At 45.6% G+C, this 143,163-nt stretch overlaps 4 protein-coding genes across 5 annotated transcripts; 3 read left to right on the top strand and 1 right to left on the bottom strand.

Annotated features, from left to right (window-relative positions):
* The first annotated feature begins 61,124 nt into the window (after positions 1-61,124).
* Positions 61,125-94,849, top strand: LOC129519843 (ectonucleotide pyrophosphatase/phosphodiesterase family member 7-like). Its single transcript, XM_055340678.1, has 5 exons — positions 61,125-61,371; positions 79,702-79,847; positions 87,121-87,747; positions 89,804-90,041; positions 94,767-94,849. The coding sequence occupies exons 1-5, from the start codon at positions 61,125-61,127 to the stop codon at positions 94,847-94,849; spliced, it is 1,341 nt and encodes a 446-aa protein (XP_055196653.1).
* An 807-nt stretch (positions 94,850-95,656) lies between these two features.
* On the top strand, positions 95,657-111,147 carry EEF2KMT (eukaryotic elongation factor 2 lysine methyltransferase). 2 transcript variants are annotated; one of them, XM_055340235.1, is made up of 9 exons: positions 95,657-95,765; positions 97,407-97,467; positions 98,227-98,289; positions 100,181-100,261; positions 101,512-101,613; positions 106,588-106,721; positions 106,804-107,099; positions 108,847-108,996; positions 110,873-111,147. In XM_055340235.1, exons 2-9 carry the CDS (start codon positions 97,444-97,446, stop codon positions 110,971-110,973), a joined length of 951 nt encoding a protein of 316 aa, XP_055196210.1. In that variant the 5' UTR covers positions 95,657-95,765; positions 97,407-97,443; the 3' UTR covers positions 110,974-111,147. The 2 variants fall into 2 exon arrangements, with proteins under 2 accessions (XP_055196210.1, XP_055196209.1); XM_055340234.1 differs by lacking the exon at positions 97,407-97,467 and having other exon boundaries at positions 95,659-95,765.
* ALG1 (ALG1 chitobiosyldiphosphodolichol beta-mannosyltransferase) lies at positions 110,010-123,009 on the bottom strand. Its single transcript, XM_055340233.1, has 13 exons — positions 122,763-123,009; positions 121,593-121,670; positions 121,325-121,428; positions 120,248-120,396; positions 118,532-118,621; positions 118,072-118,182; positions 117,527-117,648; positions 117,297-117,335; positions 116,919-116,978; positions 115,585-115,695; positions 114,071-114,185; positions 113,115-113,190; positions 110,010-112,031 (listed from the first exon to the last, which is right to left on the bottom strand). The coding sequence occupies exons 1-13, from the start codon at positions 122,995-122,997 to the stop codon at positions 111,900-111,902; spliced, it is 1,422 nt and encodes a 473-aa protein (XP_055196208.1). The 5' UTR covers positions 122,998-123,009; the 3' UTR covers positions 110,010-111,899.
* Positions 123,010-128,672: 5,663 nt separating this feature from the next.
* Positions 128,673-142,638, top strand: CUNH16orf89 (chromosome unknown C16orf89 homolog). The gene is made up of 8 exons (XM_055340677.1): positions 128,673-128,883; positions 132,979-133,128; positions 134,168-134,318; positions 135,393-135,510; positions 137,433-137,568; positions 138,200-138,304; positions 140,025-140,111; positions 142,475-142,638. Exons 1-8 carry the CDS (start codon positions 128,673-128,675, stop codon positions 142,636-142,638), a joined length of 1,122 nt encoding a protein of 373 aa, XP_055196652.1.
* The last annotated feature ends 525 nt before the right edge of the window (positions 142,639-143,163 follow it).

Here is a 143,163-nt window from a genome sequence, read left to right as displayed (position 1 = left end):
TGGGTGAGGGAAGAGAGGTGTGGTAGATAGAGAGGTAGCCAGGGACTAGGCATGCAAGGCTGGACCAAGTAGAGAACCACTGCAGGGACTCAGCACGGCAATAGTGCTGATGGGCAAAGGGAGGAGACTTGGAGAAATATTTTGCAATGATGGATTGACAAATCTAAGTGAGCACAACACGCCCTTAGCATCAATGTGGGACTCCTTTCTCAGGAGTGTTAGTTGAACCAGGAGGTTCTGGACATTTAAGTGTTAACACTATCCAGGGAAGGGTGAGTGAGCACCCTAAGTTCCCTGAGCTTCCTCAACCAAGCATTGAGACCATGCTGCAATTTGCTTGTACAATTTTTCCCCCACTAAGCTCCTTTAGGCAGTCACTGCCCCTGCCTTATTCATGATTTTATTCTGAAAAGCTATTGAGTTGGGCAGCCCATGGGACGCCTGAGTCGCTCAGTGGTTAAGCATCTGCCTTCGGCCCAGGGTGTGATCCCAGGGTCCTGGGATCGAGTCCTGCATCAGGCTCTCTGTGGGGACCCTGCTTCTTCCTCTGCCTGTGTCTCTGCCTCTCTGTGTGTGTCTCTCATGAATGAATGAATAAAATCTTAAAAAAAAAAAAGAGGTGAGTGGCCCATAGTAGGTGCTCAAGAAACATTTGTTCCATGAGTAAATGGATCTACTCCTACCCAGCTGCATCCTACAGCTTCCCCTTCTTGCTCCAGCCCCTTTCTCTCTCCTCCATCTCTTCTCTCCTCATCAGCACAAATAATTCTAATAAACATGGGTGAGCTTTGACGCCCTCATATTACTTTCCATCTAAATCTCACAACAACCCTGTTATAATCCTCAATGTACAGAGGTGGAGACTAATGTATAAAGAGGGTAAGCAACATGTCCAAGGTACTCTATAGTGGGAAGTGCTGCCACAGAACTGGGAAACCTAAATACAATGGGGTCATTGGATCCCAGGATGGCAGAAGCCAAGTGGCAGCACTCAGTAGCCAAAGGCATAGTTACTATGGACAGTACAGTCAAAGCAAAAATCAGGATAGTCTGATGAGCACAGAACTATGGCATTGGCAAGCTGGTCCCTAGAAATGAAATAGATGGGCAGCCTACTGAATTTGTACTGATCTGAATGAGCAGAAGAATTCTAGGTCAAGTAAACAAAAGTCTAACTCGAATTATCAAAGCAGAGTCATGGCCCCTCAATAAGTTCCATGACTGGAGCCAGTATACAGACCCAAGGAGGCTGGGTCCCCTTGAAAAAGGATCTTGGTACATTGCCAAAAATTGTATAATGTTCCTCTTCTTCCCAGCCTTCCCCAAAGGTCCCTGTGGCCTTTTCTCAGAGTGACTGCACAGAGGAAAATGGAAAAAAAAAAAAAAAAAACAGATATTTCCAGGATCAATGGACATGGGCTATAAACCAACACTAATTCCAGGAGACCCAAAACATCAGTGGGATCCACCAGAGTAAGGGTTATGTAGATCAGATAGCCAATAGGGTTTTAGCTCCACTGTCTCACAGTGGGCCCAGTGGGACTCCAAACCCATCCTGTGGTTATTATGCAGCGATAGAGCCAGGATTCAAATTTAGGGTGTCCAACTGAGAGACTGTGCTCTTAACCACAAAACAGTCTGACATTTTTAGGAAGAAAGTCTAACTCATGATCCTGGTCTCCCCACTTCCAGCGTGGCCCAAGGTCATAGTGTAAACCTTGTTTTCTGCAGCATTTGAAACTAGGCAGAAAAATGAGAGCTAATCAAAAGGTTACACGGCCTGACATCAAAAGAAAGGACATGAGTTTACCAAACCGGTAGGGCTAGATCCCCCAGGGGCCACTCTTCAACTCTCCAGCAACTTGACTAGATCTGATAATGATCAAGGTGAGGGAAAGGCCAGAGCAAAGGTAGGTCCATTGACCCTGGCCTGGGAAAGTGGCCTCAGGCAAAGGTAAGTCAGCATGTGCAGGAGTGGAGAGAGCAAGAGATGCAGGCAAGGGCACCAATAGCATCGGCTATCGAACTGAAGCCTGCTGTGGTCAGCCAGATCGGGCCAGACAGAGGTAAACAGGGTGGTGATGGGGAAGCTCCTCTTGTGAGTCTCAAAGATGTCCAGATTCTCACCCATCCACAGTAGGGTTTAGAGGGCAGGTTTGCTCAGCTGGGGCTCTTGGGATAGAGTCCGATTGGAGCTCTGGCTTCATTCTTAACTGCATAACCTTATGCAGGGAAACTGACCTTTGGGAGGTGCAGGGAAACTGACCTTTTGGAAGGTGCAGGGAAACTGACCTTTTGGAAGCTTCAGTTTTCTCATCTGTAAAATAGGTATAACAGTACCTCATGGGGATTATTGTGAATTCAACAAAATTGTGTAAAGCTCTTAGCAGGACACATAATAAGGACTAACAAAGAAAGTGTATCATCTGAAACTAATGTGACATTATGTGTCAATTATACTCAAAAATTTAAAGGAAAGGAAGTGTATCTACTATAATTATCATTAACTCATGTGATTTTCTTACAGGGACCGCAAGTCTGGCCCTGTAGCTGGAGGGTCCTAAGGCTTCAGATGTGCTAGCTGAGAAGAGGGAGACTGAATAAAGGATGAGACTGATGAGCCACAATCAGGAAGTCAAGGCAAGAGTCAGGGGGCAGGGGGACAGCCACGTCCCACACTTGAGCCAAGATGGCCAAAGAAGCTCAGAGGCTGACATCTTAAGAAGCTGGTCATGAGGGCAGCCCCGGTGGTGCAGTGGTTTAGCGCTGCCTGCAGCCCAGGGCGTGATCCTGGACACCCGGGATCAAGTCCCACGTCGGGCTCCCTGCATGGAGCCTGCTTCTCCCTCTGCCTGTGTCTCTGCCTCTCTCTCTCTCTCTCTCTCTCTCTGTCTCTATGAATAAATAAAATAAAAAATCTTTAAAAAAAAAAAAAAGAAGCTGGTCATGAATTAGAGCAAGAAGAATGTAAACCCCATAGCTATCCTGCTGAAATCCCTCTTGTAAACCTCTAACCATTTAGGAGATATAGGGAGGAATTCAGTGGTTAGGACCACCATTTCCCCACTAATGCCCACCTTGGGTTATTAGCTGAGGGCCAGGATTCTATCAAGATGAGACAGTGTCTCTTGAAGCTTTCACCCACCCGAGCTATCCAGGCACTGACCCCTATAAGGGCAGACCTCTGGTTCCAAAGTATTGCTGCTTCCTCTCCGATGAGAAACCCCAACAGGGTGTACTGACCCCTCCAAACCTGTAACTTTTTCAGGCATTTTCCCCACAAGCCATGTAACTCCTTATGCCATCTACTTATCACTTACAATGTAACCTATAACCTCGTATATAAGCCAGTATAACCTATAGCTTGTAACCTTGGTTATCAGCCATGACCTCCAGCATCAGTCATTACCCTCAATGTCAGCTGTGACCCCCCCCCATGACAGCCATGACCCCCAGTGTCAACCATGACTCCCAGTGTCAGCCATGATTCCCAAGGTACTGAACTGAAGAGTCAGGATTTGTGCTGTTCTGCACCACTGCTGAGAATCCCACAGATGCTATTTTACCTGCCATCAGGATCACAAGGGACAGGGTGGCTTTTTCCTCGCAGACTGTACTCTCAGGTGGCCATGTATCCTTGTTTATAATCTCTCAGGCCTCTACTCATTTGGAATGTATGTATATCTCTGTGTCTTGCACCTGTAAGTTACACAGGGACCCATAGTTACAAGGGCCATTAACAAGCTTTCTTTTTTTTTTTTTAAGATTTTATTTGTATTTATTCATGAGAATACACAGAGAAGAGGGAGAGAGAGAGAGGCGGAGAAGCAGGCTCCATGCAGGGAGCCCGACACGGGACTCGATCCTGGGTCTCCAGGATCACATCCTGGGCCGAAGGCAGCGCTAAACCGCTGAGCCACCCGGGCTGCCCCCATTAACAAGCTTTCCATTAACAATCTCACTATGAGGAAATAATAATCACTATGAGGAATATTATTACTTTTAAATTTTCTTTTTAGGGGCACCTGAGTGGCTCAGTAGTTAAGCATCTGCCTTTGACTCAGGTCATGATCCCAGGGTCCTGGGATTAAGTTCCACATCCAGCTCCCCACGAAGAGCCTACTTCTCCCTTTGCCTAGGTCTCTGCCTTTCTCTGTGTCTCTCATGAATAAATAAATTCTTTAAAGTTTTTTTTTCTTTTAATATTAACAAGATGCAAGTGACATTCCAACAAGTCACCAGATTCCAGGTTCAAAAACATGACTTCTTGCCCATCTCTTACAGGGGTTTTTCTCCTTCTCTCAAGGATCATTGCAATACAAATCTTCATCTACTTAAACAATTCATACACAAGGATTCTGAGGGTGTCTCCCACACTCCCCAGCACCCAAATTTTTCCCTCCTCAGTTCTGAACCAAACTGGCAAGCAGGCATCTGCCAGGACAAGAGTGTAAACATCAGACATCAGTGTTTATCTAAACCATTCCTGCTAGCCCTTCCTTGAGGCATCTTGGGCATATGAATATTTGTCTTGATTATCCAAATCTCCCCTCCTCTTGTTCTTACTAAGTAGGTGTGCACTGTGTCCCATTGTTTCTGCCACGAAGTGCTGATTGTTGCAAGAGCCTTTTAATATACACACAACACTTACAACAAAGACAAATCCTTGCCTTCTTCTTGGCACAACTGTACCATAAATTGCAGAGTTTAGAGAAGACAGCATTAAAGGCAGCGCCCACACAGCCTGTGTGCATGAAAGACAGCACTGGGAGAGGAGGAAGGCAAGATCCTCCCCTCCCCATGCCTAACACCATCATCTTGAGCCACAAGACTGCCCCCAGACAGGGCTATGGGACAGTGATGGGACTGAGTACAATGAGTCCTGAAGTAGGCAGGGGTCCCAAGCTCAGAAGTTTCTGGACAGACCCCCAGCCAAGCCTTACAGGGCCCTCAGGCTCTCAACATCTCACACTCACCAGAGCTTGATGCTTAAGGGCTCATTTTTGTGTGTCACATTTTTTTTCCAGAAAACTCTATGAAATTCATTGTGTAAAGGGGAGATTAAAAGGAGTTTTTGTGGGCAATGGGATAAAAACCCATAATAGCTCATGAACTATTGAACCCGCTAAAATTACATGTGCATTATTTCCATTTTTCTCAAAGGAAGATATAATTCTGCATTCAAATTTAAAAAGGGTTCCATGATCCCCAAAAGAGGCAAGAACCACCAAATTGTGTATTTGCTTTAATATTTAAGATAGTTTGATCTTACATATGACCAAGAAAAGGAGAAAAGGGGATTTGTCATTATTTGGATACTTCTATCATGTGAGGCACTTTATGTAAACTATCTCATTTCTTTCTCATACTAACTGTATAAAGTAATTATTAGTAGCAGTCCCATTTTTCAGACTGAGGACAGAGAGCACAAGTTACTTCCACATGCCATCCAGTTGATAAGAGCCATATAATATTAGCAAAATAACAATAGCTGATATTTTTGAGTGCTTACTAGGTATCAGTCACTGTTCCAAACACATTATGTGGGGATCCCTGGGTGGCTCAGCAGTTTAGTGCCTGCCTTCAGCCTGGGGTGTGATCCTGGAGTCCCGGGATGGAGTCCCACATTGGGCTCCCTGCATGGAGCCTGCTTCTCCCTCTGCCTGTGTCTCTGCTTCTCTCTCTCTCTCTCTTTCTCTCTCTCTCTATCTCTATCTCTCTCTCATGAATAAATAAAAATATTTTTAAAAATAAAATAAACACGTTATGTATGTTAGCTAATTACATCTGCATTGTAAGCCATTGAGATAGATATGATCATCCTTATCATCACTCTCCCCATTTTACAGATGAGGAAGCTGAAGGTCTGAGAAGTTACACAACTGATCCACAGTCACCCAACTAGTAAGTAATGGGACTTGCACTTCAATTGTCTGCCTCAAGCCCATGCTCTTAACCTCTCAGTGACATCACCTCCTAGAACTTTCTGGTGATCATTATAAGATTAGGCTGATTCAACTGTTTATGACCAGAAAAGACCACAGTGTGTCCTGTAGTAATTCCAGGGTTAACATTAGCAAGAGCCTCACCTTTAATTTTTCTCTTATGCTCAAACACCACTTACCATCCAGGAGCCTCCACATCTATATTCAAAACAACAAAGAGTGCGGAAAGCTCACCCAAGACCACACTAACTGAAGGAAATAAGGTTTGAACCCAGGTATGTCTGTCTCCTGAGCCTGAGCTCTAAGCCACGATGCAACTGACTGACCAACATCTTATCTTCCTGTATGGAAAGTCCTGGGCTTGGTGGAGAGCTGTGAGGTTCTTGGAAAGTCCCTGCAAGGCACAGAAGATAAACAGCAAGTCCCTGGTTACCTCCAGAAGATTATACCAGAGAAAACCAATTAGTAACCACATGGATTTGGAGACGCCCTTGACTATCCAAATAGAGTAGGAAATTCCCCCATCCTTTGGGCTAAGAGTCAAAGACTCCTGAGACAGAACAGAAGTGTCTCTCATCTTTCCTTCTTCAGAGCTGCCAACCGTCAGGAAAATTCCCAGTGAGCAAGGCGAACTGTGTTTCTGCCTCAACTATACTGCCCTGCTATTCTATGAAAATGAGTAAGACTATTTTCTAACCAATGCCTCCAATGCTAAGTAGAATCCCTCTGAAATAATCACCTGTGTTCTTACATACATGTACACAGAAAGAGAGAGAGATTTAAGGATCCTGGAGAAGTGAATGGAAATGCTCGCTTGCTAGGTGTTGTCTTCCCATCACAGACCTATGGCATTTGACCCCTCAGCTAGTGGTATAGAATCATTCCACTGCTAGTGGTATGCAAACAACTTTTTCCTCTCTATATACTATTCTCTCTCTCTCTCTCTCTCTCTCTCTCTCTCTCACACACACACACACACACACACACACACACTACTATTTCCTCTCTTCCTCCTAGGTTTCCCCCTATTTTTATCAATACATAATCCCCAATGACCAGAGCCACATACTCCTGTCCTCACTGGGTAGGTCACTGACGTCCCAACCTTCACAACAGGACTTGTGCTTCAGCCCCTGGCCAGAGCACAGCTCTCTTTCCATCAAACCAGTGGATGATTGGATTTCTGACTCACCCTCTCTACCCATCCATCCCTCTCCCTTCCTCTTGTTCCTCTTTTCTCTACTCTTCCTGCCCTCTATCTCCTTCTCCTTCTCTACCCTTTTACCTAGCATTGTTTGAGTACACCTGTGATGATATCAAAGCTGTGCCCAAGGAGGAAAGTTTCTATGACAGATACAGGGACACAATCCAGCTGGCTGAGAAAACACAGCTTGTCCAGGTCCCAGGCACAAGCACCACCTGGAGATACCTTGTCTCAGCACTGACATCTGACTGATTTGGGCACTGAGCCCTCTGAAAGGAATAGGTGTTAGATACTGAGGTCCATAACACTTACCCATCCCAGGATGCACTAACTCCAAACATGACATTTTCCATCCTAGTCCAGAACAGGGAAAATATTGGGGGAATAAAAGAGCTAAGAAGTAAAGACTCAGATTCTTTCTCACCACCCACACGTGCTACCATCTCTTAACTTGCTACTAAGAAAGGAGAGGCTGTGTTATGTATATCCAACTGTGTTGTAACAGGCTTCGTATGTACATATATGGAGAAGTGGGGGGCAGTGAGGATTAGGAAATCCCTAGCAATAGGATGGGATGCAGGCCAGATCAGTCTGAGAGGGGAAAAAAAAAGACACCAGGTGTTATCCACCTGGGAAGAGGCTCATTACCCTGTGCAAATAATTTTAAAAGAGTCGACATTTTTTAGCAATTGATATAGCCAGGCACTGCCAATTGCTCTGTATGCATCGTGCCATCCATTCACATTCTATGAGGTAGGCACCATTCCCATTATGCAGATGAGAACACTGAGCCTCAGAGACATTGAATAACTTCATCAGAATCACACAGGGAATAACTGACAGACACAAGCATGAGCATAAAAAAGGAAAGAGCAGCCAGGTTTAAAAGGTAGAAAGTAGTCCTATGCAGAGAAATTCAATGAGTTAGCAAGCTTAGAGATTATCTTTTCCCCTATCTTCCAATCTCAACAAAACATTTTCATAAGGACAATGCTGATGAGTTCTTCTCCGTATATATATGGAACACCAAGAAAAAGGAAAGTGACTTAAATCAAAGCATGAGTTTTTTTAGTTGGATAAATGATAGACTCACCGTCAATGTGCATAGTTTAAAGCAGGTCATTGATGCTGTGATGCAAACAGCCCTGGACAAGGGAGTCTGGGAGACTTAAATTTGAAATCTTGATAACTTGCTTGGGTTCTTTGGCTTTTAGTATCCTCCACTCCACCCACCCTCCAGCTGTCAAAAAGGAGGGGCTCTGACCATGTTATCTGATGATTTGATGATTCTTCCAACAATAGCAGTTGATGTTCCCAAAAGCTGCTTCATAACAAAGCCCCCTTCCTTCCAAGAGGAAGGGGGGAAAAAAAAGCATTGGACCTTCTCTCCCTACTCAGGAGCTTAAGAGGCAGGGCATCCCCAGCAACCAGTGGGGGTCATGTGTGGCTTCAGTCTCCCAGGAAAATACTCACTGAGTCTGTCCAAAGTGTCAAATGCTGCCCCCCAACCCCCTCTGAAGCCAGTCACGCATCTGCCCCCTTTCAGGTGTTAATCCATCAACTGGGTTTCCTGGGGAAACAGAACTCATTCTTAAGCTCTCTTTTATGGCTTTTACCCAGAATTGATTTGAATAAATCAGTCTAATGCTTTTTCTACAATGGAACCAATTGTAAAAGAGCTTTATTTGCTCAGCTTTGAAAGCAGGTTGGAGCTGACTTTTTCCCATTCCAGAGCTGATGAAAAAAAAAGAAAGAAAGAAACATGCACAGTGAATTTGACAAAAGGGGATTCCTCAAAAGGTGTAGATTTAAAAGCCATCCCAGGATTCCCCAGCAAAGGGGTCCCCTTGCACCACCCACCATTGGAAAAGGAGGCCAGAGTGACTAAATGAGATTTATCTGCTCCTAATGCTAATGCCTTGAGATGCTACCTGCTGTGTTCACCTAGAGGCTTGAGGAGCAAGTCTTCTCTGAAACCCATTTCCCTGGTTCCTCTGAATTCTCGTCTCTCAAAAAGGACACAGCAGGAGCTAATATATATTGAGTTCTGCCAATGTGTCAGGCACTGTACTGAGTCTCAAAGGCACCTCCGATTCAACAATTCCCAGTGACCAGGCTTTCTTTCTATTCTGCAAATGCCCCCAAAGTCTTGCCTACCTCAAGACCTTTGCATGTGCTATTCCCGCTACCCTTTTCCAATTCCCCCTACACACACCCAGTTTTGCAAATTTGACTCCTTTTCTTCTTCCATATCTCTATCCAATGCACTTCCTCCTAGGGGTCTCCCCCAAACACCCCAGTATAAATTAGATCTTCACTATTATTCTCTTATGGACCATTCTGTTCTTTTTTTTCTCCATATAATAACATCTCCATAGCATAGCAGCAAGACAGTGTCTTCTTTAGGGATGCAGGTTTGGGATCTGTGAATTAATCTGACTTCTCTCATTATATGTTGGCTTTTGATAAGTTACTTAATCACTCTATGCCTCAGTTTCCTCACCTTTAATTTGAGGGTCATAAAAGTGCTCACCTCCTAGAGCTGCTATAAGGATTAACTGAGTAGCATCTGTAAGGTGCTTAGAAATGTGCTTGGCATGTAGTAAGTACTCCATAAACATCTGCTACTATTTGCACTATGACTGGTTGATTCATGTCTGTCTCCCCCCACCCACACCCCCACGCCTGTGTACTCCAAGAACACAGAGCATGGTCATCCTGTTCATGACAGCCCAGGACCAAGTTCAGTGCCTGGCACATTTGGATACTAAAAGAATACTTGCTGAATGAATAGAAACATTTGCTTATTTGTTATACACATTCACTACATAGTTTTAAAAGACAAAGCATAAATGGCACTGATTTTTATGATTTTACAGGTGGAAAAACTAAGGCGAGAAATCTTGATTTATCCAACCTGGTCAATCAAGTGTCCAAGCAAGTGAGAGCTCACGTGGCCTGCACTGTTTCTACTAGAAGACAGAACACAGAAACCTGAGGGTGCCTGGATGGCACAGCTGGTTTAGCATCTGACTCTTGGTTTTAGCTCAGGTCATGGTCCCAGGGTCATGAGATCGAGCCCTGTCTCAAGCTCCACACTCAGTGTGGAGTCTACTTGAGATTCTTTCCCTCTTCCTTTGCCCCTCTTGCTCTCTCTAAAATGAATAAATAAATCCTTAAAACACATACACAGAAAAACCTGGGGGTGTCCTCTCTCTCGCTGGAAACTGGGGCCACCACACCTCAGCAATAATGATGTAATACCTCTATTCAGGGCTCAGGGAATAAGGTTTACAGGGCTGCCTGCAAATTTGCCCCCATTCCCTCACCGATTCCCTTCCAGGGGATCCTAATGAACTACAAAATCAGACCAAGGGATCAAGCTGATGGTGCAAGAAGGGGACCAAGGCAGTGATACTGAGGCTGAAGACGTAGGGTTCTGAGGGTCCTTCCTCACTCTGGAATGAATGTGCTGATCAGAATGCCTCTCAGGAAGCAGTTTGACCTTTATAACCAAGCTGAGGTAGGAACCACATATTCTTTTGTTCACTGTTATGCTCAGCATTCTTGCCAAAGAACTGCCTTTGGTAATTATTTGTTGAATGAGGGAATGAATAAACTGATGTTTGGATGAATGAATCGCAGCAGTAATGAAAACTCTTATTTGTCCAGATTCCTCCTTCCTCTAACTCCTAATTTGAGGAGTTAAGGCAGCATTATGGCCAAGAGGGCAGACTTTGCAGACAAACTGCCTGAGTTCAAACCCCAGCTCCACCATTTACTGTGTGCCACTGAACAAGGTATCTAGCCCCCCTGCACCTCAGCTTCCCCATCTGTAAAATGAGAGTGTTAATAATCCCCTCCTAATTAGACCGTGAGGTTTCAATGAGTTCATACACATAAAGCACTTGGAACAGTGCCTGCCATGCAGGAAGTACTCAAAATAAGTCTTAAATGTTACTGTTGCCACACTGGCTTTTCTCTCTAAGTTTATTATTTCAGCCTTATTTGATTTGCCTCTTTCTATAAGCTTCCTTGAGCTCTTTTGGGGAAGAGACAGAACACAAATCAATTTAATAAATGAACTACTCAAATATAACATTTACAGGGTGGACTTAATCTAACAGATTTTCTCCTAATAAGACACAGTTGCAAATTAAACTGTCTAATTTAGTAATATCTTTCAAAATGTTAAATGCTCACACCCTCTGCCCCAGAAATCTCACTTCTAGGGATTGATCCTAGAGATATGCTCACACGAGTGAGTCAAGATGGCGTGCAAGGAAATTCATTGCAACATCATTTGGAAAAGCAAACAACTGGAAACAACCTACATGTCCATGCATGGAAGATTGCTTAAATGAATTTATGGCATAGCCATAAAGCAGAATATATGCAGCCACTAAAATATGGAGCAAAGTTTTATGCATTGATGCGGAAATATCTCCAAGACATATTGTTTATGAAAAATGTTGCAGAATGTTAGAAAAAGTATGGCTTCGTTTGTGCTTCTAAACACACACACACACACACACCGCTCATTATCTACATTTTATGGATGATAAAACAGACTGAGAACCCTAAGGTCCCATGGCTAGGAAATAATAACCTACACTCTTATCCATTCTGTCTCATAACAGGGTCTCAGCACAGAGAGACACACTGGAGATCAGAGCACCTTCAAGGAGCAATTCTGATAACAGATAAGAAGAAACCAAAACAGCTAAAAGTGCTGACATCAGGCAGAAGCTAGAGGTTGGACTGGCTCTTTTTTCTAGGCACATTCTAATGTCATTGTGGCTCTTTCTGAACTCAGCATTCAGATAAACACTTCCTAAGAATGTGCCATTTTCCAAAAATTAATAAGTAAAATAAAAAGATTTTAAAAAAGAAAATGGAGCATATGCATACAATGTAGCACTTTTTCAGTCTTAAAAAAGGAAGTTCTGATGCATGCTACAACATGGATGAACCTTGAAGACTATGCTTAGTGAAATAAGCCAGTTACAAGAAAACAAATAGTGCTTAAATCCACTCATGTGAGGTACCTATCATCATCAAATTCAGAGACAGAAAGGAGAATAGTGGCTGAGACAGGAGAGGATGGAAGTTAGCATTTAATGGGCAAGGAGTTTCAGTTCGAGAATGTAAAAAAAAAGTCCTGGAGATGGGTGGTAGTGATGATTGCACAATAACGTGAATATATTTAATGCCGCTGAACTGTACACTTTAAAATGGCTTTTTAAAAAGGTTTTTAAAATGTTCTAGTCTCCTAAACCCCAAGGAAAATCCATGGAAATCCATGAGGAACGAACCTGAGGGAGATGGGTGGGATCAGTGTTGGAGACAAAAGAGACTTGGCATGGGGACCACTCTCTCACCCCTTACCCTACCCGCTGTCTTCAACCTAAAGCAGTTGATCAAAACTCTTTTTTTTAAAGATTATTTATTTATTTATTTACTTACTTATTTATTTATTATCAGAGAAAGCACAAGCAGGGGGAGCAGCAGGCAGAGGGATAAGCAGGCTCTCCACTGAGCAGGGAGCCCAACACAGGACCCAGAACACTGAGATCATACCCTGAGCCAAAGGCAAATGCTTAACTGACTGAGCCACCCAGATGTCCCTGGCTGAAACTCTTTTATTTTCTTTGAGAAAACAAATTTCATCCTAAATCAATGGTTCCATGACCATCATAAATTACTTTCAAAGCTATGCAAAAGACCAGACAGTGGCCTTGTGACAACATTCATGTGTTCCAAATTCACATTTTCCTGCTCCAAGCACATTTTCCACATAGTAGGCATTTCCACTGTGGTTTACAGCCCTGGTTTGGGGTGGTTTTTAAGGCTGGGTCCCCCAAACCACTTGGGTTGATTCAGTGATTGATGATTCATAGATTCATCCAACTTCTATTTGAGTCTTGTATTGGTTTGGACACCGTTGGAGTCAAGTAACAGAAAATTTGGTCTCAAACTGCCTCATCCAAAAATGAAATGCATTCCCTTCCACCTTATGCTTCTGGGTAATTCCATCAATACCACAGGCTCTTTCCATCTCTCTCCTCTACCAACCTCAATCTGCACTGCATCCTGAGGCTGGTTCCTCTGCTGATCACAGGATGGCTGTGATAGCATTAGGGGCTCCACACTCCACTTTCACATCCAGGAATATTGAGAAAAACATCTTTCTCCCATGCATGAAATGTAAATTCCCTTCTGTACAACCAGGTAAGCTTTAGGACACACTGATCAGACAGATAGTAGCCACCAGAGCAAAAATATGTACCAATTAGCTTAACTCAAGAGCCAACAAACTATAGACCACAGGTCAAATCTGGCCCACCATCTAGTTTTGTAAATAACGTTTTATTGGAGCACAGATATGCCCATTCATTCATATATTGCTCATAGCTACTTTCTCCCTACAATGGCACAACTGAGTATTTTCTAGAGACCATTTAACACACAAAGACTAAAATAGTTACTGTCTGGCCCTTTACAGAAAAAGTTCACTGGCCCCTGGCTTAACTGGTCAGATGGGGCATAAGGAATGTTGGGCAGTCAAGCCTAATGCCCACCACAGACTTATTTATTATTCCTAGCCAATATTACCTCTTAGATGAACAAAATTCTATTAATTTATCACCCAATGAGTAAAAAAAAAAAATCACTTCCTTTTGTTTGCTCTAGTTTCTCCTTTTTTTTAATTTTTTTTTTAGTTTCTCCTTTTTTAAACTAAAAATCATATCATTTAGTTCTCTCAATCTCAGATTGGGCGAGTAAGTGTGTGTATAAGCAACCTAATATAGTGGAACAAACACAGGCAGTGGAGTGAGTAGCCAAGTCGATAACCAAGTGGTAGCATTGTGATGGGCATCTGATGCTACTGCCCACCAAGCATCCATTCCTCTTTCTCCTGGTATGATCACCCCACTTTTCCTTTAGGGCCTGTATCCATTGCCTATAATTATATATCAGATCACCTCAACACTTAGTGACTTAAAACAACAACAACAAATTATTTTGCTCACAAATCTGTGGTTTTGGCAAGGCTCAGCAGAGCTACTAATCTCTGCTCCATAAACCTCATAAACCTCAACTTGGTTAATGGAAAATTTACTTTCAAGAGGGTTCATTCACATGGACAACAAATCAGTGCTAGCTGTTGGCTGGGAGCTCAGCAAAGCTATAAACACTGGACTTCAGTTCCTTTCCATGTTGTCCTCTCCATGAGCTGCCTGGGCTTCTTCATGACATGGAGGCTATGTTCCATGATGAAGGATCCCAATAGCAAGGAGGAAGGAGAAAGCTGTATCACTTTTTATGACCTAGCCTCAGAAGTCACAAAGCGCCATTTCCAGCATACTTATGTGCCCATGTTCAAGGGAGGGAACATAGACCCCATCTCTCAGTGAGAGGGGAGGAGGTATGAGAAACATTCTAACTGGAGCTATTGAATATTCTTGTTCTAATAAAAACAATTCAGCATCATGTTTTTGCCTTACCTATTGGAACAATCCCCCTTCTCTGGATGGAATAGCATAGGTAATACTTTCCAGACTCAGCCAATATATTCATCAAGACTCTTTGACTAGCAAATAACAGAAATGCAATTCAAACTAGTTTATATTAAAATGCTATTGACTTATGTACTCAGAAAGTTTGAAAGATGGCCTTAGTTTCAGGCTCAGCTGAATCCAGGTTCAAATAATGTCACCAGGGCTCTGTGTATGCCTCTTTTTACCCCTCAGATCAGCTCAGTTTTATTATCAGACAAGCTTGACCTAAGCTTGGACACAAGATGGCAGTTCACAGCCCCAAGCCTATGTCCTATACACAGGTCTCAGTGCCAGCTTACCAAAAAAAGCATCTTTTCCCCAAACCTCTAAGAGAAGACTTGTAGAAAACCATGATTGGCCCCATTTTTACAATATGCCCACTCAGAACTAATCAATAGCCAGCAGGATCAAGCCCTCTGATTGGACCAGCTTGAGTCACAAGAATACCCTGAATTACATGAACTAAAGAATATTGCTCTGAAAGTGGGAAGGAATGATTCACCAGAAGAAGAGGTACAGATCTATCCTTTATACATAGTGGTCAACAAGCACATCTGAAGAATCCAGGAAATCACAAAAGATTCTAAAAAGATGACAAACACTGATGCTCTAGGACCCCAATACTTCGAAGGGAATGGCAAAGAAAAGAGTATTTGATATCTTGAGTTTCCTCCCCTTAGCTTTTCTTTACCCAGGCTTGAAGAACTATAATGCTCCCCAAATTCCAAAAAGACAGCTAGGTGAGCTGCTTGTTTGTTAGTTGGTTTTGATTTAATAAAGAAAGATGTGAGCTCCAGGATCTCTTGGGAGGTTGCCAGATAAAGAACCATGCAGTTAAAATTCACTCTTGGATCCCACAGTCACGACAAATACAATCATGGCTTTATACATCTTTGGCATCAAGAAACAATCTTTCAGTAAGTTTGAAATTCTGCTTGGTGTATTTTTCTCATCCTTGTCACTGGACCTTCAAAATTAACCTGAAGATCTTCCTGAGTTAGTAGGAAGCTCAACAATATTTTTTCCCTGACAAATCCATGTACTTCAGCTCCAACTATCTCTGGGAATACAGTGTGACTCTTTGTTGGGAAAATACTGCATTTGTTCCTTCCATACAAGGGGCTGTTGCTCACCATATGTAGTGAGGTTTATCCAAACACAAGAAAGAGAAATATGTCCCCTTTGCTCCATAATCCAAGAAGAAAATAAAACACAGATTCTCACAAATAGAAGAAGGTTGAATTGTGTTTGTTATTCTCAGCTTCGAGGCTGCATTGATTACTTTTAGACAAAAAAAAAAGAGTTCCATTTCTAATATACAGTCACCCCACATCAGATTTATATACTTGAGTTTAAAGGAAGCCAAGTAAAGTTATCTGTTCTTGTTGTACCTGATTAACCTCAATACACAAATCCTACAAATCAATAGTTAATTAAAAATGTGGCACTGCCTCTGTAGTTACCTCATCTCTCTGCAAACACTACCCACCTTGTATATTATTAAGCTAAAAGCCATGGAGGCCACCCTCTAGGGCAGTGTAGAATTACATAGGTAAGAAAAGAAATGTATTTTCAATATATTTCTACACAGGAACCTCAAATGTAGTATTTTGACTGTGCTCGGGGCATCTCATAGAAGCTGCCTCATTTGGTCTGCTTCCTCAATCTTGGAATCTTGAAGCTAGCTTCCTGAATCTTGGAATCATTTCCTCATCTGGCCATGCAGCCCATATCCTCTGCATATTCACAGTTTGTGAAGATGTTCCCATGGTAATTTGAAGTACTGGGTTTCCATTTTCAAGCTGTCTCCAGACTGAGAAGCTAAGAACTCACCCTCACCCTGATCTCATCATCACTCACACCTTCAAAACCACAAATAATCAAGAAAAATAAGGCAGAACTGATTTATTTAGTTCCTGGTTCCTGGTAACTTTTTGTGGGTTTCTTTGTTTTAACTTCACATTCATTTCTGCCATAACAAAATCATATATTTTATTGATAAATGTATCAGCTCTGCCTTATTCCAAGGAGGAGTTGAAGTGGCAAAGAAAACAGTGCATTGAAAATAGCTCTGTCAGAGTCATCCATTGTGATAGACGCAATTCACAGTGATTTCTCCTATGGCCTTCTCTGTGCCTCCCCAAACTTTCTTCTGCTAACAGGTACACCAGCCCTATCCCCAGACTCAAGTTGGACCAATCATAGTATCACAAACCCCTGTTCTACAGGTTGACAAGTGGCCAAAGTGGGGTCTATTACAACCCTTCCCTGGGAGTTTTCACATTGGAGCTAAGAAAGGGAAGTCAATTTTCTTCCTGGCAACAAAGGCATAGGATGAATGGCCAAGACACTTCTGCCACGATCCCCACCATATACAAAAATTCCACCTACAGTAGGAGCAAAGAAAGCAAGATACAGAGGTGAGAGAGGGGGAGAAAATGGGCAACAGAGAGCTGTTCCATGGTCTGGTTATGTCAACCAATACTTTCCCTTTTATACCTCAATGAGCTAGTTGCAGAACCCTGCAAGAATACCCCATGAAGTGATGAAGACAAATACTCATACCTCTAGCCTTTACTGAAGTCACTGTTCACATATTTTATCTGACCCTTGACACCCAACTTAGCTGACAGAAACCAAAAGCCAAAAAATCTCACCAGCCAAAAGCAAAGGCTGTTGGTTCCTGCCCCTCCATCCTCCTCGGTGCAAGCATTGCAGAAGACCCCACTCCTCCTACCTGTAAACCAACCGCTACCCAGGAAACCAAGCAATCAGAAGCACCTGATCACTCCTCTTGGGCTTCCTGGAGTTAGGGCCCTGGGAACATGGATGTGGCACTCGAGTACCATCAGATAATGAGCTACCTAAAAAGAAGCAGCATCCTGGGAAGCAAGGAAACAATGCAGGTATCCAAAGAGTCTAGGCAGAAAGAAAGGATCTGAGGATCCTCATCTGAGATGAGGTCATGGCTGCAGCCATCTTAGAGGATGCCTGGCAGCCTCAGGCACAGGCTTTGAAGATGTCAACCCCATTTGGGTAAGCAAGCTCATGTGCATCAGCTGTTCCTAAAAGCCACCTTGTTGTTGCTGTAGAATGATTTGTAGGATCCTGAGATAAGCCTAGTAGATCCACCTACATGCTCAACAAGCCATAGCCTCCCCAGTCTTTATTAACAATAGCTGACATGTTGGGAGTGCCTGTGTGGCTCAGTCAGTTGAGTGTCTGTCTTCAGCTCAGGTGGTGATCTCAGGTCCTGAGATCAAGCCCCATGTCAGGCTCCCTGCTCAATGGGGAGTCTGTTTCTCCCTCTGCCCTCCCCACTATTTGTTCTCTCTCTCTCTCTCTCTCTCTCTCTCTCTCTCTCTCATAAATAAATGTAGTCTTTAAAAAAAAATAGCTGACATGTTTTGAGCACTTTGACAAGAGCTTACCAAGCATTATATTAATTAATTCTTGCAGTAACCCTATGAGATAGAGATTATATTTTTATTTCCATTTTATTTCCATAGTACAGATGAGACTATAGGATTCAGAGAATTAAGTCACCTTCACCAACTCAGCAGCACAGCCAGTCCAAATGCGTTCTTTCCAACTCCAAAGCCACAATGCCAGAAAGTTCTGCTGCACAGACTCTCACATCTCCTCCCAGAAGACTGGACTCTATTGCCGACGTCCATACCTTCAGGAACTGGATAGCATCCTTTCCCCAATTTTCACACTACCAAAATTGGATCAAGCATTAGCACTTGTTCAAAATTGTGTCAGCTGGCCTCACCCCCATGGTTTGACAGCCTTGGACAGTATCACCAGCCCAAAGCCTTCTTACATTCTCCATGCCTCTCTGCACACAGTAATGGAGAATGCTGGGGTTCACCATCCCCTCATTAAAGCCAACTTGGTTTTCCTAACTCCAATTTCTCAGTCTCCCTACCCTTTCCCACCAGCCCACCCCAGGGAGGTCCAGAATACCTTATGGTCAAACCCACTCACATATTGACAAAGGGTCACAATTCTGCATCTGAAGTTCAGAGTAAAGGTCTGTGTGCTGGGCACAAAGGAGAGAATTCTTTGGCTTATATGCAATAAAATGAAAGTACAGAACAGAGGAAAAATAAGGAAGACCAGCGCCGAGACTGCCCCAAGTCTCATAAATGACAAATGCTGTATATTCATGTCAGGAACCAAGGCTATAAAAGCCACAAGTGAATTAGGAAGGAGTCCAAAGCAGTGATGTAATGTGAGAACATCTCTGTGTAGCATCACCATCTTGCAACAAGGCTGCTGCTTACCTCCTGGTCAAAGTTCTTAGACCCTGATGGTGGCACCCATCAGGAGAAGAAGGTGGAGAAAACACAGAAATGAATTCTGGAGTCACTACTTCTCTCAAGGAAGCGAGGGTGGTCAGGGAGTACAGCTACCCTCTTATTCTCTATGAAAGGCATCCCAAGAGAGATGTGATAGTGGACATTTGTCAGTCTATGGCTGATGCCCCCATTAGCATCCTAATCTCTCTTTATTTTTTTTTTGTTTTATTTATTTATGATAGGCACACAGTGAGAGAGAGAGAGGCAGAGACACAGGCAGAGGGAGAAGCAGGCTCCATGCACCGGGAGCCTGACGTGGGATTCGATCCCGGGTCTCCAGGATCACGCCCTGGGCCAAAGGCAGGCGCCAAACCGCTGCGCCACCCAGGGATCCCCCTAATCTCTCTTTAAAGAGTAATCCTCATTATATACAACTTTGGCAGGGGTTAAAATCCAAACCTGGGATCCCTGGGTGGCGCAGCGGTCTGGCGCCTGCCTTTGGCCCAGGGCACGATCCTGGAGACCAAGGATCGAATCCCACGTCGGGCTCCCTGCATGGAGCCTGCTTCTCCCTCTGTCTGTGTCTCTGCCTCTCTGTCTCTCTGTGACTATCATGAATAAAAAAAAAATTAAAAAAAATCCAAACCTATTTCCCACTGCCAATCCCCTACCCAAATACAAGACTTGGAAATACAGGAGTCAGTTCTATCCCAATAGATAGCTCCAGCTGGCTGGCTCCAACTGCTGGCCCCTTCCAGCCCTCCTAAACACACACACACACACACATACACACACACACACACACACACACACACACTTTTGCCTATTCCCGGAGCCTGGTCCTGCAGCTGCCCGTGGATTCTTTAAGCTCCCAAGAACCTTGCAGTGAACTCCCTTTTTGCTTCATAAACAGGGTTATTTGCTGTTACTTGCAGCCAAGAATCCTAACTGATATACTGTGTTCACTGTGTTTTGTTTTCAGAGCCAACAGCCCTGAGGATATTCCAAACTGTGGGCATAGCTACAATTCTATAAAAAGAAGCCAGAAACTATTTAGATGATTGTCAGAAAGAAGCACACAGATGTTTGGAAGAAAGGTATACCATAATGATATATTGAGTGAGGCCCAAATATTAGGGTCCCTCTTTTTTCTACCTCAGGACCTTTGCACATGCTTTTTCTTGGGCTTCCCTTCTGGCTAATGCCCACCAGTCATCCAAATATCAGCCTAAACGTCATTTCCTCAAGAAAACTATTGTAACTGGTCATTATACATTGACTTTATTTAACATCCACGTGCCCCAAATAGACTGTAAGCTCCAGAGGGGAGGGACCAGGGCTATTTTTCTCAGGGCAACTCTCTCCCAGTGTCTATCATAGCTTGTCATCTAATGGGCATTCCAAAAATATTTGTGAAGGAATTCACATTCAAGGAATAGAATCACCCACTCGAGTTGTTGTTGTTGTCGTAATGATGTTCCTGACACCCATGAGGTAGATGCTATCATCATCCCTATTTTACAGGTGAGGAATCTGAGAAACAAGGAGAATAAGGAATTTGCTGTAAATCACCAAGAGGATACAAGATAAAACGTGGATTTTGAACCCAGGCATTTTGACTCAAGAGTCCTCTTAATTGCCTAGAGCAGGGACTTTATGCAAAGTAGATGTTCTGATTATCTCTTGTTGCATAACAAACCACTCCAAAATTTAATGGCTTAAAAAAATACATCATTTGTTCTGCTAACAAATCTGTGACTTGGGTAGGGCTCCACAGGAAAGGCTCATTTCTGCTCTTCACACGATCAGCTGGGGCTTCTTGAGTGAGGTAAGAAGGACCACTCTCAAAGAGCTCAGCCCATGACTAGAGAGCTGATAGTGTCCTCCGAGAGCTCAGTCAGGGCTGTGGGCCCGAGCCGTCAGTTCCTCCCATGGGCTCCTTGGGCTTCCTTGCAGCATGGTGGCTGGGTTCCAGGAGTGAGCATGTGAACAAAACCAGAAAGAAGTTAGACAGCCTTTTTTTAACTCAACCTCCAAAGTCAGAGCGCCACTGCCACCACAACCTATTTGTGGAAACAGACTCAAAGGGAGGGGAATTGTACTCCCCTCTCTGTAGGGGTAAGACAAGCTTCTAGAAGAATCCATAATATGGGAGAGATTATCATGGCCATCTTCAGAGAATACAATCTGCCACAGCAAACAACATATTGCATGACTTCACCGGGCTGTCCTAACTTATAAATGTTAAAATAACTCCCTACCCCCAACAACCCACTCCAGGGGAACCCCGACTAAGAGTTCAGAAAATGACTACACTCAGAAAAGAAGCTAGGAAAAGTAAAAACTACTCATGGGGCAGGCGCGCGGGGGGGGGGGGGGGGGGGAGTCTTCCCCCAAAATATTTACATATTTTCACTTCATTTCCTTACAATGCCTGAAGCTCTACTAATTAGAAACTCATTTGAGATAACTAGTAACCAATTTAAAAATGCAAACACCTCAGGGGCTAGCTAGAGTCCTCCACAGTCCTGTAAATTGGTTTCATCAAGGATTTCCTCCTACCCGCTGCTGAGATGCCTTTTGGAAGGAGAGACTGGGGGAGGGCAATGGGTAACTCTACTGCTTAAAGTACTTCTGGATTGAGAGGTGGGGTAAAGAGACAAATGGAATTCACCAGAGGAGTCTGAACAAGTGTCCTGGTTTGGGGTTCTGCAAATATAGCCCCAATCAGGCTATAAGATGTTGTGGCAGCAGTGTTTACACTCAATCACTCCTAGCAGGCCCTGCCACTTTTCAAAACACCCTTGCACAGCCGTGCAGAGCGGCTGGCTCCACTGGCAGCCGGCAGAGCCATAACTCACACTGTCACCACTCCCCTCAAACCTCTTCTGTAAGCACTTTTAATCAATGTAACAGGAATAAACATTTGCTGCAGAGTGGCAATATGCAGTGAGGAACATGGTTCCACTTAGCTCAGAAAGAAAAACCTTCCAGCTATTTGTACCTATGAGAGCCCACAGGAAAAACCCTCCACTCCTTGGGGCAGCCTGGGTGGCTCAGTGGTTTAGTGCCACCTTTGGCCCAGGGCATGATCCTGGGGACCCAGGATCGAGTCCTGCATCGGGCTCCCTGCATGGAGCCTGCTTCTCCCTCTGCCTGTCTCTCTCTCTCTCTCTCTCTCTCTCTCTCTCTCTCTCTCTGAGTAAATAAATAAAATCTAAAAAAAAAAAAAAAAAAAAAAAAACTCCATCCCAATGTTGCTACTAAGCTAGGCACATTGTCCCCAATGAGGTGAGCTTCTCTCTCTGAGTTAATTTGTGCTCTGAGGTGCCATCTGTCAATGACATTGTTATCCAGTTGACTTTTCAAAGCAGTATTTCTCTCTAGATGGTCACCAGCCCTACCACACAAGCCTCCAGGTGATGTTAAACTTCAGTGAGAAAGCAGGTTTCAGGGTGGATTTCAATGAGTAGCCTAGAGTCTCTGCTTGGGAATGAAATTTTTTTTCCCAAACTGTAAGCCAAACCCTCATCTATAACCTGCTTTGGTTGTTGGAAACTTGGAAACTGATTTCTCATTAGCAAGAGTGATGCTGTGGACTTGGGTCTAGTAATGAGGTTTACGGCTAACATTACTAAGGGTTGAAACCTAAACTAGGCACCAGCTCATTTCATCTTCCTGGTAGATACCTTTGCAATGCCCACTTTACAGAAGCAAAAACAGATCTCAGAAAGGTAGAGTATAATCCAAAGTCACATAGCTAGTGAGCCAGGATTCGAAATCATTCTGCTCTTGGGGACATCTGGGTGGCTCAGTAGTTTGGCTCCTGACTTCGGCCCAGGGCATGGTCCCAGGGTTCTGGGATTGAGTCCCACACCGGGCTTCCTGTTTGGAGCCTGCTTCTCCCTCTGCCTGTGTGTCTGCCTCTCTCTCTGTATCTCTCATGAATCAATAAATAAAATATTTTTTAAAAAAATCATTCTGCTCCTGGAATGCACAGAGAAGTCACTCACTCCATATTGGGAGGGAAGAGAAGAAATGGAAGTTGATGGCCTTCAAAGAGAAATAAAGCAGGTAAGAGCATAAAAACAGGTGAGGGAGTTGGGAGGAATCACAGCCTGCCCATGAGAAGCAGCATGGCCTTTCCTCCAAAGACAAACCATGTAAATAGAAACCCAAGGACTCAGATCAAGGCAATTTGAGGGAGCCACAGTATGAAAGCAGAGGGGAATTATGGTATGCCTAGGGCGGCAGTCTTGTTCCCAGGGCACCTGCAAGGCATGGGCTGGGGAGACAGGGAGGAGACGAGGTGCTCAGACTATTTACATCAGAATCTCTAGGAGGGGGCAGCCCCGGTGGCACAGCAGTTTAGCACCGCCTGCAGCCCAGGGCGTGATCTGGAGACCCTGAATTGAGTCCCACATCGGGCTCTCTGCATGGAGCCTGCTTCTCCCTCTGCCTGTGTCTCTGCCCCTCTCTCTCTCTCTCTCTCTCTCTCTCTCTCTCCATCTCTATGAATAAATAAATAAAATCTTAAAAAAAAATCTCTAGGAGGGAGGCTTCTTAAAAATGCAGGTCCCGGAGTGCCTGGGTGGCTCAGTCAGTTAAGCATCTGCCTTCAGCTCAGGTCATGATCCCAGAGGCCTGGGATCCAGCCCCAACTCAGGCTCCCTGCTCAATGAGGAGTCTGCTTCTCCTTCTGTCCCCCCCCCCCCCGCTCATGCTCTCTCTCTCTCTCTCTCTCTCTCTCTCAAATAAATAAATAAAATCTGTTTTTAAAATGCAGGTTTTTATGTATGAGTGAACCTTGAAAACATTTTGCTAAGTGAAAGAAATCAAACACAAAAGGCCACATGTTGTTTGATTCCATTAATATGAAGTGTCCAGAACAGGCAAATCCATAGGGACAAAAGCAGATTAGCAGGCGCCAGGGACTGAGAGAGGAGGTGGAGAATGCCAACAAATGAGTGTGGGGTTCCCCTTAAGGGGGACGGAGACGCTCTGGAGCCAGATACTGGTGATGATTGCACAATGTTAGGAATGTATTAAATACCACTGAATTGTACACTTTCAAATGGTTATGTGCATTTTACCACAATTAAAAATGCAGCTTTCTAGATTTCATGATGTATTTAACAAATACTAATGGAGGCTCACTACATGCCAAGCACTGTTCTGGGTGCTGGAGACATAGCAGTGAACAAAAAAGACAAAAATTCTGCTCTCGTAGTGTTGACATTCTAGTGGGAAGAAAGAAAAGTAAGTAAGATAAATGCTTTAAATGTTTATGCATTAGAAATGAAAGTGAGGGGGAAACAAAGTAGGGAGGAGGATAGGAGGCATTGGAGGAAGGGTAGGTATCATGATTTTAGACAGGGAGACTAGGAAAGGCTCACTGAGAGGTGACATTTGAGCAGAGAACTGAAGGGCAAGACAGAGTGAGTCATGTAGAAGTCTGGGGAACGGCATTCCAAGCAGAGCACAGCAAGTGCAAAGGCTCTGAGGCAGGAGCAGGCCCAACATAATCATGGAACAGAGAAGAGCACATTGTGGCTGGAGCAGAGGGAGTGATGGGTAGAGTGGTAGCAGACAAGAATGGAGAAGAGGCAACCAGGGGCCAAGTCATAAAGGGCCTTGTAGGTTTATAGTCAGGGCTTCAGCTTCAACCCTGAGTGAGATGGGAGGCACCAGAGTGTATGAAACAGAGAACTAATATGACCTGACTTCTGTTTTAAAAGGATCATTCCAGCTACTCTGTGGAGAATAGACTCTGGGAGGGAAAAGGCAGAAGCAGGGAGACCAGCAAGGACATAGAGCAGTGATCCAGGTAGGAGTCAGTGATGGCACAGTCCAGGCTGGTGCTGAAGAGGGGGCCAGATCCTGGATATATCTTGAGGATGGAGCAATTCATTGACTCTTTAAAAGTGAGCCCCAGAAGTCAACATTTGTAACAAGCTTCCTAGAGGATTCTAATTCAGCCTGAAGTTGAAGAGCTTCAAGTTTAAGCTAAACTTCTGTTTCAGATTTTGGGAAAAACATTCTGGATTTTCTCCAAGCCAACTCAGAATAGATTCTAGAATGACATTCTACAACATCTGAACTTCTGTGTACAGCCCTGGAGCAGACCTCATGGTATATGAGAAATAACACAAACTTTTAGTAGAAAGAATGTCAGGTGCTGAGAGTACAACAGTGAACAATCATGCGTCCTTTCCTCCATGAGCCTTGCTTATGATGAGGGAAATAAACAATAAAAAAAATAATTAGCAACTCAGAGTATAAAATGCTATTATAAGAGTTCACATGGGGAAGTGGGAGCACATGGAAGGGGCACCTAATCTAGTATCAGGTGGTCAGAAATATTTCTCCCATCAGATGACCTAAGCTGAAGACTAGAAGGTCATAAAGAGTTATTCAGGTAAATAAGAAGGCCAGTGGAAAATTGTTCCAAGCAGAGGGACAAGCACATGCAAAAATTGAGAAGTGAAAGAAATTCATATAATTTTAAGAGTAAAAGATGAGAATATAGAAGGTGGAGCCAAATCATAACAGCTCTTGCCAGTCATGTTTATCCTGTGGACAAAGGGAGCCAAGAGATGTCTTTAAACAGAGGGTAACGATCTTCTTTGTGCTATGAAAAAAGTCTGGCTGGAAAATGGATGGAAGGGAAGGAGACCAAGTGAGTGGCTGCAAGAACCAAGGGAAACAAGGTATTGCCTGAAACAACCCTGTGGTGATGCAGTTGGGAGAGGAGAGGATGGACTAACTTGATAGACTGGAAAGGAATGCAGGATGGCATTTAAGTTTTCCTGGAAGCTTCATGGATGGTGGAGTGAGTTAGACCAGCTGAACCCAGGCAGAAGACGAAATCAGGAGAGGAGAGGTAAACTGAGGTCAGTGTAGGAAGGACATCCAAGGAGAGGTGAATACCCAGTGCACAGCTAGATATGCCAGAGCAGAGCCATGCATAGAGTTCTGGAATGTAAATAAAGATTGAAGGGACTTCAGAGTAGGTGATTCCCGAAAAGAAGGTACAGAGGAATAAGCTTATAACCTAGGGGGGGCAGATGAAGGAGAGAGATTCACGATTAAGACCAACCAACCAGGGGCATCTGGCTGGCTCAGTCAGTGGAGCCTGTGGCTCTTGATCTTGGAGCTATAAGTTTGAACCCCATGTTGGATGTAGAGATTACTTAAAAAATTAAAAAATTGTAAATTAAAAAAACCATCAAACATCTTTCCAGAAAACACAGATTGGAGGTTTCCTCATTATGAGTTATTCAGGGCCATATTTAAGATCATATTCAAAATAACTGCTGGGAAGGTCTCAAAACATGTAATGCTGGTTAAAAAAATTTTTAATAAAAAAAAAAGAATTCAGCTATTGCACAGACCTTGAAGCAATTTTCCAGCTAGTGTCTATCAAACAAGAATCTGATCTGACTCAAGAGGGTGTCACATCAAGTGTAAGAATCCAATTCCATTGTCTGTACAAGCCTTTCTGCCAGGTACAAGACCCTAATCCAGTTGAAGTGATTTTCTATTGATTAACAGGCTGGGAATACACAGGTTGTTGGTTTTTGAGATTCCCTTCCCTGAGTCTTGATGCCAGCTGTGAATAATTTTCACAGAGCCAAAAAGCTCCCGACCATCAAAATAAAAATGACACTTGGTCACGAAGGAGGCAGATTATAGGTCAATCACCTTGATTATTTTTTAGCTGTGAGGCACCATTAATGTTACTGAATAAGCAAATCTGTTTGCATAACCAGATTTTTATAGGCTACTGGGAATAAAGGTTTTCCTAAGTGGATGATTTGTACAACGATAGCCTTTGGGTCTCTGATGGAACAGCTCTGATGAGGAAATGTTCCTTTAATTATGTGGAAGGCCAATTACCACGTTATAGCCACATTGTTTTGCAGATTGCATATAATTTCGCCATTTCCATAGCTTCAGCACTATAATTCTGAAGAAAACGCAGGCACCAAGAAGACACTTGAGGCACATTATGCTGGAGATGAAGATGTTTTAGCGAATTCAATTTAAGCTACAACATTAAAGTTATTTTGTTGAATAAAACATAACGCAATAATGAGCTTGTGTATGTCAACTCTATAGTGGAGGTAATAATAGCTAGAGAGAGAGTGTCCCCTCTCCCCTCTCCCATGCTCATTAGAATAATAGATAATGCTATGGAGAGAACCTATCTCTAATATGTGCTTCATCTCAGGTTAAGTGTGTTTCCTGCAACTGTGCTTCATAGAAAAAAAAAAAAAAAAAGCAAAGGGACTAATTTGGGAACCATTCACAGAAGTGCTACTACTTGATGTTTTTCATCCACCGAGATTTCTTGTTCCCAATGCCAGCCAGGAAAGGACTTTCTTGAGAAGCACAAATTAATCACTATCTTTATGAACTTAACAATGGGAGGTTCGTAGAGAGAAACTGAAGAAATCAGTAGAGCAAAAACAGAAGAAAAACAACAAGATGGCGGAAAGGCAAAACTATTGCCGTGTTGGTCTCAATTCTTCCACTAATTAGTAAGACCAGTGACTTCCCTCTCCAGAACTCAGTTGTTCTTATCTGCAAAGTGGAAAAGTAGGAGGGTCTTCAAAGGCCCCCTGGAAGTACTACCATTCCATGACCCCATCTATCTACAAAATACTTTTCATTCACACTAGTAGGGATCTTGACTACTTTGCCAAGAAGATACAATAATCACCAAGCTGAATACACCAAACAACATAGCCTGGAACTACGCAAGCAAAAACTGTGAAAGTTATATGGAAAAACAGACAAATCCCCAATAAGAGTGAGAAATGTTGGGGCACCTGGGTGGCTCAGTGGTTGATCATGCCTTCAGCTCAGGTCATGATCCCGGGATCCTGGGATTGAGTCCGGCATCAAGCTCCCCACAGGGAGCCTGCTTCTCCCTCTGCCTGTGTGTCTGCCTCTCTGTGTGTCTCTCATAAATAAACAAATAAAATCTTTTAAAAAAATTAAAACTTTCTCCTAAAAAGACAGATCATCCACATGCCTTTGAAGTATACATGACACGTTTGTGAAAAGTTGACCACATATGAGGCCATAAGAGAAGTCACAACAGAATCCACTACATAACTGGTATTTTTTTAAGATTTTATTTATTTATTTATTTATGAGAGACACAGAGAGAGAGGCAGAGACACAAGCAGAGGGAGAAGCAGGCTCCATGCAGGGAGTTCGATGTGGGACTCAATCCCGGGTCTCCAGGATCACGCCCTGGGCTGAAGGCAGACGCTCAACCGCTGAGCCACCCAGGCGTCCCCATAACTAGTATTTTACAGGCCACATTTTCTGACCATAATGAAGCAAAATTAGAAATCGACAGCAAAAAGATAGCTAAACATAAGCATACATTTGGAAAAATAAATTAAAAATAGCCCTCTGTATAATCCATCAGTTAAAGGGAAAATCATAATAAAAATGTATATATATATAATAATTATATATATATATGCTTCTTTTCATATGAATTCATTCAGCTACTTGACTTCTGTTTTCATCATGTTATTCTTGGGGCAGTGGTTGTTCATTCCACACCTATTTTTATTGCAACCTGCAATTGATAAGAACATACATACCTCTTCCAGAGAGCTAAACACTGAGCTGAATTATGCTACCACAGCACAACCATGAAAAAAACAATTATGTGTTATGAGGGAGGGGTGTGAGTGTGTACATGCTTGTAAACTTGTGTGCTGATGGGAACAAACAATTGCTTGGGCAGCTCTTTTGCTACGCCAAGCATCCAGACAGAAACTAAAAGTCAATCACTGAGCATCTCAATATTTTCATTTTATTGTTAACTTTTGGCAACAGGTTGCAATGTAGAGGAAGAAAATACAGTGATGAGAGTGTAAGGTAACATACACACGCTTGTAAAAGAAACTAGTGAGACCAGACTGTATATTTATCTCTCTTTAGCTCCTCAGACCATTCGTCTTATAATACACCAAGACACAAAGTACAACTTGGTCCTGTGTCTATTCCTTGGTCCTTGTCTGTGTGTCCCAGACGGACAAGGCTCCTTCTAAAATCCACCATGCAGGTCAGTCCTATGGGACAAGCATGTGCTTGGGAAGCATGTGCAGGGAAGAATTTTGGACGGTGGTTTCTTCTGGGAAGGAGAGAAATTAGACAGGGTGGGGTGGCTTCGCTATATCTGTGATGTCATTTCTTAGGAAACAAAAAAGGTCTAAAGCAAATACTGCAAAGTTATGGTGTTAATGAGGGTCTGTTGTATTATATTTCCTTATCTTCTTTTCTGTATGTTTGAAATATTGCACAATTTTAAAGGAATTAATAAATTACAAGAAAAATGAACTTAGAGAAATACCTAAAGCTCTTTTGGAGCAATATCTGCAGTGACTTTTAAGCAACCCAGCTGGGAACATGACTGAGAATTTGTCTGAGAACACCTTCAAGGAGGGGTTCCAGGGAACACATCTAATGTGGCCCCGCCCATCCTGCTGCAGGGGCACACACCACCCAGAAGTCCTACAGCTGGCCAAGAGTTTAATTCGAAAATGGAGTTTAATTCTAGAGTATCTGGTTTGAAATGTATTTGTGAACTCCACGGTTGATGTTATCACCACAGATGTAACAGAGGATAGGAGGGAGATAAAACATGGCTCTGGATGGAGCAGGTCAGCAGCCCTGCTTCGCTCACTCAGGGATGCCAGGGCACACCCACAGGGCTTTAAATGCCAGCACCCCAAGGAAGGCCCCTTACACTCCTCAACCTACTCCTGCCCCATCCTGATTTGGGGAGATGTCTGTAGTCCTATCAAATCCTGCAGGGCTCTGAAAACGAACCTGGAACAATTTTGGATTCATCTTGGGCACCAGAAAAGCCCAGGTGGTAGAGCATTCTCCCTTCCCACATCTGAAACACCAAACTTCATCACAAATTTCAACCTAAATTGGAATAGCTCTATGCAGGTTTTATAATTCTAGCTTAAAATTGGTCATTCTCTCCCTCACAACTTTTTTTTTTTTTCCTGTCTTTGGAACCAATTGGATTTCTGATAGAGCTTCCTTACAATCATGGTGCCTGGTTCAGGGCCAGGCAGGAGGTAGTCAAGCCCTCCTCATACCACTTAAGGCTGAAGGAGTGGGAGTAAAAACAAAAGCTTAAGGCTGAGGCCACTGATAGTGCCCTGGATGCAATAACCAGGAAAATCATGTTACTCAAGGAAACAAAAATTCCTCTAAACTCTGTGATACTCTTTTTTTTAAAAGGATCAAATGATCAAAAATAAGTTGCCTAAGCTACTACTCTCAGGATAATGGTTGGCCTGGCCACTCCATTATAGCACCATATGTAGGTGCTATAATCAGAGTTCCTTGATCCAGTTGTCACTCAAAAAGTGGTTACTGAGCACCTACTATGTGCCAGCTATTCACGTTAGGCACTGAGGGTATAGCAGTGAGCAAGAGAGACAAAAATCATGGGTTCATGGCTCAGCAGTTTAGTGCCGCCTTTAGCCCAGGGCGTGATCCTGGAGACCCAGGATCGAGTCCCACGTCAGGCTCCCTGCATGAAGCCTACTTCTCCCTCTGCCTGTGTCTCTGTCTCTCTCCCTCCCTCTCTCTCTCTCTCTTTCTCTCTCTCTCTCCTTCATGAATAAATAAAATATTTTTAAAAATCATGGGTTTATGGGGCCTACAGTCTAGTTAAGGCAGATAGAGAGTAAACAAGTTAATATAGTAACATGTTATTAACTTATCATGTATGGAATACATTACTATACAAAGCTAATTAATATATAGTAATATAATAATATGTACATATAACTATATATTGACATTACATATATGTAGTATATACACATATAGTTCGTTAGTTAGCTAGTTAGTTATAAGTGCTAAAGGGGAAGGTAAAGCAAGAAAAAGAATAAAAAGTGCCAAGGGTACATTGCAGCCTCAGCTGCATGGCCATGGAAAGCTTCCATTAAGTTAAAGATGACCCTGAAGAGCAGGGTCAAACCCTGAAGTTCTCCTACAAGAAGAGCATTCCAGGTAGAAGGAACAGCAAAACTGAGTGCCCTGAGGTTTGGTTTGTTGCAGCAGGAGCCGCACCAGGAGCAGGTTTGTTCCTGCACCAGGAGCAAGGAAGGGGGTGTAGAGCAGCAGCAGATGGGAGACTTTGCTTTGGTCCAGCGAGATGGAACCAATGAATGCCTGTGAGCACGGGAGTGACACATCCTGCCTGCTGCATATGGGGGAGGACAGAGGCAGAAGGGCCAGTCAGAAGGAGCTATAACAATGGGGAGGAGGAATGAGGTAGGCCTGGAGAGACAGCTTTCGAGGTAAAGGCAGGGAGAAGCACTTGGGAATGACTGGTTCACTGCTAGGATGGGCATGGTGACTTAAATCTAGGGAGTGGCTTTTTATCTATGCCCTTTCAGATTTCTGTGCCTTCTTTTTCTTGATCTTGAAACTGGGCAAATATCACCTTGCCTGCTCCTTTGGGATGTCCCATTAGATTCAGTGACCTAAAAGACTGTCGAAACTCAGAGGAGGAGCTTGCTCATCATCCTGGTCACACTGTCATAAACACCATGCCATCTAATTTGCTAAGAGAGAATCCATCCTCTGTTAAGATATCAATGGTGGAGAAAACCACTCGCTCCCCACAGAAAGCCAATGTCCTCAAAAGCCTGTCCTCACTTGAATCCTTTTTTATTATTCTTGGGAAAGTGGTGTGAAAATTTGATAAGGCAAGATATCAAAGTTCTGGTATTGCTACAGAAAGGGCTTTCACTTGCTGATAATGTGCAGATATGGCAGGTCAAAAAGTACTGTTTTATTGCTTCAGGGCACTCGCTCAGTATCGGAGTTCCAAAGCAGCTGGCTGAGTCAGCTCTTCCCAGCCACTCAACCTTCCAGAACATCATCTGCACAAATCTGCAGTGCAATGCTGATTTTCTGAGATCATCCTCTGGGTGAAACTGAACCATCTCAGAGGGTGGGATGGGTCAGCCACTGTCTCCACAACAGCAGCGATAATGATGGCAAATGGCAGACACCCAAGCTCTCCCAGGTAGAGGGTCACTGTCCTAGGGACACAGGTGTTCTGAATGTAACATCTGGAAAGGATGGTTGGTTCAGTCCTGACACAACAATCTCATTAACACGTGCTACTGTATTTCAGACTTTTAAATCTTTCCTTTGGAATATGTGATGTCTGGGTTTTACTCTAAATAAACAAGGCATTGGCGGGGAAGAAGCATATGGGAGGTATAGGTTAAACAAGATTGGCCATGAGTTGATAACTGTTATGTTTAATTGGATGAAGGGTACATAGTAGGCATTAAACTATTCTTCTTTTAGATATTTGAATTTTTCTATAATGAATTTTTAACCACCCTTAGAGCACTCTGGCAATCTTTAATAAAATTAGAGAGGTTCATATCTTTGACTCAGCAATTCCCCTTCTTGATATTCATCAGCTATACTAGCAAATATGCCAGATAAAGGTGTTATTCCTTGTAACACTAGTTGGAATAACAAGAGGCTAGAAACAAGCTAAGTGTTCATCAAGAGGGAATTGGTCAAATAAGTTATGACATATCCAAACAACGGAACAGTATCTGTGAGGCTGACAAAAGAGAAAGAACACTCTATGCCCTAACATGGGACAATCTCCAAGATATATTGTGATGGGTAGAATAATGGTCTCCAAAGAATTCCACATTCTTATCCCCAGAAACTAATATATTACCTCACATAGCAAAAGGGATTTTGCAGATGTATTAAGATAAAGATTTTGAGATAGGGAGACTATTCTGGATTATCCAGGTGAGTTAGATATGCAATCACCAGAGTCCTTATAATACAGAAGGAGGGTCAGAGTCAGAGAGGGATTTGAAGATGTTATGCTGCTGGCTTTAAAGATGGAAGAAGGGGATCCCTGGGTGGCGCAGCGGTTTGGCTCCTGCCTTTGGCCCAGGGCGCGATCCTGGAGACCCGGGATCAAATCCCACGTCAGGCTCCGGGTGCATGGAGCCTGCTTCTCCCTCTGCCTGTGTCTCTGCCTCTCTCTCTCACTGTGTGCCTATCATAAATAAATAAAAATTAAAAAAAAAAATAAAAATAAAGATGGAAGAAGGGGCCATGAGCCAAGGAATGCAGGCAGGTTCTAGAAACTAGAAAAGGCAAGGGAACACTTGATTTTAGCCCTTTGAAACCACCTATTTGGAATTTCTGGCCTCCAGATTATACAAAAATAAATTAGTGTTGTTTTAAGCACTACATTTGTGGTAATTTGTTACAGCAACAATAGGAAACCAATACACATTTAAAGGGAAAAAGGTGCAAAATAGTATTTATAGCAAGCTATCATTTATAGGAGATGAGTAGGTATAGGTACAGCTGTAGATGTAGATGATAGACATGTGGAAGGAGACTAGAAAATGATAACACTGGTCGCCTATAGGGAGGAGAACTAGTAGCGGGGGAGAGGGATGGAAGGCTGACTTTTCAATGTGTACCCTGTCTTAGACCATTCAGGCAGTTATAACACAATACGATAGATAGGGTGGCTTATAAACAACAGAAATTTATTTCTCACAGTTCAGTCAGCTGGGAAGTCCAAGATCAAGGTGCGGGCAGATTTAGTGTGTCTTGGTTCATAAATGGCCATCTTCTCCCTGTGTCCATGAAAGAAAGGGTGAGGGAGCTTTCTGGGGTTTCTCTCATAAAAGCACTAATCCCATTCATGAGGGCTCCACCTTTATAACCTAATCACCACCCAAAGGCCCCCACCTCCTAAAACCATCACTTTGGCAGTTGGGATTTCAACATATGAATTTGGGGGAGGGGAACACAAATATTCAGTCTATAGCAACCCCTTTGTAACTTTTGAATTTTGTACCATTTGAATGTATTGGATAGCAAAACAATAAAATTTCAATTAAAGCAAACCTCCCTTCATTACTATGACACATAAATTTTCAAGATTCATACTTAAAATGTACAAACTTGAGGCCCCTGGGTGGCTCAGTGGTTGAACGTCTGTCTTTGGCTCAGGTTGGGATCCCGTGATCCCAGGGTCCTGGGATCGAGTCCCACATCAGGCTCCCCACAGGGAGACTGCTTCTCCCTCTGCCTGTGTCTCTGCCTCTCTGTGTGTATGTCTCGTGAACAAATAAAATCTTTAAATAAATAAATAAACAAACAAATAAATAAATAAAATGTACAAACTCAAGAAGCATGGAAACAGTAATCACTACCCAGTATTGGGGTTCCTGGGAGACCTGGAATACCTGAGAAAGAGAGACAAAATGGGAGGAAAATCTTAATTTCACTAGCTTCATGGCATTTACCAACTCACAAGGAGTCAGCTAGTGGCCTCTTTCAAGACTGACTTAAAAGAAGAAATTTCTACCAAATAATATATAAGCCCCTATTAAAGACCTTCTCCCATCTCCTCTGGATCCTACCTCTCCTGCAACATGCCCCAAAATGGCAGGAAAAACAAACTCTGATGCCACTCATCCTGGAGCCTGGTCTGTCCTTCCATGCTCCAAGGAGGCCACAGCTAGACTCTGCAACATCCCTTGCTCCACCGAAAAATCCTCAGTTCCTCTGATTTTATATGTCAGCTAGGGAAACAGTGGAAGACTATAATAGCCTGAGGCAAAAATGCTTCCCGACCTAAAGTGATTAGCTTTATGGAAGCCATTATGCAAATTTATGGCCATTTCAAAGCTATTCAGCCTTGAGGAGACCTAGTAGAGAATGGGAAGTAGATTTCAAAAGTTTTTGGTTATCCACGTATACCCAAATTCTAATATGAATATTAAAACCTACTATGATTTCTATGTGGCCCCTGTACCACCAGATATTTTTAAGCTTTACTGGTATCACGTTCAAAATCAGGGCTGTGGAGAACTGAAAATAGTAATGACTCAAAGAACAAAGGTTGGTCTAGTATTATCATATTCCTGGGGGTTTTCTCTCCTGTCTCTCACCTTTGTACCTAGACCACAGCATCAGCCTAATCTTACCACTTAACTCTTGGACAACCAAGATGAAGCAGATACAGACACACCCAAGCTCAAAGACCTTGAGCTAAGGTCCAGCTTGAGGTCCCCAACAACTCAAAAAGAGACAGGAGAAGTTTACTGAGCACTTGCTACCAACCAGACGTGCTTCAAAATAGATCACTTATATGAACTCATGGGCCCCTCCCAGCAATCCTATGAGATCCATACTGGTACTACCAACCACATTTGACAGATAAGGAAACTGGATGAGTGTCAAGAGAAGCAATTTCATCCAGCAATTCAACCATTGCTGCCACACTCTCTCCTGGATCAATGCATGTTTCCCCTCTAAAGCATACAAAACTAGTAATTTGGTATTTCTTAGGTAAGACATAGACATATCCTACTTGGATGGACAAGGGTCTGGACAGAATGGGAACCAGGCATGGGCCTGGAAGGAGACAACCTAAGTTAAACCCTTGGCCCTGACAAAACTCCTTCCTTGTGTCATCGCAGATGAGGTCTTTCTTGTTCTTGTTGTTATTAAGATATAACTCACACATCTTAAAGTGCTCAGTTCAATAGTCTTCAGTATACTCACAAAGTTATGCAATCATCACCATTATTAGCAGTGGTGTTCTTCACCCCAAACAGAAACCCCATACTTATTAGCACTCAAGCCCCAGTCCCCTTCCCTTCAGGCAACTGCTAATCTACTTTCTATCTCTATGGATTTGCCTACTCTGGACATTTCATATAAATAAAATCATACAACATGTGGCCTTTTGTTTCTGGCTTCTTTCACTTAACATCATGTTTTTGAGATTCACACATATTGCAGTATGTGTCCTTTTTACAGCAGAATAATATTCCATTGTGTAAATGGACCACATTTTATTTATGCGATCATCAGCTGATGGACATTTTGGGGTGTTTCTACTTTTTGGCTCTCATGAACAAATTTGCTATGAACATTTGCATACAAGTTTTTGTGTGGACAATTCTCTTAGGTATATACCTAGAAATAGAATTGCTGGGTCATGTGGTAACTCTATGTTAACACTTTGAGAACCTGTCAGACTGTTTTCCACAGCAGCTGCACTGTTTTACTTTCCCACCAGCAAAGCATGAGTGTTCCAATTTCTCCACATCCTTGCCAACCCCTGTTATTATAGGTCTTTTTTACTATAGCCATCCTCATGAGTGTAAAGTGGTATCCCATTGAGATATAATTCATATATCATAAAATTTACCCTTTTAAAGTGTACAATTCATCCTTCTGGGAAATATTCACAAAATTGTGTAACTATCACCATGAACTAATACCAGAACATTTGCTTCACCCCCAAAAGAAACCCCATACCTGTTAGCAGTCAATCTTCATTTCCCTCTCCCTGTAGGCCCTAAAACTGTTAGTCTACCTTCAAAGGGACAAGGATCATCCTCTCCATCTGTACAGGAGGGCAGATAATAGCACCTGCCTCTTGGATACTATTGAGGATAAGAGGAGATCATATGTAGAAACCTGTAGTGCAGAGACTGGCACATGTATGCTCAGATTTAAATCTAGGTATGGGGCTGATAGACTACCATCCTCTCTACTCACCAGTCTTAAGGCTATGTCAAGAGAGACCTCCAACTCTAAGGCGTAACCCAGCAATGCAGGATATTGGTCATCAATTTTCCATTCCTAAATGAATAATCCTCCTGAGAAAAAATTTGTGGATGAGTGCAAACCCAGCTTGATGAGCCCTAGATCCCACACCCAGCAAAGCACTTGGATGTGATGATTTTAAACTGGCCTGATCATCCTCTTCCCTTTCTTCTTAAGAACCTTCAGTGTCTCCCCATTGCCCAAAGATAAAAATGCATGAGTGATTCTCTACAATCTGGCCTCAAGCTATTTCCTACAATGACTGCTAATTGTTGAAGAGATTCCAGTTACTCTAGAGAAGCTCCTTTGAACTCAAACAGGTCTAGTTCTTCCTCTTGCTTGCTGTGACCCTGAAAAATCACTTTACCACTCTGAGCCTCAAGATCCCCATCTTTAAAGTAGGGGCAATAGTGGCTCCTTTGCAGCGTCACTGTAGTTATTAAACAGAAATATAACTAAAGAGTGCTTAAGTCCAGCTCCTGGCATAACACTAGACCAGTTATCACCTATTTTTTTTTTTTTTGTAGAGGCCCAGATAGTAAATATTTTAGGTTTTGTGTGCCATACGGCCTCTATCATGATTACTCAAGGCTGCAGTCATAATGCCAAAGCAACCATACATCATATTTAAAGGAATGGGAGTGACTGTGTTCCAAAAAACTTTATTTACAAAAGCAGGTGGTGAGCAAGTTTTGGCCCCAGGGCTGTAGTTGGCCAATTCCTGAACTAAATAAATATCTCTCACTCGTCTACAATGTCTTATTTCTGAGCCACACCAGACTCTTCACAGTTCCCTGCCCACATCCCCCTTCATTCCCCTCCATGCCTCCACTCAGACTAGTCTACCACCCCAAAATGTCCCACATGAACCTTCACCTCTTTTGTGGAGACTGTCCTGGATTCCCCATGCTCTGTAGGTTCCCAAAGTCTAAACCCTTATCAACACATGTCCATATCATCTCATAGTGAGTGGTTTATAATTCTCTCTTCCAAATTAGACCCCAAAAAAACCTGTAGTCCTCATAACCTCAAGGGCATAGCATAAAACATCACAGGTAATCATTAAATATTTATGAGAAAAAAATCAGCAGTAATCTTCACACACAACACAATGAAGAAATCTCACAGACATGATGCTGAGTGAAAGCAGTCAGACACAGAAGAGTTCCTGCTGCATGATTTCAGTTACACAAAGTTCAAGAACCCACAAAATACACCAATGGTGATAGAAATCAGAACAGATGGTTAGCTCAGGTGGAAAGAGGTTATAATCTGGGAAGGGGCCCAAGGGAAACTTCTGGGTACTAAATAAGTTCTATATCTGGGTCTCAATGGTGGTCTCATGGGTACATCAGTTTGGTACCCTTCCATAACAAAGGACCACAAAGTGTGTGGCTTAACACAACAGGAATTTGTTGTTTCACAGCTCTGGAGGCCAGAAGTCTAAGATAAGGATATGTTGGCATGGCCATGCTCTCTGTCTGATGGCTCTAGGAGAGAAATCCTTCTCAGCCTCTTCCAGCTTCTGGTGGCTGCCAGCAATCCCTGCCTTCCTTAGCATCATTTCAATCTGTGCCTTCCTCTTCACATGGCCTTCTCCCCTGTGTGTGTGCCTGTGTCCAAATTTGTTTCTTCTTATAAAGATACCTGTTAGGGGTGCCTGGGTGACTCAGTCAGTGAAGTGTCCAGCTTTGGCTCAGGTCATGATCCCAGGGTCCTGGAATTGAGCCCCACATCGGGCTCCCGGCTTGGTGAGGAGTCTGCTTCTACCTCTCCCCCTGCTTATGTGCTCACTCTATTTCTCTCTCTCTTGCTCACTCTCTCTCTCTCAAATAAATAAGTTTTTAATTAAAAAAATAAAATAGATGTGTGTCATATTGGACTAAGAGCCCACCCCAATACAGCATGATCTCATCTTAACTAGTTATGTCTACAACAACCCTGTTTCCAAATCAAGTCACATTCTAAGGTCCTGGGGGTTAAAACCTTCCACATATCTTTTGTGAGGACATAATTGAAATGCAATAACAGGTGTATATACATGTAAAACAATCATCAAGTTGCAAATTTAAGGTGGGTACACTTTCTTGTATAAATACTGTGCCTCAATAAAACAAAATGGAAGGAAAACAATAAATAAGCAATAACCAACAAATTCTACCTCTCTGTCAGCATCTGAGAGATAAAGCCGGTAATAATACCCCCCTTCTGGAGAAGATATGTTTTACTTTTCCCCCTCGCTTGTGGCATTGGATATGTGCTCCCTCCCCATAAAATCTGCTCAAGCCCCTGGGATCTGCCTCTTCCAGAGGTCAGGGAGAGACTGATATTGAAGCAACCATCATTTTCAGCTTAGAGCCGCCTCAAAATTAGCAGGACCAGCCAGCTGCTCACTTTCCACCCTCACGTGCCGCCCTTGGCAGACAAGAAGGAATTTTTAAAGACTGATTACACATTCTTTTTTATTGGTGCCATGTTTGTAGTATTTGCTGTCCCCAGCTGGTGCCACAGTAGGTGATATAAAAAGATGTATGAATAATGTATACAACAGCTCCAGAGTCATCAGAGAACCTCACTGCCAAAACAGGCAAAGGATGGCAGGTCGAGATAATGGATTCGAAGGGGAAGCAAAAGAAATGCATATTCCTGCTCAGTTGTCCCTGAAAACTGTGGGCTATGGTCGGCTTGAAGATGGACAAGCAAGATCCACATCCAAGCCTGGAAAAACTCCCAACAGGGGCTTTTGTGTGTGTGTGTGTGTGTGTGTGTGTGTGTGTGTGTGTGAGAGAGAGAGAGAGAGAGAGAGAGAGAGAGAGAGAGAGATGGGCAAGCAATATGGGACACTCAAACACAACAATCCCACATCCCAAAATACAATCATGGATGTACAAATATTTATGAACAAGCATGTTTGTTTCAGCATTGTCCTACTTGTAAGGAAAATAACTAAAGTTACTGATTTAAGGTTTCTCTAGAAGGTCCCCACCTTGGAGCATGAGCCCTCCAAACAAAAGGTGCCCCATAATGAGACTGTCCCTGAGATGAGTGACACACACAAGCCTTAAGTGATCAACAAGATAACAAGATATAACTTCTTGCAGTGGGAAGAGCATGGAAGAGCATAATGGATTAATTGGTGATTTATTTGGAAGAGTTGGAGGGTTGTCTGTCCATGAGTAGAGACCCCTCCACAGTTCTTTCTCTTTTGCCTCTGTCTACAGAGGCTGAACAAGAGATGCTTGCTTTCCAGCCTCCTTTGCATCCAGGGTAATGCAGTCTTGACCAATAAGATGTAAAAGGAAGGTCTCCTGGAAAAAATATCTCCTCCCTCATAAGAAAATCTCTCCCTCTCCCTCTCTCTCTCTCTCTCTCTCTCTCTGTCTCTCTCTGTCTCTCTCTCACACACACACACACACACACACACACACACACACACACACACCCGACAACCTTGGCCATCCCCAGCACTCTCTCACTCATATTTCACACCTTTGGATAGAACCATGTAAAGATTTCCTGCTTGGTTCACAGAGGCCATCTTGCAACCAAAAGGGAAAATCCAAGAGAATTGCAGAATCCCCAGCCCAGAGCCCTGATATCATGAACCTGCTGAACCATCCCCAAAAACACCAACCCCCAAGCTCCTTATGGATCTTCTCTCTCACCTGCTGGGGGTTGGTTCTTAGTTTTTTGCAGGTGAATACTCCTAACTGCTCTGTGCCTAGCCTGTGAATGCCTGGCTGCCACAGTAATACCCTGTCAGCCTCAGAAAAGCCCTAGCCTTTTGCCTAGGGCAACTGCAAGTATACCAGAACACTCCCTATGGTAATAGTATCCCCCACCCCCCACCCCGACATCCTGTCTACCCCAAGCCTCAGAATACAACCTTATTTGGAAACAGGGTTTTGCAGATGTAATTAAGGTAAGAATTAAGAAGAGATCATTAGGGCAGGCCCTAAATCTGATGAGAGTGTCTTTATAAGAGACAGAAAAGGACACACAGAGATATGCAGGAAAGAAGGCCATGTGAAGACAGAGGCAGAGACTGGGGGGACGCAGCCACAAACCAAAGAACACAAGAAACTGGAAGAGGCAAGGAAGGATCCTCCCCTGGAGCCTTAGAAGGAAGAGGCAAGGAAGGACCCTCCCCTGGGAGCCTTAGAAGGAAGTGTGCCACTGCCAGCCCCTTGATTTCAGACTTCTGGCTGCCAGAACTGTGAAAGAAGTTTCTGTTACTCTAAACCACCAAGTTTGTGGTGATTTGTTGTGGAAGCCCTAGTAAACTACAGCATTCACTTGAGTCTGTTCTATGTTCTGCAGGGACCCACTGGTGAACCCACTGTGTCTCCTTGACTAGATGGTCTGACTCACACCCTTCCTGGGGCCTTTCAGGCTATGAGGATAACCACTTGATCCCCAGCCCAACAAATGAAATTCCTTACTACCTGGCCCAGAGACCCTTCCCTGCCTCCTCACCAAGTGTGGAAGTGGTAAGAGGCATCCATGAAGCACATTTTCGTTTTACTCAAGTCTAAAAAATCTATACTCTCAGTATAAGGGGCCCCCTCAGAAGAAGAGTGGAAAAAACCTTTCTTTTAATTTCACATTTACAACTAGAAAACATGTCTTTACCTAGATTAAACAGAGCTGAATGCCCATCAATAGGAGGCAGAATAAATAAGTTGTGAAATATTATACAGTAATTAAAAAGACTGAGGTCTACTGAGAAATTTATAAATTCAATGATATGATGTTTGGGATTTTCTTCAAAATAATGTGGGAAGTGGGGAATTGGGTGGGGTAAGTAATAAATATGTTGGCTAGGAGTTGGTAACTGTTAAGGTTAGGTGAGGGGGATTCAGTTTATTATTCTCACAACTTCTGTAAATGTTTAAAAGTTTCTATCATAAAGAATTTTTTATTTTTTTTCATAAAGAATTTTTTAAATGAGTCAGTCTTCAACAATTCTAATCTAACATTGTATGTCAATTATACCTCAATAAAATTTTTTTAATTATTTTGTAAAGATTTTATTTATTTATTCATGAGAGACATAGAGAGAGAGGCAGAGACACAGGCAGAGGGAGAAGCAGGCTCCCTGCAGGGAGCCTGATGCAGCACTCGATCCCAGTACCCTGGAATCATGACCTGAGTCAAAGGCAGGTGCTCAACCACTGAGCCACCCTGGTGCCCCAATAAGAAATTTTTTTTTAAATGAAGCAGTCCTTATGTACACTCTTGGAAAGGGGTCTGTGATATATTTAAAGTAAAAAAACAAGCTAGTTGGTGAATAATCCCACTTATGTGTCTGTGTGTGCATGTACACATGTGCATGTGCACACTTTATATGAATGTAAGTATGGAGAATAATCTAGAATTATTACTATCAATTATAATTATAAGATCTATAATGATTTAATTATAAAATCCATAAATTCAATAATAATGCAACAAATGCAATAATGGTCTTAAAATTTGGTCCATTGTTATTCTCTCTCAAATCACTATTTCTTTTCCATAATATGTCTTCTTGTGTTTGTGATTACACAGTCACAGGCCTGCATATATTAATCACTCCATGGATATTTGTTGGGTGGGTGTTTGACTTTACTTCCTCACATCTGTGGAGTCTGAGAATTCACTGGATTCACCAAGTGAGAGGCTGGACCTAAGGACCTCTAGAAATTATTACCATTCCAGAGCAGTTTATTATTTATTCTCTTAAAAATAGAAATTCTACTCTTGACAGAAAAGCCTGTGGGCTTCAAGTGCAAAATTATAACACTAAGGCAGACCTTGGGAACAACCCGGGCAGCAGCAAACAAGATCATAGGCTTGAAATTGATCAACACAAAAACCCTGGAAGGGCTTCCCACCAAGAAAAGTAGGTTTTGAAAGAAGCATTTCACTGGGACCCAGAGGTTGGCTCACAGAGGGGAGAGGGGGTCTGCTTAGGCCAGGGGCAGTGACGATTGGGGGCCACTCCACACGAAAGGATCTGTCTTCTCTGGAGTTCACTCTGCAGAGTCCAGTTCAAGTCACTATCAAAAAGCTGGTACATAAGTTCGCCAGAACTGAGGTGGGCACACTGGCTCAACAGGGAATATGTCAGCCACACCTAAGGTCAGGTTCTCATCTTCTCAACCCATACTGATAGGCACCATGATGCCCCCCCTCTCAGCTAGGTGTGGGAAGCATGGTAAGAACAAATCAGAAGCTCAATCCAACGCATGCCACAAGCTACCTACCAATTACCCATAAACTCCACAGTACAAGTGCAGACTCAGAACTGAACATTGGTGCCAAAAGACCCAGGCTCTAGTCCTGGTTCAGCTCCTAAGCTTGGCTGAGTGGCTTCTATTCTCCAAGCCTCATTTTCTTCACCTGTAAAATGGGGCTGATCATGGTTCCTATTGGGCAAGGATGATGCAAAGATTAAATAAGATGATAGGCTTAAGGCAGTTTAAGCACATGATATCCCTGAAGCAGACCCCTTGAGATAAGGGTTTGGGAATAAGTAGTTGATTTGGGAGATGATCCTAAGAGAAGCACTGATAAGGGAGTGGGGACATGAGACAGTGACAGGAAGAAACCAATATGAGAAGTATGATGAGCAGGCCCTGCTGTGGCAACTCAAGGAGACCATATACAGCATGTCTCTGAACCCTGTCTCCTGAAGGGGAAGGAAGCTTGAGGGTTGACAACAAACCCCTGCCTGTGGTTGGTTGAGGACTGCTCCTGGCACAGTAACTTCCTGGTACATCTGCTCTACCCCAAGCACTGGCTGAGCAAGCAGGACATGGGTGCCGAAAGAAGCTCTGCATACAAAGGAGTGTGCACGCTGAACAATGAAGCAGAGCCCCCACCAGTGTCTGCTATAGCTACATGCCACAGTGAATAAGAGAGCAAGACGAAGCCAGGCTGCCTGGGCTTGCATTCTCACTCTTCCACCTAGCAGCTGTAGGACTTTGGGAGAGGAGAGGAGGCAAGAGTCCCCAGATGAGGAAATGAAGGTGAGCAGCAAATGTCACTCGCTGGGCCACAGTGATCATTTAAAAAGTCAGCCCAGTGATCCGTGTGAAACAAGTTCTTTGTAATATAAAATATAAGTGTATCACAAAAGCAAGACAACCACCCAAAGATAAGTAGAATGACCCAGCTGACACGAAAAAAGAACCTTCTGAGCCTCCTCTATGGCAGTGATTCTTCATATTCTTGTGCATCATGATCACCAGGGTGGGTTGACAAAAAGGTTGATTCCTAGGCTCCAGTGCCAGGGATTCTAATACAGTAGGCCCCTGGAAGGGCCCAGGAATCTGCATGTTAGTGAGCTCTCCAGGTGATTTGACTCAGATAGGCTAAGGACCACATTTTGAGAAACATGGTGTTCAGAAAACCCAGAGCATTAGTTTTTCAGATCTCCTGTCAATACCAGCTGGGTAAGAGACACCTCCAGGGAGAGGTCACTATTCAGCATTTAAAATGAGTGCACGCACACCAACACTCACAATACACATGTAGGCATACATCAACAATACCAACAAATAGGGATTGGAATACCAACTATGTTTATTCAACAAAATATATGACTCTGCTCCCCAACATACTGCAGAAATTATCAAAGAATAATTCATAAGCTCTACAACCATCACCACCACCACCTCCCCCCACCCCAAAAAAACCTCTTGAGAATGAGCCAAGGTTAATGAGGCTGGTGGTTATCTGCTGAGTAAGTGCTAGCCATGCAAGTTAAACTGCCTGAAGGTGGATTCAATTTATGGGCCCAGTTTTTCCAAGAGTACAAAGAAAAATGTTTGCATGGGAAGAGAGGCCAGATGCCACAGGCTTGGGTGAGATAGAGATGACAGTGTTCCATGAGGCCGAACTTGAAATTTGGTCCAGGGAGGGCAGCTGGCTCTCCAAATACCTTTGTTTCCCCACTTTCAGACTTGCTCTTTTCCCACTCTGTCCACCGACCCAAAGGCAGCAAGAAGAACCTCCCCAAAACCTTTCTGTCACCCTGAGCAATGCACCTTATTCCCTGCTTCTAAAGGTGAAGTACCTGTGGTTCCCATGTCTCCTGCTTAGCTCCCCATCCATCGTCAGATGGTGGGCAGACAGGCTAGTTTCAGTGAGTGTCACAGCTGGGGAATTTCTCTTCTGATGTGCCCAGTGGTAGCACAAATCCTTGAAAACCTAATTACTCCAAGTGAGGTTCTTTTTTTTTTTTTAGGATTTTATTTATTTATTCATGAGAGAGGCAGAGACTGAGGCAGAGGGAGAAGCAGGCTCCCTGCAGGGAGCCTAATGGGGGACTCGATCCTGGGACCATGAGATCACACCCTGAGCCAGAGGCAGATGCTCAACCACTGAGCCACCCAGGCATCCCTCAAAGTGAGGTTCTTAAACTAGCCAGCTTTGGTATTGGCACCCACTCAGTAGCTCATCAGAGATGCAGGCCCCACTCCAGACCTGCTGTATCAGCTTCTGCATTTTATTAAGATCCCTACAGGTGCCTGGGTGGCATAGCTGGTTAGGCATCCAACTCTTGATTTCAACTCAGGTCATGATCTCACAGGCTGTGGGATCTAGTCCTGTGTCAGGCTCCCCACTCAGTGGGGAGTCTCCTTGAAGATTCTCTCCCTTTGCCCTCCCCACCTCTAATAAATAAATAAATCTTTTAAAAAAAAATCCCTATGTGATTTGTATGTACACATTAAAGCCTGAGGTCTCAAGTGTCCTTGGAACAGGACCTTAAGTCCTCTATCGTATAAAGTTACCTACCTTAGAAAATTTGGGAGGGAGACAATTACAGACCTCGGCTATCTCTGAGACAATTATTCTAGGTCTCCCTAGACAGCAGAGTCTTTCTTCAGTGGGTTTTTTTTTCTTTCAGTATTAATGGGAAATTGGTCATTTTTATACTGTCCCTAAAAAAAATTTTTTTTTTGCTATGTAGATGATTTCACATACTTTTAAACTTCTCTCATGAGGTCTCAGACAGTTAGGCCACCATCCAAATCAGGGATGCAGACTTGTTTGGGTTTGCCTGCACAGTGGTTTTAAGTTTTTGTTAATTGGGATCCCTGGGTGGTGCAGCAGTTTGGCGCCTGCCTTTGGCTCAGGGCGCGATCCTGGAGACCCGGGATTGAATCCCATATCGGGCTCCCGGTGCATGGAGCCTGCTTCTCCCTCTGCCTGTGTCTCTGCCTCTCTCTCTCTCTCTCTCTCTGTGACTATCATAAATAAATAAATTTTAAAAATTTAAAAAAAAGTTTTTGTTAATTAATTGTCAATATTCAAAGGTGAGAATTTTCTGCATTTTTAGTGGCACAGTGGTTAAGCATCCACTTTTGGGGGCAGCCCCAGTGGCCCAGGGGTTTAGCACCTACCTTTGGCCTGGGGTGTGATCCTGGAGTCCCCAGATCTAGTCCCACGTTGGGCTCCCTGCATGGAGCCTGCTCCTCCCTCTGCCTGTGTCTCTGCCTCTCTCTCTATGTCTGTCATGAATTAATAAAATCTTTTTTTTTTTTTTAAAAAAGCATCCACTTTTGGGTTTGGCTCAGGTTGTGATCCCAGGGTTGTGAGATTGAGCCCTGCATCAGGTTCTGTGCTCAGGGTGGAGTCTGCTGGAGATTCTCTCCCTCTGCCTCTGGCCCTCCCCACCCCCTCATCTCTCTCTTACTATCTCTCGTTCTCTGTCTCAAATAAATAAAGTAAATCCTTCGGGGCACCTGGGTGGCTCAGTGGTTGAGCATCTGCCTTGGGCTCAAGTTGTGATCCCGGGGTTCTGGGATCAAGTCCCGCATCAAGATCCCCACAGGGAGCCTGCTTCTCCCTCTGCCTGTGTCTCTGCCTCTGTGTATCTCTCGTGAATAAATAAATAGAATCTCTTTTAAAAATAAATAAATAAAATAAATCTTTAAAAGGCAGTTTTAAGGAATGGGGTATAATTTGGGAGGAAACAAAGGCCCTTTATGGGTGGTCAGGGGGTAGGATAAGGCTTGGGTTGAGACTGAAGGAGTAGGAATGGGGCAGAGTCAGGAAGAGTGCTAAAAAAAAGCATCCAGTGAAGGCAAAGGGGTGAGGGGACAGAGCAGAATTTCCGGAGGTAGGGTATGGGCAGTTGGGATAGGCAGGGAAAGGAAAGGAAGCTAGATGTGAGTGGAGTTAACAGTGCAGTGTCCCTTAAAAAAGATACCCCCCAGCCTAACCCCTGGTAGCTGTGAATGTGACATTATTTTGATCAGGTCTTTGCAGATGCCTTAAATTTAGATGAGGTCATACTGGATTGGTTGGGGGAGAGGGCTAATCCAATGTCTTCACAAGAAAAAGAAGAGAGAGAGTCAGACACAGAGACACGGAAGAGGCAGAGGGGAAGGCTGCGTGTGATGGACGCAGCCACAAGCTGAGGGGGCCGCCAGAAGCTGGGGGAGGCGGCTTCTCTAGTGCCTTCAGAAGCAAGGCACCTTGATTTTGGACTTCCAACTCCAGAACTATGAAAGAATAAATTTCTGTAGTCTTAAGCCACCTGGTTTGTGGTACTTCATTACAGCAGCCATGGGGAAAAGGTAGCACAGAGGGTGGAAAATGTGAGAGGGGCACACCTGCTCCTTCAGTTTTCCCCAAGGAAGAAAGCTGCATAAACACAAAAATTATGGTGCTAACTGGGGTTGCTGAGTCAGTCCGGTGGCTGGATGGGGTCAAGTGCAGAGTCCCCATCTAGAGGACAGTCACCTCTCAGCTTTGGCTGACTGTGCCACATATTCTGAGTTTCTAGTGTAAGTTAGAAATCATATTTTTTAAAGACTTATTATTTATTTTAGATAGAGATAGAAATGGGGGGCGGGGTAGAGGGAGAAGGGGAGAGAGACAGAGAGAGAGAATCCTCAAACACACTTCTCACTAAGCATAGAGCCCAACACAGGGCTCCACATCCTGACCCTGAAAATCATAATCTTTTTTTTAAGATTATTTATTTATTTATTCATAGAGCACAGAGAGAGAGAGAGAGAGAGGCAGAGACACAGGCAGAGGCAGAAGCAGGCACCATGCGAGAGCCTGACGTGGGACTCGGTCCAGGGTCTCCAGGATCGCACCCTAGGCTGCAGGCGGCACCAAACCACTGCGCCACCGAGGCTGCCCTGAAAATCATAATCTAAGCCAAAATCAGCTTAACAGACTGAGCCACCCAGGCACCAACCTCCCTTGAAACTGCCTTAAAAAAAAAAGACTTATTTATTTATTCATGAGAGATAGAGAGGCAGAGACACGGGCAGAGGGAGAAGTAGACACCATGCAGGGAGCCTGGGATCACAACCCGAGCCAAAGGCAGACGCTCAGCCACTAAGCCACGCAGGTGCCCCTCGAAACTGCTTTTTTTTTAAATTTTTATTTATTTATGAGAGAGAGAGAGAGAGAGAGAGGCAGAGACATAGGCAGAGGGAGAAGCAGGCTCCATGCACCGGGAGCCCGACGTGGGATTCGATCCCGGGTCTCCAGGATCGCGCCCTGGGCCAAAGGCAGGCGCTAAACTGCTGCGCCACCCAGGGATCCCTTGAAACTGCTTTTTAATGCATCTCTACTACCACTGTAGGTAAACTCCAAGGGAAACTACTGTGTCTATTTACCCACCTTTGTAAGTCTAGTACCTGGTGCTGTGTGGATAGGTGGTAGGAGCTCAAATATTTGTTGAATGAATGAATGAGCAACAATGAATGAAATGGAGGGACTGGGGAAGAAAGGGAGGAGACAAGAGCATATATCACACCCCAGATATACAAGGATGTATACTGTGGCAAGAGATACTTTAAACAAAATGCAGTCATTGCCTGAGATTGTCAAGAACCACTCGGCACATTTTATTTCCTCTCTTAATCAATACTGCCCAATCTCAGTGCTTGCTCCTGTCTCATTAACATTTATCAACAACGCTCAATGATATGTGGTCTTTTGCAATTGTTTTCCAACTCTGAATTTTAGTTCATCTTACAGGCAGCCCATTTAGCATCGGGCGAGGACAAAGGCTTCTTCTAATCTGTATCCCATTGAACACCACCAGCTTTATCAATGTCATTCCAAACCCTGGCTGGCTGAGGCTCTCCCTCCCCCTTTGGAATTATATCAATTCTAAGAATCCTTCATAATCCAAACTGACGCTCCATCTTACTCTATCATGCCACCTTTTTTGTTGACAGAGGAGGGTCCTTTTCCATCTTGCCTGGCAGTGATGTACAAGCACGCAATTTTCGTCCGTTCCGTAGGGCAGATGTTGACAAGTACTAAGAGCGATTTCAGAGTGCAGAACGGAGCTGGATTTGCAGAGGGAGTGAAGGGGGCTCTTGGGCCAGCTCAAGACCTCCCTCGGTATTTATTTGCTCCACTGCAGTCCCATTAGGGAAGCTGTGGGCATCTGTCATAGGGCCTCTCAAAGAGGTCTCAGTGACCCTTTCAGCTCACTCCCTGGGAGTGATCCTGTCATACTCAAGGCTTTACTGAGGGGAACTTAGAGACCTCAGGGTTAGTGGCTTTTTGTTTCTAGCTGACCTTGACTTTTGTCTTGCTTGTTGTCAAGTGTGCCTTGTGGCCCCATGAGCAAGAAGAGACTATTTTCCTGCACAGGTGGTTGGCAGTTTGGTTCTCGGCACATCACACCAGCTTCTGCAGGCCTTCTTCTGTGGAACTGAGACAGCATTTGTTTTGTTTCAAAGAGCCTCTGACATCTGGCAGATTCCGAAAAAACATCGCCACTTAAAATGCGTTTTCTCTCTGGGGTTTTTTTTTTTTCACTTGAGGCTTATTTTCCTTTGCCTTCAATCTGCAGAGCCATTGGGAAGAAGTATTGTGGGTATTTCTCTGTCCCTGTGATTCCACCTATTGCTCACCTGCATCTCTGATCACAGCACCTGGTGATCCTAACTCACAGCTGAAAGCTCTCAGGTTGGGAGGGGGAGGTCTGGGAGAGTACAGGCAGTGCCTGGGGAGGGAGGAAGAAAAGAATCTAAACCACCTTAACCTTCATCTTGGCTTGGGAAGGCACAGCCCCCGACAGAAACACAAAATGAACAAAGTTTTATACACTTACCTCCCAGCCTCCTCTATCTGAGCCCAACATCAGGCTCTCTCGACCTCTGGGATGTGCTCATCTGTGATAACTCCCCCTCTAACATCTGTTCTTCATATGGAAAGCACAGTAGGCAAAACTCTAAGATGGCCCCAAGATCCCCACTCCCTGGTGTCCAATGCCCTCGATAACCCCCTGTCCTTGAGTGTGGGCAAAATCTGTGATTAAGTTAAATAGAAAGGGGAAAGAGGTTTTCAAATGTGATTAAGGTCCTTAATCAGTTGACTTGGAGTTAATGAAAAGGGACATCATCCTGGGTGGGCCTGACCTAATCAGGTTATCCCTTTTAAAGAAGGTGAAGTTTCAGGGAGATTCGCTTCTTGGCCTTCAAGAAGCAGACAACCATGCTATGAGCTGCCTGTGGAGAGGGGCACCCTCTATCAGCTGAGGTCCTCAGCCCAACACCCACAAGAAACTGAATTTAGCCAACAAATTGAATAAGCTTGAATGAAGACCCCCAAGTTTCAGATGAGACCCCAGCCTCAGCTGACACCTTGATTGAAGCCTTGAAATCCAGGTAAGCCCTGATCAGACTCATGACCCATGAAAAACAAGGGATAATAAACTGGTGTTGTTTTAAGCCACTAATATTTTGTTATATGGCAATAGAAAATTCATACAGAAGTAACCTACCATTTTTGATCATTGAGGTAAGTTTCCATTCTCTCTTACAAAATAATCTTTATCTCAGCCCTGAAAAATGGTATTAACTCCATTTTATTACAGATGAGGTTGGGGCCCAGGGAAGTGACAGAACTTAGCAAAGTCTACCTTATCTGGCGTGCAAGCTAGGACTCAGCCTCACGTCCCTACAGCTGAAGTCTGCAATCCTTTCAACACCTACAAAATGTTGCCCCTCTCCCCCAGCCTTGCTCTTCAGAAACCATTTCCTTCAACGATGGATCTCAATCAACTATTCAAAGTTATTGGACTCCTGATTTTGAGAAAATTTAGTAACTACCTACCAAAATTAATAATAAATACTACTTTTGAACCCATATGTTTCAAATACGGAGTTATCCCTATCATAGAGTAGATGATATTATTATATTATTATATTTTATTATAAAATTATAGTACATATTATTATTATTATTTTAAATATATCCTCCATTTTATTATTGAGGAAACAGAAGCATGAAAAAGTAAAGAAAGTTGCCAGAGATCACACAGCCACAAAGCAGTAGAAACAGCACCTGAACGCAAGCAAACTAACATCAGAGCTCTGCATTTAGCTATCACAGCACACCATCCTGTAACAACTTAAGTCTGACATTCTGAAACCAAACAGTACCCAATAATAGCTTGGAAATGCACATATCTTCTGAAGGCTAATGGATTTCAATTTCAGGGGAATCACAAATAAGTACACTTAAATGAGGTCTTCTGTGTAACTGATGGGGGTAGTCAACAAGGCTGCTCACAATTATTTGGTTCACCTTTCAGGCACATGGAAGTTGGGCATGACCATGTGATCTGTTTCATCTAGTGAAACATAAGCAGAAGTAACTTATGTCACTGCCAAGTAGGAGAATTATGAGACTGTGATTCACCACATTCTCTTTCCCCAGAAATGGTGATCAAGCAGACATATACAGATAGACTTTCATCAGCCTGGATCTCTAAGTGATTAGAATGGACAGACCACTCCCACAGTGCCCAGACACACATTGGACATGTAAGTGACCAAGAGTAAACCTTGCTGCATGACACAACTGAGATTTAGGGATTGTTGTTACAACAGCTAACCCAAACCATCCTGACTAATACATTGCCCTAACTAAGGCTTTTTACCAAAAGCAAAAGTATTTTTCAAGTTAATGACATCATAAATAAATGAGCAAATACCAACATAATCTGCACTTTGTCAGGCAAACAGACCCAAACTAAGCCAACAGCCATAAGTTAAAAGAAACAAATCATTAGGTTGAAAACAGAACTGTCAAAAGAGACAACTAATTTAGTGATTGGTGATGAACATCAGGCAAGACACAGATGTTGTCCCATTATCATTTATTGTATGTCTAATTGCACATAATGTCTGACTAAGAAAAGCACAAAGTATTCAAGCTCATTGTCTGTAGTTCAAAGAAGTAACTCTCCATTTATTTATCCATTCAAAATGGATTTATTTATTGAGCAACTCTTAGGTGTTGGGCACTGTGCTGGGTGCTGGCAATTCAATGATGAACAAACTAGGCATGGCTCTGCCCTGGAGGAACTCATGGGCTACTGGGGAGATAAAAGTTTTTTAAAAATGATAACAAATATATAAAATGAAAAAAAATAAGAAAATCCATGAAGGGAGAAGCAAGAGGTTGAGATGGAGAATGACAGGAAGTCCACCCCATAAAAGGGGTCAGAAAAGACCTTTCTGTAGAGACAACATTTAATCTAAGACACAAAGGCTGACAGGCTAGTTTGGGGAGAAGCTGAGGAAAATCTTTCCCAGGGAAGAACAGGTCCTAAAATGGGAAGGGGCTTGTTGGGTTCAAAGATTAAAAGGAGACTACGGTGACAGAAGCAGAGGAGGCAAAGGGGAGGAAGGTAGGAAGGAGGTGCAGAGGTGGGCAGGAGCCTACAAAAGACTCAAGGTCTTGATTTTATTCTCCGTGCAATGGGAAGCCAGAGCAGGGACCCTCAGATCACTTTAGCTCCTGCCAGCTTGGAAATGGATTGCTGAAGGCTGATGGCAAGAGCAGGAAGACCAGTCAGAAGCTGCCATAGCCCAGCGTATGTATTGTGGTATCCTGGACTAAGAGGAACTGTAAAGATGGAGAGAATAGACAACTTGAGGTAAAGTTTAGAGTCACAGGCCTTGATGATGGGGGTAAAGGGCAAAAGAGGACAATGCCTAGCTTACTGCCTTAAACAGCTGGGTAGATGGTGGTGCCATTTAAGGAATGGGAGAGGCTTGGGGTACAAGGAAGGAAGAGGATGAAAAGCAAGAATTTGGCTTTGGTGGCTTTGGATGTGTTAAAAATGACATGCCAAATTTGTTGACAAGTGGAAAAACCAAGAAAAATGCTAAATGTGTAAGTCTGGTGTTCAAAGGAGAAGTCTAATCCAGAGATAGACATTTGGGAGTCATCAGCCCAGAAATGTCAGCTAAAGCTATGGGAATGGATGGGCTCACCTAGCAAGCAAGTCTAGACAGAGCAGAGAAGTGTGTCAGGACTAGGCTATGAGAACAGCTGATATTTAAAAGGTGATATAGCTGGACAAACAAAGACCTGATTGAATGCCATTTCCCACTTCCCAATCCCTGCATTATGCTAAGAGGGGGCTCAGCCTCTGGGTTCTTCCAAGGAATAACTACATGTCTCTCTTTCTTCTGATATCTTTTCCAAAATCCTCCTTCCATATTTAGTGAAAGAGAATTCTCAACATACTTGCTTTTCCTTCCCCCATCCACCCTAAGCAAAAACTTTTGACTATGAGAGGAATAAAGAAGGCTTTAGTATCTGTTCTGCACTGCTAATTCCATCAAAGATTTCTCATTATTCATGCCTGGCAGTCTAATTTTCTTCTTTCACCTCTCCCAGCATGGTCATAGCCTTAATTATTGACCTTTTCACTGTCCTAACACCACCTCTTTCCCTCCTCTCAGTTCTCAGGGAGTTCTGCTCACAAGATTATCTACTGGATCTTCATCTGGGCATAAAGGTTGTTTCAGTTTCAGAGGTTGTTTCCCCTTCAAAATCTCTATCCGAAAAGTCAGAGATCTCTGTGCATCAAATGTTAAACTCAAGCTGGACAGATCATGCTTCTAGTTTCTTTCCTTCCAGCCTGTGGATTAATAGGTTTACAACCTTCACTGAAGTCATCAAATGTTCAGAAGGTTGGAATTCCCAAGGATGATGGTACTCCTGTTCTCTTTCTCCTGCTCAGAATGGGGCATAAGAGAGTATTACATTGTCACATTTGCAGAATGATCCATCTTGTTCTAGGAGCCACATTTGAAGAGACATAGACAAGCTAATAGGCATTCGGAAAAGTTACCACAATGGAGAAGAAAATCAAGGAAGAAATGGTCAAAAGATTTAGATACATTCAGGCCAAAGAGAATATTCTGGTGCAGGGGTCAGGGAACTATGGCTCATGTGTGTTTACAACCTAATGTGTGTTTTTGTAAATAAAGTTTTATTGGAACTCAGCCACATCCATTTATTTATGTTTTGTCTGCCTGCTTTTCACGTTTTTTATGCTAGTGTCACAGTTAAGTCATTGTGACAGAGATTGTAAGGCCTGCAAGGTCTAAAATATTATCTGGCTCATTACAGAAAAAGTGTGCCAACCCAGGTCTGAAAAGGAACAGAACAAGAGAGAGAGAGAGGAAGAGAGGAGAAATATGCCTGCATTCGAACACCTGCTGTAAGAAAGGAATTCACGCTGCTCAGTGTGGCCCAAGGTGTCAAACAAGGGACAGGAAATTGAAGGTACAGGATGATGGATCAGCTAAGTATGAAAACAAATTCTCCAACAGGCATAGAATTCACACCAGAATGCCCAGAGTAGTGAAGATGATGCTAGTGGATGTCCATAGGTGGCAAGTGGACTGTGCTCCCATGCCCTGGGGGGCGGGCAGGTTTAGATGGAGATTTTGTTAAAGGAAGCATGCAAGCTGAAGGGGCTTTGAAAGGCATTTTGTCATGAATGGGTGTTGAATTTTATTAAAAGCTTGTTTTCCCGAGAAAGAAAGAAAGAAAGAAAGAAAGAAAGAAAGAAAGAAAGAAAGAAAGAAAGAAAGAAGAAAGGAAGAGAAAGAAAGAAAGAAAGAAAGAAAGAAAGAAAGAAGAAAGAAAGAAGAAAGAAGAAAGAAAGAGAAGAAGAAAGAAGAGAAGAAAGAAGAAAGAAAGAAAGAAAGAAAGAAAGAAAGAAAGAAAGAAAGAAAGAAAGAAAAAGGCAAGGTGAGGTTGGAGAAAGGACTGTGGTCAGAAAGAGCAGAGAGGATTAATTATTGGGGAGGAAAGAAAATGTGACCATACAACGGGCAACTTTACAAAAGTTCAGTTCTTCAGTACAATCTTCAGTTAAAGCAGTATTTTGTCAATGCTTCTGGGGTTGTATCTGTGGAGATTTATAGGAGGGTAGTGGCATTGTCTTAAAGAAATAGTACATAACCCCCCAGAGACCTGGGTTGAACCCAGGTTCAACCAGGGTTAAACCAACCCTTCTGGGTATGTCACAGATGCTGGGAGGCTGTTCTGATCCTGCTAACCCTGAGGCCATCTGAGTCTTCAAAAACATGATCTAGAATAACACCAGCACTTACTTCAACAGTTGACGTGAATCTTGCTGAATTGAAGCCACAAGAATATATTTTTTAAAATTTTTCTTTTATGTCAGATCCTTCTTAGGAATTCGTAAGGCTCAACCATATGCAAAAGATTCCAGGAGGCAAAATAATTTCTGAGCTTTGGGATTTCCCTGAGATGGTCCAAATCTGTAAAAATTTCACAGAAGTTTTCTAAACCCACAGAGCATACAACACCAGGAGTGAACTATAATATAGACCATGAACTTCAGGTGACTAGGATATGTTCATCAGTTGTAACAAATGTCCCACTCTGGCGGGGGATGTTGATAGTGGGGGAGGCTGTGTATGTGTGAGGCCAGGGAATGTGTGGGAAATCTCTGAACCTTCCTCTCAATTTTGCTGTGAACTTGAAACTGCTCTAAAAATGTAAGTCTTTAAAAAATTTTCATAGAAGTTTCAAACAAGAGGACATTAAGGAAATAAGTCAGCTTTGGGTTGAATCCTATGGGGAATGCAGACCCCATGTGCTTACACCCTCATGGGCTATTCCTGCTACACCCAAAACTAAGTAGCTTTAAGCCACATCAATTTATTATTTCTCATGCTTCTATGAGTGGGCTGGTCATTTCCTCTGCTGGTTTCACCTGGGCTCACTTCTGTGGCTGCATGAAGCTGGAGACCCAGCTGCACCAGAAGGTTGACAATGGCCTGGCAGATGATGCCAGCTATTGGTTAGGGAACTTGGTTTTTCTCTACGTGGTCTTTTATCCTCCAGAGGCCCTCTCCACACAGCACCTTCAGCAGGAGAGCCAGAGCCTCTAAGAGAGGAAAAATAAGGGAAAGTACAAGGGCTTTTAGGGCCTAGGATCAAAAGTCAGAGACCATCACCTCAGCCACGTTCTATTGGTCAAAGCAAGTCATAGGCCAGCCCAGGTTCAAGAGAAGGAAATGACTCCAGTTTCTAATAGAAGAATTCCCAATCAAAAAAAAAAAAAAAAAGAAGAAGAAGAAGAAGAAGAATTTCCAATCACACTGCAAAAGAGCATCTGTGGGATGTTATAGTCATCTTTGGAAACTACCTATACCACATACACACACACACACACACACACACACACACACCTTTATATGCAACCCTCCCTTGAGGTACATAACTGCCAGCATAACTTAAACCTGACAGTATTCAATGGAAGAAAGAAATTAGAATGTCCTACATGCCAATTCTCTTCTTGTTTAACTTCGGCCTCATCATAAGCACTCCCTACCAGAGTTTACATCTCTTGAGAAACATTTTAATTGATCTTTGGATCCGTCAATAAGGATTTGAATCCATAGCAACAGACTGTGCATAGAAAATGTTCAGTTCACATAGGTATTTTCCTTTCTGCTGAATCATCCTGAGAGAACAATGAAACTTTATATTCAAAAAGCTTCTTTAAGTTCCAGTAATTACTAGGTTTAACAGGATGCATTCCTGATCCTTACACCACAGACATCTATTGTTTTTTTCAGCCTACTACCCCTTTCTTCTACTAAGACTTGTACCTCTTCCTACTCTAGTACAAGAAGACTTGTACTCTTTCTTCTACTCTAGTGGACTGCCATGAGTTTATATGATTCTGCCCTCTGGTCACAGTTGATTGGTCCAGGGATCTAAATAGGACAATCAGAGTTCTTCCCTTGGATTAATTTTCCTAACTGGAACTGAAAAATACAGTCATTCTCTGTGATGATAAGAATTCTGGAATGAGGAAAAACAGGAGCTTTTGTGGTCATATACTCACCTTATGGAGAAAACCAGTCCTGAGTGAAAGAAAATTAAGGTGGATATGCAGACAAAGGCAGACACAGAGACAGAAGATCGGGTAGTAAGTCCCTGCTTGTGGAACCCAGAGGTATCCCTGCCTTTCTGCAGAATGATTTCAGTGACATGGGAAATCATGCCCTAAAAAACCTGTAGCAGATGCCATGCCCATAGCACATAGTACTCATCATTCTAGCACTGCATACACTCAAGACTAAAACACCTCATGTTGGCCTCCTTCCCTTCCTTAAATCACTCCCCCACTCCCCTGTTGGCGCTCCCTGGCATCACCTCCCAGTAAACCATTTGCACCCCCATCCTTTTTTCAGAGTCTGCTCCAGAGCAAAATTAGACTAAAACAGAGTCCCTCTTCTTACCTAGACTAATAAGATGTGGGTTTTTGTCACTTGCAACCAAGAGTTCTATGTATTATCTCTCTCTGGGATGATTCCCAAAATCTGTTTGGAATTCCCCATCTCCACTCTAGTGACTGTCATAAATATACAGATTTTCTCTAAAAAGTTTAACGGCATCCTTTTTTTTTAGAGAGAGTAGGGAGGGACAAAGGGAGAGAAAGAGAATTAAGAAGGCTCCACACTCAGCACAGAGGCCAATGCAGGGCTCCATCTCCTAACCCTGAGATCATAACCTGAGCCAAAATCAAGAGTCAGACACTTGACTGACTGAGCCACCCAAGTGCCCCAAACAGAAACCAAGGCACACTACAATGCTATGACCATAAGTATCACAGTGACCGTAATGAGAATTTTCTCTAACCAACCACCTCCACCAAATTCTGCTGATTACAGCAAATATGAGATTTCCAGGATGCTTCAGTGGACATGAGAGAATGTCTGTGGCATAACTTCTAGCTAATTTTTCCATGTTTCCAGAATATTGAAATGTGTATTGATTGTCCCAAAAAGGGCCTAACTGATTATAATTATATAATTGTATATAATTCCTAAAGGGCCAAACCACAAGTATTCCAGTTCCCTTGGAGAAGCTACACACCAGGGACTCAAGATTCTCTCCTTGAACAATCCCAGTTCTGGGATCAACAGCAACTCTCCTCTGGGTCTGGCTTTCTCAAGAGTACTGTATGTTGTACATTGCCACCAAGGGTATCCAGGGACACAAACTAAAGGTAATAATGTTTTATTGTCCCTCAAATATCTGTCCCTCCCACATGCTAGAAAGAATGCCAAGTCCAATTTGTCCAAGCATAAAATAGCATCATTGGCATCATCAGATCACATAACCAAACTTCCAGTGGCAATTTATTATCAGCCTACAAGTAACTAACATCAAGCACTCACACTGCTAGGGACCAATGTAAGTGCTTTACCTGCTGCACTAGCCAGGATATACTGGGTTATGCCACAGCAACAAATGAACCCCAAAATCTCAATGGCTTGGCAACAAAGGTTGACTTCCCATGCTCCCTTCCACCATGGATTAGATGGAGACTATGCTCCATATGGTCATTCAGAGACCCAGAATGATGGAAAGCCTATCATCTCAACACAAGACTTTAAGTAATGGGGATGCCCAAGTGGCTCAGTGGTTGAGCGTCTGCCTTTGGCTCAGGGTGTGATCCCAGGGTCCCAGGATCAAGTCCCACATCAGGCTCCCCACAGGGAGCCTGCTTCTCCCTCTGCCTGTGACTCTCTGCCTCTCTCTGTGTGTCTCTCATGAATAAATAAACAAAATATTTTTTAAAAAGACTCTAGTTAATAGGGTGGCAGGAGATGAGACAGTGAGATGATTAGTTACCAGCCTTAGACAGCTGTAGGCTAAAAGCGATGCATGCAGCTTCCACTCACAGCACATCCACTGTAAATACAAAGGTGCTGGGAAATGAGGAGGAGAACATGGATATCCCATGAGCAGTAAGCGTTCCTACCATTGTGCAATAGCTCATTAAAGTCTTACCACCTTAGAAAATATACCATTACTCCTTTTTACAGAGGAGAAAATAGAGACAGAGAAGTTAAGGGACTTGCGCCAAGGTATCATAGGTAATAAGTGGCAGAGTCAAGATGTGAACCCAAGCTTCAAAACACACTCAACCACAATGCTGCATACTCATCACAAAATTCTATGAAAATCCCTCAAATAGCAAAACACATGCTAATTAATAGAAGCCAAGTTATATATATATAAAATAGAACTCCCCTGACACAACACCTCTTCACCCCAAAGATTCAACCTCAGCAAAAACCTGAAACAGAGTTCTGGGCAATTTCAGCAAGGGGGAAATAGGTTATCCATCTGGGTCTGATACTCAGCTTTTAGTCCACCCACATCAAGACAAAAATCTTCCAAAACCTTCACCTGAATATCAGAGTAGACCTTCAACTCTTGTCCATTGGTGACATCTTTATACAATGCATAGATCTTTCTAAAAGTGCAAAAGTAAATGTCATCCATGTACCTGCAGGAACAGGCCAGAGGCAGATGTTATCATATCCAGATGAGTGGCAGAGTGGCAGTGCTTCCAACAGGTTAATTCCTCCCGGCCTGCAAAACTCAAGTCTAGCACCACCTCCTCCAAAGAACCCTCCCCTACCCGGCTTCTCCAGGCTGGGACCCTCTACCTCTGCTCCCACATCACTTCCTGTGAACACTTCTAGCAGAGCCTGGTGTATCATTTTACTTGTCTGCCTGTCCCCTAGACTCTGAGCCACCCACAGGCAACCTCTGCATTTATATTTCTGTATTTCTTACACCTAGGACATAGTATGTGCTCAAAAAATGTGGGGCAGATGGGCAGATGATTAAGAGTATTCAAAGCAATTTGTGCCCTTGGGGAATTTAACACACTCTTCCAGTGCCCAGTAAGCATGTGGCCAAGCATAAAAATTAGTCTCAGCCTCATAACTACTGTGTGACCTTGAAATGGTTCCTTAGCCTCTCTGAGCAGTTTACCTTGCTACTAAGTAAAAACTACCTCATAGATATGTTGGAAAAATTAAGTGGAAAGCAGAGGGTATTCGATCAAATATTCATAGTAGCACTAATCACAACAGCCAAAAGGTGGAAAAAACCCAAATGTCAATCAGCTGGTGAATGGATATTTAGCGTATTTAGTATAAGACACGGCATATCCAAACAGTAGAATATTAATAAGCCATGAAAAGGATGGAATGTTGATGGATACTACAATGTGGATGAACTTTGAAAACATGCTCAGTGAAAGAAGCCTAACACAAAAGGCCACATGATTCTGTGTATATGAAATGTCCAGAGGAGATAAAACCAAGCAGATTAGTGGTCGCCAGAGACCGGGTGAGGGAAGAATGAGTGACTGTTAATGGGTACAGGGCTTCCTTTTGATGGGATGAAAAAGTTCTGAAACTAGATAGAGGCAATAGGTGCACAACACTGTGAATGCACTAAATGTCACTGAATTTATATACTTCTCAGTGATTAAAATGATAAATCTTATCCTATGTGTATTTAACCACAATAACTTCTTAAAATTCTTATGGGAAATTTCCAACTAATAACCTACCTAGGATTTTTTTTTAAGTGGAATAGATAATGTGTATGTAGTTCCTGGCCCTCTCAGGCCCTCAATCCATGGTAGCTGCTTTCATAGTCATAATGAACAATAATTTGTTCTCCCTATAAAACAGAATATACTGAGCAAAGGAAAGCACCAGTCTAATTTGTTCTTCAAATCTTCACAATAGTGGAATTGAAATAAAAGTCCAGGGCAGCCCAGGTGGCTCTGCGGTTTAGCACCGCCTTCAGCCCAGGGCGTGATCCTGGAGACCCCAGCATAGAGTACCACGTTGGGCTCCCTGCATGAAGCCTGCTTCTCCTTCTGCCTGTGTCTCTGCCTCTCTCTCTGTGTGTTTCTCAGGAATAAATAAATAAAATCTTTTTAAAAAGAAAGAAAAATCCAAAATATTTCACAAGTTCAGCTTGACTTTTTTTTATCATGGTAAAATATACATAACATAAAATTTACCATTTTTACCATTTTACAGGGTACAGTTCAGTGGCATTAGGTGCATTCACAATGCTGTGCAACCATCACAACCATCCATTTCCAGAACCTTTCATCACGTAAACCATGACATCTTGTTACACTCCAGGTGTTTCAATCCACAACAGAGCTCAGGCACAATTATCAATTTGGACTTTGTTCAACCACAGATAAAAAAGGGAGAAAAATAGGAGCAGGCCCACAAACTCTGTGATGTGTAGTGCTCACAGCATGATGGGGCTTGGGGTCCTCTCATTGCTGCTGCCCATCCTGGTGGGCTGGGCCAGCTGCCACCCCATCCCCGGAAGGAAGAACTTCAACAAGCTCCTGCTGATATCCTTCGATGGCTTCCGCTGGAACTACGACCAGGATGTGGACACCCCCAACATGGACCGCCTTGCCCAGGAGGGCGTGAAGGCCAAGTACCTCACACCACCCTTCGTGACAATGACCTCTCCATCCCACTTCACCACCATCTCAGGTAAGTTCTGCTCTGCAGCCAGTCTGCCAGTGCTAGTGGAAGCCTTAGTACTTGTTATTCCCTGAGACAGAGCCCATTCTCAGTCAGCTCTCAGGAGACTGAGGCAGTTCATGCAACTGGAAGAAGCACTAGCTTAGAATATTTTGGTTTTTAGAACCCCACTGGCTACAGGGCACCAGCCTGCAGACAGAATTAGGACCACAGCTGCAGCCTCTCCACCCCTGCTCCCTGCTCCCTGGGCCCCCCTGCCCCTCCACCTTGCCTTATACACAATGGCTTGTGATCTTTTCCAAAACTAAATCATTAAAAGAACTTCATAAAAATAATAAAATATTAAACTTTAAAGAACTCAATTATATTAGATGACTCCCTGGCTTATTATTAAAAAGCTGGAGGGACACCAACGCTCTTTGATTTTTTTTTTTTTTGGTGGTTGTTATTTTGTTTTGTTTTTAAAGATTATATTTATTTATGTATTTATTTGAGAGAAAGAGAGCATGAGTGGGGTGGAGAGACAGAGGGAGAGGGAGGAAACAGACTCCCTGCTGAGCAGGGAGCCCAACGTGGGGCTTGATCCCAGGACCCCAGGATCATGACCTGAGCTGAAGGTAAATGCTTAACCAGCTGAGTCACCCAGGTGCCCCACCAATGTGCTCTTTGAAGAGAATTCAAATTTTGTCTTTCTGTGCCCCAGAAAGTCCCATGACCTGGCCCCTGACCCACTGTTTCCTGGCCTCTCTCATCTCTCTTCCCCTCACATGTTTCTCTCCAGATCACAAAGGCCACCTGCCTGTATCTCCACCCAGCCCCCACCTGCCTCAGGGCCTTTGCCCTTGCCAGTCTCCCTAGCTCACCTGGAGCATGTAGTCTGAATGGGGGAGACAAGCAAAGATACTACTAGATCTCATCAGTGAGGAGAGGCACTGAGAAGGAAGAAGAGAGTTTCTTCAAGAGAAGACAGCAAGGGCAAATTGACTTGCAGTTGGAGGCAGGGAAAGGCTGAGATGGGACAATTGAACTGAAAACTGAAAGAGACCTCAGGAGACAAAGAGAAAGGAAAAGTGTTCCAGGCAGAGGGAAGAGCATATTCAAGGCTTCTGTGATAGGAAGGAATGTGGTCATTTCAAAATCCCAGTTGCCAAAATGCAAAGGATTTCATTATAGTAAGAATAAGAACAGCTTCCATTTCTCCAACATGGGCCTGAAGCCAGGCATGTGCTAGGTGCTTTGGCTTCAATATCTCCAATACAACAATACTGCAAAGCAAGTGTTGTCCCCATTCCACAGATGAGAAAAACAAAGCTCAGAGAGGCTGAATAACAAACTCATCAGTGACTTGGCCAAGAATTGGGCCAGGGGGAAGCCAGGCCTAGAATGAATATGTCCCTGGCCACATGAAACTAGTTCTGCCCAACTATGAGTCTGGGATCCACAGACCCCTCTCATGGGGTAAAGAGTGGTGCCTGGCAGCATGAGCCTCACCCCTACCCAGAGAACCATTCCTTCGAGTCCAGGGCAGCTCCTGGAGCCTCCAAAATGATACACACACTGCTGGTACCTTTTTTGGGGAGAGGGTTTTATCACTTCCATCAGACTCTCAAAGGGACACTTGAATCAGAAACTTAAAAAATAAAGCTGAATAACCACTCAGAGGGAGATTTGCTGAGAGAGATTTTCCTATATGTAAACTCTTTGAGAAGCAAGTCATTCGGGAACTATTAGTGCCAGGAAGCAGGAACTAAATAGCCCTTTTCTGGAGAAACCGAATGCTACTTCCTAGTGGCATTAACTTCATAACACTTAAAAGATCTCCCATGGGCAGACTCTGGGTCCCTGAACACTGAGAATATGATGGGCACAAAATATTATAAGGCATGCCCACCTTTTATTTATTCCCAGAAGGTCCTCGATGAGAAGATATAAACAGTTAAGAGCAAATTTTTAAAATTCTAAAATCACTGCAACTCCTCTCCTACATTCATTGCCAGTGGGAAATGGAAATGGGTACAGTTTCAATGCAGGGTAATTTGGCAACATCGGGGCAGCCCCCGCGGCCCAGCGGTTTAGCGCCACCTTCAGTCGAGATCCTGATCCTGGAGACCCGGAATCGAGTCCCACGTTGGGCTCCCTGCATGGAGCCTGCTTCTCCCTCTGCCTGTGTCTCTGCCTCTGTGTGTGTGTGTGTGTGTGTGTGTGTGTGTCTCATGAATAAATAAATAAAATCTTTATAATTAATTAATTAATTAATTAATTAATTAACTAGGCAACATCAAGTACAATCAGGAACTTACAAATTTTCTTATTTGGCAAATTCAACTTGCAGGACTTTATCCCACAGATATATATCTGCTGGGTAGAAAACGATGTACAGTGTACATACAAAGTTATTCATTGCATTGGCATTTATAACCACAGGAAAAATAGAAACAACCTAACTATCCACCCAAAGGGGAATGGCTAAATAAAATACCAGACATAGAATGGCATAATCTGTTACCTTTAAAAGGAAAAATGAAGAAGCTCTTTGTGCCGTGATAGGAAGGTATCTCCAAAATGGATTAAGTGACAAAAGCAAGATGCAAAGAATGTGTGTAGCATGCATATATGGGTTCATATAATATGTGTGTATGTATGTATATATACATATATATATATGCAATTATTTTTTTTAAGATTTTATTTATTTATTCATGAGAGACACAGAGAAAGAGAGGCTGAAACATAGGCAGAGGGAGAAGCAGGCTCCATGCAGGGAGCCCGATGTGGGACTAGATCCCAGAACTCCAGGATCACACCCTGAGCTGAAGGCAGACGCTTAACCGCTGAGCCACCTAGGCGCCCCTATATGCAATTATTTATAGGTGTATAGAAGACCACTAGATAAATAAACAAGAAATTGGTGATACTAGTTCCTCCAGGGAGAGCAGTGGGTGGGAGACTTTGAACTGTACCTCCTGTGTACTTTTTAGATCTTAGACCAAATGAAATGTACTGCCTATAAATAACAAAATGTTATACACCAAATAATCTTTTTAATTAGCTCACTGTGAAAAAAAAAAAAAACATGTCTCTTTTATTTTTAACCAGACCTGCCATTTATTGAGCAGGTAAACATTCACTCGACTTTGACTTTAAAACAGGTTTTTCGGGATCCCTGGGTGGCACAGCGGTTTAGCGCCTGCCTTTGGCCCAGGGCGCGATCCTGGAGACCCAGGATCGAATCCCACGTCGGGCTCCCGGTGCATGGAGCCTGCTTCTCCCTCTGCCTATGTCTCTGCCTCTCTCTCTGTGTGTGTGTGTGTGTGTGTGTGTGTGTGACTATCATAAATAAATAAAAATTTTAAAAAGTTTAAAAAAATAAAATAAAACAGGTTTTTCACGCAGCCTAGGTTGCTCAGGTTGCCCTCCCTCTTTACAGGCTAGAAGTCAGGGGTTCAAAGATGTACAAATCTTTTCTGGGGCAGAGATAGGATTCAAACTCAGTCCTGGATGGTTACAGTCACTGGCTCTTCAATCCCTTCCCTCCAGCATGACTACAGCCCGCCACTGTCTTTGATTCTAATTAAGTAATCATTCCAAACCCCTCTGAATGTTGCCCATCCTCAGAGATTCCAGGCAATAAGTATATATCCTGAATATGTTGTATTAATAAAACAGAGGCTATCCCAGGCCCAACAAAATCCCCAGCATTTGTCTTCGTGAGCTGGGCTCAAGCAGACTTCTGTCTGACTCTAATGTGGAAAAGAATCATCCATAATAGAAAAAATAATGGATAAAATTCGTACTGCCAGCACCCAAAGACCTCATCAGATTCCAGGGTGTAGGCCTGACACACAAACTATGGGAAAGGGGGCTCTCTTAGCTCAATGACTAATTAATTGGTCTTCTTACAAACACCTCTGGGCGATTTAACACAGAAGAGAGAGGAGGAGGAGGAACTTGACACACTGCTTCACATCTCAGCTGCAATACTATGCACAGCTCCAACACAGGCTCAAGTCCAGGAAGCCATGTGGCCATCTCTCTGAGCTTCCTAGACAGAGTTCAAGGGGCAGAGGCCAGGCGATCTCAGGCAAGGACCAAAGTCAGGAGAAGCCATGCCCCAGGCACAAGGATCCATGAGGAAGCCTCCCTCAGATAGCTGACAAAGCTGCCTAGGGCCAGTATGCTGCCCTCCCCCCCCACTCCCCCACCCCCCCATCTGCTGCCCTTATCTCCACAGCAGGGCCTCCTCATGCCTGGGGGCTGTCAGGTGTGTGGGTATCTCAGCCCTCACCCCAGAGCCAGGGTCACATGACCCTCATCAGTTTCCCCTGCTGCTGGTAAAGAAAGTCTTCCTGGAGAGTTTTAGAGGGTTTCCAACATATTCGTTTCTTCATTCAACAATTATTGTTTTAGCATCTCTGTTGGGCCTGGGAGCGGCAACAGTGGCCAACTACATTTAAGTGTCTCCAAGGTCTTGCCACTTCCTAGGGCTTACCTCATGACACAGTCTCATGTCCCCTCTGTTCCCAGATTCCACAGATGTTTTGGGGGGTTTGTTTCCTTTCCTCTGTAGCTCTGCCAGGGAGAGAGATGAAGAGCCCCTTTATTGTGCCTTTTTGTCTCCTTTCTCTGACAGCTCAAGGAATCAGACAGAGAAAATGTATTCTCACTTGGCCATGTCCCCACCAAACCTTTTTCTGCACCCCCTGCTCCTCTAGCTCCCATAAGGGGCAGAGCTTAGGAGGAATACCCACTTTCCATGCTTTCTCCCTCTCCTTGAAGCAGAGAGGACAGACGTCCTGAACAAAAAACTCAGGGAGGGAGGATTTCTTAAAAACTGGCTATTTATTAAAAATATCCTACCTCATCACCTCTCCACATGAGACAATCTTTACATCCTCACAAAGAATGTGTATTTTTCCTCCAAGTATCGGCCCTCCCAGTACCACCTGCAAGAGGGGAAGTGGGGCCCCTATCTAGAATCAAAGCTCCAAGGTGTAGGGCAGCCCTGGTGGTGCAGCGGTTTAGCGCTACCTGCAACCCAGGGTGTGATCCTGGGGACCCGGGATCAAGTCCTACGTCAGGCTCTGCGTGGTGCCTGCTTCTCCCTCTGCCCCTCTCTCTCTGTGTGTGTCTCTATGAATAAATAAATAAAATCTTAAAAAAAAAAAAAAAAAGCTCCCAGGTGCAAAGCAAGCCCTGGTTCTAGAGGAGACATTTTCTCTCCAGCTCCCCAAAGCTGGGCACAGACCTGCATACTAATTAATAATTAAGTTCATCCCCTCCCTGATTGAATGAACCATTACTTCCTCCAAGATAGTTTTCTTCTAAAAAAAAAAAAAGATCGTTTTCTTCTTCCCACCTGGTTTCATCATCCCCACCCCCAATCTTCATCACACACACACACACACACACACACACAGGAGCTTTGCCACAGCACCTGGAAGTTTCTTAAAATAGAATGATGTATTAGTTTTCTATGGCTGCAGAACAAATTATCACAGACTTAACAGCTTAGAACAACACCTTTGTATTATCTCTCCATTTCCATGGGACAGGAGTCAGCACCACTGAGCTGGGGCCCCTGCTCAGTGTGTCACAAAGCTACAATCATGGCGTTGACTGGGATGGAGTTCTCTCCCAAGCTCATGTGGTTGTTGAAGAATTCATTTCCCTGCAGCTATAGGACTCATGGCAGCTTTCTCCTTTGAGGCTGCAAGAGAGGGACTCTCTGCTCTAGATCCTCTCTTAAGAGCTCACCTGATTAAGTCAGGCTCACCCTGGATAAACTCACTTTTGATTAACTCAAAATGAACTGATTAGGGTTCAAGAGATCTGCAGAATCTCTTCAACTTTTCCATGTTCTGTTGGTTAGAAACAAGGCCACAGGTCCCACCCAAGCTCAAGGGAAAAGAGTTATACCAGGCATATATATCAGAAAACAAGAGCCTTGAGGGCCATTTTGGAATTCTGTCTACCATGGACAACGTCCTTGATGGGGCTCAGATAAACAGGGGGTGAGCATCAGTCTTTGTAGAAAGCCAAAAGGTAACACAGGACACGCCCCCAAAGTGAAGCTGCAGAATTATGGCTAATCCCTGAACCATAGGAGACAATGAATGTCCACGGAAGCCGGGCTCTCTAGTCATAGTGTGTCACCATGTCAGCATTAACTCTTTCTGTTGCTTAGGCAAAAATGATGGGGGGGGGGGGCTAAGGAAGAGGAGGACGGGGAGAAAGAGTATTAATTTGAAAGTAATTATAGTCATTTCCTAGGGCTGCCATAACAAAGTACCACAAGCTGAGCAGCTTAAAACAACAGAAATGTATGGAGTGCCTGACTGGCTCAGTCAGTGGAATATGTGAGTCTTGATCTCAGGATTGTGAGTTCAAGCCCTACACTGGGTGTGAAGATGATTTGAAGATGAAAATATCTTAAAAAAAAAAAACAGAAATGCATTGTTTCACAGTTCTGGAGTCCAAAAGCCTAAAATCAAGCTGTTAATAGAGCTGCATTCCCTCTCAAATCTATAAGGAATCCTTCTGTCTTCCTCACTTCTTGTGGTTCGTTGGCAATATTTGGCATTCCTTGGCTTATAGATTCCATCCTCCACCCAATCCACAGAATTGTCCCTGTGTCTCTGTTTTCATATGGCCATCTTCTTATAAGGACACAAGTCATTTGGATTAGGGGCTGCTGCAGCATGACCTCAACTCTATAGCGGCCCTATTCCCAAATAAGGTCTCATTCTGATGTCTTGGGGCTTAGGACTTCAAGTATCCTTTTTGAGGAACATAGTTCAACCCACAACAGTACTATGAGACGTAATCGATATCTATAGGCATTAATAATCCAAGTCCTCAGAATGATCAATCTCTCTCCTTTCCCCCTCCCTTTCTTTCTCTATTTCTAAGAGTGACCACAAAATCCCCAATATTGGCTTTCATTGGACCAATTTACTTCTCAGAACCAACCTCTGTGGCCTGGGGTGGGGGGTAGAACAATGCTGAACACCCAAGCTAAGACTACATGTCCACCCCCAGGTCAGGGTTAAGGCAACTGGCAAGCACCACACAAATCAGGTGGACTACAAGTGGAGGACTGGTGAGTTCTCAGTGGAAAGTCAAGCACTGTTATAAGAGAAAAGAGCAATGGAGGAAGGACTGGCAGGAGGTGCCAAGGTCCACCTCACAAGCCTGATGGTGCTTTTGATGTGGAGATGGAGGTATGCAATCCAGTGCCCCAATACTCAGTCCCAAAAAATCACACCTTCACCTCTGGGACTGCTCAGTGGGCATGGGCTCCCTGTAGATTCAGTAAGCACACGTGCAAACAGCCATCTTCCAGGATGGTCCCCCCAGTCTCTCTGAACTGTCCCAATTCCCCTGAGATCTCACCAAAATGAAAAGCCATTCTCTGACGGTTAGCAGCTCATTCTCCTAGTTTAAATCACCCGATTCCTTCTCCCTCTCCAGAAGCCTGTACTTACTGCTCCATCACTGGTAATGACAGTGAACATTTTTGCAATCTCAGTTTTTATTGCAAAGTGATTGAGGACCAGTGAGAATAACTTATGCTGCTGAAACTAAGGAAATCCCGCCAAGCAAGTGGTGGGTGGATAGGAAGTCTTATGCAGCAGCATATATTTTTCTCCCCCAAGGAACCTACTGAAAATAAGAAGCTATCACCACGTTTCAGACAAAGGCTATAGAAAACGTAAGCTATGATATTATAATTCAGCAATTTTACATCTAGTCAAATAGATATGGATCAGAGGTGAAAAGGGAACTCACGTAACTACAGGATGGTTGAGAATAATAAAAGTGAGGTCCTCTCTGCTCAACATTTTCTCCTTTCCTGAAAGGGTACTCAATGGTAGGCTCCAGCTCCCTACCAGCCAGAAATTAAGTCTTTCCCAATTCCAGAACCCCACCAGGACAACCCCAAAACTGGAGCCACCACTTATAACTGTGTAGATTGTGTACAGCACAATTCTAGGAAGGTTATTTTCATTAACACTATGTTGGTGGTATCCCCTGGAGGTGCACAGGGCACAATTTGCACAAATGATCGATTGCTTACATTCTATCCCAAAATCAATCTATAAGAGGTAAAAATTCTTCATAGATGTCATAACCACTCATGAATCCACCCTTCCTTCTACCTGAGATAGGAGTAAAGGAAGCACGAACAAATGTACTTGGATGATCTTTAAGACTAGGGAGGGATTCTCAATATCTCACCACTTACATTTTGGGCCAAATCATTCTTTGTCTTAGGGGGGCTATCCTGTGTGTTGTAGAGCTAAATTTAGCAGCATCCCTAGCCTCTACTCACTAGATGCCAGCACCATTCCTCCCCTAGTTGTGATAACAAAAATGTCTCCAGACAAATGTTCCTTGGGGTACAAAATCACCCCCTAGTTGAGAATCTTTGGACTAGACATATAATACAAAAATCACATGTAAATAAGAAAGCCAAAGGCAACCCATGTGACACTCTAACCAGTGAAAAACAGAGTCTGAAAGAGGTAAGAGAGGTAGGTAAAGGGAAAGGAAATTAAATCCCTGCTGCTGATAATAATACAAACCAAGCAGATGTTGTTGGAAACCTGGATAGAAGATGCCATAAACCTTAATCGGCTCCCATCCTGCTTCCCCAGAAACAACTCTCCACTGAAAAAGTCCTGAAAGTCAACAAACTCCCCAAAACATAGATGAACAAAGCAAAGAAAAACAGATGGAAACAGAAAAGATGTGCTTCCAGCACCAGTCATTTCCACAAGGAGAGAAAAAAGGAAGCCACGAAAATAAAGAAGGCTGGAAAACCAGGATATTTCCTAACTTTTCATTACACTAATTTCCAACATGTAGAAAAATCAGATGCTGATGCTTCAGGTCTATGGATTACACAGTAGAAAGGGTCAGCCCAAAACACCACAGCAACTGAGCCAAAAATCATGACTGCTACAAATCCAAGGCCTTGAGTAAGAGAATCTGGAACCACTTGAGATGGACCGGATGGGTATATTGGTTTCCTATGGCTGCTGTAACAAAGTACCATAAGCTGAGTGGCTTAAAGCAATAGAAAGTCTAGAAGACAGAAGCCCAAAATCAAAATATCAGTGGGCCATGCTCCCTTTACAGGTTCTAGGGGAGAATCTTTCCTTGCCTCTTCAGCTTCTGGTACCTGCCAGCATTCCTTGATTTGTGGTCACAGCCTTCCAATACCTGCCTGCATGGTCATGTTGCCTCCTCCTTTTCTGTTTGTGTTCCCTCCTCTTCTGTCTCTTATAAGGAAATTTGCCTTTGGTTTTAGAGCCAACATGGGTAAATCTCTTCATGTAATGATTTTCAGGATGATCTCTTCATGTCAAAATCATGAACCAATTACATCTGTGAAGACCTAGTTTCCTTTTTTTTTTTTTTTTTTTTTTTTTTTAATTTATTTATGATAGTCACAGAGAGAGAGAGAGAGGCAGAGACACAGGCAGAGGGAGAAGCAGGCTCCATGCACCGGGAGCCCGACGTGGGATTCGATCCCGGGTCTCCAGGATCGCGCCCTGGGCCAAAGGCAGGCGCCAAACCGCTGCGCCACCCAGGGATCCCCCTAGTTTCCAAATAAGGCAACATTCACAGGTTCTGGGAATAAGAATATGGACATATAATCGGTGGGGGGCTCCATTCAGCCCACTATAGTGGTAAGAGGAGAAAATGAAGTGAGAAAAAAATGTAGAGGACATATCTCATTTCTGTAACAGTGGCCAGTAAGGCAGGACAAGGGTAGAACTATGTGTTAATAGAGTTCCCAGATGGAACTCAAGTGCAGCTGTCTGCTTCCAGCTATTCAGAGTGAAAGTTTCTGTTTTTGACAGCAGATTAAAGGAAAAGGTGGAGTATGTGAAAGCCCATTCTCTGTTGGCCTAGTTCCTAAGGAATCATGCCTCTGCCTTAGGGCCATTCTCAAGTCTTATTCAAGGATAAAATGACTTATAGATGGCCATAATTAAAAAGCAATGTCAAAAAGCAGCAGCAGCAGCATTTTTCATTTGCACTTACCCATGAGCAAGAGCAGTTTAGTAAAATGGGCTTCTAAGATTTTATATTCTCTGTCCAAAAAATGGCTGCCATCATGAGTCCTCGTGTTGGAGACAAGCCTCAATTCTATAGCAGTAGTTGATAAGGTTTTAAATTTTGATTGGTTCACCTGTCCTCATTTCAAGTACTTTTGCTCTGGGTCCAGTAGATTATCAATGGGTGGCATTCTGGTGTGTAAACTTGGGTGAGGGTGGTTTTGAGCTCCAGTGGGGGCTGTCTTCCCATCAGTGTCTTGGCTGTTCTCAATGAGCTTGTCAGCTCAGGAATGGAACACTGGATTGATTTATGGTGGTTGGTTGATGTGATTTGGCAACTGTTTTTCCTCACTGATTTCATACTAGCTGGCTAACACAACATTTTCTTCTTTGGTTTTGGGAATGTGAACTTAAATGAATCACAAATCAGGAGGAAAATAAAGACATGCTTATAGTTTATATGATAGATTAAAGGAATTAGTGACTAACATATAGCAGTTCCTCAAATTTTTGTTAAAGAAAGAAATGCATTAAAGTGTATCTATGCCCAAATGGACTATCTGTAAATATACACTGTCACACCTGAAAATTAGTAGGTAGGAACAGAGCAAATGTTTAGAGCAGAGGAGGAGGCATGCCCTTATTCAGTTATTAAGTTATGGTATGGTTTCTTTTAATCCATTAAAGTATATTTTTTCCCAAATTGACTTTGAACTAAGTTAGTTTCTGTTTACTACTTGTTCAGATCATACCCAGCCATCTGCAAATGGGGCAGAGGTAAGAGGGAGTTTGTTCAATTAAATTCAACAAACATTGTTGAATGTCTAGTAAGGATATAATCCTATGCTTTGTGCCAGGGATATATCAGAATAAACAAGGCACAGCCCTACTCTTAGGAAGCTTATAAACTAATGGAATAAACATATTTGTAGGCAATCATCTGAAATTCAAGAGGAAATGAGATGGATGCTAAATGGAAAGTATAAGCAAGATAGAATGGCATGAGTGCCATGTGTGCCCAGTTCCAATGGCACTCCCTGACTCCTCTGCAATGCTGCAGAGGTACCCATTTCTTGTATGATCTGAAGGCCCATGAAGGTTTGTATTTAGATAGGTGTAAGTCAGGTCTAGTCGTGACCTTAGGATCAGGAAAAAAAAAAAGGAATTGCTTTCATCTATCACAAGCCAGGAATAGCCTAGAACATCAGCAAAAACGGAAAAATCTGCAGGTTCTAGAGCAGAGCTTCTGGGCCAAGAATCCAGGACTGAGATGATGAGAAAAAACAAGTTATGAACCAACTCAGCCATTTTTTTCATCATAATCAAAAAAAGAAAAGCCCATCAGCAGTCTTACTGGGTAGATACCAGACCCTATTTTAGTTCAGACTTTGGAACTAACCTCTCAAGTCTTCTAACAATGGCCAAGAGACTGGTTTGCCCACAACAATATAACTGAACAACACTGTTCGCTTGTTTCCAAGTGCATATCATGTGAGAAGTTTAGATCATTAACAAAAAAAAGCACTAAGCAAACCCAGGCTACATAATCCTTTCAGCAAGGTAACTGACAATGGGTACAACTGGGGCAGGATATTATAAAACCATCTCTATCGGGATCCCTGGGTGGCGCAGCGGTTTGGCGCCTGCCTTTGGCCCAGGACGCGATCCTGGAGACCCGGGATCGGGTCCCACGTCGGGCTCCCGGTGCATGGAGCCTGCTTCTCCCTCTGCCTGTGTTCTGCCTCTCTCTCTCTCTCTCTCTCTCTCTCTCTGTGAGTATCATAAATAAATAAAAAATTTTTTAAAAAAAGAGTTTCTTAAAAAAAAAATATCTACTTCTGCCCAGTGAACTGCTTAGTTTTAATAGTTAAAAATCACAGCAAATACAGTTGACATTTGAACAATATGGGGGTTACTGAAGGCGAAGCCCCACACAGTTGAAAATCCATGTATAACTTTTGACTCCCCAAAAACTTAACTACAGACAGCCTACCATTGACCAGAAGCCTTACTAATAACAGGGATGATTAATATGTTTTATATATGCATAATAGTCTATATTCTTACAATAAACTAAGCTAGAGAAAAGAAAAAAATTTTTAAAGATTTTATTTATTCATGAGAGACAGAAAGAGAAAGGCAGAGGGAGAAGCAGACTCCCCGAAGAGCAGGGAGCCCAAGGTGGGACTCAGTCCCAGGGCCCTGAGATCATGACCTGAGCCAAAGACAGACACCTAACCAACTGAGCCACCCAGGCTCCCAAGAAAAGAAAATGTTATTAAGAAAATCATAAGGAAGATAAGATACATTAACAGTACTGTAGTGTATTTATCGAAAACAACCTGGCGTATAAATGAACCCACACAATTCAAGCCTATATTGTTCAAGGTTGAACTGCATTTGCTCTTGCCTTCCACCAGGCTCCAACATCACCTCTTCTGTGCAGCCTTCCCTGAACCCCTTTTCTGTGTTCCCAATGCACTTTGTTCGGTGTCTATTGAAGTGTTGATCACCAGCTATGTCAGGAAACAACAGCTGTTAAAACACAGAAATCCTTTCATGCTAGCTCAAGAGAAACAACTGCCCTGCAAGGCTCTAACAGGCAAACTCAAGCAAGGGAACCAAATGAGAGACAGAGAAAATGGAAAACAGAGTGAAAGAAAGCAGACCTTATGTTTCTGGTTCTCAAAAGCCTAGTGTCTTCTAATCAGCCCCAAGAACTCTCTTGTCTCTGCTCTACTCACTCACAACCAGTTTTCTCTTTTTGCTCAGAGCCCACCATGAGCTGATTAGCTACTGCATCTCTTGGTTTAAGTCTTGAAAGAGAGAATTGGGTTTCTCACCAACCAATTGAATGTGGGGAAGAGGTGTCATGTGGTAAAAATATGGTGCCTAGCCCTGCCTCTCAGCAAGGCCCATTCCTAGGGGAAGTCTTTTTCTTTTCTTAAGATTTTATTTATTTATGAGAGACACCGAGAAAGAGAGGCAGAGACATAGGCAGAGGGAGGAGCAGGCTCTATGCAGGGACCCTGATGTGGGACTCGATCCCGGGACTCCAGGATCACGACCTGAGCTGAAGGCAGATGCTCAACCACTGAGCCACCCAGGCATCCCTCCTAGGGGAATTCTAAGAGAAGGTACCTGTGAGCATTGCAGGCACCCCAGAATATCCTTTGTCTCTTTTTAACTCTCTCCCCCCATCCCTTAGACTGTAAATGCTATGGCACAATCAAGGATAATACTTGGCTCAAAATGTTTGAGAGAGGATTTGGATCAAACGCTGGACTTGGTTTCCCAAATTCACCCTGCAAGTGTTTGAGATATAAACAAAGGTCTCTGAAAATCAAGAGAAAGGAATCAAATCTAGCTGGCTTGGTTCCCACACCTGAAACGCTCAGTTGAGTGAATGCGCCTTGCCATAACTGGTATGGTGTGGGAGTAGGCATTATACCCGGATTTTTTTTATTTTATTTATTTATTCATGAGAGACAGGGAGAGAGAGGCAGAGACACAGGCAGAGGGAGAAGCAGGCTCCATGCAGGAAGCCCAACGTGGGACCCAAACCCAGGTCTCCAGGATCACACCCTGGGCTGTAGGCAGGGCTAAACCACTGAGCCACCTGGGCTGCCCTATACCTTGATTAAAGCATAAGTAGCAAGCACCAGGAATCATGTTCTCTAGGAGAGCTCATCCTACTTCCTATTTAACCTGCGCCCACATCGCAGACATGTAAATGACATGGATGACAGACTGTCAGAATGGATAAAGCCAGAAAGGCCCTTGGAAATCATCAACTCTCTAATTTTTAAAAAAGATTTATTTATTCATGAGAGATACAGAGGTGGGGGGCAGAGACATAGGCAGAGGGAGAAGCAGGCTCCCCACAGGGAGCCCATGTGGGACGCGGTCCCAGATCCGAGGATCACGCCCTCAGTGGAAGGCAGATGCTCAACCGCTGAGCCACCCAGGCGTCCCTCAACCCTCTCCTTTTATGGAGGGGAAGACTGATTCCCAGGGAGAGAGCAGGTGCTTAGAAGAGCCAAACTAAGGTGTCCCACCTCTGAAAGCAGCCCCCTCTGTGCCATTGCACTGCAGGGAGGACAGCGTCATCTGACCCAAGTGAAACCAGTTCCTTTGCTGCTACTGGAACTCCAGGCACGGTCAACAGTGTTGCCTTCACACAGCTTTTCCAGTCCGGTCCCTGACTCTCTCCAGAGTTGAAAATGCAATTTTAGTAAGACTGCTGCTCCCTGCAGCTGTTCATTTCTTAGCATTTCCCATCCTTTGTCTTGTTCTGCCCACATTCCAGAACTGGCCCTTAACCAGGATAAAGAGCTTTGAGCAGTAGGAAGGAGGAACCAAGGGGCAGTGAAATGTCTTCTGGGTCATTGCTGGTCCCAGCTGCTGGCTGGATTTAGAACATGCCTTTTAAGTGTCAGAGTGGAAATAACCCAAACACCATGGAGACAGTTCCCTTTGTGCAATTACTGGGACTAGCCATGCCACAGAATAGAAGGGTCATACTTCCTGAACTCATTTTAGGTTAGGTGTTTGAAACTTGGGTGACATCTCTTTGAGGGAAAAAATGGATTCTATTATTGGTTCCCAGAGTAGTCTATTTAACTAATATCATAATTGACCTCTGGGTCCCAGAGCCTGGAAGACAGAATTATTAAGAGGGAGAAGTTTCTGTGCCTGTGGCATCCTCTGCTTCTTTCAATCCCTCCTCCAAATCCCCCAGTGGCTTTGGGCACCCAAGCTTCCCCAGATACTGAAGTACTCCAGGTTTTGATGGCTACCTGCTCTCCCTTTGGTCACTCAGAGGAGCTGCTATCAACCCAGATTTTGGAGTAATGGGCAGTCTGCTATAACTAATCCACATCCATATGTGAATGGCTAATAGCCCCTGAACCAGTGGTCTGACATGTCAGTGGGCACTAGAACCACCTGGAGAGCTTGTCAAAATGCAAGTTCCCAGACCCCACCCAAGAGGTGTGAATTCAGCAAGGCCTAGAAGGAGACCAGGGAATTTGTGATTTTTAACAAGTAGTTCAATTGATTCTAATGTTGGCAGTATAAAATACCATTGGATAAATACTAGACTAGGTGAAATGACAGATGTTTGTCACTTTAGGGTGATTTGCTCTTTACTGGGCAGGAAGAGTCACCTAGAACAGAATCCAGGATTTACAAGTTAAAAAAAAAAAAAGGCAAAAGCAAGCTATTCCCTAGATGATTTGACCCTGTGCTTCCATTTCATCTGCTGTGATATGGCACAGCTCAGCCATGAGAAAGCTTGGACACTATAACAAGGAGACAATTTATCGTAGATTTCAAAAGGCTTCCATTACTCATTCCCGAGGCTTTAAAAGTTCTTGCCTACTTGGGCCCCACCTACCCATAACAAAGTACTCTCACCTGTGGTGTTTCACCCCACTCCTGACAAACGGTATAGCAGAGGGATTAAGAGCCCAGACTGCAATGCTCAACACCACCAGTCATTCAGGAAATGCACATCAAACCCAATGAGATACCATTGCACATCCACTAGGTTGGCCATAACCAAAAACAGGAAGATAACAAGTGTTGATGAGGACGTAGAGAAACTGGAACTGCTAGACACTGTTGGTGGGAATGTAAAATGGCACAACCACTATGGAAAATAGTCTGGTAGCTCTTCAAAACATAGAGTCACCATGTAACCCCAGCAATTCTATTCTGAGATATATACCCAAAAGAATTGAAACCAGATACTTATATATGAATGCTCATAACAGCATTAGTCACAATAGCCAAACAACCCAGAAACAACCTAAATGTGCATCAATGATGGATGCATAAGCAAATTCTGGTCTATTCATACAATGGAATATTATTCAGCCATAAGAAGGAATGCAGTACAGGGCAGCCTGGGTGGCTCAGCGGTTTAGCACCGGCTTCAGCCCAGGGAGTGATCCTGGAGACCAGGGATTGAGTCCCACGTCAGGCTCCCTGCATGGAGCCTGCTTCTCCCTCTGCCTGTGTGTCTCTGTCTCTCTCTCTCTCTGTGTGTGTGTCTCTCATGAATAAATAAAATCTTAAAAAAAAGGAATGAAGTACAGATATACGTTACAACATAGATGAACCTAGAAAATATGAAGCTAAGTAAAAGAAACTAGACACAAAAGGTCATATATTGTGAGCTTTCATGTCTATGAAATGTCCAGAGCAGGTAAATCTATAGAGACAGAAGCAGATTAGTGGTCAATAGGGGTTGGGGGAATGGAGGACTGGAGAGTGACTGCTAATGCGTAGTTTCTGTGTAAGGTGATGAACATGCCTTGGAACTAGAAAGAGATGATTAGGGATGCCTGGGTGGCTCAGAGGTTGAGCATCTGCCTTTGGCTCAGGGCATTATCCTGGAGTCCTGGGATTGAGTCCCGCATCCCGCTTCTCCCCCTGCCTATGTCTCTGCCTCTCTCTGTGTGTGTCTCTCATGAATAAATAAGTAAAATCTTAAAAAAAAAAAAGAATGAGATTATTATTGCACGACATTGTGACTATACTAAATGATACTGAATTGTGCACTTAAAATGTTAATAGCTGGGATGCCTGGGTGGCTCAGTTAGTTAAGTGTCTGCCTTCAGCTCAGGACATGATCCCAGGGTCCTAATATAGAGCCTTGCATTGGTCTCCCTGCTCAGTGGGGAGCCTGTTTTTCTCTCTCTCCCTCTGCTGTTCCCCCTGCTTGTGCTCTCTCTCTCTCTTTTTCTTTCTGTCAAATAAATAAATAATTCTTTAAAAAATAAAATGTTAATGGTTAATTTTATTTATGTGGATTTTACCTATTAAAAAAAAAAAAGTATGGGCTGTAGCCAAGCCTCCTGGATTCAAAGCCCAGTTCTGCTACATGATTTTGAGCAAACTCTGTGCCTGTTTCCTTAAAGGGAGAACTCTCTAAAGGAGGGGCTATTATAGTAGCCACCTTGCAGGGTTGTTGGGAGCATTAGATGAGTTTATGTCCCTACATCTTAGCTTATGACATGGTGGTAAATATGTGCCATGATTTCATCACACAAACCCTATATGCTAGTATTCAGGCAACCGAGGCCAGGCAGGTTAGGGGCTTGTTTAAGTTCACACAGCAAGTTCAAAAGCCAAGTCATGGTTGGCATCCAGCTCTCTTGGACTCTAGGTCCATGCTTTTCCACTGTTGACCATCCAATTTTATTCCTGATCAGGGATCTTGACCCCAAAGCCCTAATCCCTGACAGAAGCACAACTTCTTTCAGTGCCCCTAAGTGTGGTCTACCTACAAGGCAGAAACAATAAAACAATGGTTTTTGCTTCTTCCCAGCTGAGAGCTTTGGCCATCCTAAGGGGACTTTACCCACCAGCAGCCTGGCAATGACTGAGCCAATGAAGAGCTTTCCCTTCTCAGTTTCCATGACTATCAAGTTCTAGTCACAAAATGTCCTGCCTTGATTTAACTGGGAAATAGGAGAAATCATCACTATCTTATTACAATCACTAGGGTTACCCAGAGGATTCTGTCCCAGCAGGTAAGGAAGTAGACTCTGCTATCCCCATGAATCTTTTGGTTCACTCTTTAGACTGACCCCCTTTTCCTTGGTACAATGTAAGGTTACAGGTTTTTTCTATATCTGGTTCATTCTTATGTTTTCAAGAATAATCTAGCTTAATCACATTCCTCAATATCTGCCTTCCCTCTCTAAGGAGAGAGAAAAAGGTCTATACCTAACTATGTCAGAAATCCTTCCTAATTCCATTGTTTTCCTCAAACAGCATGGGAGTCCTAGGAAAATCCCTGTGATGTTTCCCAAGAATTGGGCCCACTGGATATTCAATATTGAATCAGATCATTGCCAGCAGAAGACAAGGAAAATCATTCCATAGGAAATATCCAAATTCCAGGCTCTTACCTTCTGGACACAGAATAACCCAAGTAACCTGGCCTCCCCATGCCCTGCCTTCCCTCCCACATCAGGCTCCACAGTCAATACCAGCTTCCTCCAGGACTGTGAGGTCTGTTCCAGGGAGTAGATCCAATCTGGCAGTTGTGAGATGCAATTAGCCCTTCCTTTATGGCCACCAACATTTGCACCTCCAGAAAACCAAGTCTGAAGCTCCAGGGCAGCCACCCAGAGCACCAATCCCCCAGAAGAAGTAGGCCAACCAGAAGGATGTTGGGGGAGATCTTAAGATCAATTTGATACCCCTGGCAGTATCCATTCATAGAACTTACCAGCACCTTCCCTCTTTCATTCCCAAGGTCGCTGGATTGAAGATCACGGTGTGATTCACAACATGATGTTTAACACAGAGACACGCTGGAAGTACTCCTTCAAGACTACACAAAAGAAGACTGAGTGGTGGGACAATGGTGTTCTCCCCCTCTGGATCACAGCCCAGAGACAGGTACTATCAGAAACCCTGGTTTGACTTCCAGGGACACTGCTTCTCATTCCTATGCATGTGGGACGGGGGTTAGAAGCTGTGATCTTGAGAAAGTGACTTAACTTCTCTAAACATGTTACCCTAAATGTTTAATGGGAATAACGATGATGTACTTATTTAATAGATTTGATGTAAGTATTAAATGAAATATGCATTTAGCCATTATCGACGGGTGAGTCTCTTTGAGGGCAGAGTCTAGCTTAACCATGATTGTACTAGGGTCTGAATTCAGCAGCTCTTTCAGAAATAACTGTTTATACACTGGCCTCAGACTTAAGCATAAAAGCCCTTAATAATGAAGTTGACCATTTAATGAATCTTCAGACCATGAAAAACTCTGAGAACATTCACTTGAAAGGATTCCAGTGGCCATTTATTATTGCTTCAAAAAGGCAGACATCAGAGCTGCATGTTTAAGTCCCAGTCCCAAATCTGACAGCTTCGTGTTTTCTTAATCAGCTTCCACAATCATCACTTCAGAGTAGAACCTCCTCGTCTTCCCCAAGATACTAACCTTTGCTCCAAAGGTCCCGTTTTCACTGGCACTTCATCTCTGTGCTCCAACATACACGGGCGTGTCATGCAGCAAGGTAGTGCTGTTGCAGCTCAGAATGCAGGTTGTGGACTTAGACTCCCAGAGCAGAATCTGGCCAGCTCCACCCTTGTCCACCTGTGTGACCTTGGGCAAAAACCTCTTTTCTGTGCTTGATTTGCCCCACCCATAAAATAAAGATTATCAGAGTCCCTGCTTCTTAAGCCCATTGGGAAGGTTAACTGAGATAATGTATATAACATGCTGAAAACAAAATGTTCAAAAATTCCTAGTCATTAAAGGAGGCTGAATCATTATAGCGCTTCAGCTGGTCACTACAGCTCTAAGCTAGAACCATCTGATAGAACTTTCTTTGATGATGGACATGTTCTACTGCACACTGTCCAACATGGAAGCCACCAGCCACATAGGATTATTGAGCCCTTGAAATGTGACTAATGAGACTGAAGAACCAAAATTTTAATTGCATTTAATTTTTATTAATTTCAACTTAAATCTAAATACCACATGTGGTTAAAGACTACAATATTGGGCAAATTAGCTCTCAGAGAATCATAGGGGATTGTCAATGAGTCTACCTCAGCTCCATCTTTCCCCTGTCAGGCTCTAGACTCTTTCCTCTTCTGCCACTTTTTTTTTAAAGATTTTATTTATTTATTCATGAGAGACACAGAAAGAGAGGCAGAGACACAGGCAGAGGGAGAAGCAGGTTCCATGCAGGGAGTCCAAAGCAGGACTCAATCTCAGGACCCCAGAATCACGACCTGAGCCAAAGGCATAGGTCAACCACTGAGCCTTGCAGGTGCCCCTCTGTCACATTTTTTTAACTTTGAGGCAGAGATCATGCAAATTAATCCTGTCCCCCCCCAAAAAAAAATAGCATTCATAACATTACTATATGTGCCTAGTACTGACTTAAGTGCTTTACATTTATTAATTTATAACAGTTCTTAGGTAGGTGCTTTGACTATGCCCATTTAACAGGGAAGTAAACTGAAGCCGAGAGCACTGCCATAACTTCTCAAAGTCACAAAGCTATCAAAAGGCAAAGCTGAGATTTGAATTCATTCTGGGTTCAGCAACTCTTAACTCTTAACCATAACATAATATTACTTCTTTGGCTAATACATTTAGCCGTGGATTTCATAGTGAATCATGTATTTGTCTTGCTGCTAGGGAGGTGTGGGCAGTCTTCATTAATTCACTGTTCAAAACCCAGGACCTCCCTAGTCTCTTGGTATGGTATTTATTCATTGATATGAGGCTTCTGGAAGCATTCTTTCCTGTAGTTTTTCTTATTCATGGTTCTTGTCTCATTGCCACTTGTTTTTAGGACTTTGTTTCCTTCTGCTCAATTCATACTCAGAGTGTTCTTCCTCTTTGCTGAATTCATAAGTGGTTGTGCAAAAACAGGATCTGGTGCAGGGCCAGGTGACTGACAACATGCCATGTGTTTGGCAAGTGAAAGTCAAGCTGGTGTATCTCATTCTACCATTGACATCCTGCCATGGGACAGGGCCATTGGCCAGCTCCTTGAGGAGTTGCCAGGAAAGCTGCCTCAATCAGAGTAAACCTATGGCCCCAGGTCAGCCTCCCAGTAACAGCATACCAACTGCCTTAAAGGTTATTCAGGAGCCCATCTATTAGGGGAGTGGCCTGACTTGTATGCATCACTGGGAAAATCCATCCTTCTCCTGAGTCTCTTCCAGGCAGGCTTGGTGGAGATTGAGGCATTCACCTTTAATAGGACTAAAATGTTATCCTTCCATGACACTAATGCTTCCAGAGTCCATCAAGATACATAAGAATTGACATGCCTTATGGATGATGCCTAAAAAATAGGATTCCTGGCCACATTTGTTTCCATAATTCACAGCCTAGGAATATATCCAGACTCCAGAAAGACTTCACTAATGGACAGGGTATAAAAAAAGATGCTCCATTTAGAGAAAGCTTGGATTTTAAATGAGCATGCCTGGTAACTGAACATGACTAATGACTGAAAGTGGTTCACCAAGTTCAGAAGTCCTAATCCTCAGAGAAAGGCAGGCACCCATGACTTAAAGACCCAGGAAAACCAGGGTAGCCCCAGTGGCTCGCAGTTTAGCGCCACCTTCAGCCCAGGGTGTGATCCTGGACACCGGGGATCGAGTCTCACGTCAAGCTCCCTGCATGGAGCCTGCTTCTCCCTCTGCCTGTGTCTCTGCCTCTCTCTCTCTCTCTCTCTCTCTCTCTGTATCTGTCATGAATAAATAAATAAAATCTTTTAAAAAAAAAAGGCCCAGGAAAACCATTAAAACCTAGGACCATGTTTTACCTCTCTATGGAAGACCTATAGAGCATAGTAAGGAGTGAAATGGAAGGGAATGTTCTGAGTGACATCCCCATGGCTGCCAAGAGTCTCTATCAGGACCATTGTAGGCTACAACCAAAAGGGGATTTGGAGAAAGGGTGGGGAGGGCAGCTACAGCTATCACTGTAAGCCAGGTCTCCTAGACTTGGAAGAGCTGTGAGCAAGATGATGCCAGCTGCTTTTGCCTAGAGCATTAATAACAAGATAATTCATCCCAATATTGACCCAAAGCATGTCTTTATTATGCATCAAAAGGCTCTAAGAATAATAATCTGACCTCCAAAAGGGTGTGGAAGGGGAGAAAAATAGAATCTTGGCCACCTGTCTCCTTCCGTTCAGTGACTCCTCTGGAGCACAGAAAAGCAATGAAAACACTCAGAATCAACCTTGACTTCTGAATTTCACATACATGGAGTCCATCTCTTTCCACTCAATCACTTCCTAAAAGGAGAAACTAACTCCTTTCCCTAAACCACACATACTTCCCACCAAAGCACAACCATGATGAAATATGTTCAAGGAAAAAAAAAAAGAAAGAAAGAAATATGTTCAAGGGCCTTCCTAAAACAAGTTCACCTTGTGACTTTCACTCTATCCTAAAGGAAGACAAGACAAAATGCAAAATCAAACTGAAACTTCTGTTCTAATTATTAGTTCTGAGAAGTTTGGTGGACTCTGTTCAAAACCCAAGGATTTTGCCCATAGGAAGTACCAACTCTCGTTTTAAAAAAGCAACTTAAGAGTAATAGCCATATTGATGCAACACTACACTAAGGAAGAATAATGAACCTAATAAAACCAGCGATTTTCCAATTGCTATTGCTACTGGAAACACTGATTATGCTAATTAAAGGGTAGAATAGTAAATACCCACTCTTTTGCATCCTATTAAGTGCTCAGATTATTTCTCAGAAGTATTTGTTGAAAATAGCACTTTTGATTATCACGGGTCCCAAATAAGCAGAGTTGTGTGAGTGTGTGTGTGTACACACACTCAAACATGCATTTCTCTCTGTAGCTTCTTCCATGGAGCAGTATAACTCTTAAAATCCCTATAGGACAAAATGAAAAACAAAATCATAGTTTCCTAAGGCTACAGCTTGAGATATCTTTAAAGAAGGTGTGCGTTGTGGGACGCCTGGGTGGCTCAGCGGTTGAGCATCTGCCTTCAGCTCAGGGAGTGATCCCATGGTCCTGGGATCGAGTCTCACATCAGGCTCCCTGCATGGAGCCTGCTTCTACCTGTCTCTGCCTGTCTCATGAATAAATAAATAAAATATTAAAAAAAGAAGGTGTGCATTGAGAATACAGCACAAGAAAACAATTTCAAGTTGGGAACACCTGAGATTTAACATGGAAACATCAAGAAGTCAACCGGATATGTAGAGCTGCCTAAGTCCCTCATAATGTTAATGTCAGTTTATTCTAGATAATAAAACAGCCAGTCAAACTATGTTCTACAAAATGTTGAAAGTTTTATCCTTCCAGCCAATTCCATACTTCAGAGCAAAGTCAATTTATATGTAAGTTAAACAAAGTACCATCACTAAAAACTGAGAATTATGAGTAATGCCAATCAGAAATGCAATAAATAAATATTAGAGGATTTGCAAGTTAAAGCAACCATAGAAATTCTATTATCAGAAATGAAAATGTGTTGCCTGAAGAGATTACAAATAAGATGCTAGAACCCAAAAAAGAAAGAGCTTCTGTAACTATTTCCATAAGTTAATCAGGAGTGAGAATAGGATGGGTTTTGCACCCATAAAAGCAGATGCAATTCATGCATTCATTCAACATGTATTTAACCAACAATTACCACCTACTGTAAGCCAGGCCTCTTCTGGGTCCCAGGAAAAGAGCAGTCAATAAAATCAACATGGTCCCTGATCTCATGGAACTCACATTCTGAGAGAGGGAAATAGACAGTAAACAAGAAACATATTAAGATAATTTCAGATTGGGTAAAGTGCTTTAGAGAAAATAAAACTAAATCACATGATAGAAAATGAATGCTGGAGGGCAGAGGATACAATATTTCACCTATAGCTATAAATAGCAGAGCTTCTGGGCCTTGCACAGTATTTAGTATTAAGACTTCTGTCTTGGGATGCCTGGGTGGCTCGGTGGTTGAGCATTTACTTTTGGCTCAGGTCATGATCCCAAGGTCCTGGGATGGAGTCCCACCTCAGGCTCCCTGCAGATAACCTGCTTCTCCCCCTGCCTATGCCTCTGCCTCTCTCTGTGTGTCTCATCAATTAATAAATAAAATCTTTTTAAAATAAAACACTTCTGTCTTATTTCAAGTTTCCTAAAAGTAGAGCCCATGGCAGGGATTTGGTACATGTAAGGCATTGAGGGAGAGTTCTCAGGAGATAGGAGTGAGGGAAACTGAAAGGGCAGAAGGTAAGTGAGATGTGATCACATTTAGAGACCAGCTTCAGCCTAATCCACAAAGACCTTGGAGCATGAATTGCACCTCCATGGTATCCCAACCTGAGGCAAGGAAGCTGGTCTTTTGTCCTCCCAACAATCACTGGCCATGGGCAGCTAGGAGTGAAGGAGCATTATAGAACACCTTCCCAGGTGAAGCAAGATTTGGTCACTTGGCTGAAAGTCTGAAGGTAATTTTCTGGAATGTGGAGCAGCTGAAGTGAATGTGAGCACAATGGTCCTGTAAGAGGATCTGAGTAGAAAGCCAACAGTATCCCCTACAACTTCCAAATTGCTTTCCTGCTTCTCTCTCTCTCTCTCTCTCTCTCTCAGTACATTGGAAGTTCTGTCATTACTCTTGGTCATACTTTTCTGCTCGTTTGTTGACCAATTAGCCACAACCCAGGTGCCATTATCCCAAAATTATTCCTGGTCATTTATTCTCCATTCCAAATCAACCCACTGACGCCACCATCATCCTTGGTTCTCCTAAAACCAATGAACTTTTGAGTTTTTCAGAACATCAAAATCTTGGCTGATACAGGAAGTGTCACAGTACATTCTTCAAGTTAATAGCTTTGCTAAGACAAAACAAAGTACTTGCTCCCCAAATGAGGTCATTCATTCACTAAACCAAAAATCCATTGAGCCCCCACTATGTGCATGTCCTGGTGGAGGAGCTCCTTTACAACAGGACTTATTTAGTGAGATGTGTCCATCTCATTGTTAACTCATTGGTGAGCATATATAATTCTTTTTCCTAACAATTTTACCAAGCTTTGTCAACAGCCACCTTTCTGCTGAAGTGGATCACTGAAGAATATTTTCATGACTTTGCAATCATGTATGTTGTTAAAAACAACTCCACTTTTGGTCCAAAGCCTTCCTCTGGCCCTTTCTCCTCCTACTCAGAAGTCCCAAGATCAAATTTCATTGGCTCTGACTGAGACATGGGCCCAGGGCTGAACCAGTTGCTGTGTTCAGTGGATGCAATACCCTCTGCCACAATCACATACCACCTCTGGAGCCTGATGTGAAATCCACACATCCCAAACCAGCCAGAAGCAAGGGCAGAGTCTCTAAGGGAAGTGAGGGTTCTCTAAACCAGCAGAGGTGGAATGGGTGCTGGGCAGGCAAACATATTAACTATCCTCTACACAATTTGGGGAAGGCTTTGTGGTGGTTTGCTAGACCTGGAGGCAAAGAAAAGAGTGTCTACCACATGCCAAAACACAATCCCAACACTTCATCTTAAAGTTATCTGGCTTAATCCTCACAAAAATACAATCAACTTTTTGGCATTTTATATGTAGAAACACTGAACCATAAGATATTAAAGAACTCACTCACCATCACCAACATAGAAAGTATCATTTTTCCTCCATTCCAAGGCACTTTTTTTTTTCATTTTACCATCTCTAAAGTTGGAGTGCATCTTACAATCAGTGGAGTGTTGTGGATTAACAGGCAGCATTTTGGGGATCCCTGGGGGGCTCAGCGGTTTAGCGCCTGTCTTTGGCCCAGGGCGTGATCCTGGAGACCCGGGATCGAGTCCCACATCGGGCTCCCGGCATGGAGCCTGTCTCTCCCTCTGCCTGTGTCTCTGCCTCTCTCTCTATGTCTATCATAAATAAATCAAATATTTTTTTTTAAAAAACAGGCAGCATTTTTCTTCTAAGAGCACATAAAATAATAGCATGTCTTGCAACAACAGTGTTATAGATTTGATGAGATCCTGGTGAAGCCAGGAATGAAGTCCAACCCCATCTGACTCCAAAGCTCACGTGTTCTCTATGCCTTTGGACTAGGGCAGGGACATCAACAACTTAAGCTTTGCCTATTATGACAAAGATATAAAAAACAGCCCTGATAGAATTTTCTTCCTGTGCTTACAGGGGAGGAAGACAGCATCACTCCACTATCCTGGGGGAGGTGCAAAGTACAAAGGGGAGGCTGTTCAGCGGTCCCTGGTGGAGTCTTATACTCACCCAGATAGCAACGAGACAGAGTGGAGGGAGAACATTGATATTGTCATGAACTGGTTCACCAAGGAAGACTTTGACTTTGTTACTCTGTACTATGGAGAGCCAGATAACGTGGGACACAAATTTGGGCCTGAGACAGAGAACAGACGGGTGATTATTCAGCAAATCGACAGAACTATTGGGTACCTGGTGGAAGCCATTGAGAGGCACAGCTTGACCAACCACCTCAATGTCATCATCACATCAGACCATGGCATGACTACTGTAAAAAAGAAACCCAATGTCACTGAGATCCTCTTGACTGACTACATCAAGTTCAACGACTCAGTCAAGTTTGATATCGTGGACTATGGTGGCTTTGGGATGCTCCTGCCCAAACCAGGGCAAGAGGAAGCTCTTTACCAAGCGCTGAAGAATGCACACCCTCACCTCAATGTATACAAGAAGGAGGAATTCCCAGAACGCTTCCATTTTGCCAAACACAAGCGGGTCCTGCCAATCTTGATGTATGCCGACTCTGGTTATAACATCAATGGGGTGAGTTGATTCTAAAATGAATAAAGTCATCTTGGGTCTGGGAGACAGCCTCTAGAGAGAAAGAGTTCTGAAAAAAAAACTAAAATATAAGCGGTAACCCACTATTTCCTAAGTGTTTCCCACCCCCAACCCCATATCCCACCCAACCAACCCTTCCCATGTTACCACTATGTAATAATAATGACAAACATCCCTCCCTGATCAAGGCTCTGTCCAGCCCTGTACTAAAATTTTAACATGAGTTATTTCATTTTCGTTTTCCCAACAACCCTAAAGATAGATACTCTTATCTCCCCCATTTTAATGAGGAATAAACCAAAGCTAGAGAGAAGTGACTTGGGATTAGAAGTATAAGCCTGAGGTTTGAACCCAAGCCTGTGTGCTTGATCGTTATGCACAGATCACCAGTAAATTCACACACACACACACACACACAAAAAAAAAAAAAAAAACAACAAAAAAAAACACACAAAAAAACACCTGCTGGTTGCCCTTTGCACATATCAAAAATAATAATGATAATAATACTAAGCAAACCTGTTCACAAACAAAATTATACACAAATGCTCACAGAAGCATTATTCATAATAACCAAAAAATTAAAACAATCCAACTGCCCATCAATTGATAAATGGATAAGCGCAATATAGTATATCCATATGATGGAATATTATGTTGCCATTAAAAGGAACAAAGTACTGATACATGCTACAACTTGAATGAACCTTGAGAACACTATGATCACTGAAAGAAATTAGATACAAAGAACTACATATTGTATGATTCTATTTAAATGAAATGTTTAGAATAGGCAAATCTATAGAGACAGAACACAGATTGGTGGTTGTCTAGAGCAGGTGAGAGATGTCAGGGGAAAATGGGGAGTGACTGCTGAAGGGTACAGAGTTTCTTTGGGGGGTGATGAAATGTTCTAAAATTGATTGTAAAAAAATAAAATAAAATTGATTGTAGTGATAGCTGCACAGCTCTCAAAATTTTAAAAATCAGAGTAGTACATTTTAAATGAGTATATTGTATGGTATACATATTATATCTCAACAAAGCTGTTATGAAAAAATAAGCAAATCTTAAAAAAATAATAATAAGCAAATCTAAAGAAGAAAATACCAAAATCAAAGCTAATTGTGAGGCATAAATGAGGTGGTCTGTTTTTTGTAAACTACCAACCAATAATTCATGGCAGAACAAAGTTTAGGTGGTATCTAAACATCACATGACAGAAGACCATCCCAGGTATAGCTTGAAGAACGCTCATCCTAGACTATGGACAGGAGCTGAACATTATAATGATGTTTGCAATCTGCATACTCTTGTATTGCTACAAGTTCAGAGTATAATAGGTATGGGAAAACTCATAAGGTTATTGTTTAACATTGATGGAAATAGTCACAGCAAAATGCAACAATTTATTGATAGTTTGCAATCCCTCACACGGCCCAGGATACTGAGGATGTATGCCCAAAGCTAAGGTCTTGCCAAGGAGAGATCCCACAGTCACTGGCCTCTTTGTAAACCTTCATGATATAACAAGTTGAGAGTGATGTGAAGGAATTTAATGAATAGTCACATTCCCAACATAACCAACCAGGTTTGAGGGAGTAGGGAACCTTCTGAACTGATCATTAGGCAGAAAATCCTTCGAGTCTTATTTCCTCTCACTGAGTCTACTTCTCGGATCCCCATCCACCTGCTTGCTTTGGTGGGCACAGTGAAGTAGGGGTTACAGGTGTTACTTTTCTCTCTTCATGATTGAGGATCTTGCAAAGCACATGAGGCCATCACCAGAGGCACTATGTTTGAGCTTATTATTATTGTCAGTATTCTTGCTGTGTTTGCTTAGAATGGGTATGCTTTCTTTATTCTCTTTCTTAAAGATCTTTCATTCCTGTTCTTCTCTGTGGCACTACAGAGCAGAGTCCTTCCTTCCTTATTTAGATTTTCAAAGATTTCATGGATCTGACAAGCATGGCAATAACTAAGGGACAGTTTTCTTTCAGGGGATTGGAATCTAAAATGGTTTTTTGTTATTTTTCAGCAACTTATAATATATTTCAACAAAGGAGATCATGGCTTTGATAATGTCCTCATGGACATGAAGACCATATTCAGAGCTTTTGGGCCAGATTTCAAGAAGAATCACCTAGCTGAGCCTTTTGACAGCATCCACATCTACCCACTCATGTGTAAGCTCCTGGGGGTTACCCCAGAGCCCCACAATGGCTCCCTGGCAGTCACTCAGGAAATGCTTGTGGACTCATATGACCAGCAGCCAGGTGAGATACAAAAACAACCACCGGAAAATTGATAGTGTGGTCTGTTCTGTCCTGAGAAAAGAATCAAAAATAGGTTGGAGGGGAGGAGGGGGAGGTTGGTGACAGAATCAAGCAGAAAAATCCTGTTTCCCTGGCAGCTTTGGCACCCCCAGTGCAAGACAGCAGCAGCTCTAAACAGATAGCAGAGGAAGTAGGGAATCCCTCCACATGTTGGTAGCATTTCATATAATGCCTCTGGGGCAAAAGGAAGGCTCTCCATAGAAAAAGTCAAGCAATAATCCTTCTGAGCCTCAGAAATCACATGCAGTCGCCTCCTGATGCCCCTTCTAAATACAGAAATGCAGACTTCCTTCAGCAGCTCAGTCCTTGCTGGTGCCTGGAAGAAAGCTGCTCACAGGGGAGGGAGGAATGAAGCTTTACCATTCCACTCACTGCTGAAAAAAGGGAGAAGGAGGTGGTTCCTGTAAATAAGGTTGCTAATTCTTAAGAATTCAAAATCTTAAACCTGGGTGATATAAAGGAAGAATGGAATCATCTCTGAGAATTCAGTTGTTTGCAAACACTGGCCAGCTTTTTTTCTGCAGTGAGAGACTTAGAAAGTGCCCGGTGATTTATTATACTTAAAACAACTATGCTCAATTAAAACAAAGGACAACATTTTCCCTTCTTCTAAGCCTTGCCCACGGTCCTCCTTTCTTTTTTTTTTTTTTTTTTTTTTTTTTTACGATTTTATTCTTATTTGGGCAGCCTGGGTGGCTCAGCGGTTTAGCGCCACCTTCAGCCCAGGGTGTGATCCTGGAGATCCAGGATCAAGTCCCAGTTAGGCTCCCTGCATTGAGCCTGCTTCTCCCTCTGCCTGTCTCTGCCTCTCTCTCTCTCTGTCTCTGATGAATGAATAAATAAATAAATAATATTTTTTAAAATATTTTATTCTTATTTACTTGACAGAGAGAGAGAGCACAAGCAGGGGGAAGAGCAGAGGGAGAGGGAGAAGCAGGTGCTGAGCAGGGAGCCTAACATGGTGCTCAATCCCAGGATCCTGGGATGGTGACCTAAGAAGAGGGCAGATGTTTAACTCATTGAGCCACACAGGTGCCCTTGCCCACGATATTCTTGTGAACTTACAGGAAGCAGGCCATTTTATAGGAAATTAATTAAATGACCAATTCACCAAACTATCTTTTTTAAGTTTTAGAGTTCTGCTACAACTGTTTGGCCCCTGCCCCTGTCCCATAGCCCATTGGGAGCCTGGTGTAAGGTTTTTGACTGTCTCCAGTTACCAATAAGCAGGATGTCCCACCAACTGATTTTCAGCAAATTGGCCTTTAGCAAATTGGTCACTCGGCAAAGTGGTCATTAGGAAAATGGGTCATTTGGCGAATAGGTCATTTAGTAAATCGGCTTTCAATGACTTGCCCTACAAGGTTTCTCTACAATGAGCACTTTCTTGGGTTAAATGTACATTTCATTTCCTTAATTAATATTCACCAGAGCCTGGATTGAAAACTTCGCAGGGACCCAGGAGCATCCAGAACAGCCTCTTAATAATGTGACGATTAAAAACCACCTGATAGGGGATCCCTGGGTGGCACAGCAGTTTAGCGCCTGCCTTTGGCCCAGGGCGTGATCCTGGAGACCCAGGATCGAATCCCACTTCGGGCTCCCGGTGCATGGAGCCTGCTTCTCTCTCTGCCTATGTCTCTGCGCCTCTCTCTCTCTCTCCCTCTGTGTGTGTGTGTGTGTGTGTGTGTGTGACTATCATAAATAAATAAAAATTTAAAAAAATAAAAACCACCTGATATTTTATCAGGAGCAGAGACACAGAGGACATTGGCTCTCCAAAAGACAGCGTTGGGTCTCGCGAGTGTCACAGGATTTCTTGCAGTTCTGTTTGTTGGTAGCGTGATATACACAGCCATTCATCGGAAAAAGAAGTGAGTATTCTTCGGGCTTCCCATGGTTAATCAGTACACATTGTAATAATCCACTTCAAGCACTTCCTGCACACCAAAGGGGGTCCTGCACTTTGAGAACCCAGCAACCAGGGGCCAGGTTCATGACTTGTGACCTGAGTAACCACTCAAGGCCCAAGGCTCAGGAGAGTCCCCAACTTGGTTTAATAATCTGCTGTTGCCATTTCAGAATTCTTGATTTTTTTTAACAAGGACCCTGCCGGGACGCCTGGGTGACCCAGTGGTTGAGTGTCTGCCTTCGGCTCAGGGCATGATCCCGGGGTCCAGGATCAAGTCCCTCGTCCAGCTCCCTGTGGGGAGCCTGCTTTTCCCTCTGCCTATGTCTCTGTCTCTCTCTCTCTCTCATGAATAAATAAAACCTAAAAAAAAAAAAAAAAACCAAGGACCCTTTATGTTCATATTGTACTGGGCCCCCCAAATTACATACCACTTGTATTAGTTTTCCACAGCTGCAGTAACAAAGTACCACAAACTAGGTAGCTTAAAACAACAGGTATTTATTGTCTCGCAGACCTGGAGGGTAAATATCCAGAATCAAGGTGTCGGCAGGGCCAGGCCACCTCTGAAACATGTAGGGGAGAATCCTTCCTTGCCTCTTCTAGCTTCTGGTGGTCGCTGGCAATCCTTGGTATTCTTCAGTTTAGAGATAAATTCATTCCAGTCTCTGCCTCCATCATCACATGGCCATCTTCTTCCTGTGTCTCTATCTTTACCGTGTTCTCTTCTCTTATATGGACACCAGTCATGGTATTTAGGGCCCTCTGTAGCCAGGATGACCTCATCTTAATTATATCTGCAGACTCTATTTCCAAATAAGGTCACTAGTATCATAAGGTCCTAAGTACCAGGGGTTAGGACTTCCAACATTTTTTCTGGGAGAAACACAATCTAATTCATAACACTGGTTCTGCCACCAACCATAGGATTATAGAGCCTGGTGCACCTCTTTCTATATCTCAATAATTATATTCCTTATTATACCCAACCCTGGCCATTATTCTGCTTTAACACAGCTCCTATCTCTATAGAACGGAAGCCACCTGAACACCATAAACAGCCTAAGGAAAGTGAGAACTTTACTTAACCTTAACTCCATTACAAAACCCACATTTAATGTAATTTATATTTGAACTATAAAAATTTCCTATAAGTTGAAACATGACCTATAAAGGTCTCTACACCCTGAAGCAACATTTTAAAAAGAAATCAATTGGTCCTTTTCTACAGAAACCATTAGCTATAGGAGAGATAAAGGAAAAAACTTCAAGGTACTGATTAAATTGCCATGCCCACAGCATAATTTCTAAAAGGCAACCATTCCATACAGTTAAAATGTAGTAGGTGGTGGTGGTTGTGGTGGTTATTATTATTATTATTATTATTACTATTACTATTATTATTATTAGAAGCATCAAATCCAGAAACCAAATCTTTAATATAGCATGTGCACATACGTATTCCCTCTTGCTGCTGGCAGGACTATGGGATGTGTCGTAATGCTTCTCTTCATATAGACACCCCCTGGAATTTTTAGTTTTTGTGTTAAACGGCAGTCCTAATCATCTCTTACACCTGAACGTACATCTAGGAGGTCACAGAGACATAAAAAAATCCCTTCAGTACCTTGATTCTTCCAGATTCAGATCTGAGATATATGACCTTGTGACCTTTGTCTCTCCTAAGAGCTCACACCCCAAAGTAAAGGTTTCTTCCAAGTGCAAGTCGGTGCTATGCCCCACTTGGGGGGCCTTTCCCAATCTACATTCCTTCTATGGCATCAGGGAAGGCTGAACCAGCCTAGATTTATTAATATCCTAGTATAACATCATACAGTATTACTTATTATGGCATTGACTGTACATGCCCTTTTGCTCCTTAGAAGAAAGGCAATTAATAGCTATTATGTGAGTTAACAGAATGAGCCTAATATTTATGAGTTTGACCCTTTCCCACTGGTTTTCATTGTCTACTGCAGGCAGAGAGCTGATCAAAACAGCAAAAGTGGACCAATCCGCCTGACCCAGTTCTGAAGCGTCATTCCCTTAGGACCAAGACTCAGCCCTGGCCGAGACTCATCACCGTATCTCAAGTGATTCTACCTCAGGATATTATGACTAAGGGGGTTTCTGCAACGTGCGACCCAGAAACCATTAATTCTGTGTAAAAACACAGCAATAATCACAGTCCACCATCTTTATTTAAATCAACGGGGTCAATGGAATAAAAGAAAAACCATTCTTGTGTTGGATCCTGAGCTCACCTAGTGCTGGTGGGAGAACAACAGATAGGAGAATAAATGCATTCAATTAGAATTCATTCTCCTCTCGTTCTCGGAGCTGAGCAGGGCTCGGTGTTTCTCATCTGAAAGGGGTAATAAGATTTAGTCTGTCCCTTCATCTACCTTCTGCAAGTATATTTAGCAAATTAGCTCTCGAATCTTCCAAATGGAGTTTTATGAGAGATGTACTAAAAGGAAGCGCGTTAGACTGCGAGCACAGCTCAACTTCCAGGGGCAGCACGGTGGGCTGCCGAGTCTCCTGCCTTTCACTCCAGACGTAACAACGCGTAAGGAAAACAATTATTTTTTCCTTTCCTTCCCCACCCCCACCACCCCAGAAGCCCTCTTACTCTTCTTTCACCCTCCTTCCCCGACAAAGTCAGACTTCTCCAGCCAGTCCTCCTAGTTCCGGGAGCTCACCTGCTCGGCAGGTATTGCCGCAGGCACCTCTCCCCACACTTGTCTGGCCCTCAGCTCAGGGCCTACCGTCGTCCGCGCGAGCCCCGGAGCCCCCCACGGGCAGGGACGGCTCCCGGGTTCCCTCACGGGTTCCCTGACGGTTGCATCCCCTTCCCCCAGCGCCTGACAGCATGGAGCACACAGTAGGCGCTTCATAAGTGTCTGGTGAGGGTAAGACTGACTGAGTTAGGGGCAGGCCCGGCGGCTGGGGGTGGTCCTGCCTGCTGTAGAGGAGGTCGCGGCGAGGATGTGACCTCGACCTGACCCTGCCAAGGTCAGGGGCCCCTCCCCCCGCCCCGCCGGGGCACCGCGCTGGGGAGCGCACGGGGACCGCAGAGGGGACTGAACCGCGCCATAGTCTCCAGGGGGAACGCGTCAGGTTCTGGCGGGGCTGGGGGGCCGCTCCTCCTGCGGCGTCCCCTGGGTCCTGCCCGCCCTGAGCGGCGAACCCGCACCTTGAGCTGAAGGCAGGGCTGCGAAGGCCCACCCCGGGTCTGGGGCACAGGCTTGCAAAGCGAGGCTCCCTCGCTCCCAGGAGCGCAAGGCGGAGGGGCCATGCGTCCGTCCACTCGGTTGCCGCCAAAAGGACCCTCGTGAAGTAGCGGGAACAGCGAGAATGATTACCTTGCCCTTCGCCTGACTGGAAGCTGCCAGAGAGCCGTCGCCTCTCGCCTGCACGGTCTTGGCGCCAAAGCCCTGACCCCGCCCCTCAACCTCCAGGCCCCGCCCCCATCCAACCCTGGCCCCGCCCCCCGGCCGCCCCGTCTCCTGGGCAACGCCGCGGCCCCTCCCCATCCAACCCTGGCCCCGCCTCCCACGCCGCCCGCGGCACCTGGCCCCGCCCCCTGCCGCCCCGTCTCCCGGGCAACGCCGCGGCCCCGCCCCGCCCCGCCCCGCCCCGCCCCGCCTCGCCCTGCCATGGCGCCGGAGGAGAGCGCCGAGGCCGCGGGCTTGCTGCAGAGTTTCGAGCGCCGCTACCTGGCGGCGCGCACGCTGCGCTCTTTCCCCTGGCAGGTGGGAGGTGGGACAGGCGACGGGGGCGGGGGGGCGATGGGGGAGGGGGCTCCGGGCGCCCGCCCCCTTCCCCCCGCCGCGTGGTGTTCTCGGCTCCCTCGCGTGCTCGGGGCCGCGCGTCCGGAGGGGGAGGGGGTCGCGGGCTGGCGGTGAGCGGCGGAGGCACACCGGTGCGCGCTGGGGGCCGGGCGGGGGGGGGGTTGTCCAGCCAGCACTCGGCCTTCCGCTCCCTGCTCCCGGGGCCCTAACCGCCCTTGGCTGCCTTTGCAGACTGAGTCCACGAATTCCAGGAATGCAGGGGTGACCTCCCACCTCCCTGTGTCACTCGGGGGTTAGAGCCCGGGACAAATCGTGATCAGTTTCATTACTTTTTTGTTGTTGTTTATTTAGCCTATTGTCGTTCTGGCCATTGGGTAACAGTTGCTGCTGCCCTTCTTTTTTTTTTTTTTTTTTTTAAGATTTTATTTATTTATTCATGAGAGATAACACAGAGAGGGGCAGAGACACAGGCAGAGGGAGAAGCAGGCTCCGTGCAGGGAGCCCGATGTGGGACTCGATCTCAGGACCCCAGCATCCCAGGACCCCCCCAGGATCATGACCTGAGCCCAAGGAAGCTGCTCAATCCCTGAGCCACCCAGGTGCCCCTGGCTGCTGCTGCCGATTTAAACAGTCAACATCCTCAGGACCCCAGGGGGACCGCGTTGCAAGGAGGGCAGTGACCAAGTCACAGACACCACAGCCCTCCTCCCCCGCCAGGCCTCGGCGTTCTCATCTGTACCATCAAGCATTGGACAGAATCCTTGCAGGGGCACTTTGAGGCTCTTATGCCTGTGATGGAAGAGACAGGGAGGTACAAAACAGGCCAGAGAAGAGATGGAAGAAGTCTCACTTCCCCTGCCCCAGGGACCTGCCCTTGCACGGGCAAATGACTGTGGCAGCCGCTTCCTTCTGCCAATGCAGGGGCTCTCACGATGCTGCCTCTTTCATAATTCATGTACGGTGAGCTCACTGGGATGACTCAGATTGGGCACATATTCCTCCCCTAAGTCTGCTCCATCTTAAGGGGTGGTGGTTAGTCATTTGTGTCTCATTGACCTAACCCATTTAGCATTCTGAGAGGTCTTTACAGTCAGAAAGGAATATGATCATTTTTTAACCCAAAATGTAAACCTTCGTAACAGCATCTATGGGTCCCAATTCGATATTGACTATAATTATTCACATGAAAATGACTGCTTACTCTGTACCAGGCCCATGATAAATGCTTACTTAGACTGGTCCACAACAGCCATGCCAGTGGATACTGTTACTACTATTCACATTTGACAGGAAAGATTGCTTGATTAGTAAAGAAGCAGAGTGCAGCAGTGGGGAGCTCAGGCCTGGGAACCAGCCTGCCTGTTTGGGATCCTAGCCAAACCCCACACAAGCTGTGTGACCTTGGGCAAGTGACTGCATCTCTCCTATACCTCAGGTTTCTTATTAAGTGGGGATATAATGATAGGGCTGGTGTCAGGATTACAGGAGTATGAAGCACCTGAGGCAGTGCCTAGCTCGTCACAAGTGAATGTAAGTGTTAGCTAATATTTTTATTCCATCACCAAATATTTTCTGAATGCCTTCCATGACCTGGGCACCAAGAATCAGCAGCACACATTACAGATGAGGTCCTGCTTGGATGGAAGGGCCAGAGAATAAACAGGTAAATGAATAAGCAAGAAAACACCAGGAGATGACAGTAGCTGTAAAGCCAGTAAAACAGGGAAATGTATCATCAAAGTAGGGGAATCAGGAAGGCCTTCCCCAAGAGGTGACATTTGAGGTAGAACCTGGACAGGAAGGCCCTGACAGAATAAACTGCTACAGTTGAGGAATGGCAGAGAGGCCAGGGGTGGTGGCAGATAAGGTCAGAGACAGGGGCAAGGGCCAGGGCTTACAGGCCTTTTAGAGCATTAGTCACTCTGAAGAAATGAAGTGATTTGCCTGATGTCACACACCAGCCAGGACCAGACTGCCTACTTCTAGAGGCTGACCTCGCTGCTCGGCTGGAGTTCCCTGTCAGGACAGCATAACCTGGCCTGGCCTGTCTGTCCATTATAACTCAGATGTCAAATCTAAGGTGAGCCCATCAGATGTCAATGTCGTGGCTTCTCCTGCAATTCCTGGTTGACCATTTCAGCCACGGAGCTGGTCTGTGACCCAGGCAAGCCCAAGCAGTCAGAGCTAATGCAAACCAAGAGTCTGTCTTCTGACATTCTTTCTTTGGCTCACTCAGGTGTAACCCAGAACTTCTCAAGTTCAGGCTTTCAGTCTGCCTGTGGCTTCCACTTCAAATTGGCCCCCTGTCCCTGGGGAGAGATCACTTAGCACTTTGCTAACATGTCCTATTGCATGTTTAATGTTCCTGTGAAAATGCCCTTGAGATTTCTCTCTCTCCCCTCCACTCTCTCTCTCTAAATAGAGCCTAGAAGAGAAATTAAGAGACTCATCAGGTCCTGAGCTGCTGTTGATTATTTTGCAGAAGGTAAGAATTAGAATCACTGGGTCGCATCACCAGCTTCCTGACTTGCCCATGAGGACATGACAGAAATGCAGTGGGCGCACTTGTAGCCTTTAAAAAGAAAGACACTGCGTTTGGGTGGCAGCACCTCAGACAGCTCTGGTTCTGTTGTTTTTCTTAGATGAAGACATTAGAATATACAAAATCTGCATGCGAGGAGGGAATCTGGGAGATGTTTTTGAAACCATCCACAATGAAAACCAAGATGACAGCTATGGAAACATCTAGCATTTGGTAGCTGCTCAAAGGCTTTCTTCTTTACATTTACATTTAAGGAAAAAATAAGGAGACAAGTCTTGCCCACTCGTTTCTCTTCTAAATGTAGATACGTCCTGCCTTTCTGAGGTAGGGTTTGAATTCTAAGGTACATCTGGGCAAGGGTAGAGGTGAGACCACCACTCTGCCTGGCCTTGCCCCACCCTGACCCTGGCCATGCGAATCAAGTGGAGATCACACTGCATCCTGGCTATGAATTCTCTTAAGGATCATGAACCCTTCTGAAAACCCAAAGTTATGGGCTCTCTGGTTCCCCCTGTCCCTCACCAAGAAAAAAGAGGACCAGAAGAATACATTTTGTGTACAAATTCAAGGGGTTATAGGCACCCCCCCAACCACCAAGCCTGTCCAAGAAGCCTAGATTAGGAATTCCTTTGTCAAGGGTAAACCAAGATGGTCTGATCCCCAGGTGGAGAAGATGCAGCCATGGCTAGGAGAGGCTTGCAGGGCAATCCAGTCATTCAGGACTATGAGCTCAGAGATTCTGAGGTCCTTGTGGGGCAGCCCACTCTGAGGCTAAAACCTAACACCAGCCAACTAGAAAGCCCCTGAAGGGTTGTGCAGGTATTTTGTTGCCCTTGGATAAAATCCTGTCCCTCCACGTGACCTGGCCCCTACTCTCATTGCCTCTGTTCCCCTGCCCTCCTTCCCAAAATGCCAGGCCATGCCTGCCTCAGAGCCTGCACAAACTATCCTCTCTGCCTAGAACCTGCCCCCCCACGTTCTTTGCTTCTCTAGACATCAGCTGAAGTGCCCCCCCCCCGAGAGCCCCCTTTCCCTCCACCACACCCGAGGCAGAGCCCCCACTTTCCCCCTGTCCCACCATCATAGTACTCGGCCTCATCCTGGCATGTGAGCTCCAGGAGAGCAAGTGCCCACTGTTTGGGCTCTCACCTTTTCCAAGGAGCCGGACAATCCCACAACTGTCCCCACTGAAAACTAGTTCACATTGCCTACCCTGGGAAGAGGTGACCCATTCCAGCAGCTAGAACAAAATGCCATTGACTGGGTGACTTATAAACAACAGCAATTTATTTTCCACAGTTCTAGAGGCTGGGAAGACCAAGATGAGGGTGCCCCAAGATTTGATGTCTGGTGGGAAACCCACTTCTTGGTTCATAGACAGCTGTGTCCTCCGTGAAGGACCAAGGGAGCTCTCTGGGGTTTCTTAGAAAGGCACTGATCACGTTCATGGAAGCTTCACCTTCACGATCTAATCATTCCCAAAGGCCCTGCCTTCCAACTGTCACATTGGGGGTTAAGCTTCAACATACGAACTGGGGAGACACAAACATTGAGTCTGTAGCAGAGTGTTAGCCTGGGTCCACGTGCTCCATGTTCTGCCCAGAATGTTCTGTTGGCCTGTGCCACTGTCATGGAGAAATTTCTTTAGAAAAGAAGTTGTATCTTAAGACTTACTGTTTCAGATGCCTGAGGGTCGCCTGAACCCAGAATGCTTGTGTCTGTACACATCTTTTCTGAGGGATCAAGTAATGGAGTTGCCCTGTATTTACTTGAGGCTTATGAGAGACTTATGGCGACATCTCTCCAGCAGCCCACATTGTGTCTTTTGCCACAGACCGTGAAGCATCCTCTGTGTGTGAAGCATCCGCCGTCAGTGAAATATGCCCGGTGCTTTCTCTCGGAGCTCATCAGAAAGGTCAGTAATGGGCACTGTCCGTCTGGCAGCCACAGAGCACCTGGGACTTGGCTGGCTCTCCCGAAGTAGACTCTGCCTAGCTTTGCCTGTTGGAGCTCGGATTTGTCCCATGCCCTTTGCCTGCTCTGCAGAGCCCCATATGTCAGGGGTCTCCCTGTGTAACTGTTCCCATCGGGGTTCGACCAGTCAGAGGCGATGGGGAGCAGCAGGAAGAGAGGCCAGGGCATCTCTGTGCTTCAAGAGGTCTCCAGCGGCAGCTGCATTTCCTCCATGGTCCCAGCCCCCCACCCCCCAAGCCAGCCAGCCTGCAGGGTCTTGACTGGTTCCTGCTTCTACCAATCTCTGGATTGCCACACTGCCCTCTATTGGAGGTTTTAGGGCTCGCAGTATCTTCATAACCAGTTCCCTTTATCTTCTCCTTAATGAGCTACCGATGTGGGCTCTTTTCCTGACTGACACAGCTTGTTTTGTTTTTTTTTTTTTTTTAATATTTTATTTAAATTCAATTTGCCAACATATAGCACAACACCTAGAGCTCATCCCATCAGATACAGCATGTATTTTAAGAATGAGCCCAAGCTCGCTGCGTTTCACATTAAACTGGACCACAGAGGTGAATCCTTAGTGGTCAGCATCAGACCTGCTGTGTTCGGCCACTGAATGCATGGGCCATGTCTCACCCAGGCTTAGCACGTGAAACAATCCTGGTTTCTCCCCACCTGGTTCTCACCAACATGTGCATCTACTCAGGGCCTGCATGTACCGCCCCCCCCAAAACCACCAGGAGAAGCATGGCCCCCCGCTGCTGACCCTCTAAGATGCATGACAGAGGTTTGCCCATTGATGAAGCCAACCACAACATGTAGAGTGCCCATCCCTGTGGCTTTTTCCTGAGCTCACTTAAAAGCACTAGTAGCTTGATCCATCCACAATGTCATGATTAAAGGGCAGAGCTCTCTGTCACCGTCACACGGCAGCTCATGCAATCCTGTTTCTGCTGCCCTAGAGTACACCTCACCCTCACCCTCTCTATGCCCGAGATACTGTCCAGCTCCACTACCAAATGAATTTTTTATATGCAAGGTGGCTTATATTAAGTCAATCCATACCAAATCTCCCATCCAAATTTGGTAAAAACCCTCCAGCCATTTTTACAAGTAAGAGTAAAAGCAAACACATGGAACCTTTGTTTGATTCTTGAGGGTCAACTTAAACCTCTTGGCTGAAGTTCTTGCTCTGCCCACCCCCAGCACGAGGCTGTCCACACGGAGCCTTTGGATGAACTGTACGAAGCATTGGCAGAGGTCCTGATGGCCAAGGAGCCCACCCAGTGCCACCGGAGCTATCTGCTGGTAGGAGACGAGCACCCTCCCCACATAATCCAGACATCCACCCCTGCACACAGAGCTGAAACTCAGACTCCTGACCTGTCAGTTCTGAGGTATTAGAGGAGGTCAGTTAATCACCCTGAGACTTGGTTTCTCCTTGTAAACCAAGCATTTCAACACATAACAGTGCCTATTTTATGGGGTGGTTGGGGGTTAAGTCAGGTCATGCACATAATCGCATAGCAGGTACTCAATCCTCAGTAAATACTTGATGGATGGTTGTTACAGGACAGCAGTCTCTCTGTGCTGCCCGTGGCCACCATCCTCACTGGCCTGAAAAATGCCTCAGCCCTTGGACTGATCTTCTAGCTTCTGGGCCCACAGCTTCTGGGTCTTCTAGCTTCTGAAACCCATTCTGCATACAACAGTTAGAGGGATCTTGGGTTTTGTTTGTTTTCTACCTTTTTTTTTCTTTTTTTTAAGATTTTATTTATTTATTCATGAGAGACACAGAGAAAGAGGCAGAGACACAGGCAAAGGGAGAAGCAGACTTCCCATGGGGAGCCCGATGCAGGACTCAATCCCAGGACCCCAGGATCATGACCTGAGCAGAAGGCAAACACTCAACCACTGAGCCACCCAGGCGTCCCTGTTTTTTGTGTTTTGTTTTTGTTTTTTTTACCTTTCATTATAAAATAAAACACAGATACAGGAAACCACACAAAATAAATGTGCACAGCTTACTGAATTGTTGCAAGGTGGCCACCGTGGTAACCACTTCTCCAGTCAGGGGCAGAACTTTGGCAGCCAGCCTGCAAGCCCTCCATCCTCACAGAAGTAACCACCAGGGCCTTTGGAGTAGTCACTCTGTGGTTTTCTCCTGCCCCATGTACCTCGGGACTCCAGCGTTTAGGTCTCGTGTAAGGTCCCCTCCAGCTATTTCTTCCCTGGCAGTGCCTTTGTTGAACAGGCCAGGAGAGCTTTCCACAGGCTGGACTTGGTTACCTGTGCATGGTGCTATTCAGCTGGGTCTTCCATCCTCTGTTCCCCACTAATTGAGGGGCTGGATTTGGGAGCCCAATCAGACTCGCATCTGCCTGATTCCTTTGGCAAAAATACAACACGAGGCTCTAGGAGGCATATCATCTCTGTTATGGGAGCAGTTACAGATGCTCAAAGCTTACATTCTTTATCCATTGGAAGACACAAAAGGGTGGTATTCTAATTCTATTGCTTTGTTTCCATTCATTGACTAGAGAGATTTTATGAGATGCCCCCCTTTATCCACTGTTTGGTTACCCACTGATAGAGCCCATAGAGGAAAGGCAGGATACAGACTTGATTCTTTGTCAACACGGTGAGTTGGTTTTCCACCATACCCAGAAGGGATACAATCCATTGCTGCAAATTGTGTCCTTATAGAAGCTCAAAATGCACGCCTTTCTCTCTCCTTGAATTTCTTGAATATATTCCTCCATCTTCCTAAGCATGGAGTGTTGCTGTGGGAAAGCCTGGTAATAACCTATTATCCTTTCCTATTTGTGCCCTATGCCCTTTACTCTTAAATGGCCAGAGGACTTTTTTTTTTTTTAATTTTTATTTACTTATGATAGTCACAGAGAGAGAGAGAGAGGCAGAGACACAGGCAGAGGGAGAAGCAGGCTCCATGCGCTGGGAGCCCGATATGGGATTCGATCCGGGGTCTCCAGGATCGCGCCCTGGGCCAAAGGCAGGCGCCAAACCGCTGCACCACCCAGGGATCCCCAGAGGACTTTTTAAAGTCCAGAATTTTAAGTAGAATGTATCTCAAGATTGATTGTTCTTGGTCAGTGATCTCGGATGCACTGTGTACTCCTTCAATGTTTATTTCAAATCGTTTTGTTTTTTTCAGGAATGTTTTCTTGAATTACTTTTTTTTAAAAGATTTATTTATTTGTTATTTATTTGAGAGAGAGAGAGAAAGCATGAGCAGGGGGAGAGGAAGAGGGAGAAGCAGACTCCCCACTGAGCAGGGAGCCTGATGTGGGGCTCGATCCCAGGACCCTGTGATCATGACCTGAGCTGAAGTCAGACAGAGCCACCCAGGTGCCCCTATTAGGGGCTGAATTGTGCCCTCCCGCTAAACTCACATGTTGAAGTCCTAACCCCCAGAACCTCAGGACTGGGACCTTATTTGAAGGTAGGGTCTTTACAGAGAGAATCAAATTAAGATGAGGTCATTAGGTGGGCCCTAACCCAATAGGACTGGTGCCCTTGTAAGAAGAGATTAGGACACAGACAGGCACAGAGGGAGGATGATATGAAGATGCAAGAAGACAGCCGTCGGCAAGCTGAGGAGAGAGGCTGGGAGCACATCCTTTTCTCATAGCCCTCAGAAGGAACCAGCCCTGCCAATACCTCGATTTTGGACTTCTGGCCTCCTAAGCCGTGAGATGATAAATTACTGTTGTTTAAGACACCCATTTTTAGGTACTTTCACGGAAAATGAAAGCAAAGAACAAATACTAAAAATTGTAATTCAAGGGGTACCTAGGTGGCTCACTCAGTTGAGTGTCTGCCTTCAGCTCAGGTTATGATCATAGGGTCCTGGGATCGAGCCCCACATCAGGCTCCCTGCTCAGTGGGGAGCCTGCTTCTCCCTCTGCCTATGTCTCTGTCTCTCTCTGTGTGTCTTTCGTGAATAAATAAAATCTTAAAAAAAAAAAAAAATCAGTGCCTGGGTGGCTCAGCGGTTAAAGCATCTGCCTTCGGCTCAGGACGTGATCCTGGAGTCCTGGGATGGAGTCCCACATTGGGCTCCCTGCATAGAGCCTGCTTCTCCCTCTGCCTGTGTCTCTGCCCCTCTCTCTCTGTGTCTCTCATGAATAAATAAATAAAATCTTTAAAAAAAAATCAATCCCTAACAATCTCTTTCTTAATTTCTTTTTGATGTTTAAAGTTTCACTCCTAGGATGCCTGTGTGGCTCAGTGGTTGAGCGTCTGCCTTCAGCTCAGGGCATGATCCTGAGATCCCAGGATCGAGTCCCACATTGGGCTCCCTGCATGGAGCCTGCTTCTCTCTCTGCCCATGTCTCAATTTCTCTCTCTCTCTCTCTGTATCTCTCATGAATAAATAAATAAAATCTTCCAAAAAAATTTTTTTAAATTTCTCTTTTACCTCATTTCTCTAATGGGCTTATCTGGTTTTTATGTTTTGTTTTCATTCTCATGTTCTCCTCATGTATCTCGACATCTGAAATGTTTTCATGTTCTCGTCACACATTTCTGAGTGTTTCTGGTTGCCATTAGGCCTCACCCTGGGTCGCTCACACCCCAGACGACTGGAGCAGCAAGTTCTTTCCTCCATGGGCCGTGGTTCACACCTGGCACCTGCATTGCCAGTGAACACTTGGCTGCTGGGGTTCTGTCCTCAGACTTGTAGCGCACCCCACTGCACAGATGCGTGGAACACACAAGTCTTGAGTTTATTGGTGATTTGCCCCCACTTGTTAATATTTTGGGTTCACCTAGTTTTGCTGAACGTTGTCCATATCTCGCTACTCTATTTGTATGTGGGGATTCAGGAAGATTCAAAACTATACTCCCAGAACCCCCAGAGGGCTCCCCTTCATTTAAGAGATAAATCAGAGCAGGTCACTCAACCACCCAGAACCTGTCAGTGGCTTCCCTTCATACTCAGACCCATACTATTGTTTCATGTGGCCTGCCAGGCCCTGCATGCCCTGCCCCAGCCTCCCTCTCTCGTCTCGTTCCTCCTGCCTTCCCTATGCTCCAGACCTCTGGCATTCTTTGCCTTCCTTGAACTCACCAACTGAAATGCTGCCTCAGGGCCTTTGCACCTGCTCTGCCTGGAATGCTCTCCTAAAATCTCACATGCCTCACTTCTTTATACTCACATCCCAGGTCACCTGACACCTCCTCAAAGAGGCTGTCTCTGACCAAACTAGCTGAAATAGACTCCCAGTCTCTATTATCATGTAGTCCTTTTTATTTTCTTCATAGCACTGAAAAACTGAGAAGTTACTTCATTTACTATGGTTTTATCCCCTGTTGGCATGTAAGTTCCCTAAGAACAGGGAATGACTTGGTCTTGTCACATCTGAATCCCCAGCACCCTAGGAGATGGCTCAGGAAAAATGTGTGGATGAATGAATGAACAAATGACTGCTCAGTACTCCAGAGACCTGAGTCTCCAATAAGAGTTTTGTAAACTCAGAGATAGCAGGAAACCACCCGAGTGCATATTGGAGGTGCCACACTCAGAAGTCCCGCTTTGAAGAACACATTTCAGGACTGCATGTTCCATGAACCACTTGCCAGCAAACCACCTGCTATGAGGGTGACGGGAAAGTTCAAGGGCCAAGCCCCAAATGACGGGTTGAATTGAGGAAGGCCCCACACACTGAGATTTTTCACATATAGCTCATGATGCCTTTTTCTTGTTGTTAGTAATTATAGACTCACAGAAATTGCAAGAACAGTATAGAAAGGTGCCCTCTGTCCAGATTCCCCCACTGGAAATGTGGGACCTAACTCGCTCAGCATCACAACCAGGACACTGGCGTAGACACCATGCCTGTGTAGGTGTACCTCATTTGTCACATGAGCGGGTCCTTGTCGGTACCACCACAATCATGATTCTGACCTACTCTGTCACCCAAAAACCTCCCTCAGGCCTTGCCTATCCCCGGCCCCCGCCATCCCCACCTGGCAGCCCCTACTCTGTTCTCCCTCTCCTCGGTTCCATCATTTTGAGGTTAGTTGATGGAATCCCACAATGTGTGGCTTTCTTCATGTAGCGTTAACACCCTCGAGACCCACCTGGGCTGGCGTGCGTGCACAGTGATAACCTGTTCCTGTCCGAGGCTGTGTAGTACTCTGTGGCCGGATGTTCCATAGTCTTCTCTAGCCATCCATCCACCTGTTGTGATTTCTTTTTAAAATCAGCTTCTTGTCTCCTGGTAGCTGAATTTATTCTCTCTGTGTGTCTCCGCTCAGCCTTCTGGAGACTCGGTCACGCTCTCTGAGAGCACAGCCATCATTTCCCACGGCACCACTGGCCTGGTCACGTGGGACGCCGCGCTGTACCTTGCAGAATGGGCCATACAGAACCCGGCCGCGTTTGCTCACAGGTGACCTCGGGGTGCGCTCCAGGGCAGGGAGGCGGGGTTTCCCCAGCACGGTCTCAAGCACAGGCCCCCTTCTCCCACCCAGGACTGTCTTAGAGCTCGGCAGTGGAGCTGGCCTCACGGGCCTGGCCATTTGCAAGACATGCTGCCCCAGCACCTACGTCTTCAGTGACTATCACAGCTGTGTCCTTGAGCAACTCCGAGGAAACGTCCTTCTCAATGGCCTCTCATTGGAGCCAGATGCCACTGCCCCTGCACAGCACCCAGGACACAACACCTACGACTCAGAGAGCCCCAAGGTGACAGTGGCCCAGCTGGACTGGGATGTCGTGACAGCCCCTCAGCTCGCTGCCTTCCAGCCAGATGTAATCATAGCAGCAGGTACTGCCCCCCACCCGGGGCAACTAGAACAGCTCCACCCAGCTCTCAGCTCTGGGAATGTGCACGCTGCCAGGGCAAAGGAGTGATGAGACTTCTAGAAGGGCCATTGTGGGCCTCCAGGGTGACATCAAACCACAGGGCATGCCTCTCAGATGCCCTAAAGCCACAGCCCTCCCATTTGACACAGTGGCCACTTGTACTCTTGTTAAAATGGTTCCGTCAGATAAATGAACCCAACTTTTCTCTGCAAAGCCTGAAATGGAGAGAACAGGCCCCAGGCACCAAACCAGTCTGACCTATTAGCCAGGCTGCAGCTGAGTAGAGGGATTTTTATGTCCCTCTCTAGAACCTGAGTGAAATGCCCAGAGCAACCCCATGAAGCAAGGGAGCTGAACGCCAGCTCCCTCCACCACCTCCACCACCACCCAGACCTCAGATGTGGGGCAGAAATGGCCATGGCAGGCCTGTATTTTCAGGGCTGCGAGGGATAGCGTGGTTCTCCCAGGACCATGTCTGATTCCTATGCGTGTCACAGACACCCAGCCCTGGGCCAGGCCTAGGGTCAGACTATGGTAGTGTCGAGTCGGAATGAGCTCTGCATGCCCCAACCCCTGGAGCACTTGCTCCTGTGTCTGCACACAGCTCTGTTGTCACCACAGGTCTGCACATCTGACCCAAGGGCTCTCCCTGCCCATCTCTGTCCTTGGTCCTTGCCCCCATATCTTTCAGAAATGAGCCCCACAGGGAGGGGACAACCACTTCAGGTATAAGGACAGGGTCCTGGAGGCAAGGGGTGTACAACCAACAGGCCCCTTGTCCCCCATGAAGCACACACAGTCCCCTATCTGGCTGACCGTGCTGTGCCTCCGGTCCTGGACGGCAACCGAGACCCACAGGCCTACAGTGGCCAGGACACAGAGCCTGAGCGGCACCATCCCACGTCAGCATGCCCACAGGGAGCGAGTTTGCCCCACCTCCATGCAGCGAACCAAGCAGCAGGCTGCTGGAAACAAGAAGTGTGAGAGGGTTGGGGTTTGCTTAAGTGTCTTCTTTTGTTTTTAAGATTTTATTTATTTATTTGAAGAGAGAGCACAGGTGAGAGCGCTAAGAGCAGGGAGAGAAAGCAGCAGACTCCCTGCTGAGCAGGGAGCCCGACTTGGGATACCAGGACGCTGGAATCAAGACCCAAGCCAAAGGCAGACACTTAACCAACTGAGCCACCCAGACGCCCCTTTGTTAAGCATCTTCTAAATAGACCATAGGCAAAGAATTGATTTATTTTAAAGATTTTATTTATTTGAGAAAGAGTAAACAAAAGAGAAGACAGAGGCAAGGGCAGAGAGAGAAGCAGGCTCCCTGCTGAGCAGGGAGCCTGACTAGGACTTGATCCCAGACCCCAGGATCATGGATCATGACCCAAACTCAAGGAAGACACTTAACTGACAGAGCCACTCAGGCACTCCAGAATTAATCTTTTTTTTTTTTTTTTTTTTTTTTTGGAGGAACACCAGTGGATCCTGGATATTTTCCATTTGTTGCAGGATCTTTCAGCCGCTTTTTTTTTTTCTCTCCTGTTTCCCTTTTTAACTATGTCATCTTCTTTGGGTCCAATAGCATGAATCTAGTAAAACTGCTGTTTCTAGGCCCCAGGCCTGCTGCTGAGGTCAGCACAACCAGGCCCCCCCTCTTTCTTGGATCCTGAATCCTACAGTGAGCCCCTTTCAGTAACCTGAGGTTTTCATTGCAGATGTGCTGTATTGCCCAGAAACCGTCCTCTCCCTGGTCAGAGTCCTGCAGAGGCTCTCTGCTTGCCTGAAGGGCCAGCAGGCTCCGGATGCCTACATTGCCTTCACTGTCCGCAACCCGCAGACCTGCCAGCTGTTCACTAGCGAGCTGGGTGAGCCCTGGGCCCTGGGAGGGGCTGCTGTCTCTGAGAAGCCACCTGGGCCCCACACAGGACTCCAGTGACACAGAAATCAGCAAAGTAAAGGAATGGGGCCCTGGAAACAAACCAAAAAGCCCCAGAACACATGGCATGCTGGGTATGGACCCCCCCCCCCGGGGTGGTCAGTAGAGAAACAGGGCTGAGAAGCTGTGCTCTGAAGGCGAAGAGGCAGTTCATGCAGCAGTCCTACTGTGTGTTTAGAGCAAGTTTCAAGGCCTTCAGGCCTGCTTCCTGGTCTGTAGAATGGGGAGGATGGTGGATGCCAGTGGGTGTCAGGGTAGATGAGTTCTGGCTACAGTGGTGGGGTGCAGACTCTGGAGCAGATCCCACCACCTCCTCTGGTAAAGCCGTGCCCCCACTCCTCTCCCCGTCTTCATCTTTATAGTGGAAACATCCACTGGGAGGTGACACAGGGACCAGCATGCAGGGAGCACTCGGGAACATGGTAGCTGCTATCACTATATTAAGCACCCAGTAAATGAAGAGCAGGGCGGACTCTGAAGGAGGGGGGCCTCTGCCTTTTACGCCCTGAACGGGCACTGCTGCAGCCATGTCAGCCCCTCAAGCACCAGGGAGGGGTGTGCTGTCATCCTCCAGTCTCACCCTTGGAAACCTTGGGGTGCAGGGGGGCTAAGTGACTTCCTAAGCCTGAGTGGAGCCAGGCAGCTGACTCCCACCCTCCGCTCTCCTACCCCACAACCACCGGCCACTGCCCTGCAATCTCCACCACGTGCCAGGCCCAGGCAGGGCTTTCCACGTGCAACCTGGGGGCAGTGGACCATGTTTACCCCAACCCATCCCCCCAAGCAGAGCCCCACTGACAGCCACCTCTGCTGGCAGACGCCCACATGTGCCCATGTCTCACAGACGTAGCTTTGAAAAAGAATGAATTCCTCCTTCAGATACTATGTGAAAGGTATCTGTGATTTGGTTTCAGTGGGGAAAGCAAAGTACCAAACACCATATATATAAAGTCCATTTGTATTTTTTTGAGAGGGAAAGAGGAAGAATCTTTTTTTCTTTTTCCAGAGAGAGAATCTTAAGTAGGCTCCATGCCCAGTGGGGAGCCCAACCTGGGGCTCACACTCACAACCTGGAAACACGACCTGAGCTGAAATCAAGAGATGGACGCTTAGCCAACTGAGCCACACTCAGGCACCCCAAGCCCATTTGTATTTTTAAAACTAATCATCTTCATGTTAATTTGCATAGGGGGAGAATCTGAAAAAATATACACCAATTAACAGTTGTTATACTTGGTGGCAGGATCATAGACACACATACACACATGTAATTTTTTTTTAAGTAAGCTCTAGGTCCAATGTAGGACTTGAACTCATGAGCCCAAGATCAAGAGTTGCATATTCCACCAATTGAGGCAGCCAGGCACTCCAACACTTCTATACTTTTAGGTCTAATATTTGATTTTTCTAATTAATTGTTTTCATTCCCAAAAAACGGATGACAAAATGATCCTTGCCAAGGGCTCTTCAGACATCTGTGCTTATGAAGAGGATGTAAGCCCTTCTGATGCATGTCCAGCCTTTGCCAAAAGGCACTAGACTAAGTGGTCAGGAAACCCAGACAGGTCTGCGACCTTCCGGAGACAGGCATGACCCCGAAGGCAGGGGCAGCAAAGCTGGCTGCTGTGGGCCATTTAAAAACTCCGTTCTTGGGCCCATCCCTGAAGGCTGATTCTAGGTATCCAGATGGGGCCTAGAAGTCTGTGGTTTGTATATACGCCTACGTCTGTCCTGCAGCCCACGCTATATAGGGTGGTGTGTCCCCAAACCCCACCATCCTGTGACACATATGTTATTATTTCCAGGCCAGGCTGGGATCCCCTGGGAAGCAGTGCCTCATCACGACCAGAAGCTGTTTCCCTATGAAGAACACTCAGACATGGCAATTTTGAAACTAATGCTGTAGGTTTACAAATGTTTTTAAAGATTAACATGAAAATTTAATCACCATCCTGTAAAGAATTTTTATGTGGGAAAGCTGATAAAATTTTCACTGGACCTGAATGCTTGAAGAATGTTAAATTCAGAATCAGGAACTGCAAACTGTGTTCTAATAAAATATAAACTATTCAAGTAGATACCCCTTTCTGTCACTAGTTCTGGTTCTTATATAAATCAAAAATGAAAATTTTGAAATAAGCATTTCATTTGTGCCAATAAAAACATATCAAGTATGTTTCCCCACCCCTGAGCCTGTACCCACATCCCTGTTGAAGCCAAGCCCGTTGTACTCGTGGCACGTCTTACTGCTGTTACAACCCAGCAGGCTGCAGTGACTGTCCTCAAGGCAGGAATTAAAACATTAGGACACAATGGGGCAGACACTGGGAAAGGCAGACACCATAAAACAAAAGCAGGTCAAAGAGATGAAAATACTACATAGAGCAGGGGCGGGGGGGGGGGGGGGGGGCTCAGCAGTTTAGCGCCACCTTCAGCCCAGGGCATGATCCTGGAGACCTAGGATCAAGTCTCACGTCGGGCTCCCTGCATGAGCCTGCTTTTCCCTCTGCCCATGTCTCTGCCTCTCTCTCTCTATGTATCTCATGAATAAATAAATATAATCTTAAAAAAAAAAAAAAGAAAATACTACACACAAACAACAGGAAATGTAGTAGGAAGAAATACTCAGATGAGAAGAGTCTCATATTTCAGGGCCTCCTAGGGAGGAAACCAGGCTGAACCAGTTTCCTGGCCACAAACTCCAGGTCATTAAAAAATGTCATTCCACAGCCATCCTCCCAGCTGCTGTCCACTGGGAGGTGCTGCTCTAAAGCGTTTCCCCAGGGCTAAGAGGAACCGGGCCACACTCAGCTCTGTTTTTGGCCCAAGGGGTCATGTGTCCATAACCAAAGGCAGCACCGTCTGCTTCCAGCTCTCATCCCATCGAAGCTGCTCTGACTCCCGGAGGTTCTTCCGGAACTGGTTTAGTTTGCCAGCAGGATCAGGAAACTTTGAGAAAAGCATCTAGGATAAGAACGAAGACCAGAACTTACCTCATCACTGCTTCCCACCCCCTCCCAGGTCGAGAGCTGTCCCTCCTTCCTAGCAGCCGAGACTCCTGTCCCATTCCAAACACAGGCAGCCGGCCAGTGATCCTACTAAAACCCTCAAACCCTCTGTCACTGCACTTCCAGAACCACTACCAGTGTCCTGGACCCCCAGCAGGCCTCCCACTCTGGCCCAGCTTCCACAGCAAGTGTGGTTATTAAGTGTCGTCAAACACAGCTCTACCCTAATATCCTGGACCCAGCAAGCCCCTTCCTCACGGGGCTGGGACAGGCCTCTCGCCCCAGCCATGCTCCATCCCCTACTCTGCTCCTCCTTGACAGTGGGGCCATCCACACACCGTGCCCCCGGCCTCTGCCGCGCTGCTCCCTCTACCAAGAACTCCCACCTCAGCTGCTGCCCACCACTGTCCAGCCCACATACTGGAACGAGGCAGTCTGTGTTCTTTCCAGCTTTGCTAAACTTCATCAGGTGTTTGGAAGCTAGGCCCGTGGGCCAAATTTGGCCCCCACCTGTCTTTGCAAGTACAGTTTTATTGGACCACAGTCACATCCCTTCATTCAAACTGTGGCTGCTTTCACGTTACAGCACAGTGGAGTACTTCTGACAGAGACTATGGCAAAGCCTAAAACATTTTCTATCTGGGCCTTTCCAGAAAGTTTGCTGTCTGTCCCTGGTCTCAGTTGCCAAGACTGATGATGTGTCCCTTTTGTAGTAAGTATAAGACGCCGGCCCACAGCCCCGAAAGGCTGGTTCAGGAAGCTCCCTTCGCTCACTGTCCCAAAGAACCAGTCGCTCCCTAGACAGCACATGATCCCCCAGCTCTAGCATCATCTGTGTGGTGTAAGGTCCACAAACCCAGAGTGCAGTCAGAGCATGGCTGGGGGGCCCCCTCCCTGCACCGAGCCCACAGAGACCCAGCCCAAGACCACCACTGCCCATCTCGGCTTCCACCCAGACCCAGCACAGGCCTGCCTGGCTGCAGGAGCGAAGAATCAGGGGGCATAGCTCGGTGCCCTGGCGTGGGGCAGACGTGACTACCTGCAGCTGCCCTGCCAGCTCCTCAGCATCCTCAAAGACCAGGCCGTTTTCCTCGTGTTTCACAAGCTCGTGCAAGCTGCAGAGAGAACCACAGACCTGAGAGCTGCCTTGAAAAGCCCTGTGGTACCAGCTGTACTACCACTCCACCCCTCCCACAGCGTAAGCCTGGGGTCAGGAACAGTCCGTCTGCTCTCAGTGAGTCTGTTCTGAGATTTGCCATCTGAATAGAAAAAAGGCCTGGAGGGGCAGATACACATTAAAGATCCAAACTGATTCCGTGAAGGAGGCACAGTAAGCACACACTCTGACCTTCCCTGCTACGCACTCTCTTCCGGGAGAACGTGCTCAGTTGCACGGCAGAGAAACAAGGGAGAAGGCAACCCCACTGGAGGTAGACCTGACACATTACGGGTGACTTTTCCAGGTCACCAGGGAGTGAATCCCACGTGCCCAGAGCTCAGGGTCTAACACCCTGTATTTTCCATTCAGAGGCTGGCTACTGAGCCAGTGGTGGGGCTACTGTTTCTAGAACCTATCCTAACACCCCCCTCTCCAAACACCCATCTTTGCCAGGAAGAGTGGAAACAGAGAATTACACTCATTTAACTGATACTAATTCAACTATATGAGCCCAGATAAAAGGGACAGAGAGAGAAATAAAACCATGTCAACCGTGTGGACAATTCCAGCCACCACTCCGTCCGTGAGCACAGGCTCCTGAGTAGAATATTTAACACGTATTTTTTTTCTTCAGCATCAGCTCTAATTGGAAGCTCACCCATAGAAACCCCAAGAGCCCTACTCCCAAGGCCCACCTGGCAATGTAGGATTTTCCGGGAGGAGGGCTCCTTGAGCAATTCTGACCTCGCTGCCCACCTCCCACCCCTACCCCCACAGCTGATTTGAGAACCTAACTCGGGGAAGATTCGGTTTCTGCTCCTACCATCATCACCTACCATCGGAAGTTCACAGCGCACACAGGCAGACAGCACCCGAACATATCCACCACCTTCATGGGTAGGTCCAGGCCGCTAGAGGACTTGTGTAGGCACACACCCAGGTCTGCAGACCCTGCGCAGTGGGGGCAAGAGGGCGCAGTAAGAGTGCAGGCCATGCACCCCTTGAACATAAATCCTAAAAGGACTGTGGAGCGACACCTCAGGGGAGAAGGACAGAAAGCAGATAATAATGCCCCCCAACCCTACATACAACTGGCTGGAAGTGGCCAAGCAACCTGATGAAGGCGACGTACACAGCAGTGCTGCCCAACTGCCACTCCACCTTGTTTGGAAACCACCTGCCTATCATGGATAGTTTTATTCAAACAGCCTCCCTTTGTCTACTTAACCATAACGCATCTTAAAAAAACTTGTAGGAACAGCTGGGTGGCTCAGCAGTTTGGCACCTGCCTTCGGCCCAGGGCGTGATCCTGGAGACCGGGAATCGAGTCCCACATCAGGCTCCCTCCATGGAGCCTGCTCCTCCCTGTGCCTGTGTCTCTGCATCTCTATCTCTCATGAATAAATAAATAATATCTTTAGGGACAAAAAAGAACTTGTAGCAATTATGGCTTCATGGGTTCAGAGTTTCTGCTTGGGGTGATGAAAATGTTTTGGAAATAGGGGTGATGACTGTACAACACTGTGCGTGTAATTAATACTACTGAGTTGGACATATACTTAAAAATGGAAAAATAGTTAAAATAGCAAAATCTTACTGCATGTGTTTTACCACAATAATTAGGGGGAAAAAACCCATAGCAGACCCAACAGAAAACCAGCTGTCACTGTGAAAATAAAGCCAAACAAACAACTCTGCGTCACTAGATACTAGCTGGAAACTCCTGCCAACTAAAGGCTTTCCCCTCGTGACTGCTCACTGGCTTGCTGCTGCTGAGGCCTTAGAGATATGTCAGCACTAGGCCAGCGTGCCCCTCCGGGAGAAAGGAAGACACAGGAAGCCAGTGAGGGGCCTGGGGGAGTCAATGCTGGCTAACGCATGATTTCCACACCTCCCAAGCCACTGCCCTCCCAGATCTAGGGAACGGGGAACCCAAACCCAAGCCCAGGTCCAGCCCTTCTGCTCGGATGGAAGAGCAGGACTGAATGGAAGGCTCGAAGCTGAGAGGACAGAACCCTGGGGAAGACGTCTGGGGCCCCACAGGCAGGAGGAGCCAGCACACCAGGAAGCAGCCAAGAGCTCCTCGGGCAGTTCCTGGCAGGTGGCATCTCCTGGCCCCATGTAGCCTGAGGAGGGCCCAATACAGCCTGAGGCCTGTGTGTGTATGGTCCTTAAGCTAAGAATGGCCTTTAATTTTTCAAGGATTGTAAAATCAAAGAATATGCAATAGAAGCAGATAAAACATTTATTATCTGAGCCTTTTTCAGAAAAACTCTCCCTGTCCTGCCCTAGGATATTCCCTTTTAAACCCCAGCCATCTCCCTGCAGGTCTCCTGTCAGATGCCCTTACCTAGAAGCAGGGGGTAGTCCTCGGCCTCCAGCCACGGAGTACAGACCTGGATGTGCTGGAAACGCTTCTGGCTGATGAGGCTGCAGTAATACTCCTTCAGAGGCCCTTTGCCTTGCAGAGAAAATCTGAGTCACTGCACTGGGCCCCCTGGCTCCACCCCAAGGCCTCAGACCTCAGAACCCCTGCATGGTTATGAGCAGAAGGCCCATACTCTGTAGCTGTGATCAGGTCCCCCTCTGGCCCCTTGCAGACCCCTCAAGGTAATGCACCCTGACCACTGAGGCCATGGCCCTTCCTCTCAAGCAACCTGCATCCAGCAAACCTCAGGCTGGGAAGGTGATCAGAATAAACTCTGGCCAGGCACCAGAGTGCCAACTGGATACAACTTCTCACCCAGACTGGCCTGTGTCTTGCCTGATGCCCCCAGGTGGCACGGTGTGTACAGTAGGCTTTTAGCTGCCCCTGGGAGCTCCAGGGCCAGGAGGGGGGAGTATGCAAGGTGGGGTACCTAGCCCTGGACTCTGCTCTAACCACAGCTCTCTGCTTCTCTCTCTCCCCACTGGGCTACTCTGGAAGCAATGTTATGTTGAACACTTTGGTTTAAAGTAGACTCTTTGATTTAAAAAAAAAAAAAAAGTGGGGCTGGGGAGGATCCCTGGGTGGCTCAACGGTTGAGCGCCTGCCTTCAGCCCAAGGCGTGATCCTAGAGTCCCAGAATCAGGTCCCACATCAGGCCCCCTGCATGGAGCCTGCTTCTCCCTCTGCCTGTCTCTGCCCCTCTCTCTCTCTGTCTCTCTGTCTCTGATGAATAAATAAAATCTTTTTAAAAAGTAAATAAATATAAAAATAAAAACAACCAGATGCCTGGAAACCAATGCAGAAGTAAAGCTCAGTATCTCTCTTTTTTTTTTTTTTAATTTTTATTTATTTCTGATAGTCACACAGAGAGAGAGAGAGGCAGAGACACAGGCAGAGAGAGAAGCAGGCTCCATGCACCGGGAGCCCGACGTGGGATTCGATCCCGGGTCTCCAGGATCGCGCCCTGGGCCAAAGGCAGGCGCCAAACCGCTGCGCCACCCAGGGATCCCAAGCTCAGTATCTCTGAGGCTATGCTATCCAAGATTCAACTAGAAGCCACACTCTGCCGTCAGGCCCCTCTGAGCTTCCGTTTCCTCTGTCGAGCTAGTGTAGAAAACCCTACATCAGAGAGCTGTGGTCAGGATTGACAAGACAACTAACATCACATGCCTGGCATAGGTAAGACACACAATAAAGGCAGATGCCTTTTATCATTTACCATTTAATATGGGAATTTGGAAGGTCCCTGGCGATACCTGTTATCACACAGATCAGAGAAGGAAGGCTCTCTCCATCTAGGATCAGCTGTTCAAACTCTGTGTTTAAAAAATAAAATGATAACCAGGATTATCTAATCAGGTGAGTGGGGGTTGGAGGACAGGATGGTAGGGGGAGCCTCTCCCAACGACAAGATCACTCCCAGAGGTAGCATTTCAGATCTAGGACCTGGTCACTCAGTGACCCAAATGGGGACTCAGAGCCACCATCTCCACCACCCATGTCCTTAGGTTGACCCACTCAGTGGCCCTAGGGGCAAGAACATGCTGCAGAGGACACCACGCAAGGCAAGGTGAGCACTGCACAGCTCAATAGCCCCTGACAAGCCCAGCTCCTGATCACACCCACACACCTACTTTCTAATGCTGCCAGCAAGATGGAGAAGTCTTCATCCTCTGTAAGAAAAGAGACCTAAGTGTCATGGGCTGGTTTCTAGATGCCTCCTCTCCCAACACAATACCCTCCCCTTCTTCATCAAGGCCCCAGTATCCTCAAATACAGGGGTGCAGGCCTGGCAGGGGCAAGGGTAATACAGGCTCAGCCAGGTGCTCATACAAGCCCCAAGTGCCCAGAAGGGTCCTGAGACCTGTCCAGCTGGTGCTGCTGATCAACAGGGCCGGCCGCCCACGAAGATGCGTCACCACCCCACTCTGAGCATCCCGCTCTGTGAAGGCCGACCTCTCTGTTGCCAGGTCCAGGGGTTCTAAGCTGAAGGAACAGAAACAGGCCATGAGATGCCTCAGCGCAAGCCCTCAGGCCCCAGGATGCCCATCTCCTTCCAGAGTGAGGCCCGCAGGCTCCCAAAGGTCAGGATGTGGCCATGTCAGAACCACCATTCAATCTCTTGCAAAACTCAGCTCTGCTGTTGCTGTACAAAAGCAGCCATGGACAATGCATGAATGGATGAACGTGCTGCAGTGCAATAAAACATTATTTGCCAAAACAGGTGGCAGGCCTGTGGTCACAGTTTGCCAACCCCTGGATTAGGGGATTCCCAAGTCTGCAGCCAGAAAAATGAGAGAGGCCACAATCCCAGTAAGGAGCTAGGGGAGAGACTGAAAAGCATTGAGGAGATGGGGGAGAGGCAGCAAACACAGGAGTAGGCACATAAAGACAAGACAGGAGACCTACCGGGCCTTAAATGCAGGGTAGGTGCAGCCCAGCTTCATAAACAGTTGGTGTTGCAGATCCAAGGGTGTTTCTTTAAAGAAAGATGCTGGCTTGTCATAGACGGTCACGGCTCTGCAATGAGATCATCGAGGGGTCTAGAGAGAGCCAGAGAAAAGCCTAAGGAATACAAGATTCAGGGGAATTCCAAAAAATAAGGGCATTCAGAGGATCCACTTCTCAGACAAGGAGAAAGTAAGAAGCTTTAGAATTACTCGGGGAAGCACAGAGACAGGTTCTAAGAACAAAACTGCATAGGCTGTCTGGCCTCCTCCTCCCTCGGCTTCCCAAAACCAGCAACCACCTCCCAGACCCCTGGGCATTTCTGGACGCCTCACCAACATGACACAGCAGGCGCTGAAGCTGGGACCCATTACACTGCCCACCCACCCCTAGCCCACCCGCCGCCTCCCCAGACCCCTACTTGATGCTCCAGTTCTCTGCCAGGTCTTCCCGCATCGAGTTCGTCACACACAAGTTCAGGTGGGACAGGCGCCCACAGAGTTTCTCATACCTGAAAAGACATATCACCGCTTGGCCCAGAGCCCTGGGACCCACCACTACTGCCACCACCTCCACCGACTTGACAACTATGATACAGGAAAGCACAGAGCTGGGGTCTCCCCAGTCGGATTGCTGGTGAGGCACCTTCCCAGAGTTTGCACTGAGATCCATCTGTGCTATTTCATTCATAGCTTTCTTTAAGTCATGTTGCCTTTCAGTTTTTTTTAATTCACGAGAGACAGAGAGAGAGAGAGAGAGAGAGAGAGAGAGAGGCAGAGACACAGGCAGAGGGAGAAGCAGGCTCCACATAGGAGCCTGACGTGGGACTCATTCCTGGAGCCCCAGGATCAGGCCCTGGACTGAAGGCAGCGCTAAACCGCTGAGCCACCCAGGCTGCCTGCCTTTCAGCTTAAATACAGTTAGAAACCTTCTCTCTATGGAAGGGAAAATCCAGATTCTCTTGCCACCAAAGGAAGAAATATAATAAAGGTCTCATCATTAAATCTCAGTCACACTGTGGTCTTGCTGCAAAGGCCGTGGGGCTGAGGCTTTTAGGTTATCAAGGGATGGTTTAAAAAATGTTAGAGAGGTGTTAGCAATAGATTAGCTCCCAAAGGAGACTTGAGCCCTGATCCCAGTGCAGAAGTGAAAGAGAACCAGGAAGGGGAAGAAGCGCTCAAGGCTGTTGAATGCCGCTGGTGTACCGCAGCTTGTTCCTCACTCAGGATGCAGAGAGGCCTGAGAGCTGGACAGCCTGGGACTGAATTCTGGTCCTCATGCTGGTTAGCTATGTGGCAAGCAGCAAAATGGCACTTAATCTCAGTTTCCTGGCTTGTAAAAGGAGAGTGACCACAGGATATCCTCACCAGGGCAGTGTAGACTGAATGGGATAAAAGGCTTGGTCTGGCATGCAGCAAGTACTCAGTGATTGCTTGCTGCTGCTGCCACAGCTATTACAACCCTCAGTGAATGACCCATCAGGGAAAGGAGGCAGACGCTGCCCACTCAGGCTCAGAACATGACTCTTCATGTTCCACATCCAACCTGCTCCCAGCAGGCCCGTCTTCCCTTTCCCTGTCTCACTGGCTGCAGCAGACTGTGGCCTGTGTCTCCATCCCCCAACAGCAGCCCTGGGTTTTATTTGGGGATCTGGCTCAGGTGCACCTAGGACCCCAAGCCTGATAATGGAGCATTTCCCTTAAGCCTGAGACATCAGGGTGCTGCAGCCCCCCTACCTCAGTCAGATGTCAGAGCCTGACAGATGAGCATCAGCCAATCAGAGAGGCTTCCTTTCTCCACTGAGCCTGTCAGGGTGGGGAAGAGCCCAGGGGAGCCCCCAGCACATGAGAAACACCTCCAGGAGGGAATGCAGAGAGAGAAATAAGAGTGGGTCTTGACACCTTTTTGAGCTCAAAGTCAGCCATGTCTCTCAACTCTGTAGTTTCTGGGACAAAGAAACATCTTCCTTGGCTTAGGCCTGTTTCTATCACTTTTGTAACCAGAGTCAGCCTAATTCCCCAGCCTTGTCCTTACCCACACAGAGCACATGGGGGACCAGCCTTACCAGGTCTCTGCACTTGCCCTTCTTCCTACCCAGTTCAGGGAAGGTGTCTGCACCCTCTTCCCAGACACTCACCACTTGGCCAGGAGGACAAGACAGTGGCTGGGGCCATGCACTAGACCCATGATGGTGTACCCATAGTTGTGCCAGTCGATGATGAGCTTGCTCCCACAGAGGAAGCCCACAAACCAGCAGACAGCAATGGCAGGCAGGCCTGGGGGGTTCTGGGAAAGAGACACTTGAATGAAGAGAAGGAAACCCAGACCATGGTCAACAATAAACTGAGTGAAAACAGTTACAACATAAGCAACAAAGGATTGATTATCTTTACAAAACTCTTGGAAATTAATAAGCAGGGAAAAGATCCTCTTCCTCACCAAAAAAAGGTATAAAAATTCATAAAGGAAATAAAGTTGACCAAACTGAAAAGTCCAAGACCATCAAAAACCAGGGAGATAAAAAGATGGCTAAAGAGGTGATTTTTGTACCTATTAGAATGTGCACATTATCAGTTCACCTATCAGAGTGTGAACGCTAAAACAGCTAACAAGGGGCACCTGGGTGGCTCAGTGATTGAGCGTCTGCCTTTGGCTCAGATTGTGGTCCCAGGGTCCTGGGATCGAGTCCTGCATCAGGCTTCCTGCACAGAGCCTGTTTCTCCCTCTGCCTGTGTCTCTGCCTCTCTGTGTCTCTCATGAATAAATAAAATCTTCAAAAAAAAAAAAAAAAGAATAGATATGTAATAAGCACTGTGTAAGACTCTATGACATAGAAGAAATAAGTACCATAAATACATTGAACACGTACCATAAGCTCCTACTCATGTTTTTATAAATCTACGTGCACATACAAATATGCAATTTATTCATCAATTTACATATTTTTTAAAGACTTTATTTACTTATTCATGAGAGACATACAGAGAAATTCAGAGACACAGGCAGAAGCAGAAGCAAGCTCCCCACTGGGAGTCCAATGTGAGACCCGATCCTTGGACTGATCCCTGGACCAGGGATCATGCTCTGAGCTGAAGGCTGCTGCTCAACCACCGAGCCACCCAGGCATCCCATCCAATTTGCACATTTTAAAAGGCTGGGAAGTAAAGGACACTTAACAGTGGTTTTCATAGAACACCACAAAGCTGATATTTACCTGGAGAAAGATGTAGGCTGCTGGCTCCCTGCATATCAACTTCCACAGCAAGTGCACGGACTGAAATACAACTTTGAGTCCATACTGGAAAATGTACGGCCCAACTACAAGTCAAAAAAACAGCTATTACTTCCAAAAAAAAAAAAAAAAAAAAAAAGCTATTACTCCCAAAAGAATTCTTGGCAATGTGCAGATTCTCCCACACCTGCCCAAGACACACACATACACACACACACAGACTGGATACTGGAAGTTCACTGCATCCTACCTGGAAGTTTCTGAAGTTCTGTCAAACTCACAATCTGAATTCTGCTGTTCTGCAAGAGCTCCTCATAGGGTCTGGAGTCTGAAAAGAATATCACCTTTTAATTTGGTGGGCAGGGCAATTTAAAGTCAGATGATGATGATGAGGGCAATTTATTTTTTATTTTTAAAGATTTTATTTATTCATCAGAGACACACACAGACACAGAGAGAGAGAGAGAGAGAGATGCAGAGAGAGAAGCAGGCTCCATGCAGCGAGCCTGACGTGGGATTCGATCCAGGTCTCCAGGATCAGGCCCTGGGCTGAAGACTGTGTGAAACCGCTCAGCCACCCGGGCTGCCCCTGATGAGGGCAATTTAAAGTCAGATGATGATGATAAATAAATAAGTAAATAAGTAAATAAATAAAGTCAGATGATTCCCCCACCTCAGGTTGAATAGTGAAGAATGTTTTGGAAAATAAGGCTTTTTTCTCTGTTCCTCCATAGCCAGAACAGAGCACGAGGACACTTCGTGTCCAGATTCTCCCCGCAGAGCAAGGGCCTGAGTCTTACCCACCACCTTCATCTACTTACATAGCAGGCACTCCAAATTCCAAATAATCTAGACCCCCCCGGACGGTGGGAATGTCCTGCCACAGGCAGACCCCTGGGAAGCCCATGCCAGCCTCTGACAGACGCTGCAAACCGGGGCCAAAGGCGAGCGGTGCTACTCCCCCCTTTCCTCTGATACACGCGTGGGGTACCCTCTAAAGACGTCATCCCGGAGGAAGATGAAGGAGCAGACACCCTGAAAGTAAAAGCCGGACGTGCAACACAGGTGGAACCTCTCCGGCCTGCAGACCTCCGCCCTGAGGGTGTGCAATGGAGAGGACGCGGCCTGGCCCTGGGGTCACACACGCCCGGGTTCCACTCCCTGGGAGGAGCAAGTGAGACTGTGCAAGGAGCCCAGCGGACTTCAGCTCAGCCCCGACACGGGGCTGGCGCTCCCTCACGCTGGCAGCGCCCAGAGACCCCTCCAGCAGAGGCGGGGCGGGCACCTGGCTGTCTCCGTCGGCCGCTGCCTGGTGCGTCGGTTCACAGAGAGCTGCGGGAGGGAGCAAAGGGGCGGCCCCCCCGCGCCGGTCAAAGCCGCGGAGGGCGCGGCCTCCCTCCCGAGGCCCCCGGGCACTCACTGCAGAAGCCCAGAAGGGTCACGGCGAAGCCGCTCTGGACGAACGACAGCGCGTGGTACTGCATGCGGGGGCTGCGGCCCACGTCGCCCAGCACCACGATGAGCACGTGCCTCTTCGCGCGCGCCCCCCGCCAGCGCTTCCAGGAGACCAGCAGCAGCGGCAGCAGCGGCAGCAGCAGCAGCAGCGGCAGCAGCAACGCCGCCATCCCCGGCAGCGCCACGCAGGAGGCCGCCATCTTGGCGCGCCGGCCGCGGTCACGTGAGCGTCCTCCCGCCGGCGGGCTACGCACTGCGCAGCCTCAGACGCAGCCGCCCAGGAGGGCCGAGAGGGAAGGCAGGTGCGCAGGCGCCTCCCTAAGCGGCCTCCCGTGGAACCTGGGAGGACCCCCCCCCCCCCCCCGGGAGAGGGGGTCAAAAATTAGTGTTGGTTCAAAACTATAGTGAAACAACCATTTCTATGAATCTCATAAGCATGATGTTGAGAAAAGAGGCGAGATGCCGGAGCGCATGCTGGCTGGTTCCATTTGTATAGAATCAGAACTGCTCTTTGGGGGGCGTCTGCATGGCTCAGTCCAGTCCCTTAGGTGTGGACTCTTTTTTTTTTTTTTTTTTTTTTTTGGTTAAGTTTAATTTATTTATTCGTTCATGAGAGAGGCAGAGACAGAAGCAGGCTCCATGCAGGGAGCCCGATGTGGGACTCGATCCCAGGTCTCCAGGATCAGGCCCTGGGCTGAAGGCAAGTGCTAAACCGCTGAGCTACCCGGGCTGCCCAGGTGTGGACTCTTGATGTTGGCTCAGGTCATGATGTCAGGGTCGGGATCTGGAGGCTGGAGTGAAGCTCTGTGCTCAGTGCAGTCTGCTTGAGATTCTCTCCCTCTCTCTCCCTCTGCCTGTCTCTTCTGTGCTCGCTGCCCCTCTATCAAATAAATCTTAAAAAAAAAAAAAAAAAAAAAAAACAAGGGCACCTGGGTGGCTCAGTGGTTGAGCCGCTACCTTCACAGCTCAGGTCGTGGTCCTGGGGTCCTAGGATCAAGTCATGTATGGGGTTCCTGCAGGGAGCCTGCTTCTCCTTCTGCCTATGTCTTTGCCTCTCTGTGTCTCTCATGAATAAATAAATAAAAATCTTTGGAAAAACAGAAACTACCCTTTGCTGTTAGATGTCAGCAAGGTGACCTACCTTGGAGGATTGGGTATGAGAGGGAGGGGGTCAATGCGGAGCTGATAGGATAGGGCTCCTCCTGTTGTCTCTCTGGATCTGGGTGCTGGTGAGGTGGGTGTGGTCCTTTGGAGGAAGTTCATTAAGCAGCAAACTTGTTCATTTTTCAGGATGTATGTTGTACTTGAATAAAAAAATTTATAAAGAGAAAAGGAAAGGGGACAAAGAAAAGAAAGAAAGAAAGAAAGAGAAAGAAAGAAAGAAAGAAAGAAAGAAAGAAAGAAAGAAAGAAAGAAAGAAAGAAAGAAAGAAAAGAAAAGAAAGAAAAGAAAAGAAAAGGAAAGAAAAGAAACCCCAATGAATTCAAGTATATGTGTTAAGAAGGAAAATTTTCCAGGGCACCTGGGTAGTTCAGTCGGTTAAGCATCTGCCTTTGGTTCAAGTCATAATCTCAGGGCCCTGGGATGGAGCCCCCGTGTTCAGGCTCCCTGTTCTTCCGGGAGCCTGATTCTCTTTCCTGCACCCCCTCTTTGTGCATGCACTCTCTCTCTCTCAAATAAATAAAATTTTTTTTAAGTGGTCAAACATGTGTGTGTCCATGTAGTAACCTTTTAACTTCAAAAGGGATCTTCTTGCTGGGAAACATTGAGAGCATGTTGGCGAAGTCACCCTCATTGCCCTCGGGTTGGGAGCTGCCCTGGAGGCTGCAGAGTGCCTGGCACTACCACCTATCCTCTGGCTGCCTCACTCACTCAGGCATTGGACAAAGAAATAAAAGGGTGCCTCCTCCTTTGATAAGGGCCTAGACAGGGCAACACCTTGCAGGTGTGGTTCCCGAGGCCCTAGAGCCCAGCTCAAGACTTGATACGTGTCTCATTTGCTTCTCATAGTAGCCTTGTGGCTCCTTTTTTACCTATAAGGATATTGAAGGTCACACCATTAGTGAATATGTGACAGAGGGAGGACTTGAAAATTTAGCTAAAGAGGGAAAGGAAAGATGAGTAAATATGTATGGATGGGAGGGATAGGTGACAGACATGGAAAGTAGCTCCTTAATCCCTCACCTTGAGGTGTGGAGGCTGAGAGGCTGGAGTACCCACACTGCCCACTCTGCCCACCCTCTTGTAGATGGAAGGTGGCTGGTATCTTGAGACCTCTGTCTGCTGGGTTTCATAATCTTGAGCAAATCACTACTCAATCAGTTGACTTTCCTGACCTGTAATAAAGGAGGGAACTTCCCATCTCAGACAGCCCCCCACTGCTCTGGTGATCTAAGAAGATAAGGACCAAGTGCTGGAGTAAAGACAAACCAAGAGTAAATGCCGTGCTCTGGAAGATGAAACCCTGATTGGAAAAGGAGTCAGGATTGTTTCCCTAGGGAGAAAGGAACAAGATGCATCACCCACCAGCCAGCGGTGCTTCAGAGCTCAGCCAGCCCTGCTTGTCCTACTTGCCCACTTGACATAAATCACATATTAAATTCAGTCCTTCCCGAGGTCAGGAGGGTAGTTTCCCCTTCCAGAGACTGGAGGTTGAACCCTAGCAGGATCACCTGATGGTTAAGATAATAGACTGAGGCTTTGGAATTCCTGCACCACCTCATACCACCTGTGACACACGACGTCACAAGAAGTCACTTTCCTTCTCCCCCAGAGCCTCAGATTTTAAGTTTTAAAAGGAAATAAGAATAGTGTTCACTGAGGGGGGCACTTGATGGGATGAGCACTGGGTGTTATGCTATATGTTGGCAAATTGAACTCTAATAAAAAATAAAAATAAAAAATAAACTAAAAAAAGAATAGTATCCACTTCAGAGGCTGTTGTGGATTAACTGAAGTGACGATAGTGACAAGCTTCACCTGGAACATTCATTCTCAATGGCACATTCAAGGGAATAAAAAATGGTTGTTGGGGAGGGGAAAAACAACTCTATGAATAGGTCATAGATACAGATACAGGACACAAACAAATTTGTAGTATAACTGCAGTATTGAAATGTCATTGGGTGGAGCACCTGGTGGCTCAGTGGTTGAGCATCTGCCTTCGACTCAGGGCATGATCCTAGGGTCCTGGGATCGGTCCTGCGCCAGGTTCCCCATAGGGAGCCTGTTTCTGCCTTGCTCTGTGTCTCTCATGAATATATAAATAAAATAATTTTTTGAAAATAAAAATTAAAAAATAAATAAAATAAAATGTCATGGGGTTACCATACAAAAAGAGATGCGTGAGGAACCTTCATACATCACTGGTAGGAAGGTAAAATGATGCAGCCACTGTGGAAAATAGTTTGATGGTTCCTCAATAAGTTAAACATAGAGTCACCACAGGATCCTCAAGTGATGTATGCCCAAGAAAATTGAAGACAGGTTTGAAATAAAACCTTGAACAGGGCAGCCCCGGTGGCGCAGCGGTTTAGCGCCGCCTGCAGCCCAGGGCGTGATCCTGGAGACCCTGGATCGAGTCCCACATCAGGCTCTCTGTATGATGCCTGCTTCTCCCTCTGCCTGTGTCTCTGCCTCTCTCTCTCTGTCTCTATGAATAAATAAATAAAATCTTAAAATTAAAAAAGAAAACCTTGAACAGATGTTTATTGTAGTATTATTCACAATAGCAGAAAGGTAGGAACAACTCAAATGCCCATCAGCTGATGAATGGATAGGCTATATAACATGATAACATGCAATGGGATCTTCTTGAGTCATAAAAAGGAATGAAGTCCTGATTCAGACTACAACATGGATGAACCTGGAAAATGTTATGCTGAAAGAAGGCAGTCAGACACAAAAGGTCACATATTGAATAATTCTCCACTTCTGTGAAATGTCCAGAATGGACAAATGCATAGAAACTGAAAGCAGGTTTGTGGTTATTGGGGGACTGGGCAGTTGAGGAGGCAGGGGTGGGAATGGGGAGTGACTGCTAATGGGGACGGGTTTCTTTTGGGGGGAACGAAAATGTTTCAGAATCAGACAGTGGTGGCGGTTGAACAACCTTGTGAATATACTTTAAAAACACTGCTGAATTGTACACTTTAAAAGGGCGAATTTTATGGTATGTGAATTATATCTCAATAAAGCTGTCATTTTTAAATGTTCAGGGGAAAAAATTGTATAAAAAGGCTGGCAGTGGTGGGGGAGGGAGGGACAAGAATGAAAGTAAATGGTTGACCTACAGCATGCCCATGAGGAGCGTCAAGATATGCATTTGGGTGGTGGTATTTTTATTATTTTTACAGATCTATAATCTGTTAACTGAAGCCCTTGGGGCCAGATATGTTTCTGCATTCAGAATATTTTGGATTTTAGAAAGGTGATATGGCACACGTACGTGTAACGATCTGGCAAGGATCAGGAGAACACCCAGTAAACCAACATTAACATTTCTGCAGGGGTCGCGCCTGGGTGGCTCAGTTGTCCCTTGGTTTCAGCTTAGGTTGTGATCTCGATGTCATGGAATCAAGCCCCTCATGGGGCTCCCCACTCAGGAGGGAGTCTGCTTCTCTCTCTCCCTACTTGAGCTCTCTCTCTAAAATACATGAATACATTACAAAAAATTTTTTTCTGCAGGGAAACAGATATACTTTTACACTGAATGAGCCAAAGAAAGGCTCTAAGTCTTCACTGTCCAATACAACAGCTGCATGTGATTGTCGGGTTCTTAAAATGAGGCTAGCCTGTATTGAAGTGTGCCTCAAGTGTAAAATGCCAGATTTCAAAGACTTCATTTGAGAAAACTGATATTTTATTTTATTTTTGAGAAAACTGATATTTTAAAAAATGTTACAAAGTTAATCATTGTCATATTGATTACAAGTTGAAATGATATTTTGGGTCCATTGGTTCAAATACAATAAATAGATCATTAAAATTTTTCACCTGGGGTGCCTGGTTGGCTCAGTTGGTGGAGTGTCGGACTCTTGATTTTAGCTCAGGTCTTGATCTCAGGATTGTGGATCTGGGCCTCCTGTTGGGCTCCACGCTGGGCATGGAGGCTACTTAAAAAAAAACCTTTTTTTTTTTTTTTTAATTTCACTTGCTTTTCTTTGCTTCTTAAGATGTGGCTACCAGAAGATTCTTAAGTGCCCATGTGGCTTGCCTTTGCAGCTTATATTCTGTTTCTTACTGGACAGGCACTGCCCTCAGAAATCTGTCAGTTCTGGCAGATGTGCCTTCAAACAAGCTTATTCCAAACTTATTTTTAAAAAAAACAACAAGGGACACCTGGACTGCTCAGTGGTTTGGCACCTGCCTTCAGCCCAAAGTGTGATCCTGGAGACCTGGAATCAAGTCCCATGTCGGGCTCCCTGCTTGGAGCCTGTTTCTCTCTCTGCCTCTCTCTCTGCCTGTGTCTCTGCCTCTCTCTTTCTGTATCTCTCATTAATAAATAAATAAAATCTTTTTTAAAATTAAAAATTAAATTAAATCTAAAAACAAGAAAAAAAAGCCAAAATCTTTATGTTTCAGTGCATTTAGATGTCTAAAGTATGACTCCAATTGTAGATCCAAGATGTAGTCCACAGGCCTAGAGAACCAGCAATGAGAAGGAAAGGGGGAAGCTTGCAGCCAGCTGGCTCCACTCCAGAGCTGGCCTCCCACAGCCTGCTGCCAGGCCACCCCCAGCTGCTGGGTCAGTCTGGCTCACGGATTGTCTGCAGCTCTGCAGGGGAGGGACAAGGAGGAGGGGGAAGGAGGAGGCTATGTGGGGGCCAGCGGCCAGGGCTGAAGCACCCGACCAGCCTCAGGCAGAGGACCAGCCATGTCCAGCCCAGGGCTCCTGCTCCTGCTCCTGCTGCTGGCAGCGCCACCCCCACTGTGGCCTTCCTCGCTGGCACTGCCAGACACCCCGGAGGGCAAGGCCACCATCGTGGGCTTTATCCTCTCTGCCCTGGAGAGAACCACCTCCTTCCTGAAGAAGAGGCTATCTGAAATTAACCTGGACGGTGTGGTGGGGTTCCGGGTCCTGGAAGGTGGGTGCATGTTCATTCCTCTGGACTGGCCCCTGGAAAGCCGTTTCTCAGCCTGTCACCTCTCTGCTCTGCTGGGAGGCTTGCTCCCTCTGGGTGTCTTGGGGGCCCTGCTATCCTCAATTGTTTAAGAGGCAAAAAGGATTCAGAGGCCACATGGGAAAAGATTTGGAAATTATTATTTTCCTGGGATGAAATGATTCACTTGACAGTGCCAATCCTGATATGTCAAGAACAAGATGGGCAGAGGGGGGTGTACAGGAGGGCGGCTATGGGCAAAACCAGGAACCCTGAGGATCAGGATCCAACTCCACTCCCCCTACTCCCAGCCAAAGCTACCTCAAGGCTCCAAGAAAAGAGCCAAGTGTTTGTTCAGCTTTCAGGGATTAAGATCACCTACAAGGAGCTGGCAATAGACCAAGGCAAGCAAGGAACCACCCCCCCACACACCCCTCAAGTTGCAAGGAACGCCTCTCCCAAGGCCCCCTTGCCCTTAGTAACAAAGAGCTGACTTGGAACCAGCCTGAGGCTCTGGCCAGCCCCCCTTTCACATCACCCCCTCTGGATAGTCAGTGCAGCTTACCACCCACTGCCCACCCAGACTCCAGGTCCCAGCAGGAGGAGAGGCTCTGGAACAGGTCTACCTCTGTGCCTGACCTCCCCCAGGAGGCATCCTGGAGAGTCTGAAGATCCAAGACCCTCTGAAGCTAGGACCAGGGTCTGCATTTAATCTCAGCCCCACCCTATAATGCCTCTAGAAATGAATAATAGGGGATCCCTGGGTGGCTCAGTCGTTCGGCTCCTGCCTTCAGCCCAGGTGTGATCCTGGAGACCCAGGATCGAGTCCCGCGTCGGGCTCCCTGCATGGAGCCTCTCTGTCTCTCATGAATAAGTAAAATCTTAAAATACATATATCCTTAAAAAAAAAAGAAATTATTAATAGTAAAAGACCACAGGACTGGCTTCCCCGTTGGGCACAGGATACTTTCAGGGGCCCACGAAAATGTTTTGATTTCTCTGAAAGTCAGAAAGAATAAAAATGAACTTTTAGGTCAAAGAGAATACTCTAATATAGAATATAAGCATATCCATCTTTATACTAATGCAGTCTTAAGATATACGCTTTAATCTATTTTTTTTTTTTAATAAAGGAAGGGGCCCGCAAAACCACAGCATGTGACCCGGCAAATGTGCCTTGAATGTCACCCAGGCACTGGCTGCGTGTAATCTCCAGACAGCCCAGACAGGAATGTGCTCTGTTTTGCTTTCTGCAGGTGAAGACTTTGAGGCACAGAGAGGTTCAGTAACCTCCCTACGCCTCACAGCTGATAGGCCGGGGGTCTAATATTCAAATCCACCTGCTGTAACAGCCCTTGAGGGAAGGGTGGGCATTGCACTGATTTTTCTGACCACCCTGGAAGTCAGCCACGGCACTGGGCTCCCTCCAAGCAGCCGTTGAATAAACATTCCTGGAATAGGTAACAGACTTTTGTCAGCAACTGTCCCATGGACCTGTCGGTTCCTCCTGGAGAGGGGAAGGAAGGGCAGGTGGTTCCCTCGGCTGTGTGCTTTCTGGGGTCCATGAGATAATAAAAGATGAAGTTTGCTAAGTACCCACTAAGCACTGAAACAATGTAAGCCCTCCTGTGGGGCATTTCTCTGACTTCTCCCCACAATCCTTAAAGTAAGTTCATTATGATTATCCCCTTTTTACCAATGAGAGGACAGGCTTTAAAAGAGAATGTCCAGGGCAGCCCAGGTGGCTCAGCAGTTTGGTGCCACCTTCGGCCCGGGGCATGATCCTGGAGACCTGGGATCGAGTCTCCCTGCGTGGAGTCTGCTTCTCCCTCTGCCTGTGTCTGTTCCTCTCTCTGTCTCTCATGAATAACTAAATACTAAATAACGTCTTAAAAAAAAAAAGAATGTCCGAGGTCACACAGCCAGCATGTGCAGGTGGTGGGCTTAGAACCCTGCTCTGTCTGACTTGGCACCCGTTACCTGAATCATTACAGGGTCGATGTGGCTGGGAAGGAGGGACAAGGCAGCCCAAGCTGACACCACACAACAGCCTTAAACCAAGGCCACCCTCTCCTCTCCTCTCCACGGCTCTACTCTATCCCTTTGCAATAACCTACTGATACATAACAAATGATCCCCAAACTTAGCTGCATAAAACAATAAAACAGTTACCATTTCTGTTTGTCAGGGATCCAGGAACTGTTGGGCTGGGTGGTTCTGGCTCAGGGTCTCACATAAGGTTGGAGTCATGATGTCAGCCGGGGGTGTGATCATCTGAAGGCTTGACTAGGGCCAGAGGAGCCACCCCATTCACTCCCAGGTAACCCCTGGAGGCCTCAATTCCTCACCACGTGGCCTCACCATACAGCTATGTGAGTGCCCTTGCAAAATGGCAGCCGGCTTCCCCTAGAGGAAGTGACTCCAGAGAGAGCAAGGTAGAAGCCTCAACATCTTTTACAGCCAAGCCTTGAAGGTCACACACCATTGTTTCCCCTAGTTTCTTACTGGTTTTAGGGGTCAGCCCCATACAGTGCAGGAGGGGCTTGGAAGGGTATGAAAAACTGGCTGGCCAGGTAAGGTCCTATCCTCATTCTTGGCCTCCTGGGAGACAGAGAGAAGAAGTTTACATTCTGGGGGATCCAGGAGCAATAAGATACCCATTGATCCCCCAGATCTATTCTGCTTGGGGCTAGACAGGTGGACATTAACTGTACCAGAGAAAAGCACCCCTCCAGCTGCCTCTGCCAGCCAGGAGGGTGCACCAGAAGGTGGCAGCAACAGCCACACAGGTGGGAGAAATACCACCAGGAGGCCAGGTTGGGTGCACCTCACTGCTAACTCAGCTACCCCTTCTGGGTTTCATCTGCTGTAGAGCCAAGCAGTCTGGAGCAAGGCTTCAGAAGCAGACGGCCTAGGTTCAAGGGCAGGGAGAGAGTCATGCCTGGAAAAGGATGTTACAGGGCCTGTCATCCCACAAAACTTGCTTAGAACCCTCTTTTTTTTTTAAGATTTTATTTATTTATTCATGAGAGACACACACACACACAGAGAGAGAGAGAGAGAGAGAGAGAGGCAGAGACACAAGCAGAGGGAGAAGCAGGCTCCATGCAGAGAGCCTGATACAGGACTCGATCCTGGGTCTCCAGGATCACACCCCGGGCTGAAGGCAGCGCTAAACCGCTGAGCCACCCAGGGGCTTAGCACCCTCTTAAACCTCATCCACCCTCCCCACCAAAGTCTCTACCTGAAGCAGAGAACAACTCAAGCCAAGTCTCACCCTCTCAGCCCTGTGCTGAGGCTTTCCCTCACCTCTCCTCTCTTGACCACCTCTTTTGTCCTCACCATCACCATTTTCTCCCACCCCTGCGGAGCCACTGCTAATCCAAAAGGCACCTCTGTGAGGATTAGAAAAAGATGTCTCCTTCCTCAAGTCACTTGCCTGCCATCTGCTGGAAAATTGTCTCAGTACATATACAAATCCATGATAGGAATATATACTGCTCTTGGGCAGTGTACAACCTGCTCAGCTGTGTACAGTTGTACACTTGTACACAGTGGCTCTCCACTCAGTCCCTTCCTCATCTTTTTCTCCTGTAGAGCAGACCTTAAATCTCCCTAATCAATACTTATGACTAAACTGTATTAAGTGTTTACTCTGTACTATGAACAATGCTAAGTCCTCTCTATACATTAGTTCATTTAATTCTTACAACCACCCACTCCAAGAAGTAAAGAACATCATTCCCCATTTTATAGATGAAGAAAGTAAAATGGAAATAAATTAAATATCTTTCTTAGGTCCCCCAACAAGAAAGTGTTAGAGTCAGGATCTGAACCCAGGCCCACCTCCAAAAATCAAGCTCTTAGCTGCCAACTTCTAGCACTCCGGCCCCACCCCCATCACACCCACATCACCTGGCTGAGCCCCACAAGACCTAATTTCTAATAAGCTCAGCCAAGTCTTTCTTCTCAGAAGCTGGAGGAGGCAGGGAGGCTCGGGAAGCATTATAAGTTAGGATAATTTTTCCTGTCCAAGTGGTTTGTCAAATGACGAAATGAATGAAGTCTTTTCCTTTTCAGTGCAGCTAAAAGGTGTTCAGGAAAAGTGGGCCCAGGACCCCCAGCTGCAGCAGCTGAGCCTGCGTGTGGCGAAGCTGGTGGAAAAGCTAGCGCCTCTCCTTCACAGATCCATCTTCTACCTCAAGCTGAGTGACCCCAAGTACCTAAGAGGTAATATAGCAGGAGAGTAGAGTCCCATTTCTTCAGGAACACAGCATCTGAGGGCGCTCCTCCTGGTGTCAGGGAGGGTCTGGAACAGTCTGTAACCAACTGAGTTCTAGTGGGCCAAACACACCACAGGCTGACCCTGGGGAATGTTTGGTCATCCCTGACCAGGTTGAGATGACCTCTCCCACCCACATGGGGAGTAGGGAACATGTCTCCTTGTTCAGCTAACCCAGCTTGGTAGCCTTCATCCTAGACCAGAGTGGAGGGTCTGGTCTGTCCCAGAGAGTAGGGTATCTCAAAAGTAATTTAGCCCTTTGTGCATCAAACATTAGCAACCTGCTATTATTTGTATCTCTCTGACCCACCCTATAAGCCTGGCATGAACCATTCCAGAGGGTGGTGGAGGCAGGCGACCTATAAAACCAGTCCCACCTGCCTATCCAGCCTCCTAGACTCCCAGCTCCCAGTCAGGCGTGTGGGAGCAAATGAGGAGATAATTAGCCCGTCCATCCTTCCTTTTCAGACAACAGCCTGGCTGCACACCCCAGCCCTCCTCCCTACCTCTGATCTCCAGGTCCCCCACCTCCTCCCAGGCCTGATCCTAAGACCATCCCAACTTGTGTCACCCTAATGATGTCCCTTGACAACTGTTTTGTAAGAACTCCGCTTTCTAACCAAACCAAAGGAGTCAACTAGCCCTTTTTGTATGTCTCATGCTTCCATGGGATAAAATGGATTTGATCAAAACCTGTCCCCCCAAAAAAACAAAAAACAAACAAAAAACCCTGTCCCAACACTATTCTTATTGATTTAAAAAAAAATTTTTTTTTTTGTTTTAGAAGAAGAGCTTCCTGAGAGTTTCAAATACAATGTGTAACCAGCAGGCAAGGCTCAGAGCCCCGAGCAGGCTTGTGTGTGGTTAGGGCTACCTGGACAGGGACACCTAGTTCCTTGGCTTGGGCTGCAGGAACCTGGGTGCAGTTAGGCAAGTCTTGGCCCACCACTCCTCAGTGTCTTCCTCCTCACCTCACCTCTCTACCAGAGTTCCAGCCAACCATCCAGCCTGGGTTTTGGAAGCTTCCGCGTGCCTGGACCAGCACAGATGCCTCCATGGTCTACCCCACCTTTGAGCCACAGGACTCCTTCTCAGAGGAACTCAGTGACTCCTGTCTGGTGCAACTGCTGGGAACAGGGTGGGCCCCCTGCACTTGCCCCGCTTCCCAAAATCCCAAAACACTTATTCTCTGTTTGTCCTCCTGTCCCAACCACTCTCCAAGTCCCCAAGGATCTGTGTAAAACCAGGCAAAGCCACCTGCCCAACCACCCTGACATGAACCTCTCCCACCCCCATTGAGCCTAAGCTGGCCCCACTCTCACTCAAGACTTGCAGCCAAGTCCAAATGTCTACCCCACTTCCTGCATGCCCTCCTTTTGCCTGCCACCCATACCCCATTGGTCTCTCAGACCTGAGGGGATCCTTTCAAAAACCACATCTGAACATCCTGCCCCTGGTGTGAAGCTTCCTGTTGTTCTCAGAACAAAGCCCCAACTCCTGCTGTCGTCCCAGGTCTGGGGACCTCTCTCGTCCAGCTCCTGGGGCCCTTGTCACACTATCAAGAGTACCTACTTTGCCTGTGCCTAGCTGGCATTTGGGGGCCTCCATCCGCCGTGCCCCACCCATCCCCATGCCTAAGTAACTGCTTACACTTCAGGGCCACATCCTTCCTCCAGAACCTTCCCTGGCCCCACTGCACAAGACTGACCTCCCCGAGTAGGCTGGCTCTCCTAGCACCACTAGTATCCATAGATACAATCTATATTTGTCTATGGTTCTGCCTTCCTCACTGAGCTATAGGTCTCTGAAAGGAGGAATAGAGCCTCATTAAGCTCACCATTTTATCCTGTTGTGCAGTAGCCTTGGAGCATGCCCAGAATCAGCCCTAGGTTCAGAGGACTGCTGTGTAGAGCAGTGCTGGGAAAGAGTATTCTTGGGGGTCCCACAGAGCAATAGGAAGCTGCAGCCCCCTGGAGTTCCCCCAACCCAGGATAACTCCAGTGTCACCTCCCCTATGCTGGAGTTACTGGTTTAGAAAAAACAAGACATAGTACACCTGTGTTCTATCCAGCAACCCCTTGGGCAGAGCTTGGTGCCTGGAACCTACTGGGTTTCTAAGAACCAGTGGGAGAATAGGGACCAAGGAAGGCTCCATGTCCTCAAACTTCCTTTCGGGCACCCTTCTCTAGAGCCTGAACCACTTCTTCCCCAGGACAGACAGCAGCCAGCCCTGCCGGGTCTCTGACTTCTGCAGAACCCTGATGACCAAGCCCGGCTACTCAGGCTATGGCCTGTCCCACCAGCTGCTCTTCTTCCTCTTGGCCAGAATGGTAAGTGCCCCACATGGGCCAGCCACACACATACAGGACAGAGAAAGATAAAAAGGGGCTCGTGGCAATGTGGCTTTTGTATACTACACACAGGGAAAATAAGTGGGTTTTTGGACACCAAGAAGGAGAAGTCAGAGTAGCTGTCTGCTATAACACTATAATATGGAACCAGACTAGGGAGGAGGGATGGTAGGATCCGGATTCTAGTTGGATAGATAGCTTTGCGTGCTGAACTGGATTGTAGGCACCAGGAAAACAAAAAGAGAGAAAGAGTAAAAGAGAAGCAGCAGAAAGAACTCAGCAAACAATACAAATGGACAAGGATTTAGAACATTTGGTCTGTAGCAGCTTCCAGAAAACCCCTGCCTCTGCAGTACCCGATGCTCTTCCAAACCCAAGAGATCAAACGTTGCTAATTAATATGAATAATTAATAATAATTAATATTAATAATAATTTTAAATATACATATTTCCTCATATAGAAAAGTAAGGCTCAGGGAATTCCCTGGGTGGATCAGTGGTTAGCGCTGCCTTCGGTCCGGGGCGTGATCCTGGAGACCCGGATCAAGTCCCACGTCGGGCTCCCTGAGTGGAGCTTACTTCTCCATCTGCCTCTGTCTCTCTGTCTCTCTCTGTCTCTCTCTGTCTCTCATGAATAAATAAATAAAATCATAAAAAAATAAAAAAAAAAAACAAAGAAAGAAAGAAAGAAAGGTAAGGCTCAGGGGCACCTGGGGGGCTCAGTTGGCAGTTGGTTAAGCGTCTGCCTTCAGCTCAGGTCATGGTCCCAGGGTCCTGGAATCGAGCCCTGCATTGGGCTTTCTGCTGGGTGGAGGGCCTGCTTCTCCCTCTCCCTCTGCTTCTTCCCCTGTTCATCCTCTCTTTCTGTCAAATAAATAAAATCTTTAAAAAAAAGATAAGGCTCATTATCTCTGTGGAAAGATGTTATTCTATGTGCAGAAATTATTAGCTGAGAAGGTGTTTAATGTTTTATTTGACAGGTTTTAAATTTTTTTAAATTTATTTGTAAGCTGTCCAGTATTTCTGTAAATAAAATAAAAATCAAATTATGAGGAAAATTATTTTGATTACTAGATTGGACCAGTGTTTAATGTTTTATTTGACAGGTTTTAAATTTTTTTAAATTTATTTGTCACTGTCCAGTATTTCTGTAAATAAAATAAAAATCAAATTATGAGGAAAATTATTTTGATTACTAGATTGGACCAGTAGAAATCTCCTCTGACACATTGCTACAGAAACTGCCTCATCTCATATCCTGTCCTGTCCCTGGGACCCGTCCATGGCCCATGCTTTGAGCAGCACTGAAGCTGCCAGTTGGGTTAGCCTGGAATCTGAATGTGACAGCCGCGAATGGCTAGGACACTGTAGAGTCAGGCTTGTGTCTGGCACTTTCTAATAATGGTACTACCCACCCAGGTGAGCACCTCTGGTGCAGCACCCAGCGACATCCCCCTTTCCCTGTGGCTGAGACCCTTGGGGCTCAGAAAGGTTAACTTAGGGCACCCAGGTGGCTCAGTGGTTGAGCGTCTACCTTTGGCTCAGGTCATGATCCCAGAGTCCTGGGATCGAGTCCCACATCAGGCTCCTCACAAGGAGCCTGCTTCTCCCTCTGCCTCTGTCTCTCTCTCTCTTTATATCTTTCATAAATAAATAAAATCTTAAAAAAAAAAAAAAAAGGTTAACTGAGCTGGCTCCGGTCACACAGCTCCTGAGTGGCAGAACCGACTCACACCTAGCTCTTTCTGACCCACCCCACCCCCAGTAACAGAGCCCCCAGGAGTCCAGGGGTATAGATGGGGAAGAAATTCTGGGAAAAGGGGAAAGACTTCTGGAACAGAGTGTGGGTATGTCACCCATACCACTAACTTCCCTGTTTCTGGCTGTTTGTTCCCCTTAGAAAGGGTGCACCGAGGGGCTGTTTCGCCAGAGCCAGCACTACATGAACCTCTTTTGTGCCAACATGATGGACCTGAACTGGAGAGCTGAGGCCATCGGATATGCCTACCCCACCCGGGACATCTTCATGGAAAACAGTGAGCCCTGGCATTCCTCTCTAGGGACAAAGCAGTGGAGTGTCCCTGATTCAGAGGGCACGCGTGCACACATGCGAACAACTCCAGTAGGACTGCCAGATTTAGCAAATAAAAATACAGGGTGTGCAAGAAAATTTGAACTTCAGATAAACTGAATATATTTTTAGTATAAGCATATCCTGGACATTCCATGGGATATGCTTATGCTTTAAAATTTGCATTTGTGTTTATTGGACACTCAAATTTAATTGGCCATCCTATATTTCATCTGCCACTATGTGACTGCTTCCTGCCCCCAAAGGCTGACCAGTGATGGAGCTTTGGACTGACAGCCTAGCTGACTGGCAAACAGACTTTGACACCTCAGAGATGAGGCAGAAAAGGAGTCTCTGGGGGGCTGCTCCTTGGCTTGGGCATCTAGATCCCTCTATGGACCTCAACTCTTGAGTGCCTCCAGTGAAGGCCCTAAATGGAAGGCAGGGCCTAGCCTGGGAGCTGCCTTCTTCTGGCCACTGCATTGAGCACCCACCTCCCCGGCAGGAGGAGGCAGGTGGCACTGTACAGCCTTGGGCATGGAAGCAGGTGGGCCTGGAGGGGCAGGCCTGTAGAGGTCCTCTGTCTTTGCTTCCAGTCATGTTTTGTGGAATCAGCGGCTTCTTGGATTTCTACAAGCTCCGGTGGCTGGAAGCCATTCTCAACTGGCAGAAGTCACAAGAAGGATGCTTCGGGAAGCCTGGTGAGCTGCACTTCCATGCTGGCTGGGAGCAGGAGGCTGGTGGGGGGTGGTAGTGGTAGAGTGGTCTTAGTAGCTCAGAGAGATGTGCAACAAGTATATGCACACAAACCCACAAACACACTCACACACACACAGAAATAGGCTTGGACCTTTGGAACATTTGAAAGCAGGAACTTTGCAAAATAGGAGACAGTCTTTGCAAAACTTTGCAAAATAGGAGACAGTCTTTTTGGAAGGTGTTTTTCCCCAGCACCTGCGTTGAACAAGTCCATTCTTCAGTAAGTATTCCCTGAGCACCTGCTCTGTGCCAGGCTCTGGGGAAAATGAGCCCTGAAGAAAAGAGACAGAAAGCCCCTAAATTAACCAATAAGTGAAATAATTGAAAGTTCTGATAAGGGCTGTAAAGGAGACAACAGGCTCCTTTAGAAAGAAAGGAATATGGAAGAAGGTTCTTTGGGTAGGAGTATTCAGGCAAGATGTCTGGAGCAGGTGACATAGACGTAGAGGCAGAGAGGACAGCCCCTTTCCACCTGGGTGATCCTGGGCAGCTGGTCCTCTTTGCTGTAAGTCACTTCACCTCACTGAGCCTTGATTTCCTCATCTGTAAATAAATGAGTATAATATCTCCTTCCTGGAGCACCTGGGTGGCTCACATGGTTAAGCATCTTCCTTCAGCTGAGGCCATGAACTCAGGGTCCTGGAATCGAGCCCTGCGTCAGGCACCTTGCTCAGTGGGGAGTCTGCTTCTCCCTCTGCCTCTCTCCTCTGTTCATGCTCACTCTCACTCTCAAACAAATAAATAAAATCTTTAATAAAATAAAATGAAAAAATAAATAAATAAAATAAAATAATCCCTTTCCTGAGCTGTGAGGAGTTAACATAATACATAATACATCTGTCCTGTGCATGATACAGAGGAGGCTCCCAATAAATGCTGAAGCTTGGGATCCTCAAGGAGGCAAACCTTTTGAAATAAGATAGTCTGGGGGATGCCTGGGTGGCTCAGGGGTTGAGTGCCTGCCCTTGGCCCATGGGTGATCCTGGAGTCTGTGGATCGAGTCCCACATCAGGCTCCCTACATGGAGCCTGCTTCTCTCTCTCTATGTCTCTGCCTCTCTTTCTCTGTGTCTCTCATGAATAAATAAATTTTTAAAAACCTTTTAAAAAAAACAAGATAGGCTGTTTTTAAAATAGAGGAGTTTGGGATCCCTGGGTGGCGCAGCGGTTTGGCGCCTGCCTTTGGCCCAGGGCGCGATCCTGGAGACCCAGGATCGAATCCCACATCGGGCTCCTGGTGCATGGAGCCTGCTTCTCCCTCTGCCTGTGTCTCTGCCTCTCTCTTTCTCTGTGACTGTCATAAATAAATAAAAAAAAGAAAAATAAATAAATAAAATAGAGGAGTTTATCAAATGAAGATTCTCAGGCCCCCAGACATACAGATGCAGCAGGCAGAAAGTGGGCCTGTGGAACTTGCATTTTTAAGAAGCTCCTCTACCTGTTCTGATGTGGGTGGTTGGGGGATCACAACTGGAGAAACATCAGTAGATGACAAATTTAGGTAGTGTGTAAGGGTATGCAGACAGGTGCTCAAGGAATCTTCTGGAAGAACCTCCAGATTCCAGAGAAGACCTGAGTTGCTTGAGGTGTTGTGAGGGGGAGAAGATTTGGTGAGTAGTGTGTAAAAATCCATCTTGAGAAGGTCACCTTTCAATTCTCCCAGCTGCTGAAAATGAAGAATTATCAAAAACCATTCAACACCAACAGCATGTTTTGAGAAGAATGAAGAGGCGAGAAAAACAATTTACAGGTAATGAAAATACCCAGGGGCCTTCTGGGCATGAATCCAAGACACCCCAGGAAGGCTGCACACCTCAGTGGAAATGTGCCCTGGCATCCCTGAAAGGCAGGGTCTGGGACGTGGAAGGCAGGGTAGGAAGTGGGAATCCAGAGATCTGGTCTCCAGTGGAAGGAACATAAAAGAAGTTTCAGTGTGTTACTGAAAATCACAGGGATACCCCCTTTCTCAGTCAAGGTCAAGTTAGGAGAACAGAACCCACACTGGGAACTTGAGGCAGAGGGAACTTAATGTAGGGAACTCTTCTCAGAGGTGTTGCAAGAGGTGAACCCAGAAAAGTGAGAAAACCCAGCGATCAATCATTGCAGGAAGCCACTACCCTCCCTGCAGGCCGAGCTGGAGGACTGTGGACCGAGGTGGAGTTAGCAGAGCCTGCAGGGGCTGCTCATGGAGGAGCCAGAGACAGGGAGAAATACCCCATCTTCACAGTTTGTGTCTGCTGTTGCTCAGACCTAACCATAAGCTGACGGGCAAGGCATCCTGGGAATTGTAGTTTGGAAGGGTCAGTTCACTGTAATTTGGAGCAAAAAGGAGCAGGAGGGAATCTTCAAGCCAACAGGCAAGTGACCAGTGCAATCCCTGTGGCCACAGGTCCAGATGTCCCCAGTTTACACCCGTTGTCCTGGAGCCATTAAGAATAGCGCCTCCTTTCCTCCCCAAAGTGTCCTGGTTGAGATGATAAATTATGTGGTCAGTCCACCTGTTCTCCACTGAGAATCAGATACAGTTATATTGAGAAGGGAAGAAAGATTTATTATGGGAGGAAGGGAGAATGAGAGGGAGGGAGGGAGAAAAAAGGAAGAGAAGACCTGATTCATTTTTTTAATTAATAAAAAATAAATAACTGCAAGACAGAAGCAGGAAAGGAGGTGGAATAGCAGCTCGAAGAGCAGATGCCCTGTGTATGCTGGTGAATGATCCCAGTAGATAGATGTCTCCCCATGAACGCCATTGTAACCTCATTGTCTGCCTACAGGTGGCCAAGAGAAGGGAATGGAAGCACAAACCCAAAGGCTGGGTTGGAGAAGGGAGAGACATTCTCAGGAGACTTCCAGAAGCCCTGGACTAGGCCTGCCTGACCCATGGGGTTGGCACTACCTATGGCCAGGTGGTTGGGGGTCTGCTGTGCACGCCTTGGATTGCTGGCTGCCCCCTAAAAGCAGACAGCTGGACCCTAGGACCATCCTGAGGGCTGGAGCAGGAGCTGCAGAGAGGCCCAAGGTCCCTCCTGGGCCCCTGCGAAGTGAGGACAGTCTAGGAAACTGCCCAGGAGGGAGTGGTGCTTCCTTTCTTTCTGGTGCACACCGCCTGCACATCCATGGAGCGGAGGGCAGCTGGCGTGGAGATTTAGAGCACAGGATTTGAAATCATGCTGTCAGGGTTCAAATCTGCTTTTGCTCCTTCCTCGATGTGAGAGTCACTCAACCTCTCCGAGCCTCAGTTTCTTTATCTGTAAAATAGGGACCTAGCAGTGCCTCCTTCATCAAGCTCTTGGGGGTTAATATCAGATCACCATGCAGAGTGCTCCCCCTGGCATCTGGTGTATGATAGTGTGGGCTGCTAGGGCTGGTAGTTAGGCTCCTCAAAACCAGCATTCTCCCTCCCTCCCAAGACCCTAGCTGGGTTCCTTCTCTTCTCCAAGACTGTGAGGGGAGAGGAATGTCCTGGCTCCCCCACCACCTGATCAGAAACAAAAAGGTGGGTGGCCCCCTTTGAGTTTAGAGAGCTAAGTAACATCTGTGGGGTTCTTGTCTCAGGCAGGTGTCAGGCAGGTGCTCAGGATCACCTGGGACCAGGCAAGACTAAGACAGCAGTGAGGGCGGGTATTGAGGTCAAGAAATGAGCTGTGGAGTTCCTAGCACTGGGGAGCTAGGCTCTGCTACTTAAGCCTCAGTTTCCCTACCTACAAAATGGGCAATAGGGTGCTGCCCTAGAAGGTCTCATTTGGGGCCTGACAGCAAGGGAAGGTGGGAAAGGGCTGGACAAGGATGTGGCCTCAGGTCAGGTCCCAGGGGAGGGGAGCTCTGGAGTGGAAATCACACCTGAGTCACCCTGCTGACATGGGAGGCTGGGCTTGTGTGTCCTGTATTGGTAAGTCATTGGGAGAAGGTATAACCTCCCCAACGAGGAGGTCCCAATAGGCTGGGGTCATCTCTCTGGAGAGGGGGGCCATCAGTGGCCAGCACTCCTAGCAGCTGGTGGCTGGGCACCTGGCCCAGATCTGGCTGGCTGGGGAAGTAGCCAAAAAGCACTCGTAATGGAACCGTGGCCACCATGCAGCTCTCACAGGGAGGACTCTCTCTCTCTCTCCCCAGATAGCTGCTCCTCCCACAACACAGCCATGGCTGTGGCAGCTCTAGGTGGCTTCCTCTACGTCCTAGCCGAATACCCTCCAGCAAGTGGAGAGCTGAGGCAGTCTACACTGGCGCCACCCACAGCCACTGCAACAAATGTTTCCACACCTGCCACTGGCAGATGAAACTGATGCCATTAGGCAGTCCTTTCTCACTGAAGTCCTGGGGGCCATGCCCTCACAAGGAGGCATCAGAAGAAAGGACTAGCAAAGCAACCCAGCTTCATCCCCTTGAGGAGGAGGGCCAGCGAAGGCGATGTGAGGAGGGATCCAGGCGTGGGATTCAGGCGTGGAAGCAGATGAATAAATTTAGAGTGCAATTGAGTCGTGTTTCTCAGCTGTTTGGACAACTTCTAAGGCTCTGTTTCAAGTCACAACACAAATTCCAAGGACACCCATACCTTGAGTCTTAAAGGCAATTTGTTCAGGTGTCAACTGTTGCATCTTTCCCAGTGGGAGAAATAAGGGTCCCTGAATGAAACAGTGCAAGTGATGATTGAACTTGAGATATGGTCACAAAAGGCAGCACAAAAAATCTTTCTATCCGTGCAAAGAGCTCTAGAGTATCATGTCATGTCCTGTCACGGCTGTGTCATCTTACAAAAGGCAGTGTGGTATAATGGTTAATGATGCGGCCCTGTGCCCGGGCTG

The sequence above is a fragment of the Nyctereutes procyonoides genome, unplaced genomic scaffold (assembly GCF_905146905.1).
Source record: "Nyctereutes procyonoides isolate TBG_1078 unplaced genomic scaffold, NYPRO_anot_genome, whole genome shotgun sequence".
NCBI classification, from domain to species: Eukaryota; Metazoa; Chordata; class Mammalia; order Carnivora; family Canidae; genus Nyctereutes; species Nyctereutes procyonoides.
The sequence above is the reverse complement of the archived record's forward strand: the minus strand, read 5'-3'. Positions and strand labels throughout refer to the sequence as shown.

Coding starts and splice junctions, on each gene's coding strand:
- LOC129519843 (XM_055340678.1), top strand. CDS start 61,125: ATGGGGCTTGGGGTCCTCTCATTGCTGCTGCCCATCCTGGTGGGCTGG. Junction 61,372..79,701: donor CCACTTCACCACCATCTCAG/GTAAGTTCTGCT, acceptor TTCATTCCCAAG/GTCGCTGGATTGAAGATCAC. Junction 79,848..87,120: donor GGATCACAGCCCAGAGACAG/GTACTATCAGAA, acceptor CTGTGCTTACAG/GGGAGGAAGACAGCATCACT.
- EEF2KMT (XM_055340234.1), top strand. CDS start 95,670: ATGGCGCCGGAGGAGAGCGCCGAGGCCGCGGGCTTGCTGCAGAGTTTC. Junction 106,722..106,803: donor CCGGCCGCGTTTGCTCACAG/GTGACCTCGGGG, acceptor TCTCCCACCCAG/GACTGTCTTAGAGCTCGGCA. Junction 108,997..110,872: donor GCTGTTCACTAGCGAGCTGG/GTGAGCCCTGGG, acceptor TATTATTTCCAG/GCCAGGCTGGGATCCCCTGG.
- ALG1 (XM_055340233.1), bottom strand. CDS start 122,997: ATGGCGGCCTCCTGCGTGGCGCTGCCGGGGATGGCGGCGTTGCTGCTG. Junction 117,649..118,071: donor TACCCTGCATTTAAGGCCCG/GTAGGTCTCCTG, acceptor CTGTTCCTTCAG/CTTAGAACCCCTGGACCTGG. Junction 116,979..117,296: donor CTTGCTGGCAGCATTAGAAA/GTAGGTGTGTGG, acceptor TTTTAAACACAG/AGTTTGAACAGCTGATCCTA.
- CUNH16orf89 (XM_055340677.1), top strand. CDS start 128,673: ATGTCCAGCCCAGGGCTCCTGCTCCTGCTCCTGCTGCTGGCAGCGCCA. Junction 134,319..135,392: donor GTGCAACTGCTGGGAACAGG/GTGGGCCCCCTG, acceptor CTTCTTCCCCAG/GACAGACAGCAGCCAGCCCT. Junction 140,112..142,474: donor GCGAGAAAAACAATTTACAG/GTAATGAAAATA, acceptor CTCTCTCCCCAG/ATAGCTGCTCCTCCCACAAC.